This window comes from Coregonus lavaretus (genome assembly GCF_964263955.1).
Source record: "Coregonus lavaretus genome assembly, chromosome: 20".
In the NCBI taxonomy this organism is placed as follows: domain Eukaryota; kingdom Metazoa; phylum Chordata; class Actinopteri; order Salmoniformes; family Salmonidae; genus Coregonus; species Coregonus lavaretus.
Window position 1 is genome coordinate 16,291,373 of NC_140007.1, and position 144,179 is coordinate 16,435,551.

At 43.5% G+C, this 144,179-nt stretch overlaps 4 protein-coding genes and 1 pseudogene across 5 annotated transcripts; 2 read left to right on the forward strand and 3 right to left on the reverse strand.

Annotated features, from left to right (window-relative positions):
- Positions 1-27,944: 27,944 nt before the first annotated feature.
- Positions 27,945-33,332, reverse strand: LOC311147676 (tumor necrosis factor receptor superfamily member 6B-like). Its single transcript, XM_084184430.1, has 5 exons — positions 33,272-33,332; positions 31,075-31,240; positions 30,454-30,853; positions 30,125-30,307; positions 27,945-29,929 (listed from the first exon to the last, which is right to left on the reverse strand). Exons 2-5 carry the CDS (start codon positions 31,081-31,083, stop codon positions 29,655-29,657), a joined length of 867 nt encoding a protein of 288 aa, XP_084040556.1. The 5' UTR covers positions 31,084-31,240; positions 33,272-33,332; the 3' UTR covers positions 27,945-29,654.
- A 531-nt stretch (positions 33,333-33,863) lies between these two features.
- On the reverse strand, positions 33,864-86,827 carry rtel1 (regulator of telomere elongation helicase 1). Its single transcript, XM_084184638.1, has 33 exons — positions 86,467-86,827; positions 85,861-86,059; positions 85,490-85,583; positions 85,305-85,386; positions 84,844-84,904; positions 84,452-84,527; positions 83,706-83,790; positions 82,872-82,937; positions 74,208-74,361; positions 73,905-73,943; positions 73,304-73,376; positions 70,911-71,008; positions 70,554-70,609; positions 70,076-70,159; positions 69,876-69,957; positions 64,943-65,075; positions 64,567-64,680; positions 62,918-62,958; positions 61,812-61,897; positions 61,146-61,223; positions 60,901-60,978; positions 52,842-52,988; positions 52,471-52,586; positions 51,137-51,260; positions 48,516-48,693; positions 47,905-48,068; positions 46,375-46,470; positions 40,870-41,083; positions 36,915-37,052; positions 35,666-35,824; positions 34,814-35,035; positions 34,513-34,632; positions 33,864-34,143 (listed from the first exon to the last, which is right to left on the reverse strand). The coding sequence occupies exons 1-33, from the start codon at positions 86,566-86,568 to the stop codon at positions 34,079-34,081; spliced, it is 3,624 nt and encodes a 1,207-aa protein (XP_084040764.1). The 5' UTR covers positions 86,569-86,827; the 3' UTR covers positions 33,864-34,078.
- An 18,506-nt stretch (positions 86,828-105,333) lies between these two features.
- On the forward strand, positions 105,334-119,718 carry LOC311147418 (stathmin-3-like). The gene is made up of 5 exons (XM_084184120.1): positions 105,334-105,457; positions 116,873-116,971; positions 117,163-117,356; positions 118,837-119,028; positions 119,224-119,718. The coding sequence occupies exons 1-5, from the start codon at positions 105,439-105,441 to the stop codon at positions 119,281-119,283; spliced, it is 564 nt and encodes a 187-aa protein (XP_084040246.1). The 5' UTR covers positions 105,334-105,438; the 3' UTR covers positions 119,284-119,718.
- Positions 119,719-124,106: 4,388 nt separating this feature from the next.
- LOC311147527 (glucocorticoid modulatory element-binding protein 2-like) lies at positions 124,107-134,923 on the forward strand (annotated as a pseudogene). The gene is made up of 9 exons (XR_014615632.1): positions 124,107-124,296; positions 124,730-124,803; positions 130,399-130,523; positions 130,794-130,897; positions 131,520-131,677; positions 131,790-131,864; positions 132,223-132,360; positions 133,454-133,576; positions 133,794-134,923. The product of XR_014615632.1 is annotated as a glucocorticoid modulatory element-binding protein 2-like (transcript).
- A 6,559-nt stretch (positions 134,924-141,482) lies between these two features.
- Positions 141,483-142,719, reverse strand: pdyn (prodynorphin; the record flags this gene model as incomplete). Its single annotated transcript, XM_084184538.1, has 2 exons — positions 141,483-142,151; positions 142,597-142,719. The coding sequence occupies 2 exons, from the start codon at positions 142,717-142,719 to the stop codon at positions 141,483-141,485; spliced, it is 792 nt and encodes a 263-aa protein (XP_084040664.1).
- Between the last annotated feature and the right edge of the window lie 1,460 nt (positions 142,720-144,179).

Below are 144,179 nucleotides of genomic sequence, written 5' to 3' on the forward strand. Positions count from 1 at the left end.
ATATATCTATAAAATTGATGCCAGCTGATTCATGATTTCGACTGGCTGAGAAAAGCTGCCTGCCTGTCTGTCTCGTCCCAACTCCCGACACGTTCATTACTATTGGACAGCTGGAGATTTAATTTGAATATTGAAACAATGTTGCAAATGTCAGAGAGACAGACAGCAATGTTTATACAAATATATGCTGTTGAAAACGAAATGTTAATCTAAAAGAAATGTGAGATAATGTCTAGATGCTTTTTATAGTGGAGATCATGTTTATAAATTGCCTGGCTGGGCTGATGAGACAGTGGATTGCACAGTCAGATGGAACAGAGTAAATAGGCATTTCAACCGGTGGTAATTTGTGAAATAGACACCGGCTGGAATGCGGTTTTAACCTATCAGCATTCTGGATTAGATCCACCCATTGTATAAACCAGCATTGATAACTGTATAAAGATTATAGACGGGTTGGTTGTTTAGCAACAACACTGACGCGTGCGCAACTATGGGGCTAAACAGACGGGGTTGGCTTAGATTGTTGACAACATGTAAACTGTATTTTGTCTCCAATGTTTATTGAAAACAAATAAATTAGCACAATGAGCACTTGTTGTCTCTCAAATATATTGTTACAGTCGGTTAGTTAGCTATTGAATTTGATCCATATAAGCATAGACGTGACATCAGTCAAAACAACTCAAACCAAGACATGATATCAAGAACAAGAAAAAACTAGCTGAAAAAAGACACCAAAACTTTTTAACTTTAACTAACAGTGGAACAAATCAACATAGCAGGCAGTTCATGAAGACAATCAAAAACCTTTATCAGTACAGTATGGACTTTCCCATGGTCTCATGGAAAAACAACCTAGAACAATACACACTACCCACATGATGGAGGCAATACTGTATGACAGAGTTAAAGATGATAAAGTCAAGGCTGCTTGCCAATGAGCATATCCCCATATTCTGTATGTAGGATGAAGGTCCGCCACTCTTAGAATGCATTCATGATTCATCACAGAGCGTGAGAGCAGGGATTAATCCCCCTTGATGAGGGATGCATCAATACATTTATTTACATGATCGTCAATGATTAATTGAGAACAGGAGGTGTAAAATCACAGAATAAATGGTTTATTCGGCCAATACAGCGGTTCGCAGTTATGCGTAAAACAACTACAGTGCGGTATAATGGCGCACTGGAGAAAAACAAAACACACAGGTGAATATCCTGGCGATTCAGTACATAAAGCTCCACTGAGCTATCGACACCTCCACATGAACCAATCACACACAAAGACATGGAGGCAGAGGGAATACGTATACATGGACTGATGAGGATATGAACCAGGTGTGTATAAAAACAAGACGAAACAAATGGAATGATGAGATGGCTAGAAGGCCGGTGATGACGAACGCTGAAGCCTGCCCGAGCAAGGAGAGGAGGCAGCTTTGGAGAAAGTCGTGACATTTACAGTGGGTGAATCACTCTTACAATCACTCTTGTATATCAATAGACTATATATATCGTAAGAATAGAATCTGTGCTTCTGAAATACTGTAGGAGTCGATTGAAAGAGGAATCGCTGTTGGTGTCACTGTATGGGTTAAGACTTTTGTGTATTGTGAGGATAGTCGCAACCAGCCGTGACAGGGAGACCCATGGGCGGCGCACAATTGGTCCAGCGTCGTCCAAGGTAGGGGAGGGTTTGGCCGGCAGGGATGTGGGTTCGTTTACCACGGGGGGCCAGTATGAAAAAAAAACAAAAAAAACATTTATGCATTCACCAACTGTAAGTCGCTCTGGATAAGAGCGTCTGCTAAATGATAAAAATGTAAATGTAAAAATGTAATGATAGACCTACCTCATTTCATAACCACACATAGCGTGCAACGATTAAAAGGCAGCAGTACCTGTTGTCAGTGACATAATAAGTCAATAGGTTTTGTGTGGGCAGACAAAGCATTGCGCCTGGTGATGTGTAGGCCTATGTGAATAGCAGCGGAAACTACTAGTGATCCAAATTCCATTTTTGTCCCAACCCTAGCAACAGTTTCAATACTATCAATCCGACCATGAGTACACTTTCGAAATAACTTCCATTACGATCCAGATTCACCTGTAACCCTCTCACCAGGCTCGAATTTCACTCTCACAATATTACCTTATTTAGAATATCTGAACAGCATGGGATATTAGGTGAGAAGGACATCTCCAATAAGAATCCCTATTGTAAACTTGCTAGGGTGAATGACAAATAGGGTATTAACTTCAGATAGAATGATTATAGACTTGGTTATTGTTATAAGGATATGCTTTACCATGCATTAAATGAAACTGAAACAGTAAATGACTCCACCAATACAACAGACATAAGGTTCAAGATCTATATAAATCAAATGTTCAATGTATCACATCAAAAGAAAAAAAATTATAAACCCCAATGATTTTTCCACAAACCATGTCCAAAATATTTGCAAGCTTGCTTAAACCCTGGGCGCGCGTTGGAGCTCATAAAAAAAATGACGACATACATAAAGTCCCGAAGTCCACCCCACATTTGTAGTTACTCACTACTTGTAGATAATGCCTCAGCAAAATATAGTAGTTCCGTGCAGGTGTCCTCACAAGATCCACAGCGAACACAGCTATCAATGCAGCCAGTACTCGGTAGCAGCAACAGACATCCGTTGGAAACCCGAACTCGTTGATCGTCACAAGCAATTCTCTACAAGTCTTGCACGATGCTAGGCTAACCTCTAGGATGTCGAATGTCTCCACAATGCGACGGCAGCTTCAGTCTCTACTAGGTCTTTCTTAACGAAATAATAAACACTCTCTTATAGAAATAAAATCAGGATTTTCCTTTAAAAAACTCTGTAGGTATGGTTTTGTTCTCTCTTTATCGTTTCCTTTGGTCGTTTTTTCCTTCACCAACCACACTAACGTCTCTCCTCTCCCTTCTTTCAACCTTTCCCTCTCTTTTCTTTCCCAGCAACCAGTCCACTCTCCCATTGGCCACAACTTAACAAGTTACCTCATTGGTCAAAACTTTAACGAGATACGTGGGAAACTTAAACTTAAAAGTAAACCAACCTATTCACTTGTACATTTTTTTTAAACATTGCTTCAAAAGATATGCATTAATGACATTACAAATCAGGAGCTATTCGATCACCTTTTAAATCTAATACCAATGAATTATAACAAATAAACTCTATACTTGGTTTTAGCAAGGTATTACACTCTCCCCCCACCAAAATAGGCATGTCCTCATGACTTGTAAACATAAGTGAAATGTAATGACAAGTAAATGTGTCAACTCTTAACTACAACCTACAGCTGAGACAAAACATGTTAGATAATTGAAAATGAGATACAATGTGGAACAATATCTGACAACTGGGGCTATACTTGGAACTCCAGGTTTATCATAGGTAAGTAATACAGGCGCTTTCTTTACTCTCTGAGATCTTCTTATCCCTGGTCCTTCCATTTCCTCAGAAGTTTCCACTTCTCCCTGAACTTCTCGTTCCTCTTCTGTAATCTCTTCAACTGAGTTAGATGCCTCATTATCATCTACTTCAACTCCAGTTGCAACCTCAGCTTCTTGACTGGACTCTTTTACTTCCAGAACTTCGTCTGCTCTTTCAGGTTCCCCTGTCATTTGATTCCAAACTATGTCTAAGTCCAAGCTAAATGGTTCCGACATCTCTTCCACTTCTCGGCTTATACAGTTTGTATTTGGCACTTCATACCATACTCCGAGGTCCTCATCTTCTGAGTCAAAATCCTTCTCATCTTCTGGATTCTCAACCTCTTCAACTTTCTCATCATTCCGAGGAGTACAGTTTCCAGGCAACTTTTCATGTCCCTTTCTCTTCCTCCTTCTTTGCAGGGTCCTTCTACCAGGTGTTGGTTCTATGTTAATCACAGGTTCTATGCGCACTTTCTGCCCCAGTGGTAGCAGGTGATTTCGATGAAGAATCTTAATGGGTCCATCTCCAATTTCAGGCTTCAAACGAAACACAGGTAAGTTTGACATCTGACTTTCCACCACATATGGCGTAGAGGCCCAGCGATCTGCCAGCTTATGTTTTCCTTGCAGTCCCAGATTCCGTATGAGGACTCTGTCTCCAGGCATAAGTTGCTTGTAGCGGATCTTCTTATCATATCGCTGTTTGTTTTCTTGGTTTTGCTTTCCAGCAGTGCTCTCAGCAAGTTTGTAAGTAGCTTGTAACTGTTTCTTCATATCAGATACATACTTTAGGTAAGTTCTCTCTGAAGAGCTATCACTCGAGACTCCAAAACAAATATCAACAGGGAATCTAGCTTCACGTCCAAACATAAAAAAATATGGCGAATAGCCAGTCGCTTCATTCCGACTACAGTTATACGAGTGCACTAGATGCCCAACATACAGACTCCATTTGTTATTTCGTGTAGGATCAAGAGTTCCAAGCATGTTCAACAAGGTTCGGTTGAATCTCTCGGGTTGCGGATCTCCCTGAGGATGATATGGTGTTGTCCTTGACTTCTCCACTCCAAGCATATTCAGTAGCTCATGGATGAGTCGACTTTCAAAATCTCTACCTTGATCACTATGCATCCTCTTGGGCAGACCATAATGGATGAAGTACCTCTCCCACAATACCTTGGCGACCGTGGATGCTTTCTGATCCTTCGTAGGAAAAGCTTGAGCGTATCTTGTGTAATGATCCGTAATGACAAGAACATTCGCTGTGTTACTGGAGTCAGGCTCAATGGACAGGAAATCCATGCACACAAGGTCCATAGGTCCATCACTTTGCATATGACCAAGCGGAGCAACTATCTTTGGAAGTGTTTTCCTCTGTACACAGCGAGCACAGGACTTACAGTACTCTTCTACCTCCATCTTCATGCGTGGCCAGTAGAACCGGTCTCTGACAAGTCCATATGTCTTGTCAAATCCTAAATGACCTGAGTCATCGTGCAGTGACGTGAGAACCATAGTTCTGAACTTCTCTGGAAGAAGTAACTGAGCACGACGAGTCTTGTTTGGCGGATGTGTGATCCTGTACATAACCCCATCTTCCATCTTTAGCTTCTCCCACTCTCTCAGGAGCAAAGAGATGAGTGGATGTTTTGTCTTGGTCACTCTGGTGATATCATGTTTATTAAGAGCAACCCACATCTCTCCTAAGCAAGGATCTTCTTGTTGTGATGCAGAAAGTTCCATAGTGCTCAATCTGGGCATGTTAGACTTCAGCATGCTCAGGTTACAGTATGCTTGAGGCACAGCATGCATAGAGGCTCCCAACTGATCAATCACTCTACTATGAGATGATCCAGGAGTTATTCTAACAACATTAGACATCTGGCACATGGCTCTAACACCGGATGCAGGAATGTTTCTCCAATCTTGTTCCACTGCATATTGCTGATGAGGGCGGCAAGATAAAGCATCGGCATCTATGTTCTGCCTGCCTGGCCTGTACTTGAGACTAAAGTCATAGGTAGACAACGCAGCCAGTCAACGATGACCAGTGGCATCCAGTTTTGCGGACGTGAGGACATATGTCAATGGGTTGTTGTCTGTTCTAACCTCAAACTTGACCCCATACAGGTAATCATGTAGTTTATCAACCACGGCCCACTTCAACGCAAGAAACTCTAACTTGTGAGCTGGGTAGTTGCGTTCAGAAGCGGTCAGGCTTCGACTCACACATGCCACAGGACGCAGACCCTCACCTTGATCTTGGTACAGTACTCCACCTAACCCTTCGTGGCTAGCATCTACATGTAGAACGTATGGCAACTGAGGATCAGCAAAAGCCAACACAGGAGCTTTTGTGAGGCTTTCCTTCAATGTCTCGAATGCCAATTCACACTTCTCATTCCACCTTGATTCAAATGGTTCTGAGTTGTTGAGGTAGGCTTTCACCTCTTCCTTGGACTTTCTCCCTTTCTTGCCTGCGGGAAGATATCCACATAAGAGCTGATTCAGGGGGTAACTCACTTTAGAGTAGTCTTTCACAAATCTCCTGTAATATCCACAGAATCCTAGGAAAGAACGCAGAGCAGTCACAGTTTCAGGCCTTGGCCACTTGGTGACAGCTTCAATTTTTGATGGGTCTGTGGCCACTCCATTCTGGGATATGATATGTCCAACATAGTTGACAGATGTGCGGCAAAACTGACACTTGTCAAGGGACAGTTTTAGGCCTTCACTTTTCAAGCGGTCCAACACCTTGAGCAACCTCTGCTCGTGTTCTTCCAGCGTCCTTCCAAACACGATTAAGTCGTCAAGGTAAACAAGAACGTCGAGTAGATTCATGTCTCCAACTGTCTGTTCCATGACACGTTGAAATGTTGCAGGTGCTCCGGACACACCCTGTGGTATCCTCTCAAATTGGTAAAATCCAACTGGACAGATAAATGCAGTCTTCTCTTTATCTGTGTCACCCATTGGGATTTGATAGTATCTGCTTCGGAGATCTAACACACTGAACCATTTGCTCCCACTCAAACATGTCAGAGCATCCTCCACACGTGGGACTGTGTACTGGTCGGGAACAGTGCGCTTGTTGAGGGTCCTGTAATCAACACACATGCGTATGGTGCCATTCTTTTTCCTCACCACCACAATAGGAGATGCATAGGGGCTTCTCGACTCAGATATGATCCCAGAACTTTTCAAGTTATTTAGATGCTTCCTTACATCTTCAACATCAGCTGGAGCCAAGCGGCGAGATCTCTCCCTAAACGGTTTGTCTTCAGTAACTCTGATGGTGTGATGAGTACTCTTTGAACAACAAACTCATGTGTTGAGAACACTTCTTTCCGTTCCATCATCTTTTCACATAACCTCTTCTTCCATCCCTCAGGCACTGGAGAATCTCCAAAGTTTAATGAAGAAGACGTCAACTTCTCAGATGAATCCTGCTCTCTTTTCAATGGAAACCCAGGAGCAATATCTACAGGAAACAGATGAGCAATAGGCATACCTCGTTTCAGAGTGATCTCCTTTGTTGAGACATTCCTGACAGTAAGGGTGATTCTTCTAGACGACACAACTGCAACCGTCTGGATTTCAGGCCTCACTAGTAGTTCTTCAGGGAACCGGGGTTCTTCAGGCCTCTCTACCAGAAGGGTTTGAGTAGAAGGTATCCCAGGAAACTTTGGAATTCCAGTAACTCTCGCCTGCCCACCAGGTGGCAGGGTGACAGGTTTTGTCTGTGCGAACCAGACCGTTCCTCTCTTCTCATCATCATCAGTTGAGCTTTCTCTCATCCTCTCATATGCCTCCTTGATAGCAGGATGAACTTGTAGTGTGCTAAGGAAACCTTCACCTTCCTTTTCTCTGCAAGCAGTCATAAGTCTCTTCACTACAGACGTATTTGTGCCGACCAGAATAGACACGTCACCTTTCATGGCCGGATCTGGACATACCAACACAAGTGCTTCAATGGTCTCTGCTACGCCCACAACCGATCCCGAGAACTCAAGCTTGAGCGACAAATAGCCATCATATGGATACTGCTCAGAGCTAAGGCCCCATATCTCTAAGTTTCCTATAGGAATCAATGGGAAATGCGTCAGGTACTTGTCATAAAATAATCTGTAAAGTAGAGTAATCTGAGAACCACTATCTAGTAAAGCTTTAGCATAGACACCTTCAATCTGTACAGAAACGACAGAACTTGGGCCAACTAAACCTGTAGGTAGCATGTCTTTTCATGTCTTCATACTTGTGGCACTTTGTGGAACGTATCTTCACCGGGACGTCAGGCCGCTCCTTTACTGGGTCCCTCTGTAGTTTCCCATAGACCGGTTTTGTTTGATCAGGCGTGTGTTGACTTTCCTCAAGTTCTCTTCACCTTCACAGTTTCTCTTGAAATGGCCATCTTCTCCACATCTATAACAGAACACTCCAGGGTTTCTGTCGGCCTGTGTCTGTTCTTGTGATGGATTTACCCTTTTCTTTTTGCTTTTAAATGCAACATCTGACCTTTGTGTGTCAGAGTGAGCTGCTGTGATGTTAGCAGACATGAGACGTGTCATTTCAATTTTCAAACCTTTTAGCTCTTTTCTCAGCACTTCTATCTCAGTATTAACTTCTTCACAAACTGTAGCAACAGGAGCAACAGCTGATGACTTCACAACAATCTTCGTTGTGTTCCTGTCTTGAATCATGTCCTCCTCCTCCCTTACTTCCTGCAGCAGCTCAGTAAAGGTTGGTGGATCACGCAGCTTATAGGTCATGCGAATACGAAGCGCAACCATGTCATGTGAGGATGCACCTCTCACTACTTGGCCAATGCGTGTGCGATTAATCTCTGACAGCTCAATGCCTCCTTTTCGATATACAGTGTGCAGCAATTTGTCAAGTCTCAACAGGTAAGCTGAAAGCTTCTCTCCTTCACTCTGGAATGTGTTTCTGAACCTTACCATGAGATCAGGTGCACTTTCGGTGGTACCGAATGCGGTTTCTAGAGCCTTCATGTATTCGATCACTGTAGCATGGGGGTTTCCGGTCCTAAAGAACCTCACAATGTCAGCAGCAGGCCCTTTAAGACTTTCTATTATTCTCAGTTTTTTCACATTGTCGGTGCACTGCCATTCCTCTAGAAAATGGGTGGTTTGCTCAGCCCATGCGTCATACTATTCCTCTCCACTAGGAGTGGGCTTCACACCTGAGAACATACGTAGCTTACGGTAACTCTGAGTCTCAGATGGCACATTGTTGCATTTTTCTACCAGTGAACTAATGGCAGTAACCAGTTCAGCGTTGAGGTCAGCACCAGAGGGACTTACCAGGCCTTTAACATCAGCCACCGTCTTCCCTTCATATTTCAGAAAGGATAATAGCTTTGCCTGGAAATCTTCACCCTCTCTCTCAACTGGAGATGTGACTTGTGAAACTACATGTACAGGCCAGGGACCCAACTCTCCAGGTATCCCAACAACACTTGGCACAGCTATTTCGTTAAGGTTGTTTGATATCTCTACCAAAACATACTGCTTTTTACCAGCTGAATAAGAACAACAACCACACAGTCTAATTTTACCAAAAGCCTTAACATAAGTCAGCGTTTCCAGCAGAACCTCATCAGACACATCATCTGTAACACTGCTGAGGACAACTGCACGATAAGTAGCTAGCTGTTTCTCTCTACACCAGGTAACAATCTCTTCAACATGCATGTTGTAGGTTTATGCCTATACAGCAATGTCAGAAGAAAATCCAAAATTTCAATTCAAAATTGTCAAATGGGGAGTCAAAAATATCCCATCAACAATAACCAAGATCCCGGACGAGCCCCCAAAAATGTAACCCTCTCACCAGGCTCGAATTTAACTCTCACAATATTACCTTATTTAGAATATCTGAACAGCATGGGGTATTAGGTGAGAAGGACATCTCCAATAAGAATCCCTATTGTAAACTTGCTAGGGTGAATGACAAATAGGGTATTAACTTCAGATAGAATGATTATAGACTTGGTTATTATTATAAGGATATGCTTTCCCATGCATTAAATGAAACTGAAACAGTAAATGACTCCACCAATACAACAGACATAAGGTTCAAGATCTATATTAATCAAATGTTCAATGTATCACATCAAAAGAAATAAAAATTATAAACCCCAATGATTTTTCCACAACCCATGTCCAAATTATTTGCAAGCTTGCTTAAACCCTGGGCGCGCGTTGGAGCTCATAAAAAAAATGACGACATACATAAAGTCCCGAAGTCCACCCCACATTTGTAGTTACTCACTACTTGTAGATAATGCCTCAGCAAAATATAGTAGTTCCGTGCAGGTGTCCTCACAAGATCCACAGCGAACACAGCTATCAATGCAGCCAGTACTCGGTAGCAGCAACAGACATCCGTTGGAAACCCGAACTCGTTGATCGTCACAAGCAATTCACTCCAAGTCTTGCACGATGCTAGGCTAACCTCTAGGATGTCGAATGTCTCCACAATGCGACGGCAGCTTCAGTCTCTACTAGGTCTTTCTTAACGAAATAATAAACACTCTCTTATAGAAATAAAATCAGGATTTCCCTTTAAAAAAACTCTGTAGGTATGGTTTTGTTCTCTCTTTATCGTTTCCTTTGGTCGTTTTTTCCTTCACCAACCCCACTAACGTCTCTCCTCTCCCTTCTTTCAACCTTTCCCTCTCTTTTCTTTCCCAGCAACCAGTCCACTCTCCCATTGGCCACAACTTAACAAGTTACCTCATTGGTCAAAACTTTAACGAGATACGTGGGAAACTTAAACTTAAAAGTAAACCAACCTATTCACTTGTACATTTTTTAAAAACATTGCTTCAAAAGATATGCATTAATGACATTACAAATCAGGAGCTATTCGATCACCTTTTAAATCTAATACCAATGAATTATAACAAATAAACTCTATACTTGGTTCTATATCGTGGAGCTCCGCCCCATAGGGGAGCTCTGCTCCTAGTGGTTTACCCTCTGCCCTAAGGCAGCAACAGCCTGAGACAAAATTATGCACACACCTGCAGCCAATAGGAGCACAGGTGTCCCTATAAGAGGGGATGCCTCCCCTCAATCAGCCTCCCTTTATCTTCAGCGACTGGACGACTAGACTGAAGAAGCCAAGAAGAGACGAAGAAGACTCAGGAAGAAATCGCCGTTGATGAGCCAGCCATCGACGTCTTCTAGAATGAGCACCCCGGGAGATTTTCCACCCCCAAAAGCCCTTTTCAGGGCTCAGTGCCGATGCACCTCCATGGCGTCTGCGGACCCCCACGACCTCTGTTTCGTGTGTTTGGGGCCGCAGCATGCCAAGGACGGGACCGGCAATCCCCCTAATTGCGCCTCCTGCGCCCTCCTTCCTATGAAGGTGAGGAAGCAGCGTTGGGCATTTTTTAGGGAGGATATCCCCCTAGAGGATGTGCTGTCTCTTCTCACCTCCGCTTCAGAGGCGTCGTCGGACAGCGCTGACTCAGGGGATGACAAGGAGAGAGACGCAGAGATGAATGTTCCAATGGAACAATCCGACCCTCTGACGCAGACCTTCAAGACCCCCTTCCCTTTGGGGAGTGAGAGGTCTTATGGCTCCTTGTGCGAGGACGACATGGGCTCTGACACGTCAGTAGCCCTGTCCTTCGCAGCGGCCTCTCTGCGTTCGGACTTCCCCGGACTCATTGAGAGAGCCGCTAAGCGACTAGAGATAGCGCTGCCCCCTCATCCCCCCCCCCCCCCCCGTGGAGGTTGATATGATGGAGGGCGGCCCTTACTCTCGACGAGAAAGGCAGCTGAGCCACTGGCTCCTGCTATGCCTTCTCTCGGGAAGTATGTCGAGGGCTCGTGGGAAGCTCCCCTGGCGGTGCGTTCACCGGCCAGGGTGTACTCCCCATTCACAAGAGTGGCTGGACATGAGTGGGCTGCCAAGGGAATCCCTAGGCTTCGAGAGCGCCATGGCGGCGTATCTAGTGCCGGGTTCGAGTCTCTGGGCGTCCTCCAAGAAAGCCACCTTGCCAGCACAAAAGGACAGACTCACAGCACAGCTGGCTGAGAAGTCCTTTACGCTGGGAGCCCAAGCTGTGTCAGCAGCTAACAACATTGCTCTCCTCGCGGCCTCCCTATCCCGTCTAACAACGGGAAGGTCTGAGTTGACCAGCGAGGAGGTTGAAGAGGCGTCCAGGATTTATGGCGCTATTCTTCACCTGACACAGGCGTCAGCGATATGCGCAGGCCGGTCCATGGCCACTTCGGTGGTAATGGAACGTCACCTCTGGCTGTCTATGACGGCCATGATGGAGACGGACAGAGCCTCGCTGCTGAACGCTCCCCTCTCTAGCGAGGGCCTCTTTGGGGTCGCCGTTAAAGAGGCGACGGAGCGATTCGCTAAGCTTGACGAGGAGAGGAAGCACCTAGCTAAACACCTGCCGTTGGCAAGGAAGTCTAGCCAGGCACCAGCTAACCCACCACCCTCTAACGCCCCCAGTAGATCTACAGGGAGGCGACGGGCCAGGCGACAGACGCCGACCACTGACAGCAGGCGAGCGGGCTCGGCCCCCCCAGCGACGGCAGTGGTTGCGACGATTCCGCCGGCGAGGGAGGTCGTCATGAAACCGTCCTGGCAACACCAGAAGGTCAGCCAGAAAAGACGGCGCCAATGACGGGACGAGGGGGAGAGGACGGATGACGGCTCGGCGCTGGACGCAACAGAGCCCACTGTTCCCCCCCACCCTATTGTTCAGGGCATGGAGGGAAATGTTTGTTGTGTGAATAAAGAGTTGGCTCCCACTGACATTGTCACAAAAGAGCCCCTTTTCCATGACACGTTGCAAAACGTTCAGAGTACTTCACGCCCCATGATTTTCTCCCACCATCCTGAGTGTAGCTCAACCTACCGAAGGTGCGTAGTTGAACACACACAGGAGAGGAAGGAGAAAAGGGCAGCAAGGCGTAGCCTTAGCTCACTTGATAAAGATCTTACTCTACAGACTCCTAGGAGCTCTGTAGTAAAGGTCTCATATAGCAGGCAGCTGTCTCAGTCTAAGTATGACATGAAGACGCAGCCGCTAGCTGGGAATGATGCCTTGCTTCAGGCTAATGCCTCAGCCAGCGCAGTTCAGACCCGTGCGACGTTCACGGAGGGCCGAAATACTAGAGTTACAGGTGTAACCAATGTATTGGCGCCCCCGGTTAATTCAGAACGTAACAATACCCACTACTCTGAGTTCAGCTCACCACACCTAGAGTGTGCAGTTGAGCAATCTCATGAGACTAGTGAAAAAGAGGTATCGTGGCGCCACCTTGTGGTACCAGTTAGAGACCACACTTTCCAGACTCTGATGAGTACTGTAGTGGACGGCTCTCATAGCAAACAGCAGTCTCGGTCAGACAATGGCATGATGACGCAATTGCTATCCGGGGAAGGCGCTCTGTCTCAGGTTAATACCTCAGTCAGTGCAGCTCAAGCCCGTGCTACGTTCACGGAGGGCCGGAATACTGCAGTTACAGAAGTAACTAACGTATCAAGGCCTCCGATTCTCTCAGAACGTGCTGATGTTTCCTCTCCCTTTCGAGGGGGGCCCGCCTTGGGCTATTCCACCAACCCAGTGCTGGGGAATAGCGGCGGCGAGGGCCATAGAGGAATACAGGTCCTTCCTACTGGATGCACCACAGCTTCGTGCGCGCCCGCTTTCTCTGCATTGCTGGCAGTGGCAGCGAAGCTGTACCCTCTCACGCTGGCTAGAACAGACGTTGCAGAAGGGTTATGCCCTCCAATTCCATCGAACCCCACCCCCGTTCAGGGGAGTGGTGGAGACGGTGATGAAAACGGCAGACAAAGTGGCCGCTCTGATGTCAGAGATTACGGAACTTTTGGCGAAGGAGGCGGTCACAGTAGTTCCCCGGGAGCAAAGGAACAAGGGGCTATATTCGCCTTATTTCCTAGTGCCCAAAAAGACGGGGGGAGTGAGGCCGATTTTGGATTTACGCATTCTCAACGAGAGCATAACCAAACGGCCCTCCCGAATGCTGACGACAAAACGTCTACTGGAATGTGTCCAGAAAGGAGACTTTTGTACAAGCATAGACCTAAAGGACGCGTACTTCCATGTGCCGATACAATCGCGTCACAGGAAGTTTCTGCGGTTCGCCTTTCAAGGGGTGGCGTACGAGTTCACGAGGATGCCATTCGGGTACGCCCTGGCACCTCAAACGTTTTCCAAATATGTGGAGGTGGCATTGGAACCGTTGCGTCGTCAGGGGATACGGCTATTAGCCTACCTAGACGACCTGCTGGTTCTCGCCCCGTCAGCAGAGCTGGCGTTCACTCACACGACACAGACAGTGATTCATCTCACACGTCTGGGGTTCGCTGTGAATTGGAAAAAGAGCGCGACCTGGCCCAGTCATCAGATTGTCTACCTGGGGTTACAGCTAGACACTGTAATGATGAGGGCTCGAATTTCGGACCCTCGAAGGGTAGCATTGTTGCTAGCCCTGAGGAGGTGTCGTCCGAATCACACGGTGACGGCGCTGTCGATCATGTCACTTTTGGGTCTCATGTCGTCAGCCCACTCTGTGGTTCCGCTGGGACTTCTGCACATGCGCAGAATACAGCGATGGTTCGCCCAACTAAGACTAGACCCAGTGCGTCAACGTCATCGGTTGGTGGTGGTTCCTCTCTCGCTAAGAGCAGACCTGGACTATTGGAGGAATCCGAGCGTTCTCACGCACGGAGTCCCGATGGGCAAGGTGTCATCCAACATTCCAGTGTTTACAGATGCCTCTCTGACTGGATGGGGAGGGACATGTCAGACTCAAGCGATAGGAGGTGTGTGGCCTCAATCGAGTCGTCACATAAACCTCTTGGAGTTGGAAACGGTTAGACTGGTTCTGACCCACTTCGCGTCTACCCTTCGGGGTCGCGATGTGCTGGTCTGGTCAGACAACCGGACCACAGTAGCTCACATAAATCGCCAGGGAGGAGTCAGGTCTCCTGTTCTCCACCGGGCGGCAGAGGAATTGTGGCTGTGGGCTCACAAGCACCTTCGCTCGTTGAGAGCAGCACACATTCCGGGCTACTTGAACGTAGGGGCAGACCTCATGTCAAGAGGGGGTCCTCGAGTCGACGAGTGGTGTCTGCATCCGGACATTGTTCTCCAAATTTGGGAACAGTTCGGGAGAGCCGAGGTGGATCTATTCACGTCACGCGTGAACGCGCAATGTCCCCTATGGTTCTCCCTGAGGGAACAGGACGAACCACCACTGGGAAGAGACGCATTCGCGCACTACCCGTGGCCGAAAGTTCTTCTGTACGCATTCCCTCTGCTGTCTTGCATTCTCCCACTGCTAGCCAGGGTGAGATCAGGAGGGCTGTCGATAATATTGATAGTCCCCGATCGACCAGGGGCTCCGTGGTTTGCGGAGATGAGTCAGATGTTGATTGCGCCACCTTGGCCAATTACACATCGACGGGACGCGTTGACCCAGGCGGGAGGCTCGATAGGGCAGTTGCCCATAATCGGCCAACCACTGAAGGCTTGGTTCCTGAATGGGACAGGTTGAGGCGCCGTGGGTTATCTGATGCAGTGATCAGAACCATACAGGGTGCACGAGCCGGTTCCACTTTGTGAGAGATTTATTTTTATAATTGATGGGATGACTAACTTAGAAAGAATGCATTCTTGACTGGGCTAATGTAGGTTGTGACACCTGGCAAGCTGTGATTGATGTGAAGAGCTGTTTTAGGGGGTAAAATGAGGTAAGGATTTGTGTCTCCAAATGCTAGACTATATTGGTTCTTTGTGATCTGTGAATCTTCCTTGGACGTAGGAATGGTGTCTAAGGGAGCTGGCTCTTCTCACTATGACAGGTTGTTATGATGAACGTATGCCTGGAAACAGGGATGCGCTAAGAAGCGGGGGACTAGCCTGTGCGCCAACGGATAGGCTGAGTAAGTCTAAACCACGCTCAAGTCTCTACTCTAATTGGCCAGCAGAGAGGTGGGAAACTCTCTCTGTCAGAGTATTTGAGCAACAATCTGAAACAATGGATTAGTTCTCTGAAGTGCCCTGCGGGGTATTTCAAAGAGCCCGTATATATACGAAACATCATATTTACCATTGAAGGTTTTTGCATTAATTAAAATAACTAGTATATCTTAGAAGTCGTGTTGACCTCTTTTGTTCCTAATACCAGATTTGAATTGACGCAACTTTGACAACTTCTAGCATGTATAACAGCAGATGGAACGTTTTTTCACGATGGTGTGACACACAAGGTGTGGACCCCATGAACTGTCAGGTTGAGAGTGTGCTCTCTTTTCTGCAGTTTATGTTTGATAAGCAGAAAGCGCCCGCCACCATTAGAGTGTTTGCAGCAGCGATTTCAGCTGGTCATGAGGGTTTTGGCGGAACGAACGTGTTCAGCCACCCTTTGGTGAAACGTTTCTTATTGGGAACGCGGCGGCTTAGGCCAATGCCTAGAGCCACGCTGCCCCAGTGGGATTTGGCTTTGGTACTCGAAGCGCTATGTAAGTCGCCGTTCGAGCCATTGAATCAAATACCCCTCAAGATGCTGTCTATCAAGACGGCACTGTTGCTCGCTTTGACTACCGCTAAGCGTGTCAGTGATTTGTGTGCTCTGTCGACGAGACCCGACTGCCTTGCCATTAATGGCGATCTGAGCAGAGCGGTGTTACGTCCTAACCCGGCGTTTGTGCCGAAGGTTATTAGCAGTGCATATAGATCACAGACCGTGGAGTTGTGGGCTTTTTCTCCCCCTCCTCATAAGGAGAGGAGTGAGGAAAAGCTTCATTGTCTGTGCCCAGTGCGCGCTTTGGCGTGTTACGTTGAGCGCACAGCAGCGATTAGGTCATCGCCTCAGCTGTTTGTGTGTCACGGTGCAGCTGCACTAGGTAGACCACTTTCAAAACAGCGATTGTCTCATTGGCTTTGTGAAGGCATTGAGACAGCTTACGAGGCAGCGGGGCGACAATTGCCTCAGGGTATCAGAGTTCACTCCACTCGTGGAGCAGCAGCTTCTACTGCCCTTTTCAGAGGAACAGGGGTAGAGGATATTTGTAGAGCAGCGTCATGGTCGACACCGTCTCCATTTATCAGTTTCTATCTCTTAGATATGTCTTCTAACTCTTTGGCTCGATCTGTACTCAGCGTGGCTGAAGGGAGATCTTGAGCAAGAAAAGAGAGGAAAAGCAGGACTGTGGACACAGGTTTCCATCAGGTCCGCTTTGGTTAGGAAGACGTGTTTTTGATAGATATGTTTTCTAACTCTTTGGCTCGGTCTGTACTCAGCATAGCTGAAAGGAGATTTTGAGCCAAGAAGAGAGGAAAAAGCAGGACTATGGACACAGGTTTCCATCAGGTCCGCTTTGGTTAGGAAAACATGTTTTTTTGATAGATAGGCTTTCTATCTCTTTGGCTCGATTTGTACTCAGCATAGCTGAAGGGGAATCTTGAGCTAGAAAGAGAGGAAAAAGCAGGACGATGGACACAGGTCTCCATCAGGTCCGCTTTGGATAGGAAAGCATATCTTGTGGCATGACTCCTGACTGACAGGTTCAGTACAGTAGAGGCATGTATTGATTTGACAGAATGTGAGGTCATCTATCTGCTTGTTCAGTTTAGTATGACTCGTGTTTTGTTCCTGCCCACTAATCTCTGGGATTCCATTGAGTGAGTGAGGCGGTCTACCGTATACACAATGTAGAGTGACACTTGGTGTCATTCCATTAGTGGTCGGTAGTGTTTTCACAGGATATTGAGGCACATCTATCTGCTAGTACAGAGTAGTATGGCTTCTATTCTGGTGATCTGCCCACTAGTCATTGCCATTGCCATTGGACTAGGTGGGGCGGGTCTTTAACCGATGACGCGGTATATTGTGACGCCCGTATGGGTTCTTAGTTGCAGTACTGCGGGAATTGGTTGCAGCCATTGCTAGGCCTGACCTTTTCATTTTTTAATGGGAAGTGTTAGGCTCGGCAGGGAGTACATTTTGGAGCGCTACGCTCCGCCTTAAACCACTAGGAGCAGAGCTCCCCTATGGGGCGGAGCTCCACGATATAGAACGATTAGTTACCGGAGTGTAACTCCAGTTCTATGAGTGGAGCGGAGCCCCATAGGACTTAAGGCCCTGCCGACCCTCTCTAGTCTCGCTGAAGATAAATATCCTGGGAGGCTGATTGAGGGGAGGCATCCCCTCTTATAGGGACACCTGTGCTCCTATTGGCTGCAGGTGTGTGCATAATTTTGTCTCAGGCTGTTGCTGCCTTAGGGCAGAGGGTAAACCACTAGGAGCAGAGCTCCCCTATGGGGCTCCGCTCCACTCATAGAACTGGAGTTACACTCCGGTAACTAATCGTTTTAGCTAGGTATTACACACCATTAACAAAATAAACCATAAACTTACAAATAAAGCACTTTAATATGTCAAGGAACATGCTGGATTTCTGGGAAAGAATGTACACCATTTACCAGAATAGCAAGAAAACACTGCTGCGAAAACCCCATAAATTATTGAAAATGTTATCCCACTGGGCACAGACGTCAGTTCAACGTCTAGTTATGATTTACATTTGGTTGAGTTGTCAACTAACGGGAATTCAACGTGAAATCAACAACACATTTCACCATGTAATTGGATTTAGGTTAAAAGTTAGGTGAAAAATATATGAAATTCCCTTACATTGATGACTTTTTGCTAATCCAATCAGTTTTCCACGTTGATTCAACGTCATCACATTGAATTTTTTGGTTGAAATGACTTGAAAACAATGTTGATTCAACCAGTTTTTGCCCAGTGGGATCATAATACTGGTTCCGTGAATACAATAATTGGTCCTTCTATTCTCCACTATTTTACACAACCCCGGAAAAACTCATAGTTGCTGTTGCCTTGGATGTTCCTTATGGTTTCAACAGTTTTGAATAGTGTATGAAAAACTTTCTGGAAAATTACCATCTTGTGTAAGAACATTTTCTTGGAAAATTACAATCTTGCTTTAATATAATGACATAATAATGAAAGTAGACATTGACGTTTGTAGTTACGTCAAAGGTATAATTCAGATGATTATAGGCTGTGGGTGTGTGTTTGATTCATTTTGATGCTCACAGTCTTTTTCACTGTCATAGGTCATGCATTTACTATAAAAGGCTACTGACATTTGAGAAAACACATGAAAAGGCCATCCATCCACTGAGCAATCAGCGTAAGAGTTGGGGATACCATTCTTGTTAAGAACACACTGCATGAATATTGAATAATAAATACCATAGGGACCAGGATACATTTTTGCTAGGTGAGTCAGTTTCAACATAGTTGTGTAAATACCAACAGTTACTAGACCAGTCAGTATTATTATTATTATTATTTATTTTTTTCACCTTTATTTAACCAGGTAAGCCAGTTGAGAACAAGTTCCCATTTACAACTGCGACCTGGCCAAGATAAAGCAAAGCAGTGCGATAAAAACAACAACACAGAGTTACATATGGGGTAAAAAACATAAAGTCAAAAAAATACAACAGAAAATATATATACAGTGTGTGCAAATGTAGCAAGTTATGGAGGTAAGGCAATAAATAGGCTATAGTGCAAAATAATTACAATTAGTATTAACACTGGAATGCTAGATGTGCAAGAGATTATGTGCAAATAGAGATACTGGGGTGCAAAAGAGCAAAATAAATAACAATATAGGGATGAGGTAGTTGGGTGGGCTAATTTCAGATGGGCTGTGTACAGGTCCAGTGATCGGTAAGGTGCTCTGACAACTGATGCTTAAAGTTAGTGAGGGAGATAAGAGTCTCTAGCTTCAGAGATTTTTGCAATTCGTTCCAGTCATTGGCAGCAGAGAACTGGAAGGAATGGCGGCCAAAGGAGGTGTTGGCTTTGGAAATGACCAGTGAGATATACCTGCTGGAGCGCAGACTACGGGTGGGTGCTGCTATGGTGACCAATGAGCTAAGATAAGGCGGGGATTTGCCTAGCAGTGATTTATAGATGGCCTGGAGCCAGTGGGTTTGATGACGAACATGTAGTGAGGACCAGCCAACAAGAGCGTACAGGTCACAGTGGTGGGTAGTGTATGGGGCTTTGGAGACAAAACGGATGGCACTGTGATAGACTACATCCAATTTGCTGAGTAGAGTGTTGGAGGCTATTTTGTAAATGACATCGCCGAAGTCAAGGATCGGTAGGATAGTCAGTTTTACGAGGGCATGTTTGGCAGCATGAGTGAAGGAGGCTTTGTTGCGAAATAGGAAGCCGATTCTAGATTTAACTTTGGATTGGAGATTCTTAATGTGAGTCTGGAAGGAGAGTTTACAGTCTAACCAGACACCTAGGTATTTGTAGTTGTCCACATACTCTAGGTCAGACCCGTCGAGAGTGGTGATTCTAGTCGGGTGGGCGGGTGCCAGCAGCGTTCGATTGAAGAGCATGCATTTAGTTTTACTAGTGTTTAAGAGCAGTTGGAGGCTACTGAAGGAGTGTTGTATGGCATTGAAGCTCGTTTGGAGGTTTGTTAACACAGTGTCCAATGAAGGGCCAGATGTATACAAAATGGTGTCGTCTGCGTAGAGGTGGATCTGAGAGTCACCAGCAGCAAGAGCGACATCATTGATATACACAGAGAAAAGAGTCGGCCCAAGAATTGAACCCTGTGGCACCCCCATAGAGACTGCCATAGGTCCAGACAACAGGCTCTCCAATTTGACACATTGAACTCTATCTGAGAAGTAGTTGGTGAACCAGGCGAGGCAGTCATTTGAGAAACCAAGGCTATTTAGTCTGCCAATAAGAATGCGGTGGTTGACAGAGTCGAAAGCCTTGGCCAGGTCGATGAAGACGGCTGCACAGTACTGTCTATTATCGATCGCAGTTATAATATCGTTTAGGACCTTGAGCGTGGCTGAAGTGCACCCATGACCGGCTCGGAAACCGGATTGCATAGCGGAGAAGGTACGGTGGGATTCGAAATGGTCGGTGATCTGTTTGTTAACTTGGCTTTCAAATACTTTCGAAAGGCAGGGCAGGATGGATATAGGTCTGTAACAGTTTGGATATAGGTCTGTAACAGTTTGGATCTAGAGTGTCACCCCCTTTGAAGAGGGGGATGACCGCGGCAGCTTTCCAATCTCTGGAGATCTCAGACGTTACGAAAGAGAGGTTGAACAGGGTAGTAATAGGGGTTGCGACAATTTCGGCGGCTAGTTTTAGAAAGAAAGGGTCCAGATTGTCTAGCCCAGCTGATTTGTAGGGGTCCAGATTTTGCAGCTCTTTCAGAACATCAGCTGTCTGAATTTGTGTGAAGGAGAAGTGGGGGGGGGGCATGGGCAAGTTGCAGCGGAGGGTGCAGAGTTGGTGGCCGGGGTAGTGGTAGCCAGGTGGAAAGCATGGCCAGCCGTAGCAAAATGCTTGTTGAAATTCTCGATTATTGTAGATTTATCGGTGGTGATAGTGTTTCCTAGCCTCAGTGCAGTGGGCAGCTATGAGGAAGTGCTCTTATTCTCCATGGACTTTACAGTGTCCCAAAACTTTTTGGAGTTAGTGCTACAGGATGCAAATTTCTGTTTGAAAAAGTTAGCCTTTGCTTTCCTGACTGCTTGTGTATATTGGTTCCTAACTTCCCTGAAAAGTTGCATATCGCGGGGGCTATTTGATGCTAATGCAGTACGCCACAGGATGTTTTTGTGCTGGTCAAGGGCAGTCAAGTCTGAGGAGAACCAGGGGCTATATCTGTTCTTAGTTCTGTATTTTTTGAATGGGGCATGTTTATTTAAGATTGAGAGGAAATTACTTTTAAAGAACAACCAGGCATCCTCTACTGACGGAATGAGATCTACAGTGGGGAAAAAAAGTATTTAGTCAGCCACCAATTGTGCAAGTTCTCCCACTTAAAAAGATGAGAGAGGCCTGTAATTTTCATCATAGGTACAAGTCAACTATGACAGACAAATTGAGAAGAAAAAAATCCAGAAAATCACACTGTAGGATTTTTTATGAATTTATTTGCAAATTATGGTGGAAAATAAGTATTTGGTCACCTACAAACAAGCAAGATTTCTGGCTCTCACAGACCTGTAACTTCTTCTTTAAGAGGCTCCTCTGTCCTCCACTTGTTACCTGTATTAATGGCACCTGTTTGAACTTGTTATCAGTATAAAAGACACCTGTTCACAACCTCAAACAGTCACACTCCAAACTCCACTATGGCGAAGACGAAAGAGCTGTCAAAGGACACCAGAAACAAAATTGTAGACCTGCACCAGGCTGGGAAGACTGAATCTGCAATAGGTAAGCAGCTTGGTTTGAAGAAATCAACTGTGGGAGCAATTATTAGGAAATGGAAGACATACAAGACCATTGATAATCTCCCTCGATCTGGGGCTCCACGCAAGATCTCACCCCGTGGGGTCAAAATGATCACAAGAACGGTGAGCAAAAATCCCAGAACCACACAGGGGGACCTAGTGAATGACCTGCAGAGAGCTGGGACCAAAGCAACAAAGCCTACCGTCAGTAACACACTACGCCGCCAGGGACTCAAATCCTGCAGTGCAAGACGTGTCCCCCTGCTTAAGACAGTACATGTCCAGGCCCGTCTGAAGTTTGCTAGAGTGCATTTGGATGATCCAGAAGAGGATTGGGAGAATGTCATATGAAACCAAAATAGAACTTTTTGGTAAAAACTCAACTCGTCGTGTTTGGAGGACAAAGAATGCTGAGTTGCATCCAAAGAACACCATACCTACTGTGAATCATGGGGGTGGAAACATCATGCTTTGGGGCTGTTTTTCTGCAAAGGGACCAGGACGACTGATCCGTGTAAAGGAAAGAATGAATGGGGCCATGTATCATGAGATTTTGAGTGAAAACCTCCTTCCGTCAGCAAGGGCATTGAAGATGAAACGTGGCTGGGTCTTTCAGCATGACAATGATCCCAAACACACCGCCCGGGCAACGAAGGAGTGGCTTCGTATGAAGCATTTCAAGGTCCTGGAGTGGCCTAGCCAGTCTCCAGATCTCAACCCCATAGAACATCTTTGGAGGGAGTTGAAAGTCTGTGGTGCCCAGCGACAGCCCCAAAACATCACTGCTCTAGAGGAGATCTGCATGGAGGAATGGGCCAAAATACCAGCAACAGTGTGTGAAAACCTTGTGAAGACTTACAGAAAACATTTGACCTGTGTCATTGCCAACAAAGGGTATACAACAAAAGTATTGAGAAACTTTTGTTATTGACCAAATACTTATTTTCCACCATAATTTGCAAATAAATTCATAAAAAATCCTACAATGTGATTTTCTGGATTTTTTTTCCTCATTTTGTCTGTCCTAGTTGACTTGTACCTATGATGAAAATTACAGGCCTCTCTCATCTTTTTAAGTGGGAGAACTTGCACAATTGGTGGCTGACTAAATACTTTTTTTCCCCACTGTATATCCATCCAGGATACCTGGGCCAGGTCAATTAGGAAGGCCTGCACGCTAAAGTGTTTTAGGGAGCGTTTGACAGTAATGAGGGGTGGTCGTTTGACCACGGACCCGTTACGGACGCAGGCAATAAGGCAGTGATCGCTGAGATCCTGGTTGAAGACAGTGGAGGTGTATTTATAGGGTAAGTTAGTCAGGATGATATCTATGAGGGTACCCATGTTTACGGATTTAGGGTTGTACCTGGTAGGTTCGTTGATAATTTGTGTGAGATTGAGGGCATCTAGTTTGGATTGTAGGATGGCCGGGGTGTTAAGCATATCCCAATTTAGGTCACCAAGCAGTACGAACTCTGAGGATAAATGGGGGGCAATCAATGGTGTCCAGGGCACAGCTGGGGGCTGAGGGGGGTCTGTAGCAAGCGGCAACAGTGAGAGACTTATTTCTGGAAAGGTGGATTTTTAGAAGTAGAAACTCAAACTGTTTGGGCACAGACCTGGATAGTATGATAGAGCTCTGCAGGTTATCTCTACAGTAGATTGCAACTCCACCCCCTTTGGCAGTTCTATCTAGACGGAAAATGTTGTAGTTGGGGATGGAAATTTCAGAATATTTGGTGGCCTTCCTAAGCCAGGATTCAGACACTGCTAGAACATCAGGGTTGGCGGAGTGTGCTAACGCAGTGAATAACTCAAACTTAGGAAGTAGACTTCTGATATTTACATGCAAGAAACCAATACTTTTGCGATTACAGAAGTCAGCAAATGATAGCGCCTGTGGAGTAGGAGTGATACTGTGGGCTGCAGGGCATGGGTTAGCCTCTACATCACCGGAAGAACAGAGGAGGACTAGAATAAGGATACGGCTAAAGGCTTTAAGAACTGGTCTTCTAGTGCGTTGGGTACATAGAATAAAGGGGGCAGATTTCCGGGCGTTGTAGAAAAGATTCAGGGCATTATGTACAGACAAGGATATGGAAGGATATGAGTAAAGTGGAGGTAAACCTAAGTGTTGGGTAACAATGAAAGAGATAGCATCACTGGAGGCACCAATTGAGTCGGTCTCCGCGTGTATGGGGGGTGGGACAAAGGAGCTATCTAAGGCAGGTTTAGCTGGGCTGGGGGATCTACAGTGAAATAGTACAATTAGAAATAACTGAAACAACAATAAGCTAACCATATTGACAAGGGAGAGAGGCATAAAGCAATCACAGGTGTAATTTGAGAGAGCTAAGACAACAGCTGGTAATGACGACACAGTTTGGGCTGAGGCTAAACATAAACAGGATGCAGTACCGTAAAAGGAACATCAGCGGTATAGCTGTGTTATCATAAGGTCCGGTGAACAGCAATAGGATAGTTCGGAGGTAGTTCGGGGGCTGCTAAAGCACTAGCGAGCAAGAGGCCACGGCTAGCGTGTGCTAGCGGGCCGGGGCTAGCAGATGGAATCTTCGTGGTCGACGTCGTAACGGGAAGCCTGTACATGCCAGTACAAGCCAGTACATGCCACTGGGAAAGGATTATCCCTAGATTTGGCAGGCACACATAAAGTGGATTGAAATTGATGAGAAATTTGAGTTGGAGGCTGCAGTGTATTTGTCCTACTGCTTATAGGTCTACTGTTGATTCTTAGCATTAGCAGTGGCTATTTGATGTTATTTTAACATTAGATTGAGATGTTTGGCAGTCATGCATGTGGATTGAAATTCATAGAAATGTGTGTTTGAGGCGCCAGTGCATTTGACCTACTACTTATAGGCTTGTGTTGATTTTTAGTAGCAGTGGCTAACGTAATGCATAGAGACCATGTTGATGTTAGTTATGTAGTTAAATGTGCATTTCAATGCCAGGTGGCAAAGTCCTAGATGGAGTACCTGGGGCATCATTTATAAAATGCTATTTTTTATATCAAATTTCTGCATACAATTTTGCTTTATATAATGTCTTCACCCATGAATAAAGTTGTGTTAGTCACAAATAGGGTTGCAAAGGGAGGCTATATTAATGGAAATTTAGATTTTTGGCCTTCTAGTGGCCTTTGTGGATACTTCAGATTATCACAGGTTAAGAGATTAAGATAACTTTATTGGTCAATTGCACACAAGGTTCAACCAAAATTTCACTTCCGCTTTTAACCCAACCCCTCCGAAAGACACACATACATATACAGGTTTTGGAGAGGTGCAGGGGGCTGCCACAGGGGGCTGCCACACTGGGCTCTCGGAGAGCTGTTGTTGTGGGGGGTTAACTGCCTTGCTCAAGGCCACACAGCAGGCAATGGCATCTAAGATTTGATACCAGCAACCCTCCGGTTACCAGCTCACTTCCCACCAGATTTTCCCCATTGGACCCAAAATTCAAACTGGCAAACCTCCTGTCGCTGGCTCGCCTACCTAACCTCCTGTCGCTGGCTCGCCTACCTAACCGCTAGGCTACCTGCCGCCCCAGGTGTCTGTAATTATCTCTGGCCCTCTGTGTGGCCTTATCGCATGTAAAATATTTTATATAAAATAATCACATAAGATGATTTTAAAATATAAAATGTATTGACAAAGCTGTAAAACATCATCCTAAATATAAACCATCAACTTAGTGAATACCATTGGTGTTTAATATGAGGGTTTCAGCATGAAATATACTTTTGTTTATTTTAATATGTCAATATGTCTTTGTTGTAAATGTTTTGGTGCCAAACTGGTGGCAGTGTGAAAAAAGTAAATAGTTGTAAGAGTTGGAAAGTTAATTTAAAGTAATTGTTGATTAGATCCTTTTTTCATTAATTAGACTATTTTCTCTAGAACCATATGATTAATGAAAAATAAAACACTCATACATCTTGATTAGATAACTTTATATAGTCTCCTGAGTGGCGCAGTGGTCTAAGGCACTGCATCGCAGTGCTAACTATGCCACTAGAGATCCTGGTTCGAATCCAGGCTCTGTCGGAGCCGGCCGCGACCGGGAGACTCATGGGCGGCGCACAATTGGCCCAGGGTAGGGGAGGGAATGGCCGGCAGGGATGTAGCTCAGTTGATAGAGCATGGTGTTTGCAACGCCAGGGTTGTGGGTTCGAGTCCCACGGGGGGCCAGTATAAAAAAAAAAATGTATTCACTAACTGTAAGTCGCTCTGGATAAGAGCGTCTGCTAAATGACTAAAATGTAAATGTAATTAGATATGTATTCAACCCCCTGAGTCAATGCATGTTATATAATCACCTTCGGCAGCGATTACAGCTGTGAGTCCTTTTGGGTAAGTGTCTAAGAGCTTTGAACACCTGAATTGGACAATATTTGCTCATTATTATTTAAAAACTCTTCAAACTCTGTCAAGTTGGTTGTTGATCATTGCTAACTAGGCCACTCAGGAACATTCAATGTCATCTTGGTAAGCAACTCCAGTGGCCTTGAGTTTTAGGTTATTGTCCTGCTGAAAGGTGAATTTGTCTCCCAGTGTCTGTTGGAAAGCAGACTGAGCCAGGTTTTCCTCTAGCTTTTTGCCTGTGCTTAGCTCTATTCCGTTTCTTCTTATAAATCAAAAAATCCCTAGTCCTTGCCGATGACGAGCATATCCATAACATGATGCAGCCACCACCATGCTTGAAAATATGAAGGGTGGTACTCAGTGATGTGTTGGATTTGTCCTAAACAAATTCAAGACAAAACTTACATTTTTTTGCCAATGTTTGTTGCAGTATTACTTTAGTGCCTTATTGCAATCAGGATGATGCATGTTTTGGAAGATTTTTATTCCGTACAGACTTCCTTCTTTTCATTCTGTCAATTAGGTTAGTATTGTGGAGTAACTACAATGTTATTGATCCATCCTCAGTTTTCTCCTATCACAGCCATTAACCTCTGTAACTGTTTTAAAATCACCATTGGCCTCATGGTGAAATCCCTGAGCAGTTTCCTTCCTCTCTGGCAACTGAGTTAGGAGGATATATATATATATATATATCTTTGTAGTGACTGGCTGTATTGATACACCATCCAAAACATATTTAATAACTTGCTCAAAGGAATATTCAGTGTCTGCTTTTTTTTATTTTCATCCATCTACCAATAGATGCCTTTCTTTGCAAGGCATTTGAAAACCTCCCTGGTCTTTGTGGTTTAATCTGTGCTTGAAATTCACTACTCGACTGAGGGACATTACAGATAATTGTACGTGTGGGATACAGAGATGGGTTAATCATTCAAAAATGATGTTAAACACTATTATTGCACAAAGAGTGAGTCCATGCAACTTATTATGTGACTTGTTATGCAGAATTGTACTTTTAGACATATTTAGGCTTGCCATAACAAAGGGGTTGAATACTTATTCACTCAAGACATTTTAGCTTTACATTTTTTATTAATTTGTAAAAATGTCTAAAAACAAAGTTCAACTTTGACATTGTGGGGTATTGTGTGTAGATCAGTGGCACAACATCTAAAGTTAATCCATTTTAAATTCAGGCTGTAACACAACAAAATGTGGAAAAAGTCAAGGGGTGTGAATACTTTATGAAGGCACTGTATATGAATACATGTTCTAAAAGTTATTCAAGTGTAAATTACCAAAGTTACCATAGATTGCCATAAATTACCTATAAATTACAGAATATTCCAGCAACTTTGGTAAATTATTGGTAGCTTTGCAACCCTAGCTACAAATAAGCATGTTTTATTTATAAATTAAAACATTTCATGTGAAATCTTTGTAAAATGCATATTTCCATGTCAAGTTGAAGATTTATGAATCACATTGTTGCTGTGGAGTTCGTCATACACACAATTTACGATCAAATCTGTGCTCATGATGGTTTTCTACATGAGGCCCACCTGGTCTGTATAGGTTTTTATGAAGCAAGGATGGGGCTTAGTCAGAGGTGGCTTAGGGACTGGAGGGTTATTTTTGAAAGTATCAGTGACATGCATTGCCATTTGAAGTGCAGCATGACCTTCAGATGTAAAACCAACACCTACAGAGTTCAATGCACTTTGATTACACACAGGGAGGTAAACGTAGGTATGATGTTTATTTATTTAAAAGGACAGTTTCACAATAGGTCGTTCTTGAAACTTTGACACATTTGACACATTTCTGAAAAAGGCAGACCACACAACAGCAAGTACTGGGAAAATATATCTGTACTATGTGAGATAGGCCTATATATAAAAAATATATAAAATTTTACAATCATGGATGAAAGTAAGGCCTGATCACCGGCGACGATGAGAGCCTACAGGGAGGAGGTCAGTAACCTGGCAGTGTGGTGCTGGAGCAACAACCTCTCCCTCAACGTCAGCAGGACCAAGGAGCTAATCGTAGCGAGGACGCCCCCATCCACATCGACGGGGCAGCAGTGGAGCAGATAGACAGCTTCAAGTTCCTCGGTGTCCAAATCACTAAAGACTTAAAAGGGTCCAAACACACACACAGTCTTGGAGAAGGCGCAACAGTGCCTCTTCCCCATCAGGAGGTTGAAAAAGTTTGGCATGGACTCTCAAATCCTGAAAAGGTTCTACAGCTGTACCATTGAGAGCATATTGACTGGCTGCATCACTGTTTGGTATGGCAATAGCGCCACCCTCGATCGCATGGTCGCTACAGAGGGTTGTGGGGACAGCCCAGTACATCACTGGGGCCGAGCTCCCTGCCATCCAGGACCTCTATATCAGGCGGTGTGAAAAGAAGGCCCAGAAAATCGTCAAAGACCCCAACCACCCAAGCCATATACTATTTTCTCCAGTGTATCAAGTCTGACACCAACAGGCTCTTGAACAGCTTCTACCCCCAAGCAATACGACTGATAAATAGCTAACAAAATAGCTACATGGACCGAGTTTACCTTGTATCTTTATTTACCTTTTATCACAGGGCCCTACACACTCACACACTGTCACTCCAACACACACACACACAAACACTCACTCCATCATTTGTTCACTCACACATAATATGCACATACATTTATACTGACTCTACACACCCGCACACCCACAAGCTGCTGCTACTCTGTTTATCTTATATCCTGTTGTCTAATCACCTTACACCTATACATATCTACCTTCATCACTCCACTATCCCTGCATGTTAATATGGTATTGGAACTGACTTTTTAAATATTTCCTGTATATAGTATGCTTACTTACTTACTTGATTGTGTATTTCTTATTATTATTTCTCGTGTGCTTTTGTCTAGTAATACATTGTTATTGATTATTGCATTGTTGGGTTTTGAGTTTGCAAGAAAGGCATTTCACTGTATTGTGGATGTGACATTAAAAACTAGAAACTTGAAACTAAGGCAGTACGGTCCAGTACGGGGTCCAGGCAAAATAAATAGTGGTGGTACACCGTACCGGTAAAACGCGAGCCTATCACAATAGGCTATTACACCCCTACTTAACATTTCTGCGTGTCAGCCGCATGACAAATTTGCGAATTGACTGGAAACCGGGTGGTATACGCTCCAAATCGCATTGTAATTTCATCCTCCAGGTTAGATGGACGTCATATTGTATTTGTGTCTCCCCTTTTCATAGGCCGATTATATAGATCAGGCAACATTGTTTTTATTGATCCGTTTGTCAGTAGAGTAGGCTACCCTGTAATTATTGTAGTATTTTAAAAGAAATGGGTGCGCACACTTGGGTGTCCCTTACCAGTAAGAAATTAAATCTATTTTTACACGTTTACAATATGTGATGATATATTAGTCCTATAAAGTCATATGAGGAAACCATTTGTTGACTTTAGTTCTTAAATGGAGCAACCCGTCTGTGTTCAGGATAGCAAGCATTTGAATAGCAAAAGGTTTGCTAGGTTTGCTAGGTTTGCTCTTAATAGATTTGAGGAGGTCTAGGACAGTTGCATCTTTGGTTGTGGTTTTCCCCGCACTCCTCCTGAGCACAGCCACCAGTCTTTTTTCCTTTCTTGGTGAGAGGATCTGCAGTGCCAGGAATTCCATCAACTCCCCATCACAGATAGCTTCATCTGAGTGGTTGAAAGAGTGAGAAAGAGAAAAGGAGAGAAACCAAGACCATATTAATTGACCACCTTTTGCAATGCACAGTAAGGCTCTTCATTTTCAGTTTTGGTAGGTTAGAAGATATTACACAATTATCATTAATAAATGTTTTTCCATATGTGCCTACAAAAGACTAAACAGCATGGACAAAATATTCTCACCTTCATGTGTTCTTGAACCATTCGTACATTTTGCGCAGTAAACATCATTCATGTCATTGCCGGGTATAGTGGTATAACCTGGGGCACACACAGAAAATTTCTGACAGGTTTTCCTACTGGAGGACTCTGCAGAGAAGAAGCCCCCTGGGCAAGGTTCACACTTCACATCAGTGTGTGCTGTTCCTGGAAAATAAGGATATTGTTCGTACATGTTGTATTTAATCTGTAAACAGATTGCAGTGGTTTGCAGAGCCAACTGGAAACATGGCAGTGGAAAAGGCGTATTCATTATGAAGGGTAGCCAAACATTATATTATCACTTAGCCTACCACTGGAGATGACCCCTTCACCGGGCGGACACCTTCTGTGCCTTGAACATGACCCATGTCTCATGTAAAACCCGTCCTTGCACTCGCACTGTCGGTTGTGCAGTTGGGTGCACGGTACGCTTTCAATCTCATTAGCCGTGCAAAAACGATTGCAGTATTGACACCGTTCGATGTAGTTCCAGATCTCTGTGTAGTGGGACTTTGGACACGGTCCGCAGTCGCTCTTGCGGTCCTTTGTGCAATGCTTCAGTAAGTATGTTCCAGGAGCGCATTTGTCGCATGTAAGGGAATCCCCTGTCGCGTCATCTCTCCAGATGTATGTCGGTGTGTGTGGACCTGGCTCTGTCACGCTGCCGCCACAGAGCGCAAATACCACGAGAGGCAGAAAACAATTTGTCAGCTATTGGAAGAAAGAGTCATGTTATAATTTAGAATCAATCATAACTTTTGTGTAGTCTACGTCTCTCAATATGACTGTCCAACTCCATCAAATAACTACTTCATGAGGCATTCAGCTTCAATAGTTAAATAATAGCCTAGCCTACGCTATAGCCTAATATCCATTTATTTCCTATAGGCACCGAAGAGCCCGCTATATTTCAGCAGAGAAATAATACTCACCGGATGCATTTTCCCTCTAGTCAGCTAGCAACTGATGTTAACATGTTCAACGTCGTTAGAATTTATAGAGCCTACTTCTGATGACTAATACTCGGGGAAGCCCTTTCCAATGCCTTGGTCCATCCATCAGTCTTGGCTTTGGTATTTAATGGTGGTGCAGCCTGGTCTCATAAAGTAGACATAACATAGTAAACATACAGTGGGGGAAAAAAAGTATTTAGACAGACACCAATTGTGCAAGTTCTCCCACTTAAAAAGATGAGAGAGGCCTGTAATTTCCATCATAGGTACACGTCAACTATGACAGACAAATTGAGAAAAAAATATCCAGAAAATCACATTGTAGGATTTTTAATGAATTTATTTGCAAATTATGGTGGAAAATAAGTATTTGGTCAATAACAAAAGTTTCTCAATACTTTGTTACATACCCTTTGTTGGCAATGACACAGGTCAAACGTTTTCTGTAAGTCTTCACAAGGTTTTCACACACTGTTGCTGGTATTTTGGCCCATTCCTCCATGCAGATCTCCTCTAGAGCAGTGATGTTTTGGGGCTGTCGCTGGGCAACACGGACTTTCAACTCCCTCCAAAGATTTTCTATGGGGTTGAGATCTGGAGACTGGCTAGGCCAGTCCAGGACCTTGAAATGCTTCTTACGAAGCCACTCCTTCGTTGCCCGGGCGGTGTGTTTGGGATCATTGTCATGCTGAAAGACCCAGCCACGTTTCATCTTCAATGCCCTTGCTGATGGAAGGAGGTTTTCACTCAAAATCTCACGATACCTGGCCCCATTCATTCTTTCCTTTACACGGATCAGTCGTCCTGGTCCCTTTGCAGAAAAACAGCCCCAAAGCATGATGTTTCCACCCCCATGCTTCACAGTAGGTATGGTGTTCTTTGGATGCAACTCAGCATTCTTTGTCCTCCAAACACGACGAGTTGAGTTTTTACCAAAAAGTTATATTTTGGTTTCATCTGACCATATGACATTCTCCCAATCCTCTTCTGGATCATCCAAATGCACTCTAGCAATATTCAGACGGGCCTGGACATGTACTGGCTTAAGCAGGGGGACACGTCTGGCACTGCAGGATTTGAGTCCCTGGCGGCGTAGTGTGTTACTGATGGTAGGCTTTGTTACTTTGGTCCCAGCTCTCTGCAGGTCATTCACTAGGTCCCCCCGTGTGGTTCTGGGATTTTTGCTCACCGTTCTTGTGATCATTTTGACCCCACGGGGTGAGATCTTGCGTGGAGCCCCAGATCGAGGGAGATTATCAGTGGTCTTGTATGGCTTCCATTTCCTAATAATTGCTCCCACAGTTGATTTCTTCAAACCAAGCTGCTTACCTATTGCAGATTCAGTCTTCCCAGCCTGGTGCAGGTTTACACTTTTGTTTCTGGTGTCCTTTGACAGCTCTTTGGTCTTGGCCATAGTGGAGTTTGGAGTGTGACTGTTTGAGGTTGTGGACAGGTGTCTTTTATACTGATAACAAGGTAACGAGTGGAGGACAGAGGAGCCTCTTAAAGAAGTTACAGGTCTGTGAGAGCCAGAAATCTTGCTTGTTTGTAGGTGACCAAATACTTATTTTCCACCATAATTTGCTAATAAATTCATAAAAAATCCTACAATGTGATTTTCTGGATTTTTTCCCCTCAATTTGTCTGTCATAGTTGACGTGTACCTATGATGAAAATTACAGGCCTCATCTTTTTAAGTGGGAGAACTTGCACAATTGGTGGCTGACTAAATACTTTTTTTCCCCACTGTACATCCGGGACACTCAAATTAGTATATGTTACGTTTGGTATGGTTAAATAAGACAGGTTACTGAAGGCAAAAACAAAATAAGGGTTGTTGGTCAGGTCTATAAAGCAAATGTCTAGCAACCCAAAGGTTTTGTGTTCAAATCTCATCACAGACAACTTTTGCATCTAGCAACATTTCAACTACTTTTTAGCTACTTTTCAACTCCTTAGAACGTTAGCTAATCCTTCCCCTAACCATTTTAGCTAACCCTTCCCCTAACCTCTAGCCAGCTAGCTAACTTTAGCCACATTACATTTGAATTTGTAACATATGTTTAGCAGATTCGTAACATATCGTACGTTTTGCAAATTCGTAACATATAGTACTAATTGTTATTCATACATATCATACAAAATGGATGATGGGCATCCACAAATTAATACATACCATACGAAATGTAACATATGCCTGGTAGATTCAAGACCATAGGTTATGTTTGCATGCTAATCATTTCTCCATCCTGATGTACGCTTTCACTCGTTCACTATTCCCCACAAAGAAAATTGGTGTTGGCATGGGTAGGGCTAGATGGAGTTTTCACATACAAGTCATTTCCTTTCAAATCCGTGAAGACAAGTGAACAAGTAGTGTTTACTTTGAGAGAGTATTGTGTCTAACAGTTATTTTAACAGTTCACTACTTGTCTCTAACATTTACATTTTAGTCATTTAGCAGATGCTCTTATCCAGAGCAACTTACAGGAGCAATTAGGGTTAAGTGCCTTGCTCAAGGGCACATCGACACATTTTTCACCTAGTCGGCTCGGGGATTAGAACCAGCGACCTTTCGGTTACTGGCACAACGCTCTTAACCACTAAACTACCTGCATGATTTCAGTTGATTATTTATAATGAGGTTGACAAAGCAGCTCTTGGCACCCATCAACACCTTTCTGATAAGAAAACAACGATGTGAGGTAAATAACAACCTAATATTTTGATCAATATCTTACATGATATAATAAATAAAAAAGAAACAATCGCATTAAACATTTGTTTAATAAAAAAAGTTAAAATACATTGGGAAAATATTACCATAATCTGCATACATTTATTACAACTGATATTAATTTACAATAGTAACACCACAAAACCCTCACTTTTTGCCATCATTTCCATACAATAAAAAGGCTCCAAAGCGAGCAGCATCAGAGTAGGAAGATTCTTTTCAGGGAAGCTCCACTTCCAACAGCTTTCATTTCCTTTGGCTGCTGGGAAAGAAAGACGAGATCTTGCTTTGTGCTTTCCCAGGCATTGAAACTGAAAGAGACCCAAAAGTGAATTGAAAAATGGTTGACACATTGTAAAATTATGTTAATGTATTCATATCTTTTATAGGCTTATATATTTTTTAACTCTAAAGTTGTTAAATTACATTTGATCCCATTACTACATTATTAAATCAAAATGGTCATTATTGCAAACCAGCTGTTTTCAACACTCCCAAATTGTGTTAATTAACAATGCCTGTTAAACAGAATAATGGGAGAAGGTTTCCTTGGTTCAATAATTACGTCTATAGGCTTTATGCTCGCTGTAATAGTTACAATAGTGCTGACAATACAAGGACTTCTATTGAATTGTTACAAGTTATTCTCTCTTGAAGGCACTTGCGAAATGTCCCTTCACCTTGCGTTAGTTGGCCTGAAATCCCAGAGGAAGCACTTGAGCCTGTGGAGTCACCTATCAAGGCGTCCAGCATCTCTTTGTACTGTTTCTTATGGTGAAGCCGGATGAACAGGGCAAATGCTAGGGACACAAAGGATGACAAATATAATATGCATCCATACCGTACCATAGTTCATGTTCATCAATGGATCTTCAAATGTCACAATTTCACTTAATTGAATTTCAGATTTAAGTGAGAATACAAAGAACCGTGCTTGCCAAGACGCTCAACTCAAATACAATACATTTGGTACGAACTTACTGCTAAGGAGGTTAAAGTCTTCGTTTTTCTCAGTTAACAAACTCACTACTGTGTCCACCAGGCTTTCATAGTTGTCTGTCTTCTTATAGCTCTGAATAGCTGAGAACAGTTGGTTGGACTTCTCAAGTCCAATGGATTTTTTCACATCTGCGATGAAGCTGGCGTAGATTTGACTCTTCTGAGCAGATTGGACTGGTGCTTGGTCTTTGCATTTAGGATCAACTGGTGAGCACAGAACAAGACAAACACGTTCAATTCTTTCAGGATTTGGCCAAACCAGTAAAGAAAAGCATGCCAACGTTTGTATGTGCGTGAATGTGGCCTCTCATATCTCTATCATGCTCTATCAGTGTGTCATGCTCATGCATAGCCATGACAGATGAGGTGGTATTTCACGGTGTAAACTTGGTTGGCGAAACGTTGTAACGATATCCTTCCAATCTTTCACCAACCAAGTTTTCACCCTGAAATAACACCACATCTGTCATGGCTAACGTTTGAACAACGTTGTGGGGAGATGTGCCTGAAAGGTGTCTATGCTGAAGCTAGTAAACAATTCCTGTGTAACTGTATGAACTGAGTGAGTGGCTGAATGTAAGAGGGGAATCCTTGGTTAAAACCCAAAGATTCAAGGATTAAAGACTCAGCCCCCCCAATAAATATATAATCTTCAACTAGGCCTGTTCAGGAAGGCGCAACTTTATGGCACATTCAGATATAAATATATTATGTAGAACAGTCTGTTGTGCAGATGAAACGTAGGGAATTGTGTCAGCTTTATTTCTAACATTTCTATCTGCAACGTTGAGAACGTTCCATCTTACTGAATACACTCCAGGTATCCAGCAGTACCTGTAAGCACTTGATTCTTTGGCAAATGCTCCTCTGTAGTCAATCTGTGATTTCCAAGGTGATGGCCTCCTTTATTAAGCAGCAGACTGGTGTTGAGCTGACTGCAGGAAGAGCTTGAGTCAGAAGTGACAGCAACACCAGTCAGCTTTCCTGACTTGGCTTTAAAACAAACACAAATCTAGGTTACTGGGTTGTTCTGGGGGTGAAATACAAAAACACTCAGTTGCATTTTTGAAGCCTAACTGCAACGATGGTCATAATAGTCGAACAATTAGGCTCAGGGCCGGCTCCAGGTATAAGTGACATAAGTGGTCGCTTAGGGCCCCCGGGAGAGAGTTTAGCATAGTAGAATACACAAGGTGCAATTTCTAAATTTGGTTGTGCGTCAGCAGTTTTTCTCTTGTTATGTCAGTCACAGACAGTCACTCAATTAGCCATGTCATCTAACAATTTTTAGATTGGTAAAGTCTAGCCAGCTATCTAAATCATGGCCGAATACTGACCTCCAGGGGGCCCCTTTTGATTTTGTTAGTGACTCATTTAAATAGGCCTATCATTAACATGTCATAAGTCTTGGTCAATTGTGTAGAACTGCAGGAAATTAGCTTTAAAACTGTACATTTTCTCTCTCTGCCCCATGGTAAAATTAGTAGAATTGCATGACAATTTTTATAGAATTGCTAAACTTCTCCCCCACCCCATGGCAAAATGTGTAGAATTGCAGAAAGCTTGCTTTAAAATTGCAACATTTTCTCTACTCCCCATGGCAAAATGTGTATAATTGCAGGAAATTAACTTTAAAACGTACATTTTCTTGCTGTCGTGAAGAGGGGGGGCCACTACAATGTTTTGCCCAAAAGGATAGGGCCGGCCCTGATTAGGCTAGTCAGAATGTAATGATTCAGGATTCATGAACTGGACAAGAAAGTGGGTGTTTGTCATCTTCGTGCCCAAAGTTATCCTTGCTCAAATGTGAAATTACTAATGCATCACATTAACAGTCACACTCAACCCAGTTTCTTGACATGTCTGGAGCTCAGTTGATAGAGCATGGCGTTTGCAACGCCAGGGTTGTGGGTTCGATTCCCACGGGGGGCCAGTATAAAAAAAATATGTATTCACTAACTGTAAGTCGCTCTGGATAAGAGCGTCTGCTAAATGACTAAAATGTAAAAATGTAAAATGAAAATACAGTGTTACTAAATGCATCCTAGTGGTCAGTGTAAGGAACTAAGAATTGATTGCATACCCCCGTTTTGCATCAGCATTTCTTTCTCCTCCTTGGATAGTGAGTGATCGGGTTTGTATCCACAGCCCTGGCCAGTCAGCTCCATGCATTTCTCATCAAATCTCTTTTTGTGGTGGGGTCGTATGAACTGGTAGAATCCTGAAATACAGTAAGGTTTGAGGTCAAACCCCAATGCATGTCTAACTTGAAAATTGTTACATTTCCTAAAAATAGGAATACAATACTGCAGTTTGCCAGTTCATAGTTTACACAATTTACAGTTCATAGTTTACACAGTTAATAAGAGAAGATCTGCACTACCCCAAAGTTTGTGTAATGTTTCAGTACATGTGACTTAATTCATGACTCACCACAAAAGAGAACTTGTGTAACTAACTTCCTTTTTCCTGAATAAATGACAAAATATCATAAACTGCATTACTCATGCTACGTGGAATGATCTTTGAAACCACCTAGCTACAGTGGGGAAAAAATGTATTTAGTCAGACACCAATTGTGCAAGTTCTCCCACTTAAAAAGATGAGGCCTGTAATTTTCATCATTGGTACACGTCAACTATGACAGACAAAATGAGATTTTTTTTCTCCAGAAAATCACATTGTAGGATTTTTAATGAATTTATTTGCAAATGGTGGAAAATAAGTATTTGGTCAATAACAAAAGTTTCTCAATACTTTGTTATATACCCTTTGTTGGCAATGACACAGGTCAAACGTTTTCTGTAAGTCTTCATAAGGTTTTCACACACTGTTGCTGGTATTTTGGCGCATTCCTCCATACAGATCTCCTCTAGAGCAGTGATGTTTTGGGGCTGTCGCTGGGCAACACGGACTTTCAACTCCCTCCAAAGATTTTCTATGGGGTTGAGATCTGGAGACTGGCTAGGCCACTCCACGACCTTGAAATGCTTCTTACGAAGCCACTCCTTCGTTGCCCGGGCGGTGTGTTTGGGATCATTGTCATGCTGAAAGACCCAGCCACGTTTCATCTTCAATGCCCTTGCTGATGGAAGGAGGTTTTCACGCAAAATCTCACGATACATGGCCCCATTCATTCTTTCCTTTACACGGATCAGTCGTCCTGGTCCCTTTGCAGAAAAACAGCCCCAAAGCATGATGTTTCCACCCCCATGCTTCACAGTAGGTATGGTGTTCTTTGGATGCAACTCAGCATTCTTTGTCCTCCAAACACGACGAGTTGAGTTTTTACCAAAAAGTTCTATTTTGGTTTCATCTGACCATATGACATTCTCCCAATCCTCTTCTGGATCATCCAAATGCACTCTAGCAAACATTAGACGGGCCTGGACATGTACTGGCTTAAGCAGGGGGACACGTCTGGAACTGCAGGATTTGAGTCCCTGGCGGCGTAGTGTGTTACTGATGGTAGGCTTTGTTACTTTGGTCCCAGCTCTCTGCAGGTCATTCACTAGGTCCCCCCGTGTGGTTCTGGGATTTTTGCTCACCGTTCTTGTGATCATTTTGACCCCACGGGGTGAGATCTTGCGTGGAGCCCCAGATCGAGGGAGATTATCAGTGGTCTTGTATGTCTTCCATTTCCTAATAATTGCTCACACAGTTGATTTCTTCAAACCAAGCTGCTTACCTATTGCAGATTCAGTCTTCCCAGCCTGGTGCAGGTCTACAATTTTGTTTCTGGTGTCCTTTGACAGCTCTTTGGTCTTGGCCATAGTGGAGTTTGGAGTGTGACTGTTTGAGGTTGTGGACAGGTGTCTTTTATACTGATAACAAGTTCAAACAGGTGCCATTAATACAGGTAACGAGTAGAGGACAGAGGAGCCTCTTAAAGAAGAAGTTACAGGTCTGTGAGAGCCAGAAATCTTGCTTGTTTGTAGGTGACCAAATACTTATTTTCCACCATAATTTGCAAATAAATTCATTAAAAATCCTACAATGTGATTTTCAGGATTTTTTTTTCTCAATTTGTCTGTCATAGTTGACGTGTACTTATGATAAATTACAGGCCTCTCTCATCTTTTTAAGTGGGAGAACTTGCACAATTGGTGGCTGACTAAATACTTTTTTCCCCCACTGTACATTTAATGGTGTGCTGGCCATGACTGGCTATGATGACTGCTTTAAAACGCCCGGTTTCTAACGGATTCTCTTGAGACAAAGATTTCAAATTCCTGTTGCAGTCGTAATGCTGATTAATGTAATTCTCTTGAAGTTGTCATTTAAAACTGACAATGATGACCAAAAACAGTAGACAATACAGATCCAGGGAATGTCATTAATACAATATTTTGACCTTCACACAGGACTGGCTCATGGTTGGGCTACTGTTTTCATTCTCAGCCCGAACCCGATGGTCTTATACCAGGCCGACCTTAAATTCGTAGAATTGATTCGGGCCAGGCGGTTTCGGCCTTGCCACGCTGTGTTTGAGAAGGGGAAAAAAAGTATACGTGTCTTCGCACCTACTGCGGTCTCTCAGCAGCAGCCACTAGCGGCGCCAGGATTCCAATATTGGCTGGGCCAGAGAAATTTGTGGCCATGATGAAATGTATTTTTCTGACGATTGAAAAGTTTCGAATTGCGATTCAAAGAGGCTGCACTCAGGAAAATGATCCACAAGACCACAACAGGCAGTGCGTCTCAGAATCAGGAGACACACATAATTCCAATGGCATCTGTTAACGCTGACACATCCTAACAAAATACTCCCTATGACTGCCCTGCTAATGTGCCTTGCTGGACCTTGCAAACTATCTAAAGTAGAGCCATAATTGATCAAAATGTTTTCCTAATCAGGCATAGGCTTGATGCAGTTATTTCGGAATAAACCATGCATTCAAAACACAGGGCTTTTGAGGGAATATTCAAATGGTTGTTTGGCAGAAAATAGTTATGTACTTATTGTTTAATCAAGGCTCCCTTTATTATTAAATTTTCAAAATAAAATGCTTGTTGTATTTAAAGATGAAATCCGCAATAGGGGCAAACAGCGTCATGGCCGTTATTGTTTTTGTTGTTGTTGACAGAGTAGAGGTGAAATTGCAGTCCATATTCCAAATTGCGTGTGCAATGATGTCCAAGGGAAAAAGACTGTCTGTTGTTTGCAGTAACTTCTATGTTGTTGTAATATTGGAAACGGACGTGGCAGTTTCACCATTAAGAATTTCAGCTTTAAAGGCATAAATGACTTGTATGCTGTGTAATGAAATTCATGAATGATTGATTGAGAGACTGTATATTGAAGTAGGCTAAATTACTTAAGACATAAAACAAGACGCACTAACAGCTCGATAGTGGATAGATTATATAAGGCTATTATAGCCTATACGCGAGTCAAGAGCAAAATAACACACTTCAATTGCATTAGCCAACTTTATCCCAATATTCTCTGAGTTTTCAGCTCTCTTTGCTTTTCTATGACAAGGGCTGTTTCCTCATCTTCTCACTTCGCTCCCTCCCAATTCCGCCACATTGTTCTCAACACCAGTTTAAATCAATATACTGTTTTCTAGAAAACTTTTCTTTTTTTGGGGGGGGGGGGGGGGGGGGTTGTTGTACTCATTACATTTCTGTGATGTCGGACCGAGCTGGCTTGGGCAAGACCGGGCTCAAATTTTCAGGTCCGATGAGAACTCTAGATTGGACAAGCCTAAATGACAGCCATCGTTATCATGCGGGGTCAATGTATACAAGAGGGGTGCGACTTCAAGGGAAGTGACTGGGATGACTGCTATTTAGTTTTTCCCTACGATTAATTCATGCCCTCCCCCACTCCTGGACAGGCTGTACACGCACAAACACACACACACTTCAGGCACATGCAGCAAATGTTTAACATTAGAATGTACCATTGAGCAGGTTCCATTTTCTCTAGCTGAGTGAGAGTGACCTGATGACTCAGGTGAGCCCAGCATTGAACACACAAGGCCGAGACCCATTACTATACAAGCTGAACCCACAAGCACACATACACACACCTCGGAGCAGGTTGTGGGTGTTGGCGTCCCCAGTGAAGAGGTCTGCTGCCTCGGCAAGCAGTTCATCAAGGTCATCCGTCCGTTTGTACGTCTGCAGGGCCGCCATGATTCGCTGGAAATTAACCTGACTCAGCGACCTTTTCATTTCTGCCAGGAACGACTTGGCTTTTCCCGCTTTGCCCTCTTCTGACACATCAGGAGCCAGGGGGATTTTCTTTGAAAGGTGGAAAGGGAGAAATGGTGTGTTAGTGTGTCATACATCCTAGTGTGTCTAGCCATGACAGATGCAAGGGTATTTCACTGTAAATATTTGGAAAAAAAATCCTCAGCAATCTACACACAATACCCCATAACGACAAAGCAAAAACAGGTTTTTACAAATTCTTTACAAATGTATTAAAAATAAAAAACAGAAATACCTTATTTACATAAGTATTAAGACCCTTTGCTATGAGACTCGAAATTGAGCTCAGGTGCATCCTGTTTCCATTGATCATCCTTGAGAAGTTTGTACAACTTGATTGGAGTCCACCTGTGGTAAATTGAATTGATTGGACATGATTTGGAAAGACACACACCTGTCTATATAAGGTCCCACAGTATATAAGGTCTGACAGTGCATGTCAGAGAAATAATCAAGTCATGAGGTCGAAGAAAATGTCCGTAGAGCTCCGAGACAGGATTGTGTCGAGGCACAGATCTGGGGAACGGTACCAAAAAATTTCTGCAGCATTGAAGGTCCCCAAGAACGCAGTGGCCTCCATCATTCTTAAATGGAAGAAGTTTGGAACCACCATGACTCTTCCTAGAGCTGGCCGCCCGGCCAAACTGAGCAATCGGGGGAGAAGGGCCTTGGTCAGGGAGGTGACCAAGAACCCGATGGTCACTGACAGAGCTCCAGAGTTCCTCTGTGGAGATGGGAGAACCTTCCAGAAGGACAACTGTCTCTGCAGCACTCCACCAAATCAGGCCTCCACGCTTACAGTTCCACTCCATAACATGCACATGACATTTGAGTGAGAGTTGTTTGAGAGGGCGTGAACGAAGTGGAAGGGAGATTGCTTGGAATTGTGCGAGGTAATCACTGGGGAGTCTATTGTGGAAAATATTCAAAACGAGGGGACAAAAGAGCGCCAAATCTACTCCATACTTTGCAGTCCCTCCAGGATTTCGCGATTCTAACACTTTTTGCAAATCAACAATTCCCAGCATATTATGCGAAGTCACACAATTTTAACCAATCACCGTACTTTTACTGCATAAAATATACTGAACAAAAATATAAATGCAACATGCAACAATTTCAAAGATTTGACTGAGTTACAGTTCACATAAGGAAATCCACCCATTGAAATAAATTCATTAGGCCCTAAATCTATGGATTTAACATGATTGGGAATACAGATATGCATCTGTTGGTCACAGATACCTTTAAAAAAAACTAGGGGCATGGATCAGAAAACCAGTCCGTATCTGGTGTGACCACCATTTGCCTCATGCAGCATGACTCATCTCCTTTGCATAGAGTTGATCAGGCTGTTGATTGTGGCCTGTGGAATGTTGTCCCACTCCTCTTCAATGGCTGTGCGAAGTTGCTTGATATTGGTGGGAACTGGAACATGCTGTCATACACGTCGATCCAGAGCATCGCAAACATGCTCAATGGGTGACATGTCTGGTGAGTATGCAGGCCATGGAAGAAAATGGGACATTTTCAGCTTCCAGGAATAGTGTTCAGATCCTTGTGACATGAGGCTGTGCATTATCATGTTGAAACATGAGGTGATGGCGGCGATGAATGGCACGACAATGGGCCTCAGGATCTCGTCACGGTATCTCTGTGCATTCAAATAGCCATCGATAAAATACAATTGTTTGTTGTCCATAGCTTATGCCTGCCCATACCAAAACCCCACCATGGGGCACTCTGTTCAGCAAACCACTCGCCCACACGAAGCAATACCGGTTGGACTTACTGCCAAATTCTTTAAAACTTTGTTGGAGGCGGTTTATGGTAGAGAAATTAACATTAAATTATCTGGCAACAGCTCTGGTGGACACTCCTGCTGTCAGCATGCCAATTGCACGCTCCCTCAAAATTTGAGACATCTGTGGCATTGCGTTGTGTGACAAAACTGCACATTTTAGAGTGGCCTTTTATTGTCCCCACCACAAGTAGCACCTGTGTAATGATCATGCTGTTTAAGAAGCTTCTTGATATGCCACACCTTCTTGGCAAAGAAGAAATGCGCTCTAACGGGGATGCAACAAATGTTTGCACAGAATTCTACAGACATTTGCTTTTTGTGCATATGGGATCTTTAATTTCAGCTCATGAAACATGGGACCAACACTTTACGTGTTGCGTTTATATTTTTGTTCAGTGTAGTTCAATCAAGCCTGTGTCAACAAACTTTTTCCTCTGTCAGTGCATTTTCGTGACAAATTGGTTTTATGTAATTAGTTTTATGTCATTGGTGTTACCGCCTTGAAATTCAGTCATTACTAAGACATACAGGAACCTTGAGCATTCTCTCCAATAGCAAACTGTTATAGGGGGAAGGGTCTAAATTAAAGACAATTATTACCCTTTTAGTATGTCATAAATATGAGGAATGCATTGATAATCTGGTGTGTCTAAATACAAAGTGTCATTGGTGTTACTCAATTTAAATGAAGGCTAATTACATTGTGAGCAAAAGGATTAATCATATCACTTTAGTAAATGTTTTTAACTGTAGATTTTAGCATCTGTGGCCTCCATTTAAGAAAATCCTCAATGACCTAAAATGTGTAATTGGTGTTACTACTCCTAGTGGTGGCACAATGTTATCACAATGGTACAAATTATTTAAAGTATTTAAGCTGCCATATTAGTTGATTTAGAATAGTAAAGATCTAACCAAATTAAATAAAATTGAAAATGAAGTAAATTGTTGCCCAAATGCCATGCCCAAATCAATGCCACCAATTCAAGAACCACCCTACTATAACACAGGATTGATTCACCATAGTATGAAATAAACCTACAACTTACCGTAAAACTTAAATTACACTCTTTTAATAGCTGGGCATCGGCACACATTTCAGCAAATAAATGCCTGTTTCAAATAACTGCTGGGTCTAAACAAATTGTTTGAGGTTACAATGGACACCGCTCTGATATTCCCATGGTCATGTCCATATTTTATTTAGTTTATTCTGTCATTGTTGCTAACCATTGCGCCACCAAAAAGAAAATATCAAATTCAAGCTAGCAGTGATAAAATTCGCTGCTAGTGCAGGCTGGCTTGACAAATTCCTCGAGCGCATTGTGTTTTCAGTCAGATGGCGCACTACTGTTGGAAAGAGACGCCTGGCTCAAATAGAAGCCTGATGCTAATAAGGCCCGGTTGTGTTCAGTTATTGAAGCAAATAAAAACGCCCAGACTATTAAAGTTTTACGGTAGTATATTTGCTCAAACCAAATCAATTTGAATGAGTCTCAATGAATTTTCAAAACTTCTATTGTGTCAAAAGTTAATTTCTGCAACATAACAGTGCCATTTCATTGTACCTAGGTAATATTAATACAAACCATGAGTATGTTCACGGTTGGCCAAACAGACAAGTATCAACATTAGGTCAAGCACGATTTTCTGTGAGTCAGTATCACACACAGAAACTTCCATGCCAGAATAAATAATGGAGCTCCTGTTCAATGTAAACTCAGCAAAAAAAGAAACATCCCTTTTTCAGGACCGTCTTTCAAAGATAATTCGTAAAAATCAAAATAACTTCACAGACCTTCATTGTAAAGGGTTTTAACACTGTTTCCCATGCTTGTTCAATGAACCATAACAATTAATGAACATGCACCTGTGGAACGGTCGTTGAGACACTAACAGCTTACAGACGGTAGGCAATTAAGGTCACAGTTAAGAAAACTTAGGACACTAAAAGGCCTTTCTACTGACTCTGAAAAACACCAAAAGAAAGATGCCCAGGGTCCCTGCTCATCTGCGTGAAACGTGTCTTAGGCATGCTGCAAAGAGGCATGAGGACTGCAGATGTGGCCAGGGCAATAAATTGCAATGTCCGTACTGTGAGACGCCTAAGACAGCGCTACAGGGAGACAGGACGGACAGCTGATCGTCCTCGCAGTGGCAGACCACGTGTAACACCTGCACAGGATCGGTACATCCGAACATCACACCTGTGGGACTGGTACAGGATGGCAACAACAACTGCCCGAGTTACACCAGGAACGCACAATCCCTCCATCAGTGCTCAGACTGTCCGCAATAGGCTGAGAGAGGCTGGACTGAGGGCTTGTAGGCCTGTTGTAAGGCAGGTCCTCACCAGACACCACCGGCAACAACGTCGCCAATGGGCACAAACCCACCATCGCTCGTCGCTGGGCACAAACCCACCGTCGCTGGACCAGACAGGACTGGCAAAAAGTGCTCTTCACTGACGAGTCGCGGTTTTGTCTCACCAGGGGGGATGGTCGGATTCGCGTTTATCGTCAAAGGAATGAGCGTTACACCGAGGCCTGTACACTGGAGCGGGATCGATTTGGAGGTGGAGGGTCCATCATAGTCTGGGGCGGTGTGTCACAGCATCATCGGACTGAGCTTGTTGTCATTGCAGGCAATCTCAACACTGTGTGTAACAGGGAAGACATCCTCCTCCCTCATGTGGTACCCTTCCTGCAGACTCACCCTGACATGACCCTCCAGCATGACAAAGCCACCAGCCATACTGCTCGTTCTGTGCGTGATTTCCTGCAAGACAGGAATGTCAGTGTTCTGCCATGGCCAGCGAAGAGCCCGTATCTCAATCCCATTGAGCACGTCTGGGACCTGTTGGATCGGAGGGTGAGGGCTAGGGCCATTCCCCCCAGAAATGTCCAGGAACTTGCAGGTGCCTTGGTGGAAGAGTGGGGTAACATCTCACAGCAAGAACTGGCAAATCTGGTGTAGTCCATGAGGAGGAGATGCACTGCAGTACTTAATGCAGCTGGTGGCCACACCAGATACTGACTGTTACTTTTGATTTTGACCCCCCCCTTTGTTCAGGGACACATTATTCAATTTCTGTTAGTCACGTCTGTGGAACTTGTTCAGTTTTTGTCTCAGTTGTTGAATCTTGTTATGTTCATACAAATATTTACACGTTAACTTTGCTGAAAATAAACACAGTTGACAGTGAGAGGATGTTTCTTTTTTTGCTGAGTTTATTTTGTTCCACAAACTTCCTTGTGCCAATGATGTTACGGATCAACAATGCGGATGACACATAATGGAGTGAGAGGCTCTTGTGACTGTGGTATGGAGCTGGGGGCTAGTCTTAGCGTTAGCCTTATAAGGTATTTCTGGAACAATTGTTTGTGCCATCATTCCTCTGTGACCAACCTGCAAGTGTTGGGGGAAGCGTGAGGATGAGTTGCGCACAGGCCTCAAACCTAGTGCGCTATAGGGCTTTTAACAGCAGTTGTGTTTAGACATACAGTATTTCACATACCCGTTCTTGGACCACTTTGATTTTTCGTTTTCCACCACGCAATTCGTCATCCACGCGCTTGTCGTATTGAAGAGACAGCGTGGATAAGCGATTAGCCTAAAGGGAATGGAACCATTATCAGACAATGTTGTTAACATCATCAGCAGTTTTATTCAGTACTACATTTATACAAAAAAACATACACTTTTGCTATGATCACCTATGGTCCTCCTAAATCTGCTGTAAACAGCCTTTACCTTACACAACCTTAGCTCATAGCATCCCTGGACAGTAAAAACAGCACCTTACATGAGCGGATTATATTATTCTCATTATGGTCTATTGATTGCTCAATCGTGACCAAGGACATTTTACAATATTTCAGGAAACTATTGAGTGAAAGAGCAGCCAGGATATATGCTATGATATTGGAAGGAACAGAACCTATAGTACTTGACTGACTAACTTCAAACATAGTGTTATCACATCCAATAACTAGCCTAAGCTTGCAGGTATCTATTATTTATTTCCTGACTGACTAAATGTGTGTTGAGACAACCACCGCCTCCACATGGCTTTTGGGAACTGGAAAAAGAGAGCATTTTGTTCGGACCATAAACACACATCCCTTGTTCGTTTGCTCAGCGTTAAGTGGGACATGGCATTTAGAAAAAATGGCAGAGAGAAAGAGGGAAGTCTGAGTAAACAATTGGACATTATAAAATGTGCTCAACCACTGGTGTGGTGAATCTGTAGTTTTAAATGTGTCACATTTTGGTTGTGCTGATACAAAATGACTATGTCATTAAAAAATCTTAGTGAGTGGATTACTGGAAACTGTACGTAGTGCCTAGCAAGCGCCACATACTAGCTAGCAATAAGGGAAACAATAGCATTATGTTACATTTTCATTGATTACAAGTATGGAATGATATTTGATTTAATCTGTTTGATTTAATAATGTTAATTTAAAACAACTAATAAAATCAATGAAAGATAGTAGAAGTATTTTGTAGACAACTGGATGAGAGGAGTAATAGAAATAGATTGAGAACATTTCTATGGTAATTTAAGCTCTAGCTAATATGCTTGCTCATATTTAATCAGCTGAAACATGTTTTTGCTCAATGCTGTGGATTCCTAGCCTTTCCCAATCAGTCTCCTTATTTCATCACTTAGGGACGGTTTCCCTAAATGATCTGTGTCTGGGAAATCGCCTCTATTGTCAATTACATTAATTATTTGGCCGTAAGTTAGCCAACAGCAGTCATAGGGGAAAGACAATCATTGGTGAAACTGTCATCATTCACTGTAGTGACTTCCCGGTAAGTTTATGTTGACGTGTATCGAACTTCGTCTAGCGACAGAGGTAAAACGATATTGGCAGTTGCATCAAAGCAGTGTAAAATGCATTTCTCCTACTGCATCTGTTTAACCAGACCAGATGTGTTCAGTAGAACTTTCCGTGATATTATTTTGACGGGAATAAGGGAACACCTTTCTCCAACTCATCTGTTCAGACACAGGTTTCTGTAGTAAAGCCAAGTGTACCCTCTCCTCGCCCGCTAGGACCTCGTCTTCATCTCCATAGCGGCTGTCGCTGTGCTCCAGGGCGTCCAGCAGGCCGGCCGGCCTCCTTCGGCTCGACTCCATCTCCGTTTCGTACTCGATGCACAGCCTGGCCATGCCATTCCCCTCACTGCCTACATGCTCATCTGAGACCAGAAACAGACGGAGACAGTTGATGAGACAAGTGAAAAGAGGTGATGAGACAGATGACAAGACAGGTGATAAGACGAGTCACTTCCAGACACACAAACATGACCAGACCTGTGGCAAATGGCTCAGGTCTCTCCTGAAAAATAGATTTTGTATAATCTCAATGAGACTACCTGGTTAAACAAAAAATGACTTTCATATATTACAGCTGTGCTTGATTTAGTTTGCCCACCCAGTACAATGGAACCAATAGAATAGTCCCAAAAGTGCAAACTTCAAATTAAGTCAAGCACATCTCAAATAGTATTTAACAGGTATTTGACCCAGGTCTGCACATGACATAGGGAACTGATGAGAAGCAAAAGGAGAAATATTGTTATGTAACTAAAACTTTCACTCAAACCATGCATTGGTGCCACTGCATGTGCGGTGTAGATACTCACTCAGCCGTCGCCTTTTCAGACTGGGCACGTGGGAGTCCAGTATTTTTGCCTTCAGGGCGAAACCTCTCTGGGTGGAGCCCTGGGAGTGGCAGGGTCTGGCGCTGGCACACTGGGCATCTGCCGAGTGTACCGCCCCACCACAGCTCCCCTTTGCAGGCTTCTTCTCTGGAGGAGGCCTCTGGGACATTAGAACAGTCAGAGGTCAGAGAGTTCAGAGGTCAAGATTGAGGTCAGAATTCGACAAAAATTATATCTCACGTCTGCAGTGAAACTACAAAACAAAATGGAGGCATTTAACAGATTCATCCCCAGTTGTGCATCTCTAAATCACCCATTGACAATATCCGCAGTGTAATCGAGAGAGATCGACTGTTCTGAGGAAAGCTGTAGGCTACAGTTCCGACGAAAAATGTACATTACAGTTCTGAGGAGAGTTGTAGGCTACAGTTCTGAGGAAAGATGTACAGTTCTGGCCAAATGTATTGGCAGCCTTGCACATTTCTTAAATAATTCCCTATTTCTTCTAAAATAATAATATACAGTGCATTTGGAAAGTATTCAGACCCCTTGACTTTTTCAACATTTTGTTACGTAATAGCCTTATTCTGAAATTGATTAAATTACTTGTTTCCCTCAATCTACACACAATACCCCGTAATGACGAAGTGAAAACAGGTTTTTAGAAATTAGAAATACCTTATTTACATAAGTATTGAGACCCTTTGCTATGAGACTCGAAATTGAGCTCAGGTGCATCCTGTTTCCATTGATCATCCTTGAGATGTTTGTACAACTTGATTGGAGTCCACCTGTGGTAAATTCAATTGATTGGACATGATTTGGAAAGGAACACACCTGTCTATACACAGTTGACAGTACATGTTAGAGTAAAAACCAAGCCATGAGGTCGAAGGAATTGTCCGTAGAGCTCCGAGACAGGATTGTGTCAAGGCACAGATCTGGGGAAGGATACCCCAAAATGTCTGCAGCATTGAAGGTCCCAAGAACACAGTGGCCTCCATCATTCTTAAATGGAAGAAGTTTGGAACCACGACGACTCTTCCTAGAGCTGGCCGTCTGGCACACCTGAGCAATCGGGGGAAAGGGCCTTGGTCAGGGAGGTGACCAAGAACCCGATGGTCACTCTGACAGAGCTCCAGAGTTCCTCTGTGGAGATGGGAGAACCTTCCAGAAGGACAACCATCTCTGCAGCACTCCACCAATCAGGCCTTTTATGGTAGAGTGGCCAGACGGGAGCCACTCCTCAGTAAAAGGCTCATGACAGCCCGCTTAGAGTTTGCCAAAAGGCACCGAAATGACTCTAAAACCATGGAAAACAATATTCTCTGGTCTGATGAAACCAAGATTGAACTCTTTGGCCTGAATGCCAAGCATCATGTCTGGAGGAAACCTGGCACCATCCCTACGGTGAAGCATGGTGGCGGCAGCATCATGTTGTGGGGATGTTTTTCAGTGGCAGGGACTGGGAGACTAGTCAGGATCGAGGGAAAGATGAACGGAGCAAATTACAGAGAGATCCTTGATGAAAATCTGCTTCAGAGCACTCAGGACCTCAGACTGGGGCGAAGGTTCACCTTCCAACAGGACAATGACCCTAAGCACACAGCCAAGACAACGCAGGAGTGGCTTTGGGACAAGTCTCTGAATGTCCTTGAGTGGCCCAGCCAGAGCCTGGACTTGAACCCGATCAAACATCTCTGGAGAGACCTGACAATAGCTGTGCAGTGACACTCCCCATCCAACCTGAAAGAGCTTGAGAGGATCTGCAGAGAAGAATGGGAGAAACTCCCCAAATACAGGTGTGCCAAGCTTGTAGCGTCATACCCAAGAAGACTCAAGACAATAACATCTGCCAAAGGTACTGAGTAAAGGGTCTGAATACTTATGTAAATGTTATTTCAGGTTTTTATTTTTAATACATTTGCAAAAATGTCTAAAAACCTGTTTTTGCTCTGTAATTATGAGGTATTGTGTGTAGATTGATTTTGTAATTTTAAAAAAACCCATTTTAGAATAAGGCTGTAATGTAACAAAATGTGGAAAAAGTCAAGGGGTCTGAATACTTTCCGAATGCACTTGCCTTCATTCATTGGATTCCTATCTCCTTTCTATAATATATCTGGCAACGGCACCATGCAATGCACCCTGGACTAGAGGCAGACAAATAGGAAAAATGTGCTAGATCCTCCGTTAAATTACACATTTCGAGGTAGGAATATCGCAAAAATATGATCAATAGCTCATTCGAGAAACGACATCCTCCCAAGTTATGACATCGGCCAGTTATGAAATCTGACGTCTGATAGACGTTTTCGCGATCTAAAAGTCGTATTCCTATTAACTTCCAGTGTACTGAGAACGACTTTATCACAGTGCTGCTGCTTGAACGCCAATAACTCAGATACACATGAAAACATGAAATGACCTAGCGAATCAATAGAACATCACTCAGAGATGCACAAAAACAATGTAACATTCAAAATGGGTGTACCTTTCCTTTAAGGGTTATTATTACAGTACATTCCAAATGTATAATTTAATGGTTCACTATCAAGCAGTCAAAGTCACTCAAGATGTACTCTTCTGCTTGACCCACTTACAAGTTTCTGTGCAACTCTGAAGAACTGGGCCACGTCACGGACCACATTCCCAAAGTTGTCGTAAGTGCGCACGTAGGGCCTCACCCACGAGGGTAGCTGGGCACGTGCGTCTGTGCTTTTGAACCTGGAGGAAATAGCCAACGGACACTATAGAGTTGCATGATAGGAAAAACTCTGGTAACACTATAATAACGTTCAGTAATAAATCATTTATAAGGCATTTACAAACAGTTTGTTCACCATTTATTACTCATTACTCCCACATTTGAAAATGATGGTAAGCTACTGCTTATTATTTTACCATTGATATGATTTAGGCCATTTTGACACCTTAAAGAGCATCAAGTACTGCTGGAATGTCTACCAATGTCCATCTTTTTGTGAGAAATTACTGGTCACTCAAAACATTTATAAAGTATTTATAAAGTATAGCCTAGATAGCCCTGACTTTATATTAGGGACCTCAAAAACACTGAACTAATGATTAGTAAATGGTTTAAAAGGACATATTACACATATTTTTAATGATCTCATGAATCATTCATAAATAATTAAAAAAGTTGTTTATAATGTGTGAATAACTAGCTTACTTAACATTTACAAATGTGGGAGAAATGGTGAGCAAACTGTAAATGCCTTATACATGGTTTATTACTGACTGTTTTTAGAAAGTGTTACCAAAACTCAAATTGTGTAACAATCTGTCTGACCGTATTGACAGAGACACGTGACACTAGATCGAATAATCCACCCTTACAACAGAACAGCTTGACAATGTAAACAGAAGTTCAATTTCGTATCAATATTGAATAGAGAAGGGCATGAGTGACTCTATTGAAACAATAACTACCTACCCATACATACACATTGTGGGATAGCTGATGTTACCTTTTTCCACATAATAGCAGGTGATGACAAGTGATGACTTGCACATTTGAGTTATCAGGCAAAGGATGATGACTAGAATCCTATAGAACAATATAGTTTGTCCCTGTCATGTCATGTTTTCAATGTCTACCTCTATTTCTAAAGACACGTCATGTTCCATCCCCAACACTGCCTGAAGAAGACTATATGCTGGTCTGCTCCTACTTATAAGTATTTGTTGTATATATTAACTGTAAACAGTTCACTAAAGTTTTCTGCATCGTACTGGCTGCCTACTTGTTTTCCTTCTTGTATTACCTGCCATTTAGGGGCCTATGACTGGAACCATAAGATGATGGGCATACACCACTGATGATAACCTGAAATGACCAGCATACACCACTGATAACCTGAAATGACCAGCATACACCACTGATAACCTGAAATAACCAGCATACAATACTGACCTGTGGTCGCACAAGAAGATAGCCCCGTAGTCATCACGGTGGCGAATGACTCTGCCGATAGCTTGGTTCACCGCCCTGGACGCCTGCTGTCTATACCAGTTCTGCCCTGACAGGTACTACAAAGACAGACACACACACGGAAAGGCAAGCAGAGAAACACACATATTAACAAGTAGTCCAACTTGTTAGTGCATGAAGATCTTCGCAAAAAAATTTGTTTTAAAGTATATGTTTTGTTTTTAGTAAAAAAAAAAAAGTGAATTGACAATTTACATGAACCTCACTTCCGTAAGGGCACCCATCAGTGAAGCCCTAATAAATCCTGTAATAGACCGTCAGTCAGAGGACCAGCGAAGGGGCTTCCTCCTTACCTGCACCCCGGAGGTCTTCTTCCTGCACATCTCGTCCAGGTACTGCATCTTCAGAATGACCCGGGGGTCCATGCGGGGCGGGAACGGGAGGCCAGTGATGATGACCCCTCGGCCGTACGTGTCAGCAAAATCCAGCCCCTCGCTGGCCTGGCAGAGGGACAAGGAAACCAATCAAGGCACACGGAAAATACCACTGTATGGGCTTAAGATCAATTCAGAGTGACGTCTCTATGCATTGTCAAAATATTGCAGCGACCATCACCCAACACTTAGCGACCTCGTCAAGAGGTTTAGATATTTTGGCGTGACGGCTAAGGCAGTGGTCAATATCGCTTTCTGAGTCAAAATACAAGCCGAGATCTACCGCTCAGATTTTTTAAATTTTAAACATGTCTTAAAAAACGTAAGCCTATGAATCATCAACCTTTTAAAAACAGTTCTGGAGCAATGAGGTTTGTGCAGTAGGTTATAAGCCCAATACATTATTACTGCATATTGGATATGCTTGAATTGCCCTGCCAATGTTGTTCTTCTCAGACCATTTCAAAATAATATTTCAAAACTTGAGGTATGATCACACCAGTAATAGATCAGTTGTTGTATTACTTGTGAGGCACAGTTGAGTGAGCATAAATCAACAATTTGAAATAATTAGCTTTTTATTTTTACTGGACTGACGGTGCCTGAATCTAAATGGTCAGTCTCAGAGGAGGATGTAGAATGCAGCACCCTCCCTCCACTGAGACTGAACAAAAAGGGGACAACGTCTTCCAGCTGATTGCGAAACTCGAGTCGCACCGCATTATTTCTGCGGGTTTGTGTCCTGGTCGGGGCTAACCCAGAATTTCCTACATTGGTGTCAGAAGTGGGATGGCACCCGTGAGGCCAACAGAGGGCCATGTGCACCTCAGGGACTTGGTATAGAGAGGTGTGGGGACACGCATTCACGAAGGAAGGGGTAGTGTAGCGTCCTTAACCAAACACCTAGTGACCTCGCCAAGCGGTTCGGATCTCTTGGCGTGCCAGCTAAGGTGTTGGGTTGACAGTCGCTGGACACGGGTTCAAGTCCCGGTCAGCGGTACCCCCCAAATTTGCTATAAGATATTTATGTCAAAAGGCTTAAACAATATTTTTTATAAGGTTGCTGTCCACAAAAAGTAGATTATCCGATGAAATGATTACGACGGGACACACTCCAGGAACAAATGTAAGTACATTATTTGTTTTAATAAAGCAATCATAATAACAGAACAGCAGCTTTTTTTCCATGCTGGGAAACGGTTCTCAAACAATGCTGTCATTCTAGGTATGAGCAATGCCAAGAAAAACTGAGGCATTTGTACTGGTTTTTCCTGATTTTCTTTACGCAATACAAACATACACATACAAAGGACAACATACAGACGCACAAACATCAATGACATCATACCTGCCCAGAGACCTGTTCTCACACCTACAGTGGATATAAAATGTATACACACCCCTGTTTAAATGCCAGGTTTTTGTGATGTCAAATAATGAGACAAAGATAGATCACGTCAGAACTTTTTCCACTGTTAATGTGACCTATAATGTGAACAATTCAATTGAAAAACAAACTGGCAAGGATATCTGTTGCATAAGTGTGCACACCCTCTTATAACTGGGGATGTGGCTGTGTTCAGAATTAACCAATCACATTCAAACTCATGTTAAATAGAAGTCATTACACACCTGCCATCATTTAAAGTGACTGGTTAATCACAAATAAAGTTAAACTGTTCTAGTAGGATTTTCCTGACATTTTCTTAGAGCAAAAGCCATGGTCCGCAGAGAGCTTCCAAAGCATCAGAGGGATCTCATTGTTGAAAGATATCAGTCAGGAGAAGGGTACAAAATAATTTCCAAAGCATTACATATACCATGGCACACAGTGAAGACAGTCATCATCAAGTGGAGAAAATATGGCACAACAGAGACATTACCAAGAACTGGACGTCCTTCCAAAATTTATGAAAAGACGAGAAGAAAACTGGTCAGGGAGGCTTCCAAGAGGCCTACAGCAACATTAAAGGAACTGCAGGAATTTCTCGCAAGTACTGGCTGTGTGCTACATGTGACAACAATCTCCCGTATTCTTCATATAAATGGGCTATGGGGTACGATGGCAAGACGGAAGCCTTTTCTTACAAAGAAAAACATCCAAGCCTGGCTGAAGTTTGCAAAAACAAATCATCAAGTCCCCCAAAATCACGTGGGAAAATGTGTTATGGTCTGATGAAACCAAGGTTTAACTTTTTGGCCTTAATTCCAAAAGGTATGTTTGGCGCAAAAACAACACTGCACATCACCCAAAGAACACCATACCCACAGTGAAGCATGGTGGTGGCAGCATCATGCTTTGGGGCTGTTTTTCTTCAGCTGGAACCGGGCCCTTAGTCAGGGTGGAGGGAATTCTGAACAGTTCCATATACCAGGCCATTTTGGCACAAAACCTTCAGGTGTCCATTAGAAAGCTGAAGACGAAGAGGAAGTTCACAACGACCCAAAGCACACATCCAAATCCACAAAAGCTTCACCAGAAGAAGATTAACGTTTTGGAATGGCCCAGCCAGAGCCCAGACCTGAATCCAATTTAACATCTCTGGGGTGATCCAAAGAGGGCTGTGCACAGGAGATGTCCTCGCAATCTGACAGATTTGGAGCGCTTTTGCAAAGAAGAGTGGGCAAATATTGCCACGTCAAGATGTGCCATGCTAATAGACTCCTACCCAAAAAGACTGAGTGCTGTAATAAAATCAAAAGGTGCTTCAACAAAGTATTAGTTTAAGGGTGTGCACACTTATGCAACCAGGTTATTGTGAGTTTTTTTATTTTTCCCCCTCAAAGATTTCAGTTTGTTTTTCAATTGAATTGTTCACGTTATAGGTCACATTAAAAAGGTGGGAAAAGTTCTGACATGATTTATATTTGTCTCATTCTTTTACATCACAAAAACCTGACATTTTAACAGGGGTGTGTATACTTTTTATATCCACTGCATCTCCAGTGACTGCACTACTCTCCGCTACGTCCTCAAATTGCATCACTTTGTTCCTCTCCATCGCCCACGTTCTTTCAATATTTACATAATGAAGCATATGATTTTTCCATTACCTTAACGTTGGAGGATTGGTTGATTTCCAGTTTAAGTATACATTTTTTATAAATAATTGACGAGAACAGTATCGTCCAACCCGTCAGGTATCTCACTTTACCCCAGAGCGGTGCGTGGGTAAAATCACTGGGGAAGCCAAGCCAGGAAAAAATAGCCATATTACAACCTGTGTGATAATTGTGTTGTTTGCGCTATAACCTGTTAGTTCATATGCCTTGCCACCGTGATATATAGGCTTAAGGCCGAGACAATAAGAAGACACAGTGGCAGAATACATTAAAACACACCTGTGTTTCATCACAAAACCGGAGAGCAACATCTGTCCGGTGAAGTCCACAAAGCATATTGCATATAACAAACAGTTACATGACCTACAGCATTGTCAAGCAAGTTAATGTTTCCGACATTTTCAGACCACTAAACAACTATTGATTTAGAACCACGGAGAGTTACCGCAAGTCGCAAGAAAACAGGAGCTGCCTCCACTGTTCCAGCTTTAACATTTCAACATCATCAAATCACCTATGCTTAGTCTAATACAGTCGTGGTCAAAAGTTTTGAGAATGACAAGTATTGGTCTTCACAAAGTTCGCTGCTTCAGTGTTATGATATATTTTTGTCAGATGTTACTATGGTACTGAAGTATAATTACAAGCATTCCATAAGTGTCAAAGGCTTTTATTGACAATTACATTACGTTTATGCAAAGTCAATATTTGCAGTGTTGACCCTTCTTTTTCAAGACCTCTGCAATCCGCCCTGGCATGCTGTCAATTAACTTCTGGGCCACATCCTGACTGATGGCAGCCCATTCTTGCATAATCAATGCTTGGAGTTTGTCAGAATTTGTGGGTTTTTGTTTGTCCACCTGCCTCTTGAGGATTGACCACAAGTTCTCAATGGGATTAAGGTCTGGGGAGTTTCCTGGCCATGGACCCAAAATGTCGATGTTTTGTTCCCCGGGCCACTTAGTTATCACTTTTGCCTTATGGCAAAGTGCTCCATCATGCTGGAAAAAGCATTGGTCGTCACCAAACTGTTCTTGGATGGTTGGGAGAAGTTGCTCTCGGAGGATGTGTTGGTACCATTCTTTATTCATGGCTGTGTTCTTAGGCAAAATTGTGAGTGAGCCCACTCCCTTGGCTGAGAAGCAACCCCACACATTAATGGTCTCAGGATGCTTTACTGTTGGCATGACACAGGACTGATGGTAGTGCTCACCTTGTCTTCTCCGGACAAGGTGTTTTCCGGATACCCCAAACAATCGGAAAGGGGATTCATCAGAGAAAATGACTTTACCTCAGTCCTCAGCAGTCCAATCCCTGTACCTTTTGCAGAATATCAGTCTGTCCCTGATGTTTTTCCTGGAGAGAAGTGGCTTCTTTGCTGCCCTTCTTGACACCAGGACATCCTCCAAAAGTCTTCGCCTCACTGTGCGTGCAGATGCACTCACACCTGCCTGCTGCCAATCCTGAGCAAGCTCTGCACTGGTGGTGCCCCGATCCCGCAGCTGAATCAACTTTAGGAGACGGTCCTGGCGCTTGCTGGACTTTGGCGCCTTCTTCACAACAATTGAACCTCTCTCCTTGAAGTTCTTGATGATCCGATAAATGGTTGATTTAGGTGCAATCTTACTAGCAGCAATATCCTTGCCTGTGAAGCCTTTTTGTGCAAAGCAATGCTGACAGCACGTGTTTCCTTGCAGGTAACCATGGTTAACAGAGGAAGAACAATGATTTCAAGCACCACCCTCCTTTTAAAGCTTCCAGTCTGTTATTCTAACTCAAATCAGCATGAGAGTGATCTCCAGCCTTGTCCTCGTCATCACTCTCACCTGTGTTAACGAGAGAATCACTGACATGATGGCAGCTGGTCCTTTTGTGGCAGGGCTGAAATGCAGTGGAAATTTTTTGGGGGGATTAAGTTCATTTTCATGGCACAGAGGGACTTTGCAATTAATTGCATGACATTCTGGAGTATATGCACATTTCCATCATCAAAACTGAGGCAGCAGACTTTGTGAAAATTAGTATTTGTGTCATTCTCAAAACTTTTGACCACGACTAAAAGATATCAAAAAACGATTTAGTCCAATACCTAACAAAAATATAAACACAGCACGCAACAATTTTAAAGATTTTACTGAGTGTTACAGTTCATATAAGGAAATCAGTCAATTGAAATAAATAAATTAGACCCTAATCTATGGATTTTACATGACTGGGAATACAGATATGCATCTGTTGGTCACAGATACCTTAAAAATAAGGAAGGGGCGTGGAACAGAAAACCAGTCAGTATCTGGTGTGACCACCATTTGCCTCACACGGTGCGACACATCTCCTTCTCATTGAGTTGATCAGACAGTTGATTGTGGCCTGTGGAATATTGTCCCACTCCTCTTCAATGGCTGTGCGAAGTTGCTGGATATTGGCGGGAACTGGAACACGCTGTCGTAGACGTAGATCCAGAGCATCCCAAACATGCTCAATGGGTGGTGAGTATGCAGGCCATGGAAGAACTGGGACATTTTAAGCTTCCAGGAATTGTGTACAGATCCTTGCGACATGGGGCCGTGCATTATCATGCTGAAACATGAGGTGATGGCGGCGGATGAATGGCACAACAATAGGCCTCAGGATCTCGTCACGGTATCGCTGTGCATTAAAATTGCCATTGATAAAATGCAATTGTGTTCATTGTCTGTAGCTTATGCCTGCCAAAAACATAACCCCACCGCCAACATGGGGCACTGTTCAGAACGTTGACATCAGCAAACCACTCGCCCACACGACGCCATACACGCTGTCTGCCATCTGCCCGGTACAGTTGGAACAGGGATTTTCCGTGAAGAGCACACTTCTCCAGCGTGCCAGTGGCCATCGAAGGTGAGCATTTGTCCACTGAAGTCGGTTACGACGCCGAACTGTAGTAGGGTCAAGAACCTGGTGAGGATGACAAGCACGCAGATGAGCTTCCCTGAGATGGTTTCTGACAGTTTGTGCAGAAATTATTTGGTTGTGCAAACCCACAGTTTCATCAGCTGTCCTGGTGGCTGGTCTCAGACGATCCCACAGGTGAAGAAGCCGGATGTGGAGGCCCTGGGCTGGCGTGATTACACGTAGTCTGCGGTTGTGAAGCCGGTTGAATGACGTTGGAGGCAGCTTATGGTAGAGAAATTAACATTATATTCTCTGACAACAGCTCTGGTGGACATTCTTGCAGTAAGCATGCCAATTGCACGCTCCCTCAAAACTTTAGATATCTGTGGCATTGTGTTGTGTGAGAAAACTGCATATTTTAGAGTGGCCTTTTATTGTCCCCACCACAAGGTGCACCTGTGTAATGATCAAGCTGTTTAATCAGCTTCTTGATATGCCACACCGGTCAGGTGGATGGATTATCTTGGCAAAGCAGAAATGCTCACAAACAGGAATGTAAACAAACGTGTGTACAAAATCTTTGAGAAATAAGCTTTTTGTGCATATGGAACATTTCTGGGATCTTTTATTTCAGCTCATGAAACATGAGACCAACACTTTACATGTTGCGTTTATATTTTTGTTCAGTGTGTGATGTGGCTGTCCATGCTACTGATTTATGTGTGTGTGCGTGCTTGCAAGTAAAAAAAAAACAGAACCGAAACGGTCTATGAATCAGTCATACAGTAGCCTACACTCTTGTTTTTGTTGTCCTAGGCTACCTAGCTTAAATTGTTGCTCGCTAGCCTAACTTCCTTTCAGGGGCAACAATTAGCCAGCTAGTTAACATTAGCCTACTACATCAAGCTACATATTGAACTTCCGTCCTCTCAGGCAAGGGCCCAATGTATGAATTTATGGTTGGATCAGAATCGCCGTTATAAATCATTGATTGGCCAGTACGGAGAATTAAGTAAAGTCCAAATCCCTATCTCCATCCAGGACTAATTTAGGAAAGAGTCCATTTTAGATAGCTAGCTAACCACCAGAGGTCAACAATACAACAATTGACGACAACTATTTTTCTGTCAATGACGTTTGGTTATTGTTGTGATGTGATTGGTGTGAAGCCAAATCCAAACTGGCTTCCCTTTAAACTTTTTTTTGGGTGTGCCAGGAGCATTCACAGTTGAGCTCGGTTAGTTTAGCTTAACGCTGATTGGCTATTATTGGATTTTTTTTAAATATCAAGGGAGGCCAAATGCTCGCTGGCTTCCCTTGCATTCAATCGCAGCAACAATATCCTACTCTTTTTGACCAGACAGGATCAGATAGATGGGCTACACATACTGAGACAGAGGGGCACTGTTTCGCTCGCTCGGATGCTTTCTCCTGTGAGATACATTCAGCCTCTTGCGAATTGAAGGAAAGTTATGAAACACAGAGAGATGAAAGATCAAATAATTTATGCTTTTTTTCTTGGAAGTTCTTTGGGGGAAGCCTGGCTTCCCTTGACATCCATGAATGCACACCACTGCTGCACCCTTATATGGCATGTCTTGAAATATGCAGACAGACAGATTAAAAAGCAAATTTAGATTGTAATACTTCAGACAGCCAACTTGCTAACTCCGCCAATAACTTTGACTTTATAGCATTCCCAGAAGGCGACTGTCAAATTTGTGAATTTGGTCTCGTATAATAAAGTGTGCTGGTTTTTCCAATGAGGGCTGGTGACATTCTGCTTTACCAAATCAGGAAATGCTGTGTTGACATTACAAATCAGGTAGCATGCTATGTTTCCCTAACATGACGACGTTAGGTCATGGAGCGTAAGCAGTAACCTTTTAGTAGAAGTGATTTAAAGTATGTTTTGGAGGATAGTATGTGAGTGGGCGACTATCTGAACCAGTAAGTGCTATAAAGCCATCAGAGCAGAGGAAGTACCTTAGGCAGGGATATGGGGAAGTCAGACTCACCATGACAAACAAGCAGGTCTTACCTTTCCACGACAGACCGCAAAGAAGCTGCCCCCTTTAGAATTCGAGTCATTGACTTTGTCATAATAACCATCAATTATCTAGACAAAAGGGAAATGGGTGTGGGTTAAGTTAGCTTTGCTGTACTAAAGATAGCACAGGAGAAACATTTCCATGATGACTGTCATTTACTGCAACTCTGTCACGCAACTGCAGGTAGTGACAGAGTACATGCAGCGTTTAGCGTGGGACTGTCTGTAGCACTGACCTCCGTGAACGTCCCCTTTCCCCTAGGCTCCACAAACATGGGCTTTATGTTTTCAATGCGGTCGGCATGCCCGTTTGCCTGGGGACAAAGCAGGCATAGAAGAGCATGTTATTATATTAGGTAAGACCAGAGGACTCATCACAGGCTCAGCATTACTGTAATGAAGCAGGAGGATCCCCTACACCTATAAGGTCTTTAAATTATGATTTATCACACCGCTTGTCTTCCGCCGTCTAGGCAACATACACTGCTTTGGATCTGGTCCCATGCCTGCTCCAGGATTGAATTTCTGCATTACTGTGATGTCATTGTCCAGACCTTCGTAATATAAAAGACCTTGCCCTACAGACACCTTGCATCCACGCAGTATGGGCTGAAGCAAACAACTGTTGCCATGTGCTGGTAACCATAGAAGTGTAGAGTCGGCTTCAGCACATACTGTATGGATACAAGGCTACCTCTACATCAGGCCTGGGGTCAATTCAATACAAACTCATTCGCAGCAGGAAATGGATTGATATTCAAATCCTAACCTGAAAAGTACTTTCATAGAAGAAAAAAAAGGGCAATTATCAACGTATGGGTGGAATTTCTAATAAGTTGCTGAATGGAGGGCGTTCAAATGGTGACAGCCTCTTTCCTGAGGGATCCCTGAGCTGCACTCACCCTCCAGAACTCCAGCGTCTTGTCCATCACGGGGTAAGAGGGGAAGAACACCAGCAAACCGTGAGGGACCACGCGGCCCAGATTCACTGCAGAAAGAAAAAGGTGAAAGAATGACAGTTAAGGTAATTTAGTAGAATGGGTTGTGTCCAGTATGTTTCTCGAGCCAATGCTATCTAGCATTAGAGCAATGGCTGGAAGTCTAGTGCAACTACCTTTAACTTCCTTCATACTGGACACAGAGACATACAAATGGTATCCACGAGTTCATCTGACTCTGGGGAAGTAGATAAAAGGGCATCGTTGCCAAAATTCCGAAGTATCCCTTTAATATACCCCTCCCCGATAACAATTTGCCACTGGAGGTAATGCTCAAGGTCTTTGTATATCTCTGTAGAGTGATTTTCAAGGCATTTACACCAATGACATGAAACTTAGAGACACACATTATACAAGTTCTAAAAAATGTTTTTATTAATCTATTAAATACTTTTGTTCACTTTGGACCATTGAAAATAACAGATGGATATCTCTAAATCACCAAAACATCTCAATACTGGGACAAGTCAATTTGCTTACCCTAAGTACTTTAAACAATGCATATATTTACATTTTACATTTACATTTTAGTCATTTAGCAGACGCTCTTATCCAGAGCGACTTACAGTTAGTGAATGCATACATGTTTTTTTTTTTGTTTTTTTTATACTGGCCCCCTGTGGGAAACGAACCCACATCCCTGCCGGCCAAACCCTCCCCTACCTTGGACGACGCTGGACCAATTGTGCGCCGCCCATGGGTCTCCCGGTCGCAGCCGGCTGCGACAGAGCCTGGACTCGAACCAGGATCTCTAGTGGCACAGCTAGCACTGCGATGCAGTGCCTTAGACCACTGCGCCACTCAGGAGTTATATAACGTTTTGCAGTATAAAAAGGACTTGCATTATGTTTTATCATTGATAAACATTGCAATATAAACAAAACAAAAACATGTATGATGTGTAACTATTTGTCACTTAACAGTGTTTTTCATGGTTGCATAGGCAAGGGACACAAATGCCACCGCAATTCAAGAACGACACATTAATTTGTAGGATATGTTTGTCTTACCAACAGTGTTCCCTAAAGATGCCATGTTTTCAGGGACAAACCTTTGAAACAAATAGTGAATTTGTGTTAATTAAGCTAAAATTATATAATCATATATACAGTGCCTTCGGAAAGTATTCAGACCCCTTGAAATTTTCCACATTTTGTTACAGCCTTATTAAAAAAAATGAATTAAATAAATAAAAATCCTCTGCAATCTACACACAATACCCCATAATGACAAAGCGAATACAGGTTTTCAGAATTGTTGCAAATGTATTAAAATTTAAAAACCGGAAATACCTTATTTACATAAGTATTGAGACCCTTTGCTATGAGACTCGAAATTGAGCTCAGGTGGATCCTGTTTCCATTGATTATCCTTGAGATGTTTCTACAACTTGATTGGAGTACACCTGTGGTAAATTCAATTGATTGGACATGATTTGGAAAGGAACACAGATGAGGTCAAAGGGATTGTCTGTAGAGCTCCGAGACAGGATTGTGTCGAGGCACAGATCTGGGGAAGGGTCCCAAAATATTTCTGCAGCATTGAAGGTCCCCAAGAACACAGTGGCCTCCATCATTCTTAAATGGAAGAAGTTTGGAACCACCACGACTCTTCCTAGAGCTGGCCGCCCGGCCAAACTGAGCATTCGGGGGAGAAGGGCCTTGGTCAGGGAGGTGACCAAGAACCCGATGGTCACTCTGACAGAGCTCTAGAGTTCCTCTGTCGAGATGAGAGAACCTTCCATAAGGACAACCATCTCTGCAGCACTCCACCAATCAGGCCTTTATGGTAGAGTGGCCAGACGGAAGCCACTCCTCAGTAAAATGCACATGACAGCCCGCTTAGAGTTTGCCAAAAGGCACCTAAAGGACTCTCAGACCATGAGAAACAAGATTCTCTGGTCTGATGAAACCAAGATTGAACTCTTTGGCCTGAATGCCAAGTGTCACGTCTGGAGGAAACCTGGAACCATCCCTACGGTGAAGCATGGTGGTGGCAGCATCATGCCGTGGGGATGTTTTTCAGCGGCAGCGACTGGGAGACTAGTCAGGATCGAGGCAAAGATGAACGGAGCAAAGTACAGAGAGATCCTTGATGAAAACCTGCTGCAGAGCGCTCAGGACCTCCGACTGGGATGAAGGTTCGCCTTCCAACAGGACAACAACCCTAAGCACACAGCCAAGACCACGCAGGAGTGGCTTCGGGACAAGTCTCTGAATGTCCTTGAGTGGCCCAGCCAGAGCCCGGACTTGAACCCGATCGAACATCTCTGGAGAGACCTGAAAATAGCTGTGCAGTGACACTCCCCATCCAACCTGAAAGAGCTTGAGTGGATCTGCAGAGAAGAATAAGAGAAGCTCCCCAAATACAGGTGTGCCAAGCTTGTAATGTCATACCCAAGAATACTTGATGCTGTAATGGGGCTTCAACAAAGTACTGAGTAAAGGGTCTGAATACTTATGTAAATGTGATAAACCTGTTTTTGCTTTGTCATTATGGGGTATTGTGTGTAGATTGATGAGGGGAAAAAACAATTTAATCAATTTTAGAATAAGGCTGTAATGTAATGAAATGTGGAAAAAGTCAAGGGGTCTGAATACTTTCCGAAGGCACTGTATATCACCCCAGAGAGGGTAGTCACAGCGGTGGAGGTGCCCACCTGCGGTCAAACGCTGAACTGAGCTGCACGCTGTCTGGACCGCGGTCGATTATGCTGACAAAGATCTGATCATGCTGAATCACATGGGGGTTCTCCAGGCATACTGGAAAGGGACTGTGGGGGCAAGAGGTCAGGAGAAGAAGTGAAACCCAAAAAAGGAAACCCCAGTCAGTAGAAAACACCAAAAACAGAACTGTCTCTATATGGTCTGGACAAGTCCGCTATATGACCAACATGTGAATGACATCACACCTTTTACACCAGCACTTTAGGTGATGAACAAAGTTTATGGCTAATTTCATGTTGTAGCTTTTTCCCCTCTGTGTGTGTGTGGTTGACAGATGACTCACAGTCGGAGACGATGACACACACTCACATTTGCATTTCGGACGTGAACGAGGACAGAGGGGCGAGTGTACCGCTGGTAAGGATGATGCTGCGCACGCCCTGTCTCACCAGCTCCTGCATGCTGAATCCAGGCGAGAAGCACCAGTAACTCAGAACATTTCCTGGAATACACCACCAGAAAACATTACATCAACAATGGTTACCCAAAATCATAAAACACCATGGTACATCATTCAACCTGGGAACTCGGTCCAAACATTTACATTTTAGTCATTTAGCAGACGCTCTTATCCAGAGCGACTTACAGTTAGTGAGTGCATACATTATTTTAAAAAATCATACTGGCCCCCCGTGGGAATCGAACCCACAACCCTGGCGTTGCAAACGCCATGCTCAACCAACTGAGTTACATCCCTGCCGGCCATTCCCTCCCTTACCCTGGGCCAATTGTGCGCCGCCCCATGGGTCTCCCGGTCGCGGCCGGCTACGACAGAGCCTGGATTCGAACCAGGATCTCTAGTGGCACAGCTAGCACTGCAATGCAGTGCCTTAGACCACTGCGCCACTCGCAAACATGAGCGCAGATGTCCATAAATCTGTCTAACTTGGTTGCCTGCAAACAACAGATTATTTTGGTTGGAGAATGGCCAAGCAAGTGACCGATTTATTCAGATTTTCTTCAACGAGGAGAGCAGTGGACTGCTATTTGACGTAGCTCAAACTCAGTGCTTAAAGCTATATAATGTACCGGGATCTCAATCTCAACCTGCAAGACAAATGCCTTTATTCACAAATCATCTCAGAGCAGGAGTGCTGATCACTGAGACGCTTGGTACATACAGCCCCAGGTCCCCCTGTCCATATAATCTTATTCATTATGATCTAAAAGGCCAAACTGATACTAAAATCAGCACTCCTACACTGACACACTTTGTGAATACAGAATGAGATCTCAATGCTTAAAACACACTCATGAAACAACATGTTTCCATTAGATACAGTGCCTTCTAGGGTTGGGCAATGTCTGGAACGACACATCATCCCATTGCCCTGTCTAAACATCGTTGCTACACGATTGTATGAGCTATTTATTTTTTTACCTGGGACAGGGGAAAGCAGGTCATTGCGTTGCCTAGCAATGCTATAAACAAACTGTAATGCAGCCTGTGTCATGCACAAAACACCAATTAAAGTCTATTCAGACTATAATGTGGAAATCATCTTACCAATATTGTATTTTCTTGTGTGCAAATAAATAAATATGAACCAATCATATGGTGATATGTGGTACCGATAACTGAATGGTGATTTGGAACCAAACGTTGTGTGATACGAGACCCTTTCAATGGTGATTTCGGACAATTTAAACTGAGATTGAGTGCGCTTGTTCACCATAGAAGACATCACTGGGCAGTCTTCTTGGGAGAGCTAATTAGCTTAATTTGTAGCCTATCCAAATGTGGGATATTATTTTTATAGGCAACATTAATTTTTTGTTCCCCGTTATCAAAAGTACTACTGTGGGAGCTTATGTAAAGCCCGTTGCGCAATTCAAGGATTTGAATAAACACTTCCACAATCATATACATATCTGTTTAGAAGTTTAACTTGTACAAGTAACGTTTACTGCAAATGTTACTGAATTAAATTTGTATTTAGTGTAGGCCTATATTATTGGCTGTTTGGTTAGCAAGGATTTTCCTGCGGCACACAACTTTTTTTTCCTAAAGCTTTGGTCAGGTGGAGGCCAGAAACTTATAAGGTTTGTTTAAACTTCCCATTTGATTTTTCTATCTTGCAATTGTTGGTTCTCTCTCTCATTATTACCATATCATGTTTTTATTTAGGCTATTCACAAACATAACGTTCTGAGAAAGAACTCTGTTACTGGCCTCCTAGATTCATTTGAAAGTTGATCATGAAAGATATGCTTAGACCAACAAGTCACATTCAAATAAAGTGAGGATTGGGACAAAATGGGAAATTAAGCTTTAAAACAAGCCAGACAAAGGATTGTCTGCTGCAAAAGGCCCATGATCATCCGAAATTGGAGAGGTGAGCGAGAGAAAGGTTATCTGACATTTTGCGCAGATTTTGGCACTCTCTGCTCCGTCTACAATCTACATTGATTAAAGGCCTACTCTTGCATTATGTTAATAAACTCAGCAAAAAAAGAAACGTCCTCTCACTGTCAACTGCGTTTATTTTCAGCAAACTTAACATGTGTAAATATTTGTGTGAACATAACAAGATTCAACAACAGACATAAACTGAACAAGTTCCACAGACATGTGACTAACAGAAATTGAATAATGTGTCCCTGAACAAAGTGGGGGTCAAAATCAAAAGTAACAGTCAGTATCTGGTGTGGCCACCAGCTGCATTAAGTACTGCAGTGCATCTCCTCCTCATGGACTGCACCAGATTTGCCAGTTCTTGCTGTGAGATGTTACCCCTCTCTTTCACCAAGGCACCTGCAAGTTCCTGGACATTTCTGGGGGGGAATGGCCCTAGCCCTCACCCTCCGATCCAACAGGTCCCAGACGTGCTCAATGGGATTGAGATCCGGCCTCTTCGCTGGCCATGGCAGAACACTGACATTCCTGTCTTGCAGGAAATCACGCACAGAACGAGCAGTATGGCTGGTGGCATTGTCATGCTGGAGGGTCAGGTCAGGATGAGCGAATTCGACCATCACCCCTGGTGAGACAAAACCGCGACTCGTCAGTGAAGAGCACTTTTTGCCAGTCCTGTCTGGTCCAGCGACGGTGGGTTTGTGCCCATAGGCGACGTTGTTGCCGGTGATGTCTGGTGAGGATCTGCCTTACAACAGGCCTACAAGCCCTCAGTCCAGCCTCTCTCAGTCTATTGCGGACAGTCTGAGCACTGATGGAGGGATTGTGCGTTCCTGGTGTAACTCGGGCAGTTGTTGTTGCCATCCTGTACCTGTCCCATAGGTGTGATGTTCGGATGTACCGATCCTGTGCAGGTGTTGTTACACATGGTCTGACACTGCGAGGATGATCAGCTGTCCGTCCTGTCTCCCTGTAGTGCTGTCTTAGGCGTCTCACAGTACGGACATTGCAATTTATTGCCCTGGCCACATCTGCAGTCCTCATGCCTCCTTGCAGCATGCCTAAGGCACGTTCACGCAGATGAGCAGGGACCCTGGGTATCTTTCTTTTGGTGTTTTTCATAGTCAGTAGAAAGGCCTCTTTAGTGTCCTAAGTTTTCATAACTGTGACCTTAATTGCCTACCGTCTGTAAGCTGTTAGTGTCTCAACGACCGTTCCACAGGTGCATGTTCATTAATTGTTTATGGTTCATTGAACAACATTTACATCATTTAGCAGACGCTCTTATCCAGAGCGACTTACAAATGGGTGCATTGAACTTATGATAGCCAGTGGGACAGCTCAATTTCGAGTCTCATAGCAAAGGGTCTGAATACATAAGGTATTTCTGTTTTTTATTTATTTGCAAACATTTCTAAATACCTGTTTTCGTTTTGTCATTATGGGGTATTGTGTGTAGATTGCTGAGGATTTTTATTTTTTAATCAATTTTAGAATAAGGCTGTAACGTATCCAAATGTGGAATAAGTCAAGGGGTCTGAATACTTTCCGAAGGTACTGTATATACTGTACTCCTAGGGAGTATTAACCCATTTGTCTAGGCAACTTGAGATCTGTGTTCATAGAGTTACTGTTGGATCCATTTATGAAAAAGCCTATGTTTATTATTTTGAAAAGAAAAAAGGATATGTATATGAAAATACTTACCTTTATGTTTGAAGAAATGTCCTTTATTATAAAAACAATATCTACCTGTGGTGGTCAGTGCCGTTTCAGATGAGGGATGACGATAATTGTGTTTTTTTATGAGCATGGCCTTATTTCTATTACAGCATATTGGATGACTGTCATTCATATTCCATTCACCCAGCTCAATGTAATGTCGATAGGTTTGGGCTACTACATGATACTTGAATTTTCCCTATACCCATCATGAGGTTGCTACAACCTAGCCTATGAATGAAAGTTTACAACGTAGGTGCACAGGTCCAGAGAAATGTGAGTAATCAAGTTGACAGACTGACACATTCAATACTGCCTTGCACACTCTTGCCTGCATCTAGCTGATCTAGGGTGTAATCATTAGTCCAATCATTAGAGTTTCTATTGGAAAAATTAAGTTATGTTTATTGCAGTTTCGTTCCGTTTGCTTCCATTTAAGAAAAGTTTTTCTACAGAATCAGTGGAATGAATACACCCCTGATCACACGCAAAGACAAGTTCACTTTGATAGCAAAGAGCATGATCACTTTGCTCGTTGTAATTCCTTCTCATTGTAATCTTCCGCTCACCTTTTCCCTTCGCTTGTGGACTTCAGTGCACAACACATCAGCTGTCTGTGACCAGGCGAAAAAACCTTTCCAAGCCAAACCTTCATATCATAACCGCTACACACAGCCTACATCGTTGTCACCATATTAGCTAGCTAACGTCATAGTCAACATAGCTAATAGAACTGACGCATTAGTAAACCCGCTACAATCATGCAGTACAGTGTACAGTCAGCAAACAGTTTAGCATTTATACCGGCGGGCCCCAGTGGCAATAAATTAAGAAAACCAAAAACTTCGCTTGACTTGGAAGACTTCCAGTTTTGCATAGCCATAGCCAGCTAGCTAACATAGCATCCCTCTCTGAGCCAGGTGTTTGAGTAGGCTAAACTAGCTAGCTGTATTCGCTAAGTATGAAAATGTATGCACTTACTACTCGCTCTGGATAACAGCGTCTGCTAAATGACAAATGTAAAATGTCAAGTGAGTAACCTTTCTTTGGAAATCACGTGGTAACCCGTCCCCGGTTTGAAATGGCTATAGAAGTTTTGATTTTGACACAAGTCACTACAGTTACAACAGAGTCCTCAAATGAAAGACTGACACGGACTGTTACCTTGTTTTTTGGAGGAAGATGAAGACCACACGTCAGTATTTTGTTTTTTCTTATGATGGCTGGTGTCTTTATGGATATGGACCTGTGACAGTGGACATGTGCCAAAACAGTATTAAAACCATGGTTCAAATGTACAATTCTGATTGACATTGGTATTTCCAGATACAGATGTGGTAGTGACTCCAGTGCCTATTACACACCTTAAATTTAGTGGTGGTGGATTGCATGTTGGGCGGCATGTTTGCACATTTGTTGCCCTCTTGTGTATCAACGCAGAACACCAGCTAGTGAGAGAAAATATGAAAAGAAGAGAAAGATAAGAAAATACATGACACAGTATTGCACATTGGACATAAATTGATATATTTTTAAAACAAGGACATTGTTCCTGATCTAATGCAGTGATTTTGCTTTATTTCAATCACATCTCCCTTATCTAATTCCTCTCTATCATCCCCTTCTTCTTTCTTTCTTCTCCTGATCATGTTTCTTTTTTTCCCTCTTTCCCATCTGTAGGACAGGAAACCCTCTGAAAATCAATAGGTCTGAGAAGTGCTCAACATCTTTCAATTCCAATGTATTGTTGTTACATCTGCACATTTAGTATACAAATGTTATTAAAAATACATACATTAAGTATTTTTAAGGGAAAAATAATGCTTTAAAAGTGCACCAAACCTGAATTATATCTGCCAATTTCTGTAATCCAGTTGTGTTCATGAATATGCCTGGTTCTGTTAAAATAAATAAACACAGATAGTTAGTGATGGCGATGATACTATGTTCAGACAGTCAGCATTCGAATGACAATGTAAGGTACTAGAAAAGGCAGTGAAAAGCAAATAATGGAAAGCGCAACTTGAATCCTAATACGACAATGACTCAGGACTTGAGACAAGCGGACATACAGTAGCTCAATAATGTTTTAGAAATTTTAATTTTCATTGAATGAGCTTTCAAAATTTTAGATTTGAATTTGATATCACATCAAGAATGGCTGAATAAAGGGGGAGCCATATGAATAGACAGACTCACTTCCAGCCAGATATCCAGTGATCTGCTCCAGGGCTTCAAAGATGGGCGTCTTTGTGTCGAATGTGAGGTGAGCCTTCTGGAACAACTCGTAGATGAAGCTGAGAGGGATGTTTTAAAGTGTACAAAATGTGGATGAGTGCTTTATACAGTGCCTTCAGAAAGTATTCATACCCCTTGACTTATTCCACATTTTGTTGTGTTACAGCCTGAAATCTATATGGATAAAAAAAATTAAAAAATCCCCTCACCCATCTACACCCAATAACCCATAATGACAAAGTGAAAACATGTTTTAAGAAATGTTTGCAAATCTATTGAAAAAGAAATACAGAAATATCCATTTACATAAGTATTCACACACTTGAGTCAATACATGTCAGAATCACCTTTGACAGAGATTACAGCTGGGAGTCTTTCTGGGTAAGTCTAAGAGCTTTGCACAACTGGATTGTACAATATTTGCAATTTCTTTAAAATATTCATCAAGCTCGTTGTTGATAATTGCTAGACAGCCATTTTCAAGTCTTGCCATAGATTTTCAAGCAGATTTAAGTCAAAACTGTAACTAGGCCACTCAGGAACATTCAATGTCGTCTTGGTAAGCAACTCCAGTGTATATTTGGCCTTGTGTTTTAGGTTTTAGTGCTCCTGAAAAGGTGAATATCTCCCAGTGTCTGTTGGAAAGGACACTGAACCAGGTCTTCCTCTAGGATTTTGCCTGCGCTTAGTCTATTTAGTTTATTTAAAAAAACCCGACTTAGTCATTGCCGATGACAAGCATACCTATAACATGATGCAGCCACCACCATGCTTGGAAATATGAAGAGGGGTACTCAGTTATGAGTTGTGTTGGATTTGCCCCAAACATTACGCTTTGTATTCAGGACATGAAGTTCATTTCTTTGCCACATTTGCAGTTTTACTTTAGTGCCTTATTGTAAACAGGATGCATGTTTTAGAACATTCTGTACAGGCTTAGTTATTTTCAATCTGTTATTTAGGTTAGTATTGTGGAGTATCTACAATGTTGTTGATCCATCCTTAGTTTTGTCCTATCACAGCCATTAAAATCAGTAACTGTTTTAAAGTCACCATTGGCTCATGGTGAAATCACTGAGTAGTTTCCTTCATTCCGGCAAATTAGTTATGAAGGACGCCTGTATCTTTGTAGTGACTGGGTGTATTAATACAACATCCAAAGTGTAATTAATAACTTCACCATGCTCAAAAGGGATATTCAATGTCTGCTTTTTTTTTTACCCATCTACCAATAGGTGCCCTTCTTTGAGAGGCATGTGGTTGAATCTATGTTTGAAATTCACTGCTCGACTGAGGGAACTTACAGATAATTGTTCAGTGCATTGGGAAAGTATTCAGACCACTTGACTTTTTCCACTTTGTTACGTTACAGCCTTATTCTAAAACGGATTAAATAGTTTTTATCCCTCAATCTACACACAATACCTCATAATGACAAAGCCAAAACAGGTTTAGACATTTTAGCACATATATAAAAAATAAAACTGAAATATTACATTTACATAAGTATTCAGACCCTCTACTCTGTGTGCCTTTCCAAATCATGTCCAATCATTTGAATTTACCACAGGTGGACTCCAATGAAGTTGTAGAAACATCTCAAGGATGATCAATGGAAACAGGATGCACCGGAGCTCAATTTCGAGTCTCATAGCAAAGGGTCTGAATACTTATGTAAATAAGGTATCTGTTTTTTATACGTTCGCAAAAATTTATAAAAACCTGTTTTCACTTTGTCATTATGGGGTATTGTGGGTAGATGGATTAAATAAAACATTTCCTCATCAATTTTAGAATAATGCTGTAACGTAACAAAATGTGGAAAAAGTCAAGGGGTCGGAATACTTTCCGAATGCACTGTATTTAGGCTTGCCATAACAAAGGGGTTGAATACTTATTGACTCAAGACATTTCAGCTTTAACTTTTAAACATAATTCCACTTTGACATTATGGGGTGTAGGCCAGTGACACAACATCTCAATTTAATCAATTTTAAATTCAGGCTGTAACACAACAAAATGTGGAAAAAGTGAAGGGGTGTGAATACTTTCTGAAGGCACTGTAAATGCAAGCATGGTGCTTTGAAGGGCATTACAAAAAATACACTAATGTGCATGAAGTGTAAATGTGCTTTATCCTTCATTACCTTTGGGGATGACAGCAGTAAACAAATGCATAGCCTGTCAAGAGCTTTTGAAATGCTTGCATGCCTGCATGGTGCTATGAGGGGAGTTCCAAAATAAATGCACTGACTTTATCCTTAATTCTCTTTTGGGTGGTGATGACAGCCATAAGCAAAAACATCTCAATATTAATATCAAGTATACCCTCTGTAAAACCCAGAAGAACACACCTCCCAGGTTTGGTGATCCCCTTCTCCGGCACGTCGTAGGAATCAATGGCCGCCTCCAGATCCAGAAGTATCTCTGCAAAACCATTTATGTAAGAAGGGAGTTAAAGAGTTGTGCAGTGCAATCTCTAAGAGATTACACATTTAAACCATCAGACGCATTCATTGGTGAAATCCCATGCTTCTTAACGTGGCAATCAGCAGTAGAAACAACAACAAAGCAGGCTCCCTGCCCTGGTTTGGTAAAATGCTGAGGGATTGGGCTGGAGAAATTTAAGCACTCTCAAATTCATAGAGCTATGGATGCAAGGACTGACCATCCATATCAAAGTTATAATTTTAACCATGTGTTGAAGCTATATAGTGTTTGTTGAAATGTTTCGATTACAAACATCGACATAAAACAAGCTTATATTTTGGGTTCTGATGGGTACGACAGTTGAACTAAGCTCATGAGGCATTTATAAGTAAAATTCTTCATGAATCAATGGGTGCATATCATTAATTTATAAGTCCAAAAATGGATGTAACAACTGCTGATTGCCCCTTTAAAGATAGGAGTGTATGAGGGTTGCATGACAAACATTAAGATAAAATAACTTACGTTTTATTTTAGCAATGGTGGTTATGTCCAATTTCAAACCTGGAATGAAAGTCGTTAAAAGGTGGCACTTTCAAATAAAGAAAAAAACCGTTTCCGTTTCAAATTCAACAATGTAGTCAACATTTCGTCATAACAAAACAATTCATAGGCCTCTCAAACAATGGAACCAGGAGGACACTACTTCAAACATTTCTGCATATGAATACGACACGGGGGAGGGAAATGGCTTGGAAATCATGAATGTTTGTCCTTACAATGAGTTTCCAAATTGTGTGGACAATAATGTAGAACTATTATTCTGACCCCCGTTTATGGATTCCATATTGAAGTCCTCCGAGACGTCTCCTCTCCCGGCGTCTCTGGCCTGCTCCGCTAGCAGCTTGTCCACAGCATCGATGGCTGATGCCAGGTCGTAGGGTGTGAGGTCAAAGGATGTGGACTCCTCACACATCTTCTCCTGTGGGCATTTTCAGTGGTCAGAGCACTCAGAGGCAATATTTACAGTAGTTCGTGTTCATAAGGGTACGCAACGGAAACAGTTTCATATGTTTTGCGAACAGAAAACGAAAAGGAGCACTTTGTATTCGAATCATCCAGGTAGTCCATCACTGTTTCTGTCAGTTTTCTTCCGTTTAGTGCCTAATGGATATTTTCCTGTTCATGAGTTTTGCACAAAGTGCTAAAGACCCGAAAAATTGTCTGGTACTACCTGGTAATGGAGGAACCATAATCCGCCATACTCAAACCTTTCTTATGGAGGCATATATCAGGGTGTCGGTGAGCCTTTTCTGCAGTGGACCACAAACTGCTCAGCAACCTCTACCTATACAGAGAAGCTTGTATACTGCCTTGTTGTATACTGCCAGCCAGCCTCCCAGGGAAGTGCTTCTTCAGTACATGTCATGATGCCATGCTCATGTATGATACACTATATATACCGTAATTTTCGGACTATAAGCCGCGCCTTTTTTCCCATTTTTCGACCCTGCGGCTTATATAACGGTGCGGCTAATCTATGGATTTTTACAGCTAACGGCCACTAGAAGACCTCCTAAATCTATGGATTTTACAGGTTACAGTCCACCAACTTTAACTCTATGGGCTCTATGACCGATCCGCGCCCCCCACCTTTAAGCGGCGGGCTCCAGCAGGAAAAGCTGGAGGCCGGAAAAGAGTGAGAGCGCGCAAAAGTAAAAGTGGAACCGAGAGTGGTACGAGAGACAGAACGAGAGACAGAACGAGAGCAAGACCGACAGACATTACGAGAGTGAGACAGTTTGTGCAAAGGAAGTTTTCATGCACAAACCCTCATTATGGAAAACAAACGTAGAAATGCATATGATGCAGCTTTTAAGTTAAAGGCAGTCAATATGGCTGTCAAAACATCCACGATCATTAACGGGTTCCGAAAGGCTGGACTGCTGCGTGATGAAGAGGAGAACGCCGCCACAGCTGAGGCCCTTCAGAGGCTGTTCGATTCCGACAGTGACGAAGAGGAGTTCGTTGGTTTTGAGAGCGACAATGAAGGAGAGAGGAGAGTGGCTGACGAAGCCACCCTGAGCCTGTTCGTTTCCAACACTGAAGATGAGGACTTTGGTGGTTTTAGTACGCAGGAAGAAGACGGAGATGAGGATTAATGACTTGACTTTTCTGGTTACAGCCGTGTACTGCACCTTAGCCTAAAAGATGAAGACGAGGATTAATGACTTTTCTGGTAGGCTGATTACCGTATATTTTAAGCAGCCGTGTTGCTGCAACTTTAGGCTTACGCGCTTACTGTCGTGTTACAGGCACTTTATTTTGCACTTTCAAAAAAACACATTTAATTTAGCCATTGATATTGCCTCGTCAAGCGCTGTAAGCTTTGTTTTTTGTTATGGTACTACTGTAGGCTATAATGTAGATACATATTCAAAGATGTGCACACTTTTTCAAGGTTTTTCAAAAATAACCAAAGTTAAGTGGTTAAATGATTGTGACGCTATTAACTAATTTTGCTGGGGAACCCCTAGCACTCCCTCAAGGACCACTGGTTGAAAACCACTGCTGTAGATCACTGCCGGTATGTGCGCTGGGAGCGCACCGTTTAAGTTTGAAAGTTGAAAAGTTTGTGTGTCTGAAACGCTGTGTGATACAGTACAGTTTACACAGCACAGTATATGTTCTGTAGCTACTATTGCACTAAATGGTAACACTTGAATACGTTATGCAAATATGCAACTTGTTTGTTGAAATGTTAATAAATGGGAGCTTCCTCAAGCAGCCATCTCTTTCCCGACAATCCCCTCTGTGCACGAACCCTTACATATGGTAATTAAACATTAAAACACCTGCGGCTTATAGTCCAGTGCGGCTTATATATGTACACATCATTCAATATCATTCAATTTAGCTGCTGCGGCTTATACTCCGGTGCGCCTTATAGTGCGGAAAATACGGTACACAAAAGTATGTGGACACCCTTTCAAATTTGTGGATCCAGCTATTTCAGCCACACCCGTTGCTGACAGGTGTATAAAATCGAGCACACAGCCATGCAATCTATATAGACAAACATTGGCAGTAGAATGGCCTTACTGAAAAGCTCAGTGACTTTCAACGTGCCACAGTCATGGGATGCCTCCTTTCCAACAAGTCAGTTCGTCAACTTTCTGCCCTGCTAGAGCTGCCCTGGTCAACTGTAAGTGCTGTTATTGTGAAGTGGAACCGTCTAGGAGCAACAACGGCACAGCCTCGAAGTAGTAGGCCACACAAGGTCACAGAACGGGACCGTATGGCAACAGTTTGGGGAAGGCCCTTTCCTATTTCAGCATGATAAATGCCCCTGTGCAAAAAGCGAGGTCCATACAGAAATGATTTGTAGAGATCGGTGGGGAGGAACTTGACTGGCCTGCACAGAGCCCTGACCTCAACCCCATCGAACACCTTTCGGATGAATTGGAACGCCAAATGTGAGCCAGGCCTAATCGCCCAACATCAGTGCCTGACCTCATTATTGCCCGTGGCTGAATGAAAGCAAGTCCCCGCAGCAATGTTCCAACATCTAGTGGAAAGCCTTGCCAGAAGAGTGGAGGCTATTATAGCAGCAAAGGGGGGACCAACTCCTTATTAATGCCCATGATTTTGGAATGAGATGTTCGACGAGCAGGTGTCCACATACTTTTGGTAATGTAGTGCATACAGTGCAATCGGAAAGTATTCAGACCCCTTGACTTTTATTCACATTTTGTTACGTATCAGCCTTATTCTAAAACGGATTAACTTGTTTTTTCCCCCTCATCAATCTACACACAATACCCCATAATGGCAAAGCAAAAACAGGTTTTTAGAAATTTTTGCAAATGTATTACAAATAAAAAACTGAAATCTCACATTTACATAAGTTTTCATACCCTTTACTCAGTACTTTGTTGAAGCACCTTTGGCAGCGATTACAGCCTCGAGTCTTCTTGGGTATGACGCTACAAGCTTGGAACACCTGTATTTTGAGTGTTTCTCCCATTCTTCTCTGCAAATCCTCTTAAGCTCCGTCAGGTTGGATGGGGAACATCGCTGCACAGCTATTTTCAGGTCTCTCCAGAGATGTTCGATCGGGTTCAAGTCCGGGCTCTGGCTGGGCCACTCAAGGACATTCAAAGAATGGTCCCGAAGCCACTCCTGCATTGTCTTGGCTGTGTGCTTAGGGTCGTTGTCCTGTTGGAAGGTGAACCTTCGCCCCAGTCTGAAATCCTGAGCGCTCTGGAGCAGGTTTTCATCAAGGATCTCTCGGTACTTTGCTCTGTTCGTCTATCCCTTGATCCTGACTAGTCTCCCAGTCCCTGCCACTGAAAAACATCCCCACAGCATAATGCTGCCACCACCATGCTTCACCGTAGGGATGGTGCCAAGTCTCCTCCAGACGTGACGCTTAGCATTCAAGCCAAAGAGTTCAATCTTGGTTTCATCAGACCAGAGAATCTTGTTTCTCATGGTCTGAGAGTTCTTTAGGTGCCTTTTGGCAAACTCCAAACGGGCTGTCATGTGCCTTTTACTGAGGAGTGGCTTCCGTCTGGCCACTCTACCATAAAGGCCTGATTGGTGGAGTGCTGCAGAGATGGTTGTCCTTCTGGAAGGTTATCCCATCTCCAAAGAGGAACTCTGGAGCTCTGTCAGAGTGACCATCGGGCTCTTGGTCACCTCCCTGACCAAGGCCATTCTCTCCAGATTGCTCAGTTTGGCTGGGCGGCCAGCTCTAGTTAGAGTCGTTGTGGTTCCAAACTTATTCCATTTAGGACTGATGGAGGCCACTGTGTTCTTGGGGACCTTCAATGCTGCAGACATTTTTTGGTACCCTTCCCCAGATCTGTGCCTCGACACAATCCTGTCTCGAAGCTCTACGGACAATTCCTTTGACGTCATGGCTTGGTTTTTGCTCTGACATGCACTGTCAACTGTGGGACCGTATATAGACAGGTGTGTGCCTTTCGAAATCATGTCCAATCAATTGAATTTAACACAGGTGGACTCCAATCAAGTTGTAGAAACATCAAGGATGATCAATGGAAACAGGATGCACCTTAACTCAATTTCGAGGCTCATAGCAAAGGGTCTGAATACTTACCGAAATAAGGTATCCGTTTTTTTTTTTTAATAAATTGGCAACAAAAAAAAGATTTACAAATTGGTTTCGCTTTGTCATTATGGGTTATTGTGTGTTGATTGATGAGGAAAATGGTTTTATTTAATCCATTTTAGAATAAAGCTGTAACGTAACAAAATGTGGAAAAAGGGGTCCGAATACATTTACATTTTAGTCATTTAGCAGACGCTCTTATCCAGAGCGACTTACAGTTAGTGAGTGCATACATTTTTCATACTGGCCCCCCGTGGGAAACGAACCCACAACCCTGGCGTTGCAAGCACCATGCTCTACCAACTGAGCTACACGGGGCCATTCAGAATACTTTCCGAATGCGCTGTATAGTACTGCAGTAGCCCATCAGAGTTGGAGGGAAGCTGAAGAGACAACAGCCAGCCACTTGGCAGCCTTCCAGATTGTTCTCAAAGTAGTAATTACTTCAAACTCCTGGATGGGGCGGTGGGGTTGGAGGAGGATACAGAGAGAGACAGGAGGCTGCCACTGAAAGCAAACAATGTGTGCCTTAAATGAAAATGGAGATATAAGAAATAAATCAACTTGGTTGGTTCTTGTTTTTTCTTCCTTCCTATAAATTTTTTATTGAAGTTGGGGCTTGGGGGGATTAGGGTTGGCAGTGTAGACACACGATGGATGCAGATGCAGATCTCCATCATTTGGCTTAGTCATGCTCGTGCTGTGCAGTTTCTGTCTGACAATCATTTAATGGCTGCTCTTTAGTTTCACAAAAACAGACTACAGCTACTGTCGCTGATGCCTTACTGAAATACATATAGCTCTACTCTCTCCACACAGTCATAAACAATAGTTGTAAAGGAAAGCCAACAGTGTGAAGAGTGCTACGCCTCACTGCAATCCCCTGAAGGAAACTACTGCTGACTCATAATGATGATAATGGAAGTTTTTCCTCACAGGGGAGAAGCCAAATCAGGGCCACGTTCAGTAGGCAAACATTGTGGATAGAAATGTACTATGTTGGGCCTCCCGAGTAGCGCAGACCCAGGTTCGATCCCGGGCTGTATCACAACCGGTCGTGATCGGGAGCCCCATAGGGCGGCGCACAATTGGCCCAGCGTCGTCCGGGTTAGGGGAGGGTTTGGCCGGGGGGCTTTACTTGGCTCATCGCGCTCTAGCGACTCCTTGTGGCGGGTCGGGCGCATTCAGGCTGACCTATGTCGTCAGGTGAACAGTGTTTCCTCCGACACATTGGTGCGGCTGGCTTCCGGGTTAAGCAGGCGGGTGTTAAGAAGCGCGGTTTGGCGGGTCATGTTTCGGAGGACGCATGACTTGACCTTCGCCTCCCGAGCCCGTTGGGGAGTTGCAGCGATGAGGCAAGATCGAAATTGGTGAGAAAAAAAAAAAAAAGAGGGTAAAATAAATCAAAACAAATCAAATGTACTATGCATAACAAATATGCTTCTCTGACTGACATGTAGAATAAGGAATCATAAGAACTCTATTCATGACATTTCTTTCTGCCACGTTCCACAATGTTATAGTGCTGTGCGACGTTTGTTCTTGGTAGCCATGAGGAGTCGGTTTTGGAGCATATGACTCCTGGGTTATTATTGCAAAGTCAGGGGCTCGTATTAGTGCCAGGAGGCTGGGCGGCAGCAGCCTTGCGTGACTCGCACCTCGCCTCCCCATGTTCTATTCCGTCCCCCACTCCGATCTGGTTGCCGTCTAAAAAGGCAGGCAGGGAGGGAACACTGACTGCAGTGCGGTGTGTGTGTGATCAGGCAGTGGCCAGATTGCATAACACCCAGAGGAGAGCAGGTTGTTCTCAGGCTCTCTCACGGAAGGCTGCCACACTGGATCTGGCTGGAGGGGCTTTAATAGGATATACCAGGATACAGTGCCTTGCAAAAGTATTCATCCCCCTTGGCGTTTTTCCTATTTTGTTGCATTACAACCTGTAATTTAAATGGATTTTTATTTGGATTTCATGTAATGGACACACACAAAATAGTCCAAATTGGTGAAGTGAAATTAAAAAAATTACTTGTTTCAAAAAAGTATACAAAATAAATAACGGAAAAGTGGTGCGTGCATATGTATTCATCCCCTTTGCTATGAAGCCCCTAAATAAGATCTGGTGCAACCAATTACCTTCAGAAGTTACATAATTAGTTAAATAAAGTCCACCTGTGTGCAATCTAAGTGTCACATGATCTGTCACACGATCTCAGTATATATACACACACCTGTTCTGAAAGGCCCCAGTGTCTGCAACACCACTAAGCAAGGGGCACCACCAAGCAAGTGGCACCATGAAGACCAAGGAGCTCTCCAAACAGGTCAGGGACAAAGTTGTGGAGAAGTACAGATCAGGGTTGGGTTATAAAAAATTATCAGAAACTTTGAACATCCCACAGAGCACCATTAAATCCATTATTAAAAAATGTAAAGAATATGGCACTACAACAAACCTGCCAAGAGAGGGCCGCCCACCAAAACGCACAGACCAGGCAAGGAGGGCATTAATCAGAGAGGCAACAAAGAGACCAAAGATAACCATGAAGGAGCTGCAAAGCTCCACAGCGGAGATTGGAGTATCTGTCCATAGGACCACTTTAAGCCGTACACTCCACAGAGCTGGGCTTTACAGAAGAGTGGCCAGAAAAAAGCAATTTCTTAAAGAAAAAAAAATAAGCAAACACGGTTGGTGTTCGCCAAAAGGCATGTGGGAGACTCCCCAAACATATGGAAGAAGGTACTATGGTCAAATGAGACTAGAATTGAGCTTTTTGGCCATCAAGGAAAATGCTATGTCTGGCGCAAACCCAACACCTCTCATCACCCCGAGAACACCATCCCCACAGTGAAGCATGGTGGTGGCATCGTCATGCTGTGGGGATGTTTTTCATCATCAGGGACTGGGAAACTGGTCAGAATTGAAGAAATGATGGATGACGCTAAATACCGGGAAATTATTGAGGGAAACCTGTTTCAGTCTTCCAGAGATTTGAGACTGGGACGGAGGTTCACCTTCCAGCAGGACAATGACCCTAAGCACACTACTAAAGCAACACTCGAGTGGTTTAAGGGGAAACATTTAATGTCTTGGAATGGCCTAGTCAAAGCCCAGACCTCAATCCAATTGAGAATCTGTGGTATGACTTAAAGATTGCTGTACACCAGCGGAACCCATCCAACTTGAAGGAGCTGGAGCAGTTTTGCCTTGAAGAATGGGAAAAAATCCCAGTGGCTAGATGTGCCAAGCTTATGGAGACACACCAAGAGACTTGCAGCTGTAATTGCTGCAAAAGTTGGCTCTACAAAGTATTGACTTGGGGGGGGGGGGGGTGAATAGTTATGCTCGCTCTAGTTCTGTTTTTTAAATCTTATTTCTTGTTTGTTTCACAATAAAACATGTTTTGCATCTTCAAAGTGGCAGGCATGTTGTGTAAAAAATTATACAAAACTCCAAAAAAATCCCTTTTAATTCCAGGTTGTAAGGCAACAAAATAGGAAAAATGCCAAGGGGGGTGAATACTTTTGCAAGCCACTGTTGTTCAGTAGGGTGGAAAAGGTAGTGAAATGACAAGGTACTACCTGAAATTGTCCAGTAAGAATTATTTTGAATTTCATGTTTTGCTACAGTGTGCTTTATTGAACATGACCCTGAAGGGGTAAAACATATGTATTAAAATACCCTCAGATAAAAGGTGACATTCTGTACTGTCGCCTCATGTGAAACATTTGATCTCAAATCCATTATGCTGGAGTATAGAGACAAATTAAAAGATGTAGCTTTACTTTCCAAATAAATACGTAGAGGAGTGTATATTGATGAAATGTGTTGGTGGTATTTTTTGTGTCTAACAGTATTACTTATATTTTTTCAGAACTGTGTACACACTTTGCAATGTACCCCATCAACATCCTCTTATACAAAATGTATCTTCCTATTGTGCCCCGATGAAGGCATTTAGCCAAAAAAGTGTTTTGGATAATCGACTTTTCCTTTAGGAGAGGCTGAATGCTTTATATCGTTGTGGAACTTATTAGATGTTTCAAAAGGGTGGTGGGTGAAGGAGGGTGATCATCAATTATCAATGACCTCCAGGGCTCCCGAGTGGCGCAGCGGTCTAAGGCACTGCATCTCAGTGCTAGAGGCATCACTACAGACCCTGGTTCGATTCCAGGCTGAATCACAATCCGGCCATGGTTGGGAGTCCCATAGGGCGGCCCACAATTGACCCAGCGTTGGCCGGTGTAGGCTGTCATTGTAAATAAGAACTTGTTCTTAACTGACTTGCCTAGTTAAATAAAGATACAATAAAAAGATTGCTCATGAATAAACCAAGGAGACCTGTTGTCCAACTTACCACGTTATGCGCTTCGTCGAAAATGACCACTGCCCCTTTCAACTCAATGTTGTGCGCCCTGCGACTCTGTCAAGCAATGAGGAACAAATGTCTAATTAATTGTGATAAGAGCAACATTTTATTGTGAAAATCTCCTTTACAAGATTTATAAAGCCAATACGTATTCTATTTGCATCTATGTTGTGACTAAAACATGCTGATATAGCAGTCTAAAATAAGCCTGACAGGGGTTTAATGGCTAGCACATGAAAAACTATTGTGCTGTAAGTAAGATGGACCAAGTACGTAAAAGCAGGACTTACAGACCCTTTCAAGGCTGGCATGACACAGCAGTTTCTCCAAAGCCTACATTTGTAGTACTATTAAGCAACTGGGTGAAACTAAAATCTAAAATATTGCATCATAACTTTGCAGAGAGAGAAAAGAGCCACACATCTCTTTAGTGTGATTCAACAATAATACATCATAATGAGCAGTTAAATTTGATTCAACAAAGCCATGAGGGACCAGTCAACTGATTAGTCAACAAATCTTACTTGGTAGCATTGGATATACTGTATGCTCTGTGAATTCTCGTTTGATTCACTAAATGACTTGCTAGTACTATAAAGCTCAAGAACGGTCAAGACCATTTTTGGGGAGAAATTATTGTGCATCCTCACGCATCAGGGTCGTATTCACTTGGCACCAAACAGACTTGAGGGAGAGAATACCTTAACTTATCCAATAAGAAACCTTTGTTTTTGTGCTTGGTGCAAAACATTTTGCTACGGTGTGCACTAATAAATATGTGGCCTCCGCATTCTCAGAATCACAGAGGAAACCTTGGCTCACCTTTGGGTCCAGGAGGTAGTTGTAAGGCATGAATATGATTTCTGCCTGCTGTTTCAAGGAGCGTGAGAGGTAGTATGGGCAGACCCTAGGGAAACAAGGCAACTGTGAGACAAAGAAACAAAAGGGATGCTCCAGTAAACCAATACATTTCCACAAAAGGGATATTAAAAGACCTCTCCAGAAATAAGTAAATGGTTGCGTGATGAAAGAGTACGGCGGAGAGAAAAAACAGATGAGTTCAGTGTGGTTTGGATAGAAGGTGATAGGCACAGTCAATCTTCATTAATAAGTATGAAAAGAATTGACGATCTTGTAAAACACAATAGTCTCAAACTAAACCTCCCCGGCAACAACTGTAGTTGAGTGAATAATTACATCTCCCATATGGCTACATCCAAAAGGTTGCCTCTAGTCCTTACACCCCCTGCCTATCTGAATTGCAAGACAAATTAATTTTAAAACATTATGCATCCTCCTGTTTCCCAGGTTTCTATTAGTTGCCAGTGTGGGTGGCATTTCAGAGGGAATCCAGTGGGCTGCCATACTGTAACTGATGGCTCCAGCTATAACTCAAAGCCTTCATATCTGGCAACCGGCATCCCCTGAAACAGCATTTGCAGCTCCAATGCTCCAGAGACATTAATATTCCAATATGCCCTCCACAAACAAGACTAATGGTATCTGTTTGTAGCGAAGCTGGTAAAGCTAGGGGTTTGGAAGAAGGGGTGGAATGGGAGATTTCAGACCTTTGCTTGTTGCCAGCTTTCACCAGATCTTCAACATCCAGAATGGAGTTCACCAGGTCTTTATCCATGCTCTTCTCTGGAGATGGAAGAAAATCAAAGATTATATTTCACATTTAATTGCAGGCATTTTAAATAATTAAACTATTGGTCAATGACAATTACTATCTTGGGGAAGAAAAAATAAAGTATGAGGCAGCTGAACACAATGGCTTATGAACTTTGTTTTGACTAGATTTTGTCAATGTCCTCAATCATAGAGGATAATAAAAGCCACTGCTTAAAGACAGTTTCAGGCATAAAGATACAGATATTACTAGTGTAATATATTATATTAGTGTTCTATTTAATTCTGTGGTATGAGCCATCCTCGCTCAATCTCTTTACACACATACCTTCAACATTGTTGTAGAAGACGCACGACCTGGTGGATATCTTTTGCCTACACATGTGAACCTGGGAAGAGAATACCATGTCAATCAGATTCAGGATACATCAACTGAGGCTGTGAAATCACAAAAATAATGTCTAACATGTATATTTATGGTGCTTAGAGATGGGATAAAAATAAGTTGTAAAGGACAGAATGTGTTATTTATACCATAAAGATTTAAAACTGTAAATCATGTATTGTAGAAGCAAAACATATGGATTCAGGAAAGTGATTAGAACAGGGTATAGACTGATTTGGTAAAGACAGAACACAAACTCATTTGATGCCTCTCACACATTCTGACTTGACATCTACCAATTGCACGTTGACAGAAGCTTACTGCACCTCTACTGTCCATCCTAATACGGTTGATTCATCACAAGCTGTGCTCACCTCTCATACTTTATTAAATCCCTTCTGTACCTTAAGGTGGTTGCTCTCCTGACGCATCACCTCCGGGTTAATACAAAGCTGCTCCCTGGATCCTAACACGCACACCTTGGGCCTGAAAGTCAGAAAACAACAACAACACCACCATTTTAACACTGACGATAATTACAATGTACACATGGGTGTGAGTCTTGTATGATTAATAAGAATGAGCTTACCTGTAGGAAGTGTTCTTTAACTCATTAATGACCTGGGTCAGCTGAGAATGTGTCCTGGATGCATAGATGATCTTTGGAATATCAGTATAATAAGCTACAAGGGAAAAAAGGGACAACAATATCATAAAAAGTATTCAAAAAGTATTAACATACAGGTGTAAATATAAAAGCATGGTGATCTACTAAAAAACCCAAAATGTATTATGTATAAAACGTGTTTTAAGAAAAACAACATCAGATCAATACTGATACAAACTATGTGAACTGGACTGCATATTTTGCAATCAGCAACTTCGCGATGGCAGTTATATGATAGATTAGCCAATTTTCATTCCAGAACAGAACAGATGCCAGGTGTGTGGTGCCCATACTTGTTGTGTCTCCATCTGTTGCAGCAGTCCCCCACGATGCCAATGGTGTGTTGGGGAAAAGCTCTGCTCCTCCCATCTTCTCTGCTATCTTCCTGGCAGAGATGGTGTCTTTGAAGTAGTCCCTCCAGGCAAGGGTGGCACACAGCAGGCATAGGGTTTTACCCGTGCCTGTCGGACTCTCCAGAACACCATTTACCTTCTGAAATAGATTTATTAAAATGTGTTCAATCAAAAAGTTTCAATAGCGTTCCCCTTGCACTGCTGAGAATCTGTGTTGGTTTGTAGCCACTGTCCATACATGGGGATTAAGAATTTATATTTCCACTGTCGCTAGGTTGTTTGCGTTAGACCCAAAAAATATATAATCGTATTATTATTTATTTTGTATTAATTGATGTTGATAGCTAGCTAATGTATTTGTCTGAGCATGTTGACTCCAAAATGATGATGTATTTTTACAAGTACTGACCCCATCTTAAACCCACCTCCTCATCTGTCAATCTGACCCGACAGCCAATGACATTTCACAAAAAAGAAACTTCCTAGACAGCATGCTAACTTTGATAGCAAGATAGTCATGTTTGAAGGCCCATAAAGCACACTTACGTTTTGTAGACACTCAATCACCTTGCTCATATAATCCTTCTGACATTCGTATGGGGTGAAAGGGAAATCCACAGTTATCCCTTTCAAAGTCAGTGGAGGCATCGTTTTTCAGCAGGCTCGCGCAGTTTGCTAGCTGGCTACGTTAGCAGATTAGCCAACTACAACAATTGGCTGGCTCTCTAGCTAAAGCAACCTAACACGTACTGGCTGTCAAGAACTGGTCAACACTTGAAACATAACAAAACATGTATGGAGCTCCTTGGCTGATGTATCTCTCCGAATTCAATTCATGGGAATGAAAGACAGTTAGTGCGGTTCTACTTTCATGCTTGGCGCGAGCTCTCTGCTTTCACACATGCGCAAAGATTCCAAGCAAAGGCATGGCTCTTTGCTGCCTCTTGATAGGCTCCTCTATTTTGCGATCATCTACTAACTCGATGGACATTAGATTATTATGTACCCAAACTGTTGATGTGTTTGCTTGAAGTCAAATTGTATACAGGCCAATGCTTATAGTCTTTATTCACATCAGAATGTCTGTGACATTGTCCGGCAGTGTCATTAATATGAAATCAAAGGCATTGTGCGCGCACATACAGAAGTGTAGACTACACAACCACACACAGAGACAGACAGACATACTAGGAGGTATGCTCTCTCTTGTAAATTAGCAGAGCACCCAGAAATGATAAAAAGCCCCTTACAAACCGGGTGGTTCGAACCCTGAATGCTGATTATCTGAAAGCCGTGCAGTGGCGATTTTAGCATGTAAATGTTGGTGGGGCAAAAAAGCAAAAACATGGGGATACATGCCAGCAAAACCACTACACAACACTAAACAATACATTAATTGCACTATAACGGTGGCAAACGGTGCCCACAAACTGTTAGGGCTTACATAAAGCTGTCCTAATAGCAGAGTACCAACAGCAGTCCCAACACCTTACCACTGCTACACCTGGCTATCAGCGGAGCCTTGTCTGGCAGCTAAACAGTTCATTCAGCCTCATTTACTGCCTTTAAAAAATAGATAGCTGATATGGCTGACTTGCTTAAACAAATGTGGTTTCTACTGACAATTGAGATGTACAAACTATGGCATAAGGTGACATCAAGGTCATTTAAGAGGGAATCCGTAATTTTGATTAAGACATTAATGAGCGAGCTAGGACGGGCGTAGTGTAGTGTATTAAGATTATGACTTTGTTAATGTTTTTCAGTGGAACCTGAGAGGATGTTTATTTAGTGTCAGAGGGAATTGTTTTAGTGTGACACCCCGGATGGGACAGAGAAGTCTGTGTGTTGTAGACAGGGGATTGGACAGTAGAGGGAGCCACCCATATTTTGGGGAAGATTATATATACTGGGTTTAAACGAAGAAGAGGTTAGAGCAGACATTACAATTTGGGAACCACTGCTCTCCGGGTGATCTGGACACCTGTACACTTATGCTGAAATCTTGTGATATGAATAAAACTTATGATCAAGGTTCAGTATGAGCGGACTCCTTTGTTAGCAGCAATGACTAGCAACATTTACTCGACACTACAGTAGTCAAAATAACTATTTGTTCAGCACTTTTGAAAAGTACAGCGACAGAATTCAGAACATGGGCCGTTCTTACAGTGTTCTCCCTGTACACCAAGCCAGAACCGTAGGATAAATAAAGGGGGCATATAAGCAGACAATGTAAGCTCTTACAATATTCGATGATTACATTTCTCTAAAGCAGGCTATAGGCTACATGTGCACCACCAAGTCAGAACAGTAGGCGAAATTAAGAGCGGAAAATATACCAAATTATTAGGGTGAGGCACATGGACTACCAACAGCTTACAACACTACATACACTTAGTATTACTTTCTTAGCTACAGTTTACATATCTCCCTGGCATATTACATCATTTATGCAGCAGCATACAAGACATTTTTGGACTCACCTTGTTGTGCTGTGCTCACTTGAACAGGAAGGTGGCGCGGCGGTCCTTCTTGGGCAAATTTTGTCATCAAACTTTGTCATCAAAGTCTGGCATTCTCTGGATATATGGTGCTTTCAAGACAACTGGGAACTCGGGGGAAAAAACAAGGTCGAATTATGATGATGTCAGTGATCTTCAGGTCATAGCTCTAGAAAGAGGCCCGAGTTCCCGACTTACAATTCAGAGTTGGATGACGGTTTAAAACGTATTTTCCAGTTGGAGCTCGTTTTTTCCTGAGTTCCCAGTTGTCTTGAACTCACTGAAGTCAGATTTTCCAGTTCTGAGTTAACAGTTGTTTTGAGCACGGCAGAAATAATTTTAAGCTTGGAAAAGAGACCCTTAAACCGAGATTTGGGACCACACACCCACTCCACTGAATAGCAGGCTAGTGATTGCTTTGCAATGCTTGCAGATAGCCACTGATTCCTTCCAAACCACTCATTGTTGAATTTGCGATTTCCAACTTGTTGTGTAATGTTTATGTCCAATGGCCGATGAGCACCGATGTCACGCCCTGGCTCTGGGGACACTGTTATGTTGAGCCAGGGTGTGTAGATCTATGTATTTCATTTCTATGTTGGCCAGTGTGGTTCTCAATCAGAGGCAACGAGTGTCAGCTGTGGCTGGTTGTCTCTGATTGGGAACCACATTTAAACAGGCTGTTTGCCCACAGTGGTTGTGGGATCTTGTTCGTGTTGGTGTGTGTTTGACCATTGACTGTCACGTTATCGTTTTGTTGTTTTTGATCGTGTATCATAAATAAAGAGTATGTTCGTCTGCAACGCTGCGCCTTGGTCCTCATCTGTATACGACGATCATGACAACCGATACGTTTTATCTATAATTTATCTTCATTATTTCTCTTCATATGACAAGGATTAAAAATGATTTGCTAGTAGATTGTCGACTTGATTCATGATGATGACTGCTAGCTAAGATTTTGAAAGTATGATGTTGACATGATCAGTCCAATCAAAGCTACTGTAGATATAACGTGATTTGACGTCATTTTATCTGTGGCCAATGACCTTGAGCCTTCTTGGATGGGCACTTCTAATGTAACTCTATGTCAGCACCCAAGGGGCTTGAATTTTCGAGCTCTACCCTTAGATTTGGCAGTGACGTACTGTCCCCATAAGTTACAGAACACTGAGCCAATCACGGCGCAACTAGAGAACATTACCAACTCCTACCCTCCGTATTTTCCGCTGGCTGCCCCACCACCACAGAAAGCACTGAGCTAGGCTGAAACACCAGAATTTTGGAGCTGCCTTAATCAAGAAAGCAAAAAAGAGACCATGTTTGTATGGGGGCTTTATTAACTCAAGGAATGTTTTTATTTTATTTATTTTTTACATTGTTTGCAAGCTGATATGTGACATGTATTAATGCCCAAATAAAATGCAAAACAAGCAACACCCCCCACCAAAAAAACACTTTGCCCCACCTGCCCTGAATGACGGGTCGCCACTGAAGCTGTGTTATACCACGGGTATGACAAAACAATACTTTTATTGTTCTAATTACGTTGGTAACCAGTTTATAATAGCAATAAGGCACCTCCGGGGTTTGTGGTATATGGCCAATATACCACGGCTAATGGCTGCATCCAGACATTATGTGTTGCGTCATGCATAAGCCGTGGTATATTGGCCATCTACCACTAGTCCTTTTTGCTTAATTAGACATAATGTATTCGTTGTAAAAGTCGATCTAAAAAAGCCAGCCAGAAGTAGGTAATTAGAAAAAGAATATGCTTATTTAATGAAAACAAGACACTTGGATGTTCACCTCAATACAAGATAAGGCATGGGGTTCATATACAGTTGAAGTTGGAAGTTTACATACACTCAGGTTGGAGTCATTAAAACTCCACAAATTCCTTGTTAACAAACTATAGTTTTGGCAAGTCGGTTAGGACATCTACTTTGTGCATGACACAAGTAATTTTTCCAACAATTGTTTACAGACAGATTATTTCACTTATAATTCACTGTCTCACAATTCCAGTGGGTCAGAAGTTTACATACACTAAGTTGACGGTGCCTTTAAACAGCTTGGAAAATTCCAGAAAATGATGTCATGGCTTTAGAAGCTTCTGATAGGCTAACTGACATCATTTGAGTCAATTGGAGGTGTACCTGTGGATGTATTTCAAGGCCGACCTTCAAACTCAGTGCCTCTTTGCTTAACATCATGAGAAAATCAAAAGAAATCAGCCAAGACCTCAGAAAAAAGATTGTGAGCAATTTCCAAATGCCTGAAGGTACCATGTTCATCTGTACAAACAATATTACGCAAGTATAAACACCATGGGACCACGCAGCCGTCATACCGCTCAGGAAGGAGACGCGTTCTGTCTCCTAGAGATGAACGTACTTTGGTGCAAATCAATCCCAGAACAACAGCAAAGGACTTTGTGAAGATGCTGGAGGAAACAGGTACAAAAGTATCTCTATCCACAGTAAAACGAGTCCTATATCAACATAACCTGAAAGGCCGCTCAGCAAGGAAGAAGCCACTGCTCCAAAACCGCCATAAAAAATCCAGACTACAGTTTGCAACTGCACATGGGGACAAAGATCGTACTTTTTGGAGAAATATCCTCTGGTCTGATGAAACAAAAATAGAACTGTTTGACCATAATGACCATTGTTATGTTTGGAGGAAAAAGGGGAAGACTTGCAAGCCGAAGAACACCATCCCAACCGTAAAGCACGGGGGTGGCAGCATCATACTGTGGGGGTGCTTTGCTGCAGGAGGGACTGGTGCACTTCACAAAATAGATGGCATCATGAGGAAGGAAAATCATGTGGATATATTGAAGCAACATCTCAAGACATCAGTCAGGAAGTTAAAGCTTGGTCGCAAATGGGTCTTCCAAATGGACAATGACCCCAAGCATTCTTCCAAAGTTGTGGCAAAATGGCTTAAGGACAACAAAGTAAAGGTATTGGAGTGGCCATCACAAAGCCCTGACCTCAATTCTATAGAACATTTGTGGAAAGATCTGAAAGAGCATGTGCGAGCAAGGAGGCCTATAAACCTGACTCAGTTACACCAGCTCTGTCAGGAGGAATGGGCCAAAATTCACCCAACTTATTGTGGGAAGCTTGTGGAAGGCTACCCAAAACATTTGACCCAAGTTAAACAATTTAAAGGCAATGCTACCAAATACTAATTTAGTGTATGTAAACTTCTGACCCACTGGGCATGTGATGAAAAAATTAAAAGCTGAAATAAATAATTCTCTCTACTACTATTCTGCCATTTCACATTCTTAAAATAAAGTGGTGATCCTAACTGACCTAAGACAGGGACTTTTTACTAGGATTAAATGTCAGGAATTGTGACAAACTGAGTTTAAATGTATTTGGCTAAGATGTATGTAAACTTCCGACTTCAACTGTATACAGTTATTGGGTTGTTCAATGGCATAGATGTATTTGTTTTTAATCTATCACTTGGTGGTTTCATTTCTGAGAGACAAATAATCATGTTTTGTTGCAAAACGCTATATATCCACCTCACTGAGAGAAATAAGTAGTACTGCTAAGTTTTACACAGTGAACTGTGAAAAATAATTAGCCTAAATTTTTAATAAAGAACTGTACAAATGAATTATCAATACAGCACTATAGATCTGTATGTAAAATATTAACGTTTCACATTTTAATCAGATGCTCTTATCCAGAGCGACCTACAGTTTGTCAATTCATCAACCACATATCACAGTCAAATATACAGGACATGAACATTCCATTCCAGCTAAACAATGGATAAATAGCGTTTTTGCAACAAAACCCATTTTAATACACATCTGAAATCTATTAATAAAAAATCTATAACAGTAATATTTTACACACACATGAAAGTACCCATAAGCAATCATTTCTGATGAAAAAACACAAATGTGAAAAATTGGTGGATATAGCTTTTGGAACGACACTTTTCATATAAATACAATAGACATTTTCATGAAATTCATGGATATTTTCTTTCACAGACAGAAAGCTTTGCCATGCCCTGCAATCAGTATCCAGAAGGAGATTCCAGTTCAAGATTGAATCGACCACAACAACAAAACTCATATCAACAATTCTTGCTCCAGACATTCTTGCTTAACACTGTTGTGTGTGTTTTTATCCCAAAATGACAGAGCACATCTTCGAGCTCCAAGGTGCAACAAGCTAGAAGAGCACAACCTGACCTAGCTCTGCTCCAGTCATTTGTGCACGTTCCTCCACGTTAGTGCACATTCCTCCACTACGAGTGGAGCACATTCCTCCACTACGAGTGGAGCACATTCCTCCATTACGAGTGGAGGAACACGCACAAACGCCCTGGACCAGAGCTAAACCTGACCCACTAAACTGAAACAATGTATTGCTAAGGAATCCCTACATGTACAGTTTGCCTATGTACACTACCAGTCAAAAGTTTGGACACACCTACTCATTCAAGGGTTTTCTTTATTTTTACAATTTTTTTTACATTGTAGAATAATAGTGAAGACATCAAAACTATGAAATAACAGATATGGAATCATGTAGTAAACAAAAGTGTTAAACAAATCAAAATATATTTTATATTTGAGATTCTTCAAATAGCCACTGTTTGCCTTGATGACAGCTTTGCACACTCTTGGCATTCTCTCAACCAGCTTCACCTGGAATGCTTTCCCAACAGTCTTGAAGGAGTTCCTACATATGCTGAGCACTTGTTGGCTGCTTTTCCTTCACTCTGCAGTCCGACTCTGTAATGAATACTCAGGGAGAAAAAGGTGTAGATTCACGCACAGAGCAGGTGTTTATTTTGCCTTCGCAGAAGGCAGGAATCGTGGTCACAGGCAGGCAATGGTCATACACAGGTAGGCAAACAGGCAGGTGAATCAAAACTAGGACTGAAGACTAACCGGTTCTCACAAACGAGCTAGGAAAAGGCTTAGTAGAGTCAAAACGAACAATACCTCACAAGGCACAAACAGAATGACCTGAACTAAATAAGGAGCTGATGAGACCAGGTGAGTAACTAACACAGGTGAAATCAATTAACAAAAATGGAAGACAGGGCTACGTTCAAGAACACAAAGAAACAGAAAATATATACAGAACCTTACAGTACACCCTCCCCCCCAAGGGAGGCTCCTGACGACCCAACGGCACCGGAGGGTGGAGCGAGCGAGCGGGCGGGGGAGCAGAGGTGGCCGCCTACCTCGGGGGCAAGGTCCGGCAGGCTGGTTCGACAAGGTCGTGGACTGACCCGACGTTCTGCATCGAGGCTAATGTCCAGAGGGTCTGTTCAGGGGTCGACCCAGAGGTCGGGGAGCGGGACGATCCAGACGGTTACGGTGGAATGCCTGAATCATCTCTGGGTCGAGGATGTCCTTGTCGGGGACCCAGGACCGGTCTTCAGGCCCATAACCTTCCCAGTCCACTAGATAGTAGATGTGACCTCTCAGGCGTTTGGAATCAAGGATGGCCTGAATGGCATAGGCAGGTTCCCCTCCGACGTCCAACGCTGGGGGCACACTGCGGGTAGAGACTGGAGGGTGAAGAGGACTGTAGGTGACCAGTTTTAACAGAGACACATGGAAGGACGAGGATATATTATACTGACGGGGTAACTGGAGGCAGTACGTGACAGGGTTGATGCAATGGGTTATCTTGAACGGACCAATGAAGCGAGGACAGAACTCTTTGCAGGGGAGGCGGAGCCGGTTTGTCTCTGGTAGAGAGCCACACACGCTGTCCGGGGTGAAAGAGTGGCGAAGGTCGGCGGCGTCTGTCAGCAAAGCGTTTCTGGGTATTAGAAGCTTCATGCAGATGCCGGTGAGCGGTCTCCCATACCCACTCACTATGCCAAAACCAGTCGTCGACAGCTGGGAAACAGGGGGGGTTGGTATCCAAGTACACACTGAAACGGAGTAAGGCGGACGGATGAATCCATGAGTGAGTTCTGAGCGTATTCGGTCCAGGCCAAAAACCGACTCCAGTCGTGTGGAGGTACTTCCCTATTTCTTGGTTCAGGCGTGCCGTCTGCCCGTTGGTCTGGGGATGGTACCCGGAGGAGAGGCTGAGGGTGATCCCCAGTCGGGAGACAAAATCGGGCCCGCGGTCAGAGACGATGTCCTCCGGAATCCCATACAGACAGAACACCTGCTGGAACATACACTCAGCCAATTCCATGGCATTAGGTAAATGAGGAAGAGGAACCAGATGACACATTTTTTGGAAAAACGGTCTACTATGTGTTACCAGAGGAATCAGGAAGGTCTGTGATGAAGTCAACAGCTATGTGGGACCAGGGTCTGTGAGGGATTGGCAAAGGTTGAAGCTTACCGAAAGGGAGATGACGAGGGCTTTTGGTTTGGGCACAGACTGGACAGGAAAGTACGTGATCCCTTATGTCGGATGCCAGTGAGGACCACCAGAATTTATGGGCTAGCAGTTCGGTGGTTTGTGTAATGCCCGGATGTCCTGACCCCAAGGACGTGTGACACCATTGCATCAGTTGGGGTCTAACAGCTGCTGGTACGTAACTCTTCCCAGCTGGTGTCTTAGGAGGAGACGGGTCTGAGGTTAGGGCTTCTTGTATTGCAGAGTGAACCTCCCACTGTACTGGTCCCATAACGCAAGAGGAAGGAAGAATGGGTGTAGGGTCTGAGTTACTGGTCGGAAGGTCAAACTGGTGGGAGAGAGCATCAGCTTTTACATTTTTCTTTCCAGGGATGTAAGTAACATGAAAATGGAAGCATGTGAAGAAGAGAGCCCAGATGGCTTGTCTGGAGTTAACCTCTTGGCCCCTCTGATATATTCCAGATTACGATGATCTGTTAGGACGAGAAATGGATGTTGTGTGCCCTCCAACCAGTGGCGCCACTCCTCGAGGGCCTGCTTGATGGTGAGGAGTTCTCTGTTCCCCACATCATAATTCCTCTCAGCGGAGGATAACTTTCTGGAGAAGAAGGCACAGGGATGTGATTTTGGAGGTGTTCCCACCCGCTGAGAGAGTATGGCTCCTACACCTACTTCGGAGGCATCCACCTCTAGGGTGAAAGGAAGGGTCGGATCAGGTTGGCGAAGGACAGGAGCTGAGGTGAAGAGGCGTTTCAAGTTGTTGAAAGCAGTAAGGGCGGTATCAGTCCATTGAAGGGTCCGGGTCTTTTGGCTGGTAAGGGCAGTGAGGGGAGCGGCAGTAGAACTGAAGTTCCGAATGAACCGGTGATAGAAGTTGGAGAACCCAATGAAACGTTAGAGTTCATTAACGATGGTGGGTTTGGCCCAGTTACTGATGGCGGTAACTTTGTTCTCATCCATGCTGACCCCTCCAGGTGTCCGTACGAAACCGAGGAAGTTTACAGAGGTTACATGGAAGGTGCTCTTTTCAGTCTTCACATGAAGGTTATGGTCAAGGAACCACTGAAGAACCTTTTGTACATGCTGTATGTGTTCCTTCAGGGAGTGGGAGTAAATCAGGATGTCATCAATGTAGACGATGAGAAAGCGGTTGATCATATCCTGGAAAACCTAGTTCATAAAGGATTGGGAGACGGCAGGGGCATTAGTGAGGCCGTAGGGCATGACCAGGTATTCGTAGTGTCCTCGTGCACGTCGCAGGTCGAGTTTTGTATAGATGTTGGCGCGGCCCACTTGTTCAAGGGTCGCTGGGATCAGAGGAAGAGGGAAACGGTTCATGACCATGACGTCATTCAGGGAACGGTAATCAACACATGGACTGAGACCACCGTCCATTTTTCCAACGAAGAAGAAGCTGGACGCAGCCGGGGAAGAAGGACGAATGAAACCGTTTGAGTGCTTCATCAATGTAGTTCTCCATTGCCTCATTTTCCGGGATAGATAGGGGGTAAACACGGCCCTTCGGTGGGGACACTCCAGGGAGTAAGTCAATAGCACAGTCCCCTGGGCGATGTGGTGGCAGAGTGGCAGAGTGGAGGCCTTGATTTTGCTGAAGACATTGCTGTACTGGGCGTATTCAGATGGTATGGTGGGTGGCACTGCAGAGGCAGAGTCCTCAGTGGTGGTGGCTCTGCAGGGTAGGCTGAGACAACTGGTAGATGACCAGGACAGTAGTTCACCTTGTCGCCACGAGATGGCAGGGTCGTGAGGACAAAGCCAGGGGTGTCCGAGGATGAGTGGCTGTTTGGGGGATAAGAGTTCCATGAGTTGAATGGTTTCGGTGTAGAAGACTCCAATCTGGAGGGTGATGCTCTGTGTCAGGTGCGTAATGAAGCCCGAGCCCAATGGCTGCCCATCCAGGGTGTTAATCCTTAAGGGAGGGGTGACAGGTGTTAGATCAATGTCAAGCTCTTGTACTAGCTGGTGATCAATAAAATGATCTGCTGAAAGACAGGGCTACGTTCAAGAACACAAAGAAACAGGGCTATGTTCAAGAACACAAGGTTGACTAAGAACATAAATACAGAACCTTACAGACTCATCCCAAACTATCTCAATTGGGTTGAGGTCAGAGGATTGTGGAGGCCAGGTCATCTGATGCAGCACTCCATCACTCTCCTTCTTGATAAAATAGCCCTTACACCGCCTGGAGGTGTGTTGGGTCATTGTCCTGTTGAGAAACAAATGATAGTCCCACTAAACCCAAACCAGATGGCGTATCGCTGTAGAATGCTGTGGTAGCCATGCTGGTTAAGTGTGCCTTGAATTCTAAATAAATCACAGACAGTGTCACCAGCAAAGCACCCCCACACCATAACACTTCCTCCTCCAGGCTTTATGGTGGGAACTAAACATGCAGAGATCATCCGTTTACCCACACTGCGTCTCACAAAGACACAGCGGTTGGAAACAAAGGACACCTTTCCACCGGTCTAATGTCCATTGCTCGTGTTTCTTGGCCCAAGCAGGTCTCTTCTTATTATTGGTGTCCTTTAGTAGTGGTTTCTTTGTAGCAATTCGACCATGAAGGCCTGATTCACACAGTCCCCTCTGAACAGTTGATGTTGAGATGTGTCTGTTACTTGAACTCTGAAGCATTTATTTGGGCTGCAATTTCTGAGGCTGGTAACTCTAATGAACTTATCCTCTGCAGCAGAGGTAACTCTGGGTCTTCCATTCCTGTGGCGGTCCTCATGAGAGCCAGTTTTATCATGGCGCTTGATGGTTTTTGTGACTGCACTTGAAGAAACTTTCAAAGTTCTTGAAATGTTCCGTATTGACTGACCTTCATGTCTTAGCGCTGTTCTTGCCATAAAATGGACTTGGTCTTTTACCAAATAGGGCTATCTTCTGTATACCCCCCCTACCTTGTCAAAGCACAACTGATTGGCTCAAACACATTAAAAATGAAATAAATTCCACAAATTAACTTTTAACAAGGCACACCTGTTAATTGAAATGCATTCCAGGTGACTACCTCATGAAGCTGGTTGAGAGAATGCTAAGAGTGTGCAAAGCTGTCATCAAGGCAAGGGGTGGCTATTTGAAGAATCTCAAATATAAAATATATTTATATTTGTTTAACACTTTTTTGGTTACTACATGATTCCATATGTGTTATTTCATAGTTTTGATGTCTTCACTATTATTCTACAATGTAGAAAATAGTAAAAAATAAAGAAAAACCCTTGAATTAGTAGGTGTGTCCAAACTTTTGACTGGTACTGTATACCATGTGAAACTGTTTGTGTACAGTATATGTCTGATATCATTGGTTCCATCCATCAGTGTTGATGTTAGAGGGAGGATTTCCCCCAGTGAACATGATTGATGTGCCCTGTTAGTGGCCACAGTGAGCTGCTCTTATCCCTCATGGATCCTCCAATCCCAGCTTCTCAATCATATTGCAAATGCCAGAGAGCCAACACATGCCCATTTATGTACCCAATATGCCTTTGCTTATATTATAATCCCAATGTGATTGCTGCTTGCATCATATTAAAATGGTGAAATGCTCAAGAATCTGTCGTTCTGCGCCTGAGCAAGGCAGTTAACCCACTGTTACCCGGATACCGATGACGTGGATGTCGATTAAGGCAGCCCCCCGCACCTCTTTCACCTCTCTGATTCAGAGGGGTTGGGTTAAATGCGAAAGACACATTTCAGTTGAATGCATTCAGTTGTACAACTGACTAGGTATCCCCCTTTCCTTTCCTTTCATAGAGTAAGTGTGTTGGATTTACAAGATATTGAGTTGATGTTTCATGCGTTATTACCCATGTAAAAATGCAGGGGTACATGTGAGGCAAGGAATCAATAGTAATTTACAGTATGTGTTTCATCTGCATTACTGGCCAAGAATACTGAGCAGTAATGCAGATGAAACACAAACTGTACAGTTCGGTTTCCAGTTAATGGTCTGTGAGCCACATATTAATCCCACTCATATGGTCATGTATTGTCAATAGCCCAAACAAAGTCCCCTGTAGCTCAGTTGGTAGAGCATGGAGCTTGCAACGCCAGGGTTGTGGGTTCGTTTCCCACGGGGGGCCAGTATGAAAATGTATGCACTCACTAACTTTAAGTCGCTCTGGATAAGAGCGTCTGCTAAATGACTAAAATGTAAAAAGCATATAGGTTTGACATACAACAAGCATTTCATTGTATACCATTGCAACTACCCACGATATAGAACAACTCACTGTAATGCAAGGGACTGTAGGCTATAGGGCATGACATGTAGTCTTTGTAAAGGACAGCAAAAGATGTGTCAAAGCACAGGCCTATGCTTTTCTTCTGGCCTTTTTGGTGGACTTTAGGACTTGATCCAGCTTCCATGCAGAGCAATCCCATAATACTATTATATCCCCCCCAGGCACAAAATGAATAAAAACATGGAATCGTCCATTTTTCATAGATGAACACAGGCCTATTTCTGTAATTGATTCAATCTATGCATTTTGATAAATGGTGTATCACACATTTTCTCAGTAGAAGAATGGGTGTTTTAGCTCTAGTGCCCTCCAGGGTGAAAGCTATTATCACTTTTCTAGGGGATAAACTGCAGAAATAAGGAGAGAAGAGTGCAGAAATGATTATGCTTTGTGGACCCTCAACCTGCTTTAAATTGTATGTTGAATCTAGAGTATGCATAATATATAGGTATCTGTGTTCATAAAGCATTAGAATGACTGCCTGAAATTCCACCTGACTCAGATAGAAGGGATGTGCAGTTTTGCATTGGGAGATGTGAGAGCACCTCTACAATTCAGAGCAGATATTTCAAATGACTGGATACCCCATTTCCCAAAACCAATTACCCTCCAAAATATATATACAGTGGGGGAAAAAAGTATTTAGTCAGCCACCAATTGTGCAAGTTCTCCCACTTAAAAAGATGAGAGAGGCCTGTAATTTTCATCATAGGTACACGTCAACTATGACAGACAAAATGAGGGGAAAAAATCCAGAAAATCACATTGTAGGATTTTTAATGAATTTATTTGCAAATTATGGTGGAAAATAAGTATTTGGTCAATAACAAAAGTTTCTCAATACTTTGTTATATACCCTTTGTTGGCAATGACACAGGTCAAACGTTTTCTGTAAATCTTCACAAGGTTTTCACACACTGTTGCTGGTATTTTGGCCCATTCCTCCATGCAGATCTCCTCTAGAGCAGTGATGTATTGGGGCTGTCGCTGGGCAACACAGACTTTCAACTCCCTCCAAATATTTTCTATGGTGTTGAGATCTGGAGACTGGCTAGGCCACTCCAGGACCTTGAAATGCTTCTTACGAAGCCACTCCTTCGTTGCCCGGGCGGTGTGTTTGGGATCATTGTCATGCTGAAAGACCCAGCCACGTTTCATCTTCAATGCCCTTGCTGATGGAAGGAGGTTTTCACTCAAAATCTCACGATACATGGCCCCATTCATTCTTTCCTTTACATGGATCAGTCGTCCTGGTCCCTTTGCAGAAAAACAGCCCCAAAGCATGATGTTTCCACCCCCATGCTTCACAGTAGGTATGGTGTTCTTTGGATGCAACTCAGCATTCTTTGTCCTCCAAACACGACGAGTTGAGTTTTTACCAAAAAGTTCTATTTTGGTTTAATCTGACCATATGACATTCTCCCAATCCTCTTCTGGATCATCCAAATGCACTCTAGCAAACTTCAGACGGGCCTGGACATGTACTGGCTTAAGCAGGGGGACACGTCTGGCACTGCAGGATTTGAGTCCCTGGCGGCGTAGTGTGTTACTGATGGTAGGCTTTGTTACTTTGGTCCCAGCTCTCTGCAGGTCATTCACTAGGTCCCCCCCGTGTGGTTCTGGGATTTTTGCTCACCGTTCTTGTGATCATTTTGACCCCACGGGGTGAGATCTTGCGTGGAGCCCCAGATCGAGGGAGATTATCAGTGGTCTTGTATGTCTTCCATTTCCTAATAATTGCTCCCACAGTTGATTTCTTCAAACCAAGCTGCTTACCTATTGCAGATTCAGTCTTCCCAGCCTGGTGCAGGTGTACAATTCTGTTTCTGGTGTCCTTTGACAGCTCTTTGGTCTTGGCCATAGTGGAGTTTGGAGTGTGACTGTTTGAGGTTGTGGACAGGTGTCTTTTATACTGATAACAAGTTCAAACAGGTGCCATTAATACAGGTAACGAGTGGAGGACAGAGGAGCCTCTTAAAGAAGAAGTTACAGGTCTGTGAGAGACAGAAATCTTGCTTGTTTGTAGGTGACCAAATACTTATTTTCCACCATAATTTGCAAATAAATTCATTAAAAATCCTACAATGTGATTTTCTGGATTTTTTTCTCTCAATTTGTCTGTCATAGTTGACGTGTACCTATGATGAAAATTACAGGCCTCTCTCATCTTTTTAAGTGGGAGAACTTGCACAATTGGTGGCTGACTAAATACTTTTTTCCCCCACTGTATATTCCCCCATTGCATTAAAATATTTTGGAGTGTAATTGGTTTTGGGAAATTGGGTATCCATATATGTACACTACCAGTCAAAAGTTTGGACACACCTACTCATTCAAGGGTCTTTCTTTATTTTTAATAGTGAAGACATCAAAACTATGAAATAACACATATGGAATCATGTAGTAACCAAAAAAGTGTTAAACAAATCAACACATATTTTAAATTTGAGTTTCTTCAAATAGCCACCCTTTGCCTTGAAGACAGCTTTGCACAATCTTGGCATTCTCTCATCCAGCTTCATGAGTGTGATGAGTGTGATGGAAAGGAGTCAGGCGCAGGAGGGTAATCACCGAATACAGAGTTTATTCCTTCGTAGACACACAAATGCGCTCAAATAGCGATCAACAAAACAGGCATAGGGGAAACTATCATCCCTGGCAAATACACTGTAACGAATATCCAATAATACATAGGCACAGGGGAAAATCTACCCTGGCAACACAATGTTACGAGTAGCTCCACCGAGCTACCCTACTCTCACAAATAACAATCACCCACAAGGACAAGGGGGCAGAGGGAACACTTATACACAGACTAATGATGGGATTAGGACCAGTTGTGTGTGATTGACAAGACAAGACAAATGTGATGATGATTGGGGCGGCAGTGGTTAGTAAGCCGGTGACGCCGAACGCCGAAGCCTGCCCGAACAAGGAGGGGAGGCAGCCTCGGCCGAAGTCGTGACAGTACCCCTCCCCCCTTGACGCGCAGCTCCAGCAGCGCGCCGACCCAGGCCTCGGGGACGGCCAGGAGGACGCGGAGCAGGGTGAGCCGGATGGCGACGGTGGAAATCCCGCAACAAGGAAGGATCGAGGATATCCCTCACCGGGACCCAGCACCGTTTTTCCGGACCGTACCCCTCCCACTCCATGAGGTACTGAAGGCCCCCCACCCGACACCTCGAATCCAGGATGGAGCGGACAGAGTACGCCGGGGCCCCCTCGATGTCCAGAGGAGGTGGAGGAACCTACCGCACCTCAGACTCCTGGGGCGGACCAACCACCACTGGCCTGAGGAGAGACACATGAAACGAGGGGTTAATACGGTAATCAGGGGGAAGTAATAACCTATACGTGACCTTGTTGATTCTCCTCAGGACTTTGAACGGCCTCCACACGGTCAAAACTCGGACAACAGCCAACAGCTCCCGATCACCAACGTCGTAGTTCTGCTCCGTTGGCATAAAGGTCATTTTCCAACAGTCGGGCCAGCACTTTGCGAACCAGGGACACATGCTCGGCGCGAGTAGCGGAATACACCAGGATGTCATCGATGTAGACCACCACACCGCGACCAAGCATGTCCCGAAACACCTCGTTTACAAAGGACTGGAAGACAGATGGAGCATTCATCAAACCGTGGGCATCACCAGGTATTCATAATGCCCCGTGGTTGTGCTGAACGCTGTCTTCCACTCATCCCCCTCCCGAACACGCACCAGGTTGTATGCACTCCTGAGATCTAGCTTAGTGAAGAAGCGTGCCCCATGCATTGACTCAATCACTGAAGGAATGAGGGGGGGAGAGGATAACTAAATCTAATCGTCTCCTTGTTCAGTGATCGATAATCAATGCACGGGCGCAGACCGCCATCTTTCTTCTTCAAAGAGTTCAAGTAACAGACACATCTCAACATCAACTGTTCAGAGGGGACTTTGTGAATCAGGCCTTCATGGTCGAATTGCTGCAAAGAAAACACTACTAAAGGACACCAATAAGAAGAAGAGACCTGCTTGGGCCAAGAAACACAAGCAATGGACATTAGACCGGTGGAAATGTGTCCTTTGGTCTTGAGTTCAAATTAGAGATTTTTGGTTCCAACCGCCGTGTCTTTGTGAGATGAGGTGTGGGTGAACGGATGTGTAGTTCCCACCATAAAGCGTGGAGGAGGAGGTGTTATGGTGTGGGGGTGCTTTGCTGGTGACACTGTCTGTGATTTATTTAGAACTCAAGGCACACTTAACTAGCATGTCTACCACAGCATTCTGCAGCGATACGCCATTCCATCTGGTTTGGGCTTAGTGGGACTATCATTTGTTTTTCAACAGGACAATGACCCAATACACCTCCAGGTTGTGTAAGCGCTATTTTACCAAAAAGGAGATTGATGGAATGCTGCATCAGATGACCTGGCCTCCACAATCCCCCGACCTCAACCCAACTGAGATGGTTTGGGATGAGTCAGATGGCAGAGTGAAGGAAAAGCAGCCATAGAGTGCTCAGCATATGTAGGAACCCCTTCAAGACTGTTGGAAAAGCATTCCAGGTGAAGCTGGTTGAGAGAATGCCAAGAGTGTGCAATGCTGTCATCAAGGCAAATGGTGGCTATTTGAAGAATCTCTAATATAAAACATATTTTGTTTGTTTAATACTTGTTTGGTTACTACATGATTCCATATGTGTTATTTCATAGTTTTGATGTCTTCAATATTATTCTACAATGTAAAAATTAGTAAAAATAAAGAAAAACCCTTGAATGAGTAGGTGTGTCTAAACTTTTGATTGGTACTGTTTTTATAGATAGATAGATAGATAGATAGATAGATAGATAGATAGATAGATAGATAGATAGATAGATAGATAGATAGATAGATAGATAGATAGATAGATAGATAGATAGATAGATAGATAGATAGATAGATAGATAGATAGATAGATAGATAGATAGATAGATAGATAGACAAATTAGTGGATTCGGCTATTTCAGCCACACCCGTTGCTGACAGGTGTATAAAAACGAGCACAAAGCCATGCAATCTCCATAGACAAACATTGGCAGTGGAATGGTCCATACTGAAGAGCTCAGTGACTTTCAACGTGGCACCGTCATAGGATGCCACCTTGCCAACAAGTCAGTTCGTCAAATTTCTGCCCTGCTAGAGCTGCCCGGTCAACTGTAAGTGCTGTTATTGTGAAGTGAAAAAGTCTAGGAGCAACAACGGCTCAGCCGCGAAGTGGTAGGCCACACAAGCTCACAGAATGGGACCCCTGAGTGCTGAAACACGTAGTGCGTAAAAATCGTCTGTCCTCGGTTGCAACACTCACTACAGAGTTCCAAACTGCCTCTTGAAGCAACGTCAGCACACAAACTGTTCGTCAGGAGCTTCATGAAATGGGTTTCCATGGCCGAGCAGCCACACACAAGCCTAAGATCACCATGCGCAATGCCAAGCATCAGCTGTAGTAGTGTTAAGCTCACCACCATTGGACTCTGGAGCAGTGGAAACATGCTCTCTGGAGTGATGAATCACGCTTCACCATCTGGCATTCCGACAGACGAATCTGGGTTTGGCGGATGGAAGGAAAACGCAACCTGCCCGAATGCATGGTGCCAACTGTAAAATTTGGTGGAGGAGGAATAATGGTCTGGGGCTGTTTTTCATGGTTCGGGCTAGGGCCCCTTAGTTCCAGTGAAGTAAAATCTTAACACTACAGCATAAAATGACATTCTAGACAATTCTGTACTCAACTCCCATTGAACACCTTTGGGATTAATTGGAATGCCGACTGCGAGCCAGGACTAATCGCCCAACATCAGTGCCCGACCTCACTAATGCTCTTGTGGCTGAATGGAAGCAAGTCCCCGCAGCTTGGGTTATGCAACTTGGTTTGTGGAGAGAGAAAGACAGCTTTTAGGAGTGTGAACGCAGAGACAATGACATTTGACAGATTTACAAGCAGTTGCAAACAACTCTCCATTTGAATACGCGATAATAGACAACATATAGGCTTGGTGGTGGGTAGCACTGTCCATGGTGCTGAAGGGGTGTCCTTCAGTCACACCTATGCCCATGCCTCTTAAGGTGACAAAAGGGAAGGCTACCATTTCCTCCTAGTCTTAGATAATAATCCTATACACACATCCATCTGCCTCTGTCCATCCTTATATCCACCCCACGTGTGTGTCTTCGAGCGCTCACGCCTCCGCCTCCCTCCATCACCCCTCCTCTTGACAGACCGCAGCCTGTTAGATCTGACTAGAGTGCGTTCATTGTTCATTAACGCAGCAGCGGACAGCTTCCACACTAACACGGATACACAACCATTTCTTCTCCCTCATCGCCTTTCCCGTCAGTTACCATGGCGAGCACAGTATCAGGTAAGAGTCGGGGAAAAGCTCTATTATTTCAAGCATAGTCCAGTGCATTATTGTAGATTTGGTGATGGCTCGAGGTGCGACCTGTCTCGGTGACCAGTAGCAACCCGTGTGGATGCACTCACTATATGTTACAGACAAGGCTACCATATAGAGTCAGCTAGCCTACCTATTGGCTAAACGTTAGGCTAGAAATAACGCTAAATATACACTCAAACAGTAATACGTTTGATGGAATATTTCAAACGTTGTATAAACGATGGTCTTTGTGATATTGACAAACGGTTACTGGTCCTGATGCAGATGAGACCACTCCTTTTTTCACAATGTCGATTAGCGCGAGTTATGTTTTACAGTATAACTTGCATAATTTCTAAGAATGTAAGATCCCCAATATGACATACAGTAAGACATTTCTGATCAACATTGATTTGTGGAAATGAATAGACTTTGATGGATGCATCCCATGGGCACCAATCAAAGCTCACAACTGAAAGGCTTATCCAGCTATTTAAAAAAAAAGTAAGCAAAAGAGTCAGTGGAGACATAGATAATAAAAACGTGCAATGATATAGATTTGGCCAATTGTGGCAATACAATTGCTGCATAGGCTACTGATGTGGGGAGGTAACGTTTTGGTCATGGGTTCTCTTGCTTGCAACTTACTTAAAGATGAGTGTAAATGTTCATCCAAAGTTTGAACATGTCTTATTATAATTGCATTGTGTGTGTGTGTGTGGGAGGGGGGGGGGGGTGAGAGAGAGAGCTAGAGAGCGAGAGACAGCTATGCACCGAATGACAAGTAATTCATCCCATTTTTGGATAAGCTGGTAATGTTATTATACACATACAAAAGTTATTGTAGTAAACCAAACAAACTGTCCTCTAAAGGACACACAGGAGTAGTAGTGGGGTTTTCATAGAACAAAACAGGAACCAAACCACTAAATATTTAGTCTTCAGCAGTAATATTGGTTAACCACACACACACACACACACACAAAACACACCGTTTTCCATTCCCCTAGATAAACAAAGAAAAAATATCTTACATTCTTAGATGGTATAAAATCTGGATGGTTTATGTCTATGTCATGTAAAAGGTTGTCAGGTGTGTTGTACCTGGCCTAGTCCTATTAGTCAATGTCACATGTGTACTGACTGCAGACAGACACCAGACATAAGCCACTAGGGCCAGCAGTAGCACCCTGCTCACTAGAGCTCAGCTGGTAGAAAGAGAGAGAGAAAGAGAGGAGAGAGAGAAGCCTCTAGGGCCTCCACCCTAGACAGTTGGGGAGAGAATGAGCGAGAGAGAGAGAGAGAGAGAGAGAGAGAGAGAGAGAGAGAGAGAGAGAGAGAGAGAGAGAGAGAATTGGGACTAATATAAAAAGCCACAAAAAAAGACGCCTGGACACCAGTGTGATGTCTAAATTCTGCAGCTTAAACACTTTGTCACCCCTCTTCCTGGTAGAGGTGGCCTATATCATGACGGTGTGTGTGTGTGTGTGTGTGTGTGTGTGTGTGTGTGTGTGTGTGTGTGTGTGTGTGTGTGTTGCTGTGGATCAATAGCTCAGTGCTGAGCAGTAGCGGCCACACCCTTAGCAACAGATAGAATCAGGGGAGTATACAACAGCAGTCCATGTGTTCAGTTGTTTTACAGGAATACAGGTTATGCCCATTCTTCACTGAAAGCCTACTGTAAAAAGGATTCTCTCAAATGTATTACTTAATTTATATTATTTTGTACCATGGTTTTACTGTTGCACTTTTGGTGGACAGATTGAGATAATGTACATTTAAACCTAACCCAAGACTAATAACTGTTAGAGGGTCAGTCCTTGTTTGTTGTCTCTGCCATTGTCTCAGTCTGGCTGGAAGAGGGTTGGGAAAATCAGGAGAGGGAGGTGAAAGAACAAGCTCGCCCTTCCTGTCAAAATTGAACTACTTTGACCTTTGCGCTCTGTTCCAATCAATTCCATTCTGATTATTCACCCCCTTCCCCTCTGTCCTAGTTGATTCTCCTTCAGAGATCTAAAAATATTAAAAAGGGTTAAGCAATATAGCCGACTAGCTGGCCTATGTGGAGCTATAATCATATGTTTGCTTACACCCTACATACCCTGCCTATCCAGAAAGTTCCAGACCCATAACAAAGGGATCCATAATGTTGATGGGAAGTGAACAAGGTATTTTATTGGAACCTTCCATCGGAATGTTTGGGGGAGTGATCACAGCTTGTGTATCCTACCTGTTTCTTAAGTGGTCTAGAAAGTAGGTGAACCCCCTATGGTGTTCTCTGCTACTGGGTGTTCTGTGTCTGCTGGGTTCCCAACAGTGGTACGTCGCTACATGCTAGCTCGTTTTGATCAAAGTCTGTTCTTTTAAAGTTGTACCTAATCCCCTGTGAGGAGAGACAAAAGAGAGATTGAAAATAAATATTCTGAAGCAAGAAAGGCAAGTGTTTACAAAGAAGAGAGAAAAATAGATTAGGATGGACAGATCTGGAAATAGAGTGATAAACAATTCTGCAGAGGCTGCCAGGGTAACAAGCTTAAGGGAAGGAGGGGGAGAGTGTGAGAGAGAGAGAGAGAGAGAGAGGGAGAGAGAGAGAGAGAGAGAGAGAGAGAGAGAGGAGTGGTGCTGCTGAGCCAAATTAGAAATCATATTAAGATTTCATGTGGAAGCATGCACATGAAATATGTGAGGGCCTCAAACTACTTAATTTCCCAAGTGACACCGAGTTAGTCAGGCAGTGCTATTGGAGGAGATAGTATTGTATTACTGTAGAAGGGGGGCTTTTGGCACAGTATTATGAGGATTGGGGATATAGTGAAATAAATAGGATTTAAGTCATTGTTTTCCTGAAATTGTGTCACCAAAAGTCTGATTAGTTTTCTCCTCTTAGTTTACAGTGAAAATGGTTGATTAATCCAATCGTTTATGGGGGTTACGTTGCATCATAGACTTATTTGTGTGTGTGTGTGTGTGTGTGTGTGTGTGTGTGTGTGTGTGTGTGTGTGCATGTGTGTGTGTGTGTGCGTGTGTGTTTGGGGGGCTCATGTAGTAGATCATAGAGTATTTACTTTTTTGCTTCCATTGAACCCCTTCAGCGCCACACTCCATAGACATAATCAGCACCTTGGTAAATATCAGCAGCTTCCTTACTTTCTTTGATGAACCTACCTTTCCTACCGAGGCACTTAGGGCTCTGGCCTCTGCAATGTTAGCCATGCTATGGGGGTCGAAGGGTTTGTTGGCTCTCCGCTGCAGGAGTAGACTGATGTTTTTTGGGGGGACCTAAGGAAATTATTATTCCAAAGAAAACCAAGCAAAGATACCTTTCTAAAAAATAGCATTTTAATAATTTACAATGCACAACCACCAGCATGGAAGACCGTGTGTGTGCACAGCAGGAGGGAGGTTTGTGTGTGTGTGTGCATACTATATGTGTATGCGTTAAAGGTGTGTGTTAGGTGTGCGTATACTGATGTGTGTGTATGTGTAGTTTTAGCTTTGTGTGTCTGTGCGATGTGCATGAGTCTGTGTGAGGCTTTAGCTGTGTGTGTATATTTGTGTGATGTGCGCACACACACAAATGGATGGAGGAAGAGGAGGGTGGAAGTTGACATCACTCCTCAATAATTCAGCACATGACCAGGCAAAAACCAGCCACTGAGATTACCCTAGCGACATAGCCTCGTGGTCGGAAACGTGCCTTCTCTTTAAAGGTCCCATGCAGCCGTTTTCATCTCAATATCAAATCATTTCTGGGTAACAATTAAGTACCTTACTGTGATTGTTTTCAACTAAAATGGTCAAAAAGAAGAAGAACAATTATTCTTAGCTAAATGCACCAAGTATTTTGCTAGAACTGTCTGGGAGTTGTCTGAGAGAGGGGCCTAATTGGAGAAGCCTAATGGGAGGGATGTGTAACCTGAAAACAAGCTGTTATTGGGAGACAGGAGGGCAAACTATCTTTCTTATTGGTCTATCAACTTGACATCACCAGGCGTTCCATTAACCCCACCCAGCCAAACAAGCTGAAATTTCATGTGGTATTTTCAAACAGCACTTACACTAAATTGCATTATCATAATTTTCACAATTTCACAGTATTATTCGAACCTCATAGTGTGGAAATATATATAAAACACAAGACAATCACGTTTCTGTGTGCTCTGCCCCTTTAAGAGTGCATCTGAGAGGTGTGTGCATAGCTGCAGCCACAATCCTCTGCTGTTTCCTGGCAGGATTCAGGATTAGGATGAAGTTTCCCCTAGACACTGGTCTGGGGTTCGTTTTGTATTTCCTCCACTAATGCCCAAGGTTAGCATTTGGGGAGGGCAAACTGATCCTAGACCTTTACAGTGTACCTAGGGGCAACTTTAAACTTTAAAGGGAGGATGGAGGCCTCCTGCTGAGAATAAGATGTCTGCTGCTCACCGCAGGACGCAGTTTTCTTCCTGAATAAAACTGCCAAGTAAAATACGTCTGGGGGCGCGTGCACCTGCAGACACTTCTCCTTCTCTCGTTCTCTCATTCTCTCATTCTCTCTCTCTATCTCTCTCCCTTTCTCACTCTCCCACCACCTCAGCAGCATGCTTTTGCAAAATAAATATACTTTTACAGTCAGTTTCACAATGAGGGTAAATACAATACAATAGATACAAAATACATCAAATGTACAGTTGCTCATTGGAAGAATGTTTACAAAATATTCACAGAACATAACGATTTATGCAACGAGAGCAGGGATGACAGCAAAGGTATAACACAGAATCTCTCCCTTTTCAGATTTGACAATGCTCCGACCACTCTTGCTTTGCCATTTACACTGTAAATGTTACACAATTTAATGAGCATAGAAAAATGTTGTAGCAGTTTCTGACTCTCACATTTGGACAATATTTCTATCCTGCACAGATTGTGCTGTCCACCTACACACAGACATTAGAGACACATGCTTAATTATCTCTTGCATTGAAATCAATCACACCCAATTGTAATTAGTAGAGATCTGAGACAAATCAGATTTGTAGCAGATCTCTGCAAATGTGGAAGCAGTGTTTAACATTGCAGGAACCCATCAATATGATTTAAGGATCTGATAATCTGCGACACTGTGTTACACGACTGCAATGGAAAGGGGCCTTGCATGCGTTTGCAAGGCTAACATGGCTGAAACATTAACGGCACTTTGAAAAATGTTGAATAAAGGATACTTTTTTAAACTCCAGGGTGCGTGCTGTGCTCACTTTCCTCATGTACCCATGAGAGTTAGAGCAGGTCGGTATCTCTGCTCCAACAATGAGGGCCACATCCTACTTATCTATTCAGCAGCAGCAAGCCACCTTAAAAGGCATTGATCTTTAAGAGGAAGTCATATTTCTGGGGGCTAATCGTCTAGACATGCTTCAGACAGGACCAACACACAGGCAGTCATGGAGTGCGTCCCAATTATCTCTCCTTGCACCTAGGGGTAAACGTACCCCAGGTTTTGAACCACTGGTGTAAAATACAATAGCAGATGGTGTCTTTCATATACAATATGTCAGTTGGCATGAGTTCCTTAAAGCACCACAACTGAGCAGCACTTTGAGACGAGTGCTGGTCAACGCACTCCAATGGCTCACACACCCTGCCAAGCATAAAACAAGTCACACTGCAGAATGCACACCACTGAACACAGACTGCGGAGCACACGCTACTTACGTAACCCGCACTTGTTCAGTGGTTGCATTCAGTGGCATGGTTCCTACTGGGGCCAGGGAGGGACCATGTGAAAACTTAGGGGTTGAGGGAGTGGGGGACTGCTTTGGATGAGATTAATATTACATGATACGTCTCTGTGCTGCTGTGGAGCAGTGACAGGAAGTGGAGCATACTCAGCGGTAAAGTACAGTATCTTCATCATCAGAAGACCCATGGGGAGGCGCACAATTTGCCCAGCGTCGTCCAGGGTAGGGGAGGGAATGGCCGGCAGGGATGTAGCTCAGTTGGTAGAGCATGGCGTTTGCAACGCCAGGGTTGTGGGTTCGATTCCCACGGGGGGCTAGTATAAAAAATGAAATGTATGCACTCACTAACTGTAAGTCGCTCTGGATAAGAGCGTCTGCTAAATGACTAAAATGTAAATGTAAATGTAGAAGAGGAGGTGGCGTAGTCACACAATAAGGCAGTTCAAATGGTGAAAGGTCACCAGTCTTCTATATGTTGATTTGATTGATAGTTAGTGGATCTTTCCATACTAGGATACTAGGTTGCGCTCCCATATTTGTGGGTCTTTTCCTGTGTTTGGTGTGCTACGGAGAGTGCAGGTGATCTTTTCCTTTCATTTTTGAAAGGAAAAACGGTCATACTTTCCTTGAAGTGGCTTCTGATGAGGTGTTACTGTACATTGCCTTATAAACATTCATATAACACCTTATAGATGAACTGGAAAATAAAACTACAGGAGAGGCCTCTTAGCTGTGATATATTCACAACGTATCGTGGCCTCTCATACCTGTTTGCTTTGTTATACAGTTTCATAATGTTGACTGCATCTATAAGGTGCTATGAATGTCCATAAGGCAATATAACACTTCATAAGAAGCTGCATTAAGTAAAGTGTTACCAAACTTTCTACCTCAATGGTATTAAAACCATTGAGCCCCAGGTCACTCCCCAAAACCTGACTACAGTACATCCTGGCACTTGGCTAATCCCTTCATTTTACATTTACATTTTAGTCATTTAGCAGACGCTATTATCCAGAGCGACATACAGTTAGTGAGTGCATACATTATTTTTATTTTTTCATACTGGCCCCCCATGGGAATCGAACCCACAACCCTGGCGTTGCAAACGCCATGCTCTACCAACTGAGCTACATCCCTGCCGGCCATTCCCTCCCATACCCTGGATGACGCTGGGCCAATTGTGCGCTGCCCCATGTGTCTCCCTGTCACGGCCGGCTACGACAGAGCCTGGATTCAAACCAGGATCTCTAGTTGCACAGCTAGCACTGCGATGCAGTGCCTTAGACCACTGCGCCACTCAGGAGACGTGTGTCCTATCGGGAGACGTGTGTCCTATCAGCGACCTCCAGACAAACCCTGTCTTCAGCCTAGAAATCGTAAATGAATTCCCCTGACAAACAAGCCTAAAAGCTACATGTCCCCTGCATTGCTGATAACCTCTTGGCCCATAGATAATGAGAACACTGACCTTTAACAAACACAATAGTAATTAGACCTGTATTGATTTAGTGTAACTGTGATCTGTAGGCTGCGTCTTCCCCCTCGCCTCTGCTGACTGATCTGGGTGTGAACCTGAAACAGAGACTCATCACCCAGAGGGCCAGAATGCTAAACAGTTGCTTTGTGTCACAGCTATGTATTTAGGGGTGTGTTCATAAGGGCATGCAAGGGAAAAGGCTGTAAAACATTTTGCAATCTAGAATGAAAATGAGCTAACGAAAGTCCCTCGCTGTTTCAGTCTGGGGGGTTTTCTCCGTTTGGTGCCTTATGAACACAGTACTGTCTCTTATCAGAGCTAGCCATCTTAAGCTTTAGTGGGTTAACTTTGGGTTTGGTTTTACCAGAGTTATTGGCAGGGCCGGACTACCGCATTTGGGGCCCCGGGGAACTGACCTCCAGACCCCCCAATTTGTTTTGCAGTTTTATAATGCTATTCTACACTTTTTGCCATGGGTCAGAGAGAAACATTTGCTGTTTTATAGCTCATCTCATGCTATTGTTCACATTTTGCCATGAGGCTGAGAGAAAATGTTTCAGTTTGAAAGCTAATTTCCTGCTGTTCTATACAGTGCATTCGGAAAGTATTCAGACCCCTTGACTTTTTCCACATTTTGTTATGTTTTGCCTTATTCTAAAATTATTGAATTATTTTTTCCCCTCATCAATCTACACACAATACCCCATAATAACAAAGTGAAAACAGGTTTGTAGAAATGTTCGCAAATGTATTAAAAATAAAAAACAGAAATACCTTATTTAAATAAGTATTCAGACCATTTGCCATGAGACAAAATTGAGCTCAGAAGCATCCTGTTTCCATTGATCATCCTTTAGATGTTTCTACAACTTGATTGGAGTCCACCTGTGGTAAATTCAATTGATTGGACATGATTTGGAAAGGCACACACCTGTCTATATAAGGTCCCACAGTTGACAGTGCATGTCAGAGCAAAAACCAAGCCATGAAGTTGAAGGAATTGTCCGTAGAGCTCCGAGACAGGATTGTGTCGAGGCACAGATCTGGGGAAGGGTACTGAAGTATCTTAGGATGCTTCTTAGATTGATGACACCGGACAAGTACATTTTAGTGTTTAATTGTAACTTAGAATAACATTACCGGAATGCACCTGGTGTCACTCATTAAAAGATGTACGCCTATCACGCTGCGCCTTGGTCCGGTTCTTACAACGATCGTGACAGAAGATCCCACCAAAGAAGGACCAAGCAGCGTGTTAAGGAGCAGACACTGGGAAAGGAACTGGAGAAGTTGGCGATGTCCCAGGTGGGCGAATGGTGGTCTTGGGAGGACATGTTCGCGGGCAAAGGGCCATGGGCAAAAGTTAAAGCCCTGGCGAGAGAGGAGGTACGGCGCCAATCGTGCCGTCGTCGGACAGGCGAGAGGCAACCCCAATAAATATTTTGGGGGGGGCACACGGCATGGACGACGGGGCTGCTGGAGGTAGCTACAGGGCGAGTTTGTGGACTAGGAGAGGATGCCACCAGGTTACGGGGCCCGGTCCGGCCCGTTCCTGCTCCCCGCACCAAGCCTGTGGTGCGCGTCGCCAGCCCGGCCCGGCCCGTTCCTGCTCCCCTCACCAAGCCAGTGGTGCGCGTCACCAGCCCGGTTCGGCCTGTTCCTGCTCCCCGCACCAAGCCAGTGGTGCGCATCGTCAGCCCAGTCCGGCCCGTTCCTGCTCCCCGCACCAAGCCAGTGGTGCGCGTCGTCAGCCCGGTCCGGCCCGTTCCCGCACCAAGCCAGTGGTGCGCGTCGTCAGTCCGGCACGGTCCGTGCCTGTTCCACCTGTGCCTGGTCCGGCACCGGTCAGCTGCTCCACGCCGGAGCCAGAGCTATCCGCTCCACCGGTGTTCAGTCCAGCTCCGGCCAGCAGGGCCAGACCACGAGGGCGAGAGAGAGAGTGGTGGTCACGCCCGGAGCCGGATCCGCCTCCGAGGCGGAATGCCCACCCGGCCCCTCCCCTGTTGGGTTTAGTTGGTGCGGTCGCAGTCCGCGCCTTTGGGGGGGGGGGGGGTACTGTCATGCCCTGGCTCTGGGGACTCTTTTATGTTGAGCCAGGGTGTTAGTTTCTATGTTGTAGTTTCTATGTGTTTATTCTAGATCGTTTAGATCTATGTTGGCCAGGGTGGTTCCCGATCAGAGGCAGCTGTTGCTCGTTGTCTCTGATTGGGAACCATACTTAGGCAGCCTGTTTTGCACAGTTATTTGTGGGATCTTGATCTGTATAGGTTGGTGGTGTTTAACCTTTAGACTTCACGTATTGTTTTGTTGTTTTGTTGTTATTGTTAAAGTACTCATTAAAATATGTACGCCTATCACGCTGCGCCTTGGTCCGGTTCTTACAACGATCGTGACACCTGTAGTAAACTACCTGAGGCTTTTTCCGAGCACGGTTATATGGACAGACATTTAAACGGCTACGGATAGCGGAAAGCAAACCCCGCATTGAGTCAATACTGCCATCTATTGGTAAACATAATACAACATAAATATACCAGGTTACTACAGGTACTAAAAAATGTCAGGTACCAAGACTCTTCCTAGAGCTGGCCGCCCAGCCAAACTGAGCAATCAGGGGAGAAGGGCCTTGGTCAGGGAGGTGACCAAGAACCCGATGGTCACTCTGACAGAGCTCCAGAGTTCCTCTGTGGAGATGGGAGAACCTTCCAGAAGGACAACCATCTCTGCAGCACTCCACCAATCAGGCCTTTATGGTAGAGAGGCCAGACGGAAGCCACTCCTAAGTAAAAGGCATATGACAGCCCGCTTGGAGTTTGCCAAAAGGCACCTAAAGGACTCAGACCATGAGAAACAAGACTCTCTGGTCTGATGAAACCAAGATTTAACTCTTTGGCCTTATTGCCAAGCGTCACGTCTGGAGGAAACCTGGCACCATCCCTACGGTGAAGCATGGTGGTGGCAGCATCATGCCGTGGGGATGTTTTCATCCTTGATGAAAACCTGCTCCAGAGCACTCAGGACCTCCGACTGGGGCGAAGGTTCACCTTGCAACAGGACAACGACCCTAAGCACACAGCCAAGACAACGCAGGAGTGGCTTCGGGACAAGTCTCTGAATGTCCTTGAGTGGCCCAGCCAGAGCCCGGATTTGAACCCGATCGAATATCTCTGGAGAGACCTGAAAATAGCTGTGCAGCGACGCTCCCCATCCAACCTGACAGAGCTTGAGAGGATCTGCAGAGAAGAATGGGAGAAACTCCCCAAATGCAGGTGTGCCAAGCTTGTAGCGTCATACCCAAGAAGACTCAAAGCTGTAATCACTGCCAAAGGCATCCTGTAGCTCAGTTGGTAGAGCATGGCGCTTGCAACGCCAGGGTTGTGGGTACGATTCCCACGGGGGGCCAGTATGGAAAATGTATGCACTCACTAATTGTAAGTCGCTCTGGATAAGAGCGTCTGCTAAATGACTAAAATGTAAAAATGTGCTTCAACAAAGTACTGAGTAAAGGGTCTGAATACTTATGTAAATGTGATATTTTTTATTTTTAATACATTTGCAGCAAAAAATAAAAACCTGTTTTTGCTTTGTCATTATGGGGTATTGTGTGTAGATTGATGAGGAAAACAAGCAATTTTATCAATTTTAGAATAAGGCTGTAACGTAACAAAATGTGGAAAAAGTCAAGGGGTCTGAATACTTTCCGAATGCACTGTACATTTTGCATTGAGGCTGAGAGAGAATTTTGCAGTTTTAAAGCAAATGTCCTGCGTGTCCGTTCGGTAATCCAATCCTGGTTATTGGATTTACATAACCATGCATTGGGGGACATTTTTATTAGAATGATCGATTGTACAGTATGGGTAGCACCAAGCACACTGACACTCTCTCTCTCACACACACACACACAAGACTCTGCCAAAGTGCGGAAATTATAAAACCAGTCCAGTTGGCAGGTAATGCAATAGTCTCTAACTCAATATGCAGTGAAAGTGCCATTACTGCACTCTCACGTTTTTATAGCAGACACACCTTCAATCTCATCCCAGCTGTAATACTAACCTTCTTAACAACATTTCCTCCTAAAAACCTGGGGCCATGGTTGCCATGGTCACAAAGGAATATGGCAAAGAAATATGACTATTATTTTACCCTTCGAATATCTTACGACTCTCGCTCTCTTTGTTTCTTTGTTCCTTAAAGCCTACACAGAGAAGATCAAGGAGATGTCCATGATGTCTCTCATCTGCTCCTGCCTATACCCCCAGACATCATACCCCACCACCAACTACCAATTTGGAGGTCAGCCCAAAGTGTGCTTTGTTTAATAATGTGAATGTTGTATTTTGGTTTTTCTTTTTTCTTAGTCTCAAAACACTTTACATTGTATGGCCGGTAATTCATCTTATCTACCACCAATGTGTAGCACCCACCCATCTGGGGTAATGCACAACAGCCATTTTGTGTCTTATTTGTCTTGTCTCTCTCAATAGACCTGGAGGTGAAGCCCATCAACAAGCGACTGTCGGGCCAGTCCTTTGAGGTGATCCTGAAGTCCCCCACCGACCTGTCCCCAGACAGGCCCAGTCCCCTGGCCTCTCCCCCAGCCCTGACCTCGCCCCCCAAGAGGGACATCTCCCTGGATGAGCTGCAGAAGAGGCTGGAGGCCGCTGAGGAGAGGAGGAAGGTAAGAGAAGAAGATGGAGGGAAAGGAGGGAGGGAGTAAGAAAAGGGAGGATGGGGAGAGAGTAGGGGAAAAAGCAGGTGAGATAGAAGTTCATGGAGGTTGCTGAGGACAGGCGGAAGGTAAGAGATGGGAACAGAGGGGAAGGAGAGTGCAAGAGAAGGAAGTGAGAAGAGGGGGGGGGTGAGTAGGTCAGGTTCATAGAGTTCATGGAGGTTGCTGAGGAGAGTAGGATGGTAAGAGTGGATGACTGATGCAAGTGTATGAAGGAAGAGGACAAAAACATGTGAAGTATGTTAATTGTTTGCTGAGAGGAAGGTAAGAGAAGAGGAAGGAAGGGAAGGAAGACAGAGGGAGGGAAAGGAGGGAGGAAAAGAGGGAGGAGGAGAGAGACAAAAAGCTGGTGAGGTAAAGGGATATTGACTTTGCTGAGGAGAGACGAAAGGAGAGACGGAAACAGGAGATTAGGTGAAATGAAGAAAAGATAATCACTCAATGGAGAGAAGGAGGCGAAGAAGCAGTAAGGAAAGATGAATGAGATGGGGTAACAAATTCCAGTCTCTCTCTAGACATCCAGACCCTCTACTGAAATGCCAGAGCTGTCACACATGAATGAGCTTGGTTGTGTTCATTAGGCACCAAATGGAAGAAAGCGGACTTATCTTTTTCCATTGAAAACACTTTTCAAAATGTTTTCTGTAGCATGCCCTAATGAACACAACCTTGAAAAGGAGACAGATATCCGACATTTCAGACATAAATAACTAGCAACCCATTGCTTCATCATCCTAGTTCAGTTAGGGGGATTTCCTGGGTTTTCTGTGAGCCTTTTTCTACCTTGCATTTCCACTTAAATAGAAAAACTGAAGACTAATTATCGTTGTTGGGTGACAACTGCTTCAATGCTTAGTGGCTGCGTATCAGACAGACCCAGCCAGACCTGTCACTGGGTTCCCTGAGGGAAGGAATAGTCATGAATGGGGAGGGCCTGTCATCGCTGCTGGAATATACCATAGGGAGGAGGGAAATGTGTCTGTGGAAGTCTGGGGGTGAGACAAGCAGTGAAAACAGAAATCCAAATTTCAGTTGCAAAATCTGGTTGAATCCTTTGACAATCAATGATCAGGCAACTCATTAGCGTTTGGATTCAATTCCCTAATATTGGGGAAATTATTTAATCATCAGCCTTTCCAACAACATAATAGGAAGTGGATATTTAACCAGCGAACAAACACTTTGGCAAAGGGATAGAAATTGGTTATGGTTAGGGTCAAGGTTAGGTTAAGGGACAAGAGTTAGGTTAATTTAAGTGAGGTTAGGGTAAGGGTTAGGGTTACGGAAAGGCATAAAAGTTAGCATTGGGTTAGCGTACTACTGCCGTACACTGACATTCATTTTCAGTAAATATACACTGCTAACAAAATAAGTTCCTCATAGACTATCTGTGCTTCAAAAGACTGCACTTTTTCTCTCTGCTCCCCAGTCCCAGGAGGCTCAGGTGCTGAGGCATTTGGCTGAGCGCAGGGAGCACGAGAAGGAGGTGCTGCACAAGGCCATGGAAGAGAACAACAACTTCAGCAAGATGGCGGAAGAGAAGCTCAACTCTAAAATGGAGGCGAAGAAAGCGAACCGGGAGGCATACCTGAACTCACTGAAGCAGCGGCTCCGTGAGAAGGTGAGGACCTGTTTTGTTTTCTCTCCTCTCTATCTCTAAGTCTGACACCCCACCTTTTCTTCCGCAGAGAAATAAATATCTATGCTCAGAACAGAACTAGCTAAGTACTCTGACATATTTCTAGGCAGTAGACAACATAACCTGTCACATGCATCTTGACAGATTTCTCTTTGTGGTGTTTATGGTTTTTCCTAGGAGATGCATGCAGCAGAAGTGCGCAGGAACAAGGAGCTGCAAGCAGACCTTTCTGGTTAAGAAGGCTTTACTGAAAGGAATTCCCATTTCCCAGCTTTTGCTCTACATACTGCAATCTCATCTGTCATTCAATAGGGGAACAAGTTTACCTGCAAGATATCACAACTGTCATAGTTCTTCATCTCTCTACACATCCCTACAGTATAACGTTTTTCTTTCTCTCACTAAAACATCAACACCACCAGCATTTCAAACAGTAGATTTTCACATTTCTAAATGGTTGGAATAAATTCTAATGGCTGGAATTTCAAATGTGCTGAGCACGCCCACACACACATGCACAGACACAAACATACATACAATTCACACACTGACGCACGCATATAAACACAAACACTGACATGCATCGCTTTTTACATAAATGGCATGGATTGTTGAAGGGGAGTCTGTCTTGATCTAACTGTGTAATGGACTAATAAAATGCAAGTGTACTGGATGTTGTCAATATTATTTTGGGTGTAAGACAAAATACATATTCTGTCCACATGATCAGCATAGTAGAATAACTCAAATGCAGCTGAAAGTCTACTATAGTCAATTTTTTGTTTAAACAAATAGCTAGGTTTACATTCAATTGGCGACAGATTTTCATGGGAATATTCAAAAATCTGCATAAAAACAATATGCGCATTTTCACACCAGAGATGTTTTTCCATCTAATTGACTTGTTGCAGACAATGCGTGATGACATAATGCACATAAAAATACATTTTGCGGTTAAATTCCCATGTACCGAATAAAAAATACATGTTAAATGGGATTCCATCACATTTTGAACTCTACTGATGGATTTATCACAAAAAATGTTTTGTGTTATATAGCGAGTGTGCCCACTCTGGTATTGGCAAGTGCGCTCTGGTCAACAGCGTTTTCTGTGCACTCTTGGTTAGCCGCTTGCGCGCACGAAGCCTATAGCCTACATTATGAGATTATAATATGCATAAACATAATATTTCCCTGCCGCTGGACAAAAGAGCGATATTATTTTGTATTTTTCAAACGGCAGCCAAGCATCGATTATCATGTCACCAAAATAAGACCCTAGATATTTATTGGAAAGGAGCAGAAAACTCATCCACCATCTTGTACTTTCACCACCCTGTGGGAAAGGAGCATCAAGCTCATCACTTCGCACTTTCACCACCCCCTGTGAAGTTCATCATAATTTATTTAATCTGTACCTTAAAAAACTGCATGCTCTCCGGACGAGTCGTAGTTGGAGGACCACACAACATGTCATCGCGTGACTCCAAATTAACTTCGATATGACGGTTATCGTAACAATATTTGCGCATAAGCATTTTCACCGGCATTTCTCGTATAATGAATTTTACAGACACAAAAAATCTCACCTTGTCTAGAATATTTAGTTTAGTCGACATTTGGACAACTCTGTTTCAATCAGTCCTGTCAGGACATTTTTTATCCGACATGTACTTTACTCGCATAAAAAGGTTGGATGTAAACCTAGCTAGTGAAAGCGAGCACTTTTGTCACCCCAGATGAATAGGAGAAACCTATTCATAGTTATCATTCGTGGTTAGTTATCAATATCTCTGCTGTCACATTCTCAACATTTAGGCTTTGTTTTCAAGTTGGTGCTAAATATAGCATAAACATGCAGTCAGGCATGCCACAATACATGCCATCATGGTGGGAGGAAAAATATAGAAAATATAAATATAAATAGTGACATGAGGAATAAATACACACTGAATAACGAATAACAATAACATGGCTATATACAGGCAGTAGCCTACCAGTACCTAGTCATCTTCTATCCACATGACCCCATGATGATTTCATGGGATCCATAATTTCATTAGAGAACTTTGTAGCCTACCCATAATGATACATTGTTCATGTCCCTTCCACATACAGTGCATTTGGAAAGTATTCAGACCCATTGATTTTTTCCACATTTTGTTACATTACAGCCTTATTCTAAAATGGATTAAATCTATTTTTATCCTTATCAATCTACACACAATACCCCATAATGACAAAGCAAAAACAGGTTTTTAGAAATGTTTGCGAATTTATTACAAATAAAAAACGGAAATATTTCATTTACATAAGAATTCAGACCCTTTACTCAGCACTTTGTTGAAGCTCCTTTGGCAGCGATTACAGCCTCGAGTCTTCTTGGATATGACGCTACAAGCTTGGCACACCTGTATTTGGGGAGTTTCTCCCATTCTTCTCTGCAAATCCTCTCAATCTCTGTCAGGTTGGATGGGGAGTGTCGCTGCACAGCTATTTTCAGGTCTCTCCAGAGATATTCGATCGGGTTCAAGTCCGGGCTCTGTCTGGGCCACTCAAGGACATTCAGAGACTTGTCCAAAAGCCACTCCTGCGTTGTCTTGGCTGTGTGCTTAGGGTCGTTGTCCTGTTGGAAGGTGAACCTTTGCCCCAGTCTGAGGTCCTGAGCACTCTGGAGCATGTTTTCATCAAGGATCTCTCTGTACTTTGCGCCGTTCATCTTTCCCTCAATCCTGACTAGTCTCCCAGTCCCTGCCACTGAAAAACAACCCCACAGCATGATGCTGCCACCACCATGCTTCACCGTAGGGATGGTGCCAGGTTTCTTCCAGACGTGACGCTTGGCATTCAAGAGTTCAATCTTGGTTTCATCAGACCAGATAAACTTGTTTCTCATGGTCTGAGAGTCCTTTAGGTGCCTTTTGGCAAACTCCAAGCGGGCTGTCATGTGCCTTTTACTGAGGAGTGGCTTCCGTCTGGCCGCTATACCATAAAGGCCTGATTGGTGGAGTGCTGCAGAGATGGTTGTCCTTCTGGAAGGTTCTCCCATCTCCACAGAGGAACTCTGGAGCTCTGTCAGAGTGACCATCGGGTTCTTGGTCACCTCCCTGACCAAGGCCCTTCTCCCCCGATTGCTCAGTTTGGCCGGGCGGCCAGCTCTAGGAAGAGTCTTGGTGGTTCCAAACTTATTCCATTTAAGAATGATGGAGGCCACTGTGTTCTTGGGGACCTTCAATGCTGCAGAAATGTTTTGGGTACCCTTCCCCAGATCTGTGCCTCGACACAATCCTGTCTCGGAGCTCTACTGACAACTACGGTTTTTGCTCTGAAATGCACTGTCAACTGTGGGACCTTATATAGACAGGTGTGTGCCTTTCCAAATCATGTCCAATAAATTGAATTTACCACATGTGGACTCCAATCAAGTTGTAGAAACATCTCAAGGATTACCAATGGAAACATTAATTTCGAAGTCTCATAGTAAAGTGTCTGAATACTTATGTAACATTTCTAAAAACCTGTTTTTGCTTTGTCATTATGGGGTATTGTGTGTAGATTGATGAGGAAAAAAAGTAATTTAAGAAATTTTAGAATAAGTCTGTAACGTAACAAAATGTGGAAAAAGTAAAGGGGTCTGAATACTTTCCGAATGCACTGTAAGCCAACAATACAGAGGAGTAATGTGTCTACACATTATGCATTGTATTTTATTTGATGGACTAGGTTACATGACAGGCCAGCACCCATAAACCAACTAGGCCAATAGCTCAATAATCTGTAACCAGGACCAATCATGATTGACTATTGTCCTAACTGACCCATCCATGTCAAATAGTTATTGATATTGTCAAAGATACAATTAAACATGAAAGTGGTAACTAACACATGGTGTTTGTTATTAATTAATTACTTTTATACGGGCAAATCCTTGAATGGTATTTTACAGACCAGTTGAAATTAATATTCAATACTGGCAAAGACAAACTTATTTATTTATTATATATTTGCTTAAATATTTGTTTCTTGGGACATTATAATCTAATAAATATGAAATGTATGTCAATATCCAATTAATTATATTACTCCAAATCGATTGCCAAACTCTGTATCACGACTATGGAACTCTGTGATAGCACCATCAGTGACTGCGCAAAACCGACGCCCGTAAACATCTCGCTTTGAGCAACGTTAGCGAAAGCAGCTAACTAGCTTTATTCTTGAGCACTGCAACAGTAGCAGCCATTTCTGAAATCTGAAAACAAAAGGTAAAACGAGCATTTATTCCAATATTGTCACATTAGTTAGCTAACTACTATAAAAACAAGCAGTTACATTCTGTAGCTAGTTAACAAGCAATCAACTGCTCCAGGCTCACGATGCAAGCTAGCTAGTAGCAGAACGTAAACACTGCATGCTTCAATCTGGCCGTCGTCGTAACGTGCGTGCCGTGCTAGTTAAAGATTACGTTATTTTATCACCACGACGTAGTGATCGCTTTCTGTGCGTGAACTGGCAAGCTAAAACGTAGCTTCAGCCTGTGAAATGAAATTTACAAATGTATGGTTTAGCTAGCATTGTAAAATATCCAGCTGAAGAAGTCTCCCTATCTGTATCTGCATGCCTTGTTTGGGCCTGGTTTGCCTGCTAAACACTTAGCTAACTAACTAGTTAACTAACTAACTAACTAGCTACTTAGCAAACGTCTTATGCCATAAATAATGTTGTTGCTAGCCACAGCACAGAACAAGCTGCAATGAAAACTGTGTAGGTAACAACTAGCTAGCTCAATAATAGCATTGATTCCATATTTCTTAGTTAGCCAGGCCCTCGCCGCAACATTTATCACTAGCTAGCTACCAAGCTACGTAGCCAATTGAAACGGCCCTATTCAAGCCAAGCTTATGATCACTACCACCATAATCACCCCTGTAAGGTCAGTTGGTGGTAGCCACAATGAAGAGCGCAATAGCTTCTGTCAATGACCAATAGCCCACCTTATATCTCATGCAAGCTAAACCAGCCTAGAAGACATTGAAGGGAGATGTGCTCTTGAATTACAAATGTCATCATTAGCACACAACTGTGTCTGTTCATATCACTCAGTGAGACCGCAACCTCCCTCATGGCATCATCTGAGGTCAATGTTCATGTGGAGGAGGTGGTAGTCGTGACAACATCGGATGGAGCAGCGGAGGGCTCGGCTGCAGAGGTGAAGACTGTGCTGGTGGCTACAGAGCTGACCCAGCCGGGGTGAGTAGTGGACACACTAGAGCTATGTATGAGCATCAGTGAATTCCCATGACCGCTTCTCCAGCCCAGCCAGGGAAGTGTTAGAGCTTGATACACAACGAATTAGTTGATTGGGTATTTACCATACACACAAACCTCAGTCATTTGAGTCAGTGATACCCCTTAGGCCTATACCTTATGTTACATAACACTATTTAGTGACGAGTTGTTCCTAGTCAGGTTACATATATTCAAAAGGTCAACCCTACTGGTTGTAGTAGGTTTGTAATCAAGTGTACCACTACCAAAGACGGTCATAGACTGTACTTTGGTAGTGGTACGCTTGATTGTACCCTCTCATCTGGGGTGCTGCATATTGTCTTTGGTTTAGCACTCACTGAAGTTTGTCTATGGTTTATAGACTCATTGGAGTTTCTCGATCTATGCCATTCAGGGAGGAACTTGCAGATGGAAGCATTGAGTCTGAAACCGATGCCACCAGCACTTTGACAAAGGAGGCAGTCTTAGGTAAAGTGTGAAGTTACAGTGCATTCTGAAATATTCAGACCCCTTGACTTTTTCCACATTTTGTTACGTTACAGCCTTATTCTAAAATCTATTAAATAGTTTTTTTCCCTCATCAATCTACACACAATACCCCATAATGACAATGCAAAAACAATTAAAAAAAACATTTAGCTAATTTATTAAAATAAGAAAACTGAAAAATCACATTCAGAAACTTGTCCAAAAGCCACTCCTGCGTTGTCTTGGCTGTCTGCTTAGGGTCGTTGGCCTGTTGGAAGGTTAACCTTCGCCCCAGTCGGAGGTCCTGAGCACTCTGGAGCAGGTTTTCATCAAGGATCTCTCTGTACTTTGCACCATTCATCTTTCCCTCGATCCTGACTAGTCTCCCTGTCCCTGCCGCTGAAAAACATCCCCACAGCCTCATGCTGCAACGACCATGCTTCACCGTAGGGATGGGGCCAGGTTTCCTCCAGACGTGACGCTTGGCATTCAGGCCAAAGAGTTCAATCTTGGTTTCATCAGACCAGAGAATCTTGTTTCTCATGGTCTGAGTGTCCTTTAGGTGCCTTTTGGCAAACTCCAAGCGGGCTGTCATGTGCCTTTTACTGATTAGTGGCTTCCGTCTGGCCACTCTACCATAAAAGGCCTGATTGGTGGAGTGCTGCAGAGATGGTTGTTCTTCTGGAAGGTTCTCCCATCTCCACAGAGGAACTCAGGAGCTCTGTCAAAATGACCATCGGGTTCTTGGTCACCTCCCTGACCAAGGCCCTTCTCCCCCGATTGCTCAGTTTGGCCGGGCGGCTAGCTCTAGGAAGAGTCTTGGTGGTTCCAAACTTCTTCCATTTAAGAATGTATTTTATTTTTATTTCACCTTTATTTAACCAGGTAAGACAGTTGAGAACAAGTTCTCATTTACAACTGCGACCTGGCCAAGATAAAGCAAAGCAGTGCGATTAAAAACAACAACAACACAGAGTTACATATGGAATAAACAAAACGTACAGTCAATAACACAATAGAAAATCTATATACAGTGTGTGTAAATGTAGTAAGTTATGGAGGTAAGGCAATAAATAGGCCATAGTGCAAAATTAATTAAGTATTAACACTGGAGTGATAGATGTGCAGAAGATGATGTGCAAATAGAGATACTGGGGTGCAAATGAGCAAAATAAATAACAATATAAATAACAATATGGGGATGAGGTAGTTGGGTGGGCTAATTACAGATGGGCTGTGTACAGGTGCAGTGATCGGTAAGCTGCTCAAAGATAGTGAGGGAGGTAAGTGTCTCCAGCTTCAGAGATTTTTGCAGTTCGTTCCAGTCATTTGCAGCAGAGAACTGGAAGGAATGGCGGCCAAAGGAGGTGTTGGCTTTGGGGATGACCAGTGAGATATATCTGCTGGAACGCATACTACGGGTGGGTGTTGCTATGGTGACCAATAAGCTAAGATAAGGCAGGGATTTGCCTAGAAGTGATTTATAGATGACCTGGAGCCAGTGGGTTTGGCGACGAATATGTAGTGAGGGCCAGCCAACGAGAGCGTACAGGTCACAATGATGGGTAGTATATGGGGCTTTGGTGACAAAACGGATGGCACTGTGATAGACTACATCCAATTTGCTGAGTAGAGTGTTGGAAGCTATTTTGTAAATGACATCGCCGAAGTCAAGGATCGGTAGGATAGTCCGTTTTACGAGGGCATGTTTAGCAGCATGAGTGAAGAAGGCTTTGTTGCGAAATAGCAAGCCGATTCTAGATTTAACTTTGGATTGGAGATGCTTAATGTGAGTCTGGAAGGAGAGTTTACGGTCTAACCAGACACCTAGGTATTTGTAGTTGTTCACATATTCTAAGTCAGACCCGCCGAGAGTAGTGATTCTAGTCGGGTGGGCGGGTGCAAGCAGCGTTCGATTGAAGAGCATGTTTAGTTTTACTAGCGTTTAAGAGCAGTTGGAGGCCACGGAAGGAGTGTTGTATGGCATTGAAGCTCGTTTTGGAGGTTTGTTAACACAGTGTCCGATGAAGGGCCAGATGTATACAAAATGGTGTCGTCTGCATAGAGGTGGATCTGAGAGTCACCAGCAGCAAGAGTGACATCATTGATATACACAGAGAATAGAGTCGGCCCGAGAATTGGGGGTGCAGAGCTGGTGGCCGGGGTAGGGGTAGCCAGGTGGAAAGCATGGCCAGCCGTAGCAAAATGCTTATTGAAATTCTCGATTATCGTAGATTTATCAGTGGTGACAGTGTTTCCTAGCCTCAGTGCAGTGGGTAGCTGGGAGGAGGTGCTCTTATTCTCCATGGACTTTACAGTGTCCCAAAACTTTTTGGAGTTAGTACTACAGGATGCACATTTCTGTTTGAAAAAGCTAGCCTTTGCTTTCCTAACTGATTGTGTATATTGGTTCCTGACTTCCCTGAAAAGTTGCATATCGCGGGGGCTGTTCGATGCTAATGCAGTACGCCACAGGATGTTTTTGTGCTGGTCAAGGGCAGTCAAGTCTGGGGTGAACCAGGGGCTATATCTGTTCTTAGTTCTACATTTTTTGAATGGAGTATGCTTATTTAAGATGGAGTGGAAAGCACTTTTGAAGAACATCCAGGCATCCTCTACTGACGGAATGAGGTCAATATCCATCCAGGATACCCGGGCCAGGTCAATTAGAAAGGCCTGCTCGCTGAAGTGTTTTAGGGAGTGTTTGACAGTGATGAGGGGTGGTCGTTTGACCACGGACCCATTACGGACGCAGGCAATGAGGCAGTGATCGCTGAGATCCTTGTTGAAGACAGCGGAGGTGTATTTAGAGGGTAAATTAGTCAGGATGATATCTATGAGGGTGCCCATGTTTACGGATTTAGGGTTGTACCTGGTATGTTCCTTGATAATTAGTGTGAGATTGAGGGCATCTAGTTTAGGTTGTAGGTTGGCCGGGGTGTTAAGCATATCCCAGTTTAGGTCACCAAGCAGTATGAACTCTGAGGATAGATGGGGGGCAAGCAATTCACATATGGTGTCCAGGGCACAACTGGGGGCTGAGGGGGGTCTGTAGCAAGCGGCAAAAGTGAGAGACTTATTTCTGGAAAGGTGGATTTTTAGAAGTAGAAGCTCAAACTGTTTGGGCACAGACCTGGATAGTATGATAGAGCTCTGCAGGCTATCTCTACAGTAGATTGCAACTCTGCCCCCTTTGGCAGTTCTATCTAGACGGAAAATGTTGTAATTCGGGATGGAAATGTCTGAATTTTTGGTGGCCTTCCTAAGGCAGGATTCAGACACTGCTAGAACATCAGGGTTGGCAGAGTGTGCTAACGCAGTGAATAACTCAAACTTGGGGAGGAGGCTTCTGATGTTAACATGCAAGAAACCAAGGCTTTTACGGTTACAGAAGTCAACAAATGATAGCGCCTGGGGAGTAGGAGTGATACTGGGGGCTACAGGGCCTGGGTTAACCTCTACATCACCAGAGGAACAGAGGAGGAATAGAATAAGGATACGGCTAAAGGCTTTAAGAACTGGTCTTCTAGTGCGTTGGGTACAGAGAATAAAAGGGGCAGATTTCCGGGCGTTTTAGAATAGATTCAGGGCATTATGTACAGACAAGGATATGGAAGGATATGAGTACAGTGGAGGTAAACCTAAGCGTTGGGTAACGATGAAAGCGATAGCATCACTGGAGGCAGCGATTTGAGCCGTTCTCCGCGTGTATGGGGGGTGGGACAATGGAGCTCTCTGAGGCTGGTTGAGCGGGACTGGGGGCTCTACAGTGAAATTGTATAATAAGAACTAACCGGAACAGCAATAGGCAAGGCATATTGACATGGGAGAGAGGCATAAAGCAATCACAGGTGTTATTCGAGAGAGCTAAGACAACAACTGGTAATGGCGACGAAAGTTTGGGCTGAGGCTAAACAGATAAACAGGACAGGGTACCGTGTAAAGGAACAGTCCAGCAGGCATCAGCTGTGTAGCTGAGTGATCATAAGGTCCAGTGAACAGCAATAGGTAAGTCCGGGAGCAGTTCGTAGGCTGCTACAGCACAGGCGAGCAGGAGGCACGGCTGTTGATTGCGCGTGCTAGCGGGCCGGGGCTAGCAGATGGATCTTCGTGGTCGTCGCAATGGGAAGCCTGTTGAAACCACATCAGACGATTACGTCGGCAGACCAGTCATGATGGATCAGCGGGGCTCCGTGTCGACAATAGGAGGTCCCGAATGTAGAATGATGGAGGCCACTGTGTTCTTGGGGACCTTAAATGCTGCAGAAATGTTTTGGTACCCTTCCCCAGATCTGTGCCTCGACACAATCCTGTCTCGGAGCTCTACGGACAAGTCATTCGACATCATGGCTTGGTTTTTGCTCTGACATGCACTGTCAACTGTGGGACCTTATATAGACAGGTGTGTGCCTTTCCAAATCATGTCCAATCAATTGAATTTACCACAGGTGGACTCCAATCAAGTTGTGGACACATTTTAAGGATGATCAATGGAAACAGGATGCACCTGAGCTCAACTTCGAGTCTCATAGCAAAGGGTCTGAATACTTATGTAAATAAGGTATGTCTGTTTTTTATTTTTGATAAATTTGCTAACATTTCTGTTTTCGCTTTGTCATTATGCGGTATTGTGTGTAGATTGATGAGGAAAAAAAGTATTTAATCAATTTTAGAATAAGGCTATAATGTAACAAAATGTGGAAATAAGCGAAGGGGTCTGAATACACCGAATGCACTGTATATAATGGATCATTCTTGATACACACGGGAAACTGTTGAGTGTGAAAAACCCAGCAGCGTTGCAGTTCTTGACACAATCCGGTGCGCCTGGCACCTACTACCATACCCTGTTCAAAGCACTTAAATCCCTAAATCCCTTTTGTAGGTGCCAGGCGCACCGGTTTGTGTCAAGAACTGCAATGCTGCTGGGGTTTCCACACTCAACAGTTTCCCGTGTGTATCAAGAATGGTCGACCACCCAAAGGACAGCCAGCCAACTTGACACAACCGTGGGAAGCATTGGAGTCAACATGGGCCAGCATCCCTGTGGAAAGCTTTCGATGCCTTGTAGAGTTTTTCTTTCATTATTCTTTATCTGGCATTAGTGCGTAAGCCTAAGCTTTAGGGACTAACTGTATGCATGCCAAATACACACCAAATGCTTTTGGGAACTTGGGCAGAAAAAGTTAACGTCGATCCACTGAGGCAAAAAAGAAAATGTTGGCGTTTAATTCAATAAGACAAAAGCAGGTGGGGATGTCACTGTTAGAAATTTTTTGTTTCAGCAAAACATTAGGCTACTGTTCAATAGGCCTAAATATTCAACAAAATAAATGAAGAAATGTTGAAGAAAAACGTCATTGTTCAAGAGAAAAAAAGGGAACTGTACAGCTCATTTTCTAAATTTGCAGGTAAGGTAAGGGTGCGAGTCTCAGATTTTCACTTTATCACATATATTCGGGCGGTTGTGGACTGGTTATTAGCAATTGCTGGTGGGTGCGAGTGAACAAACAGCTAACCCGCACATCACCACTGTATGTGTATTTTGAAACAATCAAACAAAATGACTGAAGTGTTATGTGTCTGTCTAAGCAGTGAAGCTGTCCGGTGAGATGGATGTGGAGGCTGATATGGTCTACCCAATCACCTGTGGGGACGTGAAGGCCACCCTGGTCTGGAAGAAGTTTGTTTGTCCAGGCATCAACATCAAATGTGTCCAAGTAAGTCTGATTTAACTCACTTTAGCCATTTTTTAAACTTAACTCAGTCCTATCGGATCATGATTTGGAGGTTTCTTAGCCTTGTGATATGCACACCAAGGATGGAACCATGGAGGTACTGGTCCGTGTTCATTAGGGCACAAAATGGAAGGCACTACCTGAACTTGTCCAATAAGAAATGCTTTTTAAAATATTTTTTGTGTACACCGTTTTGCTACGGTGTGCACTAATGAAAACAACCCAGATGACATCTGTCTATCTGTGTTCCAGTTCAATGAGCATCTTATCAGTCCCAAGGAGTTTGTCTATATGGCTGGGAAATCTACACTGAAAGACTGGAAGAGAGCCATCCGAGTGAACGGCACTATGATCAGGTCTGTGGCTTTGAAAGGATGCATACTTGGGTTTGCACAATACATTTATAATGTGAACCATATGGTCCTCCATGCAAATAATGTAGTATTCTCTTAGTTCCCACTGCTAAGCAAAGTGGAAATGTAGATCAAAAAGTTGCTACATCCTTTGCGCATGTAATCATTGTGCAGTTCTCAAATGTGCCACACGATGGCACTATGACATAACATGATATCAGGTGATTTTAGGGCACTAGTTCAGAATGGCATTAGGCACCAAACTGAAGAAAAACATTTCAATTGGACTAAAAAAAGGAGGGGCTTCCTGGACTTATCCAATAAGAAACGCTTATTTTTGGCTTTCCGTTGCAAAACCTTTTAAAACGTTTCCCGTTGCGTGCCCTAATGCCCTAGCACTACACAGCTGATTGAAATAACCAACTTATCATCAAGCTTTGATTTTTTTGAATCAGCTGTGTAGAGCTAGGGCAAAAACCAAAACGTGTACTCAAGGGGGACCCCAGGACTGACTTTGGGAAACCCTGCCCTAATGAACACATCACTGCACTTTGTCAGTGAAAAAAATACTTTCTCTGATGCTGTCTGGCAGCGAAATAATGGTGTATAATACAATTCCCCATAGGAAAATCATGGACTCTGGCGAGCTGGATTTCTACCAGCACTCCAAAGTGTGCTCCAACACATGCCGCAGTACCAAGATTAACCTGGTGGGGACCAGAGTGTCACTCAGAAGCCAGCAGTCCACTGACTACGTCCCGGTCACCCCCTCCGCAGCCGACGGTAAACACACACACAAATAGACACACGCCTTGATTCCCTCAAACCCTCTTATGTGTGGAATTTTTTTTGTAACATGTTAAGGTATTCAAATCTTACGATGCTGTTGTTCTAGTGAACGGATCACCAGCCACGTTTCCAACAGAAGTATCATCAGACGACACCACGGAATGGGTCACGGCCATAGGAGGTGAGTTTGAACTCTGAGTTATCATTTTAAATGTCAAAAGTTTCTAGCTTGCCTTCTTCTTTCCAACTGACCACTATGCTTAGAAATGAGGCTAGGTGACCGCTCAAAGTTCAATAATCAGACACACAATCAGGTAATGGGCCCACTATTTGTCTAATCACCTGACACAGTGCTAAAGCACTTAGATCCATTGACAATTATAATTGTGACCATGTTGTACACTGACTCTCTATTTACTGGCCATTCACAAGTCTAGCAATCAGGCTTAAACAGTGCTTTATCAAACTCTCTGAATATCTATTTGAGGCTATATAGTTGATTGTATAGAAGCGACTGGTGTGTGTTTGCATTGTTCCAGAGGACTCTGTGACGTTCTGGAGGGGTCTGAAGGAGGCGGGGCTGCTGGAGGAGGTGGTGGAGGACTTCCAGAAGGAGATCCAGGAGGTGCTGAAGAGCATGCAGGAGCGCATCACCGAGCCTCCCCTGCAAGTTAACGGTCAGTTTCATATTGTTCATGAGGGATATTTCACTCAAATATTTTTATAAAATGTTTTAATTACAGTATTTCACTCTGTAATATTGCTATACTAGCTTGTATGTTATGTGCTCAAACAAAAGTGAAACTTAAGCAAGGTCTTTGTTCAGAAGTGTTTCCCCCATTTATTGAACATCAAATCAAATCAAATTTTATTGGCCACATGCGCCGAATACAACAGGTGCAGACATTACAGTGAAATGCTTACTTACAGCCCTTAACCAACAGTGCATTTATTTTTAATAAAAAAGTAAAATAAAACAACAACAAAAAAGTGTTGAGAAAAAAATAGCAGAAGTAAAATAAAATAACAGTAGGGAGGCTATATATACAGGGGGGTACCGGTGCAGAGTCAATGTGCGGGGGCACCGGCTAGTTGAGGTAGATGAAGTAATATGTACATGTGGGTAGAGGTAAAGTGACTATGCATAAATAATTAACAGAGTATCAGCAGCGTAAAAAGATGGGGTGGGGGGGCAGTGCAAATAGTCCGGGTAGCCATGATTAGCTGTTCAGGAGTCTTATGGCTTGGGGGTAGAAGCTGTTGAGAGTATTTTGGACCTAGACTTGGCACACCTAGGGTGGCTGGAGTCTTTGACAATTTTGAGGGCCTTCCTCTGACACCGCCTGGTATAGAGGTCCTGGATGGCAGGAAGCTTGGCCCCAGTGATGTACTGGGCCGTACGCACTACCCTCTGTAGTGCCTTGCGGTCGGAGGCCAAGCAGTTGCCATACCAGGCGGTGATGCAACCAGTCAGGATGCTCTCGATGGTGCAGCTGTATAATTCTTTGAGGATCTGAGGACCCATGCCAAATCTTTTCAGTCTCCTGAGGGGGAATAGGCTTTGTCGTGCCCTCTTCACGACTGTCTTGGTGTGTTAGTTATGATAGTTCGTTGGTGATGTGGACACCAAGGAACTTGAAGCTCTCAACCTGTTCCACTACAGCCCCGTCGAGTCATGTGGGAGCTGTTGTTCTGCTGTCCTAATGCCATTCTAACTTCAATCCTGTCTTTTCATCTCCCTACTCTCTGTGTTGGACCTTGTCTTCTCAGACGCTGTGCTGCTGAACAACATAGTGCAGAACTTTGGCATGCTCGACCTGGTTAAGAAGGTGCTAGCCAGTCACAAGAGCCAGATGGACCACTATAGGGAGCAGTATTCACACAGTCTTGTCGGTGAGTTAAATGCTCACAATAACATTCTTCATTATTGTGTCTTTGAGTCCTTATTTTGTGTTTTTTATGGGGATTTTCTAGACAGTCTTTACACTCTTTTGTAGACGTCACTCTTTTTGTTGCAGCTGGCTTAAAAGCAGCTCCTTGAGGAAATAATGTGAAATGTTACTGTTTGGCCTTGGTGTGTATTACATTTGACCGCTGTCTCTTGCCGTAGCTCTGGAGCAGCAGTGTGACGAGCACAGGAAACGTGCCAAGGAGCTGAAGAGCAAATCCCAACACCTCAACAATGTCCTCATGACCCTGACCCCCGTGGCCACGCCACCCACGCCCAAATGTCCCCGCCTCACCCACGCCGTCTCAGGCCCCACCGTTATGTCCAGCGCCCCCACCCAGTTCACCCTGCCCCTCACCCAGCTGACGGACCTGCCTGCTGGGTGCAAAGTTCTCTCGATGGGTGGCGCGGCTGGTGCCGGCCAGCAGACCTACACAGTGCTGACGTCACCCGTGGGCGAGTTGAGGCCAGATGCCTCCAATCTGATGGTACTCTCCTCGGCCACCGCCGTTCAGGAGGGCGCCGCCCCCACCACGGCCTTCATCAAGATGGTCAGCCCGGGCTACCAGCTGATCACGCTGCCTGCCGCGCAGGGCACCCAGCTACAGGGCCTGGCGGGGGGCATGCTCCAGGACACCCCCACCATGGTGGCAATGCCCATGGGTAACAACGCGCTGCAGGGCACGGTGGCAGCAGTCACAGCATTGGAAACACAGGTGGACGTTCAGGTGCAGGAGGAGGTGGCACCAGAGACAGAGGAGCAGGAGGCCAAGGAGACAGTGGAGGTGGAGAGTTAGAGAGATGTACTACTCCTATATTATTAAAGACACAGCAGGAACTGAGGCCCCGTTTGTCCTCAATGGTTTAAGTGCTGGAACCAATGCCTGTATAGGTCTAGTGGTGTTGAACTATGAAGCACCCATCTCAGTAAAGCTCTGTAAAGATGACTTAAAACGAGCAGGGCATGTATAACAACGTATACATGCATTGCTCGTTTTACTCTAAGCACCAGCACGTGTGTATGGAGGTGAAAATGTCAGGGCAGAATTGACTTTGGAATTCAAAACACTGAATATTTTTCCAACATGCAAGTAGATGCCATCCCTGCTCAAAAGCCATGATCTTAACTCTTCTCAGGTGTCCATTTTCACTGGAGTGTATGTGCCATGTTCACATTATCTCTTTACATGATGCTAAAAATGTAGATTCTACAATGCTCGTCTTTCAATGTCAGAATTATTTTCCATTTCAGCGATGAATTAACTGTGTACAGTGGGGAAAAAATTTATTTAGTCAGCCACCAATTGTGCAAGTTCTCCCACTTAAAAAGATGAGAGAGGCCTGTAATTTTCATCATAGGTACACGTCAACTATGACAGACAAAATGAGAAAAAAAATCCAGAAAATCACATTGTAGGATTTTTAATGAATTTATTTGCAAATTATGGTGGAAAATAAGTATTTGGTCAATAACAAAAGTTTCTCAATACTTTGTTATATACCCTTTGTTGGCAATGACACAGGTCAAACGTTTTCTGTAAGTCTTCACAAGGTTTTCACACACTGTTGCTGGTATTTTGGCTCATTCCTCCATGCAGATCTCCTCTAGAGCAGTGATGTTTTGGGGCTGTCGCTGGGCAACACAGACTTTCAACTCCCTCCAAAGATTTTCTATGGGGTTGAGATCTGGAGACTGGCTAGGCCAGTCCAGGACCTTGAAATGCTTCTTACGAAGCCACTCCTTTGTTGCCCGGGCGGTGTGTTTGGGATCATTGTCATGCTGAAAGACCCAGCCACGTTTCATCTTCAATGCCCTTGCTGATGGAAGGAGGTTTTCACTCAAAATCTCACGATACATGGCCCCATTCATTCTTTCCTTTACACGGTCAGTCGTCCTGGTCCCTTTGCAAAAACAGCCCCAAAGCATGATGTTTCCACCCCATGCTTCACAGTAGGTATGGTGTTCTTTGGATGCAACTCAGCATTCTTTGTCCTCCAAACACGACGAGTTGAGTTTTTACCAAAAAGTTATATTTTGGTTTCATCTGACCATATGACATTCTCCCAATCCTCTTCTGGATCATCCAAATGCACTCTAGCAAACTTCAGACGGGCCTGGACATGTACTGGCTTAAGCAGGGGGACATGTCTGGCACTGCAAGATTTGAGTCCCTGGCGGCGTAGTGTGTTACTGATGGTAGACTTTGTTACTTTGGTCCCAGCTCTCTGCAGGTCATTCACTAGGTCCCCCCGTGTGATTCTGGGATTTTTGCTCACCGTTCTTGTGATCATTTTGACCCCACGGGGTGAGATCTTGCGTGGAGCCCCAGATCGAGGGAGATTATCAGTGGTCTTGTATGTCTTCCATTTCCTAATAATTGTTCCCACAGTTGATTTCTTTAAACCAAGCTGCTTACCTATTGCAGATTCAGTCTTCCCAGCCTGGTGCAGGTCTACAATTTTGTTTCTGGTGTCCTTTGACAGCTCTTTGGTCTTGGCCATAGTGGAGTTTGGAGTGTGACTGTTTGAGGTTGTGGACAGGTGTCTTTTATACTGATAACAAGTTCAAACAGGTGCCATTAATACAGGTAACGAGTGGAGGACAGAGGAACCTCTTAAAGAAGAAGTTACAGGTCTGTGAGAGCCAGAAATCGTGCTTGTTTGTAGGTGACCAAATACTTATTTTCCACCATAATTTGCAAATAAATTCATTAAAAATCCTACAATGTGATTTTCTGGAGAAAAAAAATCTCAATTTGTCTGTCATAGTTGACGTGTACCTATAATGAAAATTACAGGCCTCTCTCATCTTTTTAAGTGGGAGAACTTGCACAATTGGTGGCTGACTAAATACTTTTTTCCCCCACTGTATATCTTTTTGTTGACTATTACAATACATTTAATTATATTGGGTTCTGAAAATGTATTTAAAGGTAGATTCAGCTAAATGACATTGCCATGAGCAGCACCGCAGATATTGAGATGAGAGAGATGCAAGACTTCGCTCTCACACAGTCACACACAGTATCAGCGCATGTGCTCAGGTTCGCTTCATGCTGTTAGAGCGTGGCAGCCAGGGAACCAAAACAGCAGAGAAGTTGAGCCTCGCGCTTCAACACTCTTAGTGATTGCGGAAATTGACCCACTATGCTGTTTACTTTATGCATCTATCACTGAGTCTACCTTTTAAAGCTTTGAACAAATTTAAAGTGAACAAACTGGTTGTTTTGTTGAACTTGTAAGAGTGTATACTTTGTAAATACATTTGCAAAATTCTTAAATCTTGGTAATTTGTTAGGGCCATAAATTCCTACATGTGTTTTCGTTGATTAGAACAGTTCAATGTTAGTCGTGTTTCCACTGTAGTGTGTTCTGAAATCTACAGTGCATTCGTAAAGTATTCAGACCCCTTCACTTTTTCCACATTTTGTTACGTTACAGCCTTATTCTAAAATGGATTCAATTGTTTTTTCCCCCTCATTAATCTACACACAATACCCCATAATGACAAAGAAAAAACAGGTTTTTAGTCATTTTTGCTAATTTATTAAAAAATTAACTGAAATCAGATCTACAGTATTCAGACCCTTTACTCAGTACTTTGTCGAAGCACCTTTGGCAGTGTTTACAGCCTCGAATCAAATAAAATGTTATTTGCCACATGCGCTGTATACAACAGGTGTAGACATTACAGTGAAATGCTTACTTACAAGCCCTTAACCAACAATGCAGTTTTTTAAAGAAAAAAATTAAAAGAAAAAAGTGTTAAGTAAAAAAAAATTAAGCAAATAACTAAAGAGCAGCAGTAAAATAAAATAACAGTAGGGAGACTATATACAGGGGGGTACCGGTACAGAGTCAATGTGCAGGGGCACCGGCTAGTCGAGGTAATTGAGGTAATATGTACATGTGGGTAGAGTTAAAGTGACTATGCATAAATAATAAACAGAGTAGCAACAGCGTAAAAGAGGGGGATGGGGTGGGGTGGGGGTCTGTGCAAATAGTCTGGATAGCCATGATTAGCTGTTCAGGAGTCTTATGGCTTGGGGGTAGAAGCTGTTGAGAGGCCTTTTGGACCTAGACTTGGCGCTCCGGTACCGCTTGCTGTGCGGTAGCAGAGAGAACAGTCTATGACTAGGGTGGCTGGAGTCTTTGACGATTTTTAGGGCCTTCCTCTGACACCGCCTGGTATAGAGGTCAGGGATGGCCCCAGTGATGTACTGGGCCGTACGCACTACCCTCTGTAGTGCCTTGCGGTCGGAGGCCGAGCAGTTGCCATACCAGGTGGTGATGCAACCAGTCAGGATGCTCTCGATGGTGCAGCTGTAGAACTTTTTGAGGATCTGAGGACCCATGCCAAATCTTTTCAGTCTCCTGAGGGGGAATAGGCTTTGACGTGCCCTCTTCACGACTGTCTTGGTGTGTTTGGACCATAATAGTTTGTTGGTGATGTGGACATCAAGGAACTTGAAGCTCTCAACCTGTTCCACTACAGCCCCGTCGATGAGAATGGGGGCGTGCTCAGTCCTCTTTTTTTTCCTGTAGTCCACAATCATCTCCTTTGTCTTGATCACGTTGAGGGAGAGGTTGTTATCCTGGCACCACACGGCCAGGTCTCTGACCTCCTCCCTACAGGCTGTTTCATCGTTGTCGGTGATCAGGCCTACCACTGCTGTGTTGTCGGCAAACTTAATGATGGTGTTGGAGTTGTGGAGTCGTGGGTTATAATGCTAAAAGCTCTGTCAGGTTGGGTGGGGAGTGTCGCTGCACAGCTATTTTCAGGTCTCTCCAGAGATGTCCGATCGGGTTCAGTCCGGGCTCTGGCTGGGCCACTCAAGGACATTCAGAGACTTGTCCCGAAGCCACTCCTGTGTTGTGTTGTCTTGGCTGTGTGCTTAGGGTCGTTGTCTTGTTGGAAGGTGAACCTAAGCTCCAGTCTGAGGTTCTGAGCGCTATGGAGCAGGTTTTCATCAAGGATCTCTCTGTACTTTGCTCGTTTATTTTTCCCTCGATCCTGACTAGTCTCCCAGTCCCTGCCACTAAAAAACATCCCCACAGCATGATGCTGCCACTGCCATGCTTCACCATAGGGATGGTGCCAGGTTTCCTCCAGACGTGACGCTTCGCATTCAGGCCAAAGTGTTCAATCTTGGTTTCATCAGACCAGAGAATCTTGTTTCTCATGGTCTGAGAGTCCTTTAGGTGCCTTTTGGCAAACTCCAACCAGGCTGTCATGTGCCTTTTACTGAGGAGTGGCTTCCGTCTGGCCACTCAACCATAAAGGCCTGATTGGTGTAGTGCTGCAGAGATGGATGTCCTTCTGCAAGGTTCTCCCATCTCCACAGAGGAATTCTGGAGCTCTGTCAGAGTGACCATTGGGTTCTTGGTCACCTCCCTGACCAAGGCCCTTCTCTCCTGATTGCTCAGTTTGGCCAGGCGGCCAGCTCTAGAAAGAGTTTTGGTGGTTCTAAACTTCTTCCATTTAAGAATGATGGAAGCCAGTCATGATGGATCAGCGGGGCTCCGTGTCGACAATAGGAGGTCCCGAATGTAGAATGATGGAGGCCACTGTGTTCTTGGGGACCTTAAATGCTGCAGAAATGTTTTGGGTACCCTTCCCCAGATTTGTGCCTCGACACAATCCTGTTTCGGAGCTCTACGGACAATTCCTTCAACCTCATGGCTTGGTTTTTGCTCTGACATGCACTGTCAACTGTGGGACCTTATATAGACAGGGGTGTGTCTTTCCAAATCATGTCCAACCAATTGAATTTACCACAGGTAGACTCCAAACAAAATGTAAAAACATCTCAAGGATGATCAATGGAAACAGGATGCACATGATCTCAATTTCGAGTCTCATAGCAAAGGGTCTGAATACTTATGTAAATAAGGTATTTCTATTTTTTATTTGGAATAAACGTGCAAACATTTCTAAAAACCTGTTTTCGCTTTGTCATTATGGGGTATTGTGTGTAGATTGAAATCAATACTTTAAAATAACTTCATGTAACATATTTCTTCTGACCAGAAACGGGGTTTAGAGTTGTTTTGTGCGAGAATTTCATCGCTTTTCTCCTCTAATTCACCACATGATCATGCCCCAGCTTGATTGGCAAGCATACAAGCAAGCCAGTATACTTGACTCGTAAACGTCACTGGCTGGTCGTGCTTCAATAAATAGGTAAGCTTGACGTTTTGATGTTGAAATATGGGTCTGTTTTAGCACAGTCAATGTTTTTATTTTTTACTTTGTTACCTGCTTGAAAGTCTGTTATTTTATTGCATCGGTCTGTTACAATAGCCAGCCTATACGTTTCTATGCACGTTTTCAGACCTGTCGCTATGCCACTAGCCCCTCACCTTGATATCAGGATTTACCGATAGGGGGCGCTGAAGTCTTAACTTTGTTTCTCCAGATACTCATATTTGGCCACCGACTTCGACAGGTGCGGTGGCTTTGGGTACTCTACGACAAATTAAATCAGATGGCATCAAACGTGGATAACAGTTGCTGCACTCAATGGTGACCGCTCAACAGTGAGTTTGATTTGTCCTTGTATGATCCATGTCATTGATTTAAATTGATGGGAATGTTATGCTTAAACTTAAAATGTTTGGATTCTTAGAATTGTCATTGCAATCAGTGAACTTCAAAGGCTACAACATTTTATTCAATGTTTTATTCAATGTGAATCATTTGAGCGGACTCCTGATCGTGAATGCAATGAAAGGTCCTCTTGCAGTGAGGCGCTCTCCATGGTTTTGAAATGCACCACAAGCCTTTGTGCATTGGCGCTCCCAATGCTCAACGCTCCACGCTGTCCTCGTGGCAACGAAGGCCTACTCTTGGGCTACTGGTCCACAAGATGGTGCTAGTACACTTTCACTCATCCTTACAACTCAATTTAGTTGGGTGATTGAGTTTAAGAAATGTATTTTCATTTTGAACATCGATAAAAATGAGACCACCAATCTAAAGGTCCTTATCATCCTCTGTTCGCTATGCTGTAGGCCTAGTTTTTGCTGTTGTTCTTCTTTATGTTTGTTGGAATATTGTAGTTGTCTCAGAAAACCATTAGTGTATGTATTTTATAATAATATAATAATAATTAGTCATTTAGCAGACGCTCTTATCCAGAGCGACTTACAGGAGCAATTAGGGTTAAGTGCCTTGCTCAAGGGCACCGACAGATTTTTCACCTAATCGGCTCGGGGATTAGAACCAGCGACCTTTCGGTTACTGGCACAACGCTCTTACCCACTAAGCTACCTGCCGCCCCGTTATCATTTTCTCTGAATGATAACAGGTCATTGGCGGTGGCCAAGGATGTGTGTGAGTCTTTACGCGTTTGGTCACCTTTGGCACTACAAAGTGAATGGCAAGTAATCGATTTCATTTTTGTAGGCTATTTGGTATGGTAGCCTACTTACATAAATCAGGTGTGCGTGTGGGTGGCTGGATGGCTGTGTGCTCGCGCTCAATTAGTCAATTTGTAGTTTGATAATCAATTCGCCTAGACATTTTTTTCATTCAAGCAACACACACATGTTTTACTTGCGACTTTGACAAATAAAGTATTTATTTATTGATTTATTAAACAAGCATCATATTGTAATAAATAGTATTTTACTAATAACACACAAATGAATTGGTTTGTCACGGGTAAGTCCGTCACACAGAAAGCGTTTAAACATGACTGACACAAGCAGGTAGGCCTATTGGCCTATGGTTTTCAGATATTAAATCTGCCGCAACAATGTGCAACCAGGTAAGCAGTAGGCTATAGGCACCACAGATACGGATAATCGTGAGAATTCAAGTGAATTAGCGGAAGAAGTTCGTTTTTTCTATAGACCAAAGTCATCATATGAACTAGGCTCCTCATCAGAACGAACGGATAATTTGTAATGGCGACGTAGAAAGCCACCGTACCTCTTCTGATTGTCCCACTTCAAGGTGTTCAAGTTGTTCAACTTTGGCCGAATCCTTCGCATGAAACCTCCATATCGCTTTTGTAACTCCTCTCGACTACCTTGCTCCCTGGAGTCACTTCTCTTTGACTTTGTCTTTGGACCAAATTTGCGTAAAAACCCTCCGTAACGTTTGACCTTGTTTACTGCTGCTTCATCATCATTGAACACTCCCACCTCGTTTTCAGAATCAACATCTCCGCCCTGATCGTCCTCTGAAAACTCCGAGAGTTCTCTCTCTCCAAATTTTCTTAGCAAGTCCTCGTATTTCTTAGGGAACGCGTACGCTCCTTTATAAGCGCCATTTTCGCGCCACGGAGAGGTTAACAATTTGTTTTTGTTTTTGTCAATTCGTTTAATGAATCCACCGTAACGCTTGACCATGTTTGCAATTGAAGCGTCTTGGTCGTCCTCCCTCTCTGGCGTGGTCCGCGCACCCGCATCTTCATCGCTGAACTCCGAGCCCACTGTGCGCGACTGGAGAGTCTTCCCGCATTTGTCTAACTCGGCGGTAGTCAGAGTTCCCTCACATTCCAAGGTACAAGTCTGGAAGGAAAATGCAAAGAGCAGTGAGCAAAAATCGGCCAATTTACTAACTGCATGATAAGGCTAGAAAATAAAAAGAGAGTAGCATATACTGATGTACATTCAGTTATATGGCTTTGTTTGTTTACTACAGAAAATATTTAATCTGAGTTTGTCATTAATTTGTATCCCCAGGTTTCTATAGAACATATTTGGGAAAAAATGGCAAGTTTGTCTTTAGATCATTCACACTCGCTTCCACAATCCACGCGCGCTCTCCATGGTGCTGAAATGCGCCACGAGCCTTTGCGCACTGCCACAACATGCTCAACACTCCACGCTTTTTGATAACAAAAATTACACCATTAAAGATAAATAAACACACATCAACGTAAAACAACACTTGCTGTTTGTTTCCATTGGATAAAAGCAAAGTTATCTTGTCATGATGTAAAGCTAATCTTACCAGGCTGTTGACTGGGATGTCTGCATTGAGGATTTGTTGCGCGCATTGCAGACACTGGGAAGAGCAGTCTGCTTGGGTCGAAGATGGCAAGCTAAGTATCAACACCAGGACATACCACTCCATTCTTCCAAATCCCTGAAATGAAAGAGAAAACGTGAAGAAAATGTAATGTTCACTTGCCAGGGAAAATGTAACACTTGCCTATGAGAATTATACTTATTACAGATTTGTTTTTAAATATCCCTGGACAATAAGCATTTATTTGTTTTTAACTTTGATTCGTCTTTGTTCCAATTCCATGTTAGTGGTACAACTTCTCTCTTTTTATCGATCAAGCGCCATGCGTAATGGTGTGGCCACCACGCTATTCAAGTAACCTACGATGTTAACTGCCAACATCAACAATGTTTGCCAAATTGTAATAGGCTAGTATAACTCTTCATAGGCGCATTTTGATTAATAAACAGGACATTTGCAAGTACATTACTGATTATAAAAACACAGTAACACGAGTAACAAATGAGTTATTATTTGGAAATATTATAACGCCAATACAACACGGTAATAACCAGACTGACAAAACTAGAATAATAAATATAATATAAATACCTCAGTAATGTTGGAAAATGTATTCAACCCAGGCGTGGAGAGGTGCAGGTGGAACAGGAGCGCATATGATGCAAGTCAGTGTATGTTCTTCCCCAACAGTTGTTTTTCTTTTGACTGGCTTGTCGTCTTTCTTTTTATTGACGGAATCTTCGTCGTGTCACTGAAGAACATCAGAATAGCTTCTATTAAGTGACCAATGGGAGAGAAATGTTGCGCAAATAAGCCCACTCGTACCCGTCACTGCCTCTCTCCCTCCCTCTCACTATTTATTTTCTGACGCCCACTCAACATTCGCTTCAGAAACTTGGCAACTCAATAATCAGACATGTTCTAGCACATTCATAGAGGTTAATGGGTTACAATAGGTAATTGCGAGGAGTTGCACTTTCAATACGGTTCTTGGATGGTCATAATGGTTTTCTTTGTGTCAAGTAATGTAAACAGGAAGTCTTCAATATAGAGAAATCACATGGCGCTTTATTTCAAGATTAAATCCTGGTAATTCAAATTCAATAGCAGGATCTCAAGAACACATTTAAAATAGTTGTATTTTTTTGTTGTTGTTGAAATATTTGCATGATTAAATAAAATGCCCAAATATATATTTTGTAAAAAGGAACGAACATGCTTAGTGTTATAAAGGCCTACGCGTCTTGGCCCTAATAAAAACATTAGGCCTATCATAAAAATTATTCAATACATGAATCCAAAATACATTTATTGAACAATAATAATCATTGAATTACATTTAATACGAAATAATGGTGTAAATCCAAGCAAGAAGTTAATGCGTTAACTTCGATATCTGATGATAGAACTAGGTCAAAAGAAGAGAAGTACCCTATTGTCACGCCCTGACATTGAGATCTCTAGTTGGGTTGATCAGGGTATGAAATCTAATTTATATGTTTCTATGTTGGCCGGGTGTGGTTCCTAATCAGAGGCAGCTGTCGGTCGTTGTCTCTGATTGAGGA

What these genes read in the sequence shown, in the direction of transcription:
- LOC311147676 (XM_084184430.1), bottom strand. An exon ending in TGAAGGGGTCATCTCCAGTG is followed by an intron (nt 30,308 to 30,453) that starts GTAGGCTAAGTG and finishes CTTATTTTCCAG; the next exon opens with GAACAGCACACACTGATGTG. An exon ending in TGGTTCAAGAACACATGAAG is followed by an intron (nt 29,930 to 30,124) that starts GTGAGAATATTT and finishes TCAACCACTCAG; the next exon opens with ATGAAGCTATCTGTGATGGG.
- rtel1 (XM_084184638.1), bottom strand. Translation starts at nt 86,568, where the DNA reads ATGCCTCCACTGACTTTGAAAGGGATAACTGTGGATTTCCCTTTCACC. An exon ending in TCAGAGTTGCACAGAAACTT is followed by an intron (nt 48,694 to 51,136) that starts GTAAGTGGGTCA and finishes CTAATGTCCCAG; the next exon opens with AGGCCTCCTCCAGAGAAGAA. An exon ending in CACCCACAACCTGCTCCGAG is followed by an intron (nt 37,053 to 40,869) that starts GTGTGTGTATGT and finishes ACTGTATTTCAG; the next exon opens with GATTCTACCAGTTCATACGA.
- LOC311147418 (XM_084184120.1), top strand. An exon ending in CACCAACTACCAATTTGGAG is followed by an intron (nt 116,972 to 117,162) that starts GTCAGCCCAAAG and finishes CTCTCTCAATAG; the next exon opens with ACCTGGAGGTGAAGCCCATC. An exon ending in AGCAGCGGCTCCGTGAGAAG is followed by an intron (nt 119,029 to 119,223) that starts GTGAGGACCTGT and finishes GGTTTTTCCTAG; the next exon opens with GAGATGCATGCAGCAGAAGT.